This window comes from Microtus oregoni, unplaced genomic scaffold, assembly GCF_018167655.1.
Source record: "Microtus oregoni isolate MIOR12 unplaced genomic scaffold, Mior012 000002F_ref0000024, whole genome shotgun sequence".
In the NCBI taxonomy this organism is placed as follows: Eukaryota; Metazoa; Chordata; class Mammalia; order Rodentia; family Cricetidae; genus Microtus; species Microtus oregoni.
In genome coordinates, this window is record NW_024543061.1 from 31,920,648 (window position 1) to 32,064,826 (window position 144,179).

The window sequence follows — 144,179 nt, forward strand, 5'->3', positions numbered from 1 at the left end:
TGGACTGGAGAATGTCTCAGCAGTTAAAGAGTGAGCTCTGCTCTTCATGAGACCTTGGGTTCTGTTCTAAACATCCTGTCAGGAGGCTCACAACTGCTTGTAGCTCCAGGGATTCTGACCTCTGACCTCCACAGGCACCTACAGTCACATCCCCCCCACATACAATTAAAAATAATAAAAATAGAAGCTGGAGAATTGGCTTAGTCATTAAAAGCTCTGGCTGCTTTTCCAGAGGAACTGAGTTCAATTCCCAGCTCCCACATAGCAGGTCACAAACCATGCCAACTCCAGTTCCAGGGAATCCAATGCCCTCTTCTGGCCTCTGCCAGGTACTAGGCACATATGTGGTGCACAGGCATACACGAGCAGACAAAACACACATACACATAAAAAATTAGAAACAATAAAATAAATCTTTAAAAAAAGAATAAACGTTGTTTTGGAAACTTTGGAACAAATTTATTAGTTAATGAGAAAATGAGACAGAAGGCAGATGCTAAATGAGACTTAAGTCATAGTTTCCTGTCTGCTTTTAGGGGGAAAAAAACAAAAAAGTACCAACACAAAACTAAACCTAACAAAGCTCAGAAATGCAAGGCTGTGCTACCAGTTAATTGCCTGCAGTGCACAACAGGCATCAGGTCATCGTTGTTCTTTGCGCTCTACTATCAAGGTGGGGTTTGGTTTTGTTTTTTAATGAAAAAGAATTTGGGGGCAGTGGTGGTGCACACCTTCAAAACAGCACTTGGGAGGCAGAGACAGGCGGCTCTCTGTGAGTTCAAGGCCAGCCTGGTCTACAGAGCAAGGCTCCAAGACAGGTTCCAAAGTTACAGAGAAACCCTGTTTCAAAAAACCAAAAAAAAAAAAAAAAAAAAAAAGAATTTTGCTTAGTGGTGGTGCGTACCTTTAATGCCAGCCAGCATTCAGATCTCTGTGTCTCTGTTAGTTCGAGGCCAGCCTCTGCAGAATGAGTTCCAGGCTAACCAAGGCTACACACTGAGATCATGTCTCAGTAAAATAATCAAAGCCTTGAAAAACCAAAAAAAAAAAAACCCAAAAAACAAAAAAACAAACAAACAAACAAAAAAAAAAACAATCAAAGCCAAAGGGAATTTTAATGTGGAATTTTACTGAAAAAATTTTTAATCCTTTTATGAGTCATTTTCTTGTGAATTCTTTGTTTTCTACAGGACAAGATGTCTCAGTGACTAGAGGCACTCACCACTAAGACTTGGTGACCTGGGTTGGATCCCCAGAACTCATATAGTGGGAGGACCAAGCCAATGCCATACAAGTTGTCCTCTGACCCCCTCAAATAAATAAATGTAACAATAATGAAATGTTCTTACTTTCTTATGAAAATATAGGGTGAACTGTTTCATAAATTAAAATTTCTTCCCTTCTGGGCACATGGTCTTCCTGAACAGCCATCTGCTGCCTAACTACAAACCCTATGCCAGGGGCTATGAGCAACCACCTTGTTTTCCCAGGGACTATCTGCAATTGGGTTCATCTGTGATAGGGAGGGAACACCTGAAACCCATATGTCCATTCTATCTTCCTGTCCATGGTAGAACCTTCAAACAGACTCTTGTTATGCCTACCTACCATGTATGTTAGTGAGAGCCATGTGAGCAACATGTAATTTCTTTGGGTAGGAAGACCTTCAAACATTCTTTGGAGAGGCTGCCACACAGGGAGGCTAACAGGATGTTAGGAGGAATACAGTCTGCCATCTGCTTCTTGTTGAAGCCTCCTGCAAAAGGCCACTCTGGTGTCAAAGTGGAAACGGTGGTGAGACTGGCCTGCACTCCTGTGCCATCTCCAGGTTCCAGATATATCCTACAACTTAACATGTGCCCACATTTCAGACTCAAGATGAAGGGTTTCCAGCCAGCCTGTGTGCTGTTCAGGTTTTGTATCAATGTAACACACACAAGTCAGTCATCTGGGAAGACGAATCCTTGAGAACCGCCTCCATCAGACTGCCTGTAGGCAAATCTGTGGGGCCATTTTTTTGACCGATGATACGGAGGGAGCAATGTGAGCGTGTGGTGTGAGGCTGAATAAAGAAACAGACTGAGAAAGCCCTGGAAAACAAGCCCAGTAAGCATCATTCTTCCATGGTCTCTCCTCCAGGGCCCTGGCTCAAGTTCCTGCCCTGACATGCCTCCATAATGGACTCTTACCTAGAAACAAAATAAACCTTTTCCTCCTCAAGTCAGTTTTAATCATGGTGCTTTATCACAGCAATGGGAAGCAAACTAAGAGCTCAAATCTGTCCAACAGGTGAGCAGGCAGACAAAGAGCAAGACTGAGAGGGTTAATGCTCAAACTTAAGAATTCTAGAGAAAAATACCTTTCTGCGATTCTGTGTTCTTGGTGCTAAAAGCATCTTCTGGCACCTTCAGGCAGTGAGAGCTGCTCAGCGGAGAACCCAGTCAAGCTGTGTGTGTCCCTCTGGTTTGTCAGCATGCCAAGTCAGGTTTACTATCACAAAGATCTGGTTGTGTTCCCCCAATGTGCTTTGAAAAGCTACTGGCCCCTGGGGAGAAGGAGCTTAACTTAATGGCCAGCTCTTATCAGGTGCCCAGCACTTCTGTCGGTAGAGAGAAGAAACTCAGTACCCTCAGGAACAAAGGTGACTGGAAGACACTGCAATCTTTCCATTCTGTCTGGGAAGAGTCAGTGGTCAGCTTCCTGATAGCTAGAGGCCCTCAAGATATGATCATTCCACTGTTCTCAGCCATAGGCCAGGAGTGGCTCAGACCTTAGCCATGGAGATGGTCAAAGTGCCTGCTGGACCCTGAAAAGACTGTTTTCGATCCTTAGGAGACAGGAGTTTCTTTCTATTCTTCTGGACACTGCCATGTCTGGATATGATGTGCTGCTTGGATCTGGGCGTCATCTTGTGTTTCAGAGAGGTCTTACCTAAGTGCGACACCAACATCATGTGTGTTGCACCAGGCAGGCACATGTACAGTAAGTACAGTATCTACTTAGCATTTGATACTGCTGACCACATTCTAAATCTCACGTAGTGTCCTGGGGAGCTATGAGAACGGCCATTACTCACTCCCATAGAAGAATGTGGCAGGGTTAGTACCTGGCTAGGACTGGGGAGAAGAGCAGTCAGGGCGGCAGAGAGCTGGTCCTTTGGAGAGGGAGGCAGTGGTGGTAAAAGTCTTGGGAAAACAGCCCTGGGTGGGCAGGATGGGGAAAGGCCATTTTAAGGCTCAAAGTCAGAAATTTCCGATGACGATGAAGGAAGGAAGGAGATGGTAGAGTGGCTGATTCCTAAGAGGACAGCAGGATGGGGATGGAAGGGGGCTATGCTCTCCTACAGATAAGGTCCTGCTGCTGCCTCTGTCTCTGGGGTAGGAAGGGAGGGCCCATAGCCAGAAAGGAAGGAAGAGCACTATTAGAAATGGGTCACCAGTCATAGTAGACACTCAGGCAGAGTCAGCACCCCAGGAACTACCACACCCTTAAGAAACTACACAGAACTTTATTAAACAAATGCAGAGAAGGCTCCATGATAGCTCCAGTGGGAGACTGAGTGGCAGGTTGGGCACAAATCCTCTGTCCCCAGCTCCAGAAAAGGAAGCAAGGGATCGCACATGGCCTTCAAAGGCCAACTGAACTCGTGGTGATGTGGTGCCCATATCCACCCATGTGGAGGCCAAGTCTCCGGCTTTCTGACAGTGCCACAGCAGCTGGACCTGAGCAGAGTGGCCATGTCCCTGAGTTTAGACGTGAGCAGGAATTGTTTTTCCATGGTATCCTCTTCTGTCCCCGGAAAAGAAGGGGTGGAGGGCGAGTGGGTGATGGCTCAGATCTGCTGAGGTACTGTATTGGGTGTCTTCCATGACAGGAGAACAGGTCACACTGGGTCTGTGCTGCACAATTTACAGCAGCTTCTCAGAACAAGCCCACAGAGCAGAAGACCCCGCCAGCGGCTATAGGGTACGGACAAAGATGCACTGGCTATTCCCAAGTCCCCCAGGGAGAACCAGAGTACTCCAACATGCCAGGGACCAGAGCTCTCTTGCCGTGAATCGAGACCGAAGCCCTCAGATCTGAAGTGAGGGCCACTCTGCTGAAGCTCAGCAATTCTCACAGTTAAAAAAGCTCAGATAGAACATGGCTCTGGGCACAGTCCAGGGAACACCCTAGAGGGCACCCACACCTGCTTTCCCCCATATTTCCTAGCAGCGGTAGGACAAGGAGAAGGCTAGGTTTTCATGAAGCAAAAAACCTAAACAAACAAAACAACCCACATACACAAAAGGGCTGCCACATGTATGTATGAACATGTCTGCCTGCTTGTGTGTGCGTGAGCGACAGCGGATAAGCGCTTGCCTAGCAGGCATGAGACCGTGGGTTCCATGCCCAGCACCATACAAACCCAAGGAGTAATGAGAATACCCTTTCCCTGAGATTGCTATAGTGACATCATCTATAGACAATGTAGAAACAGCTTCCAGTTACTCAAAGCCATGTGCACAGAGTAAGCAAGCTCCCATGAGCAGGACAAATGCCGGACTAAGCAGCACCCCATGCAAGCCACATGGGAAGGAGGGAGCCAGGAAGCCCCAGCTCTCAAGACTGGGAAGGAGATTTAAAAGCAAACAAAGTAAAAACCCTTGCTTATGTGATTCAGGCAGTGGCTCAGCACAGCCAGGGCAGTGAGGATGGCCCAGGGCCCAGTGTGAACATGATGGTCACACTTTCATTCCATTCCTTCCATTGTGATGTCAGTTTAGCTGTGCAGCAACAACAGTCCGGAATACTGGCTAGTGAGAGGCATAGGCTGGGCTCCAGAGCCTCGAGGGAGGACTGCCTTTGCGACCAGGAGGTGATGTGTTGAAAGCGGCAGGCGATGAGGCAAGATCTAGGGAGAAAAGGGGAAGTGAGCATGGAGGAGTAAGAGCCAATATACCCCACCACACTCATTGGACAAAATAAAGACTTAAGTACTTGCAGCATGCCAGGGGCTTGTACTTGGGACAGCTGACCCCTGGAACAGTAGAGAGAAACTGACAGGGGCAGGGGAGACATGGAAACGATTATTGCTCAACCTGAGTTGAGAAGACTGTACCCAGCAGTCTTCTGTTTCCTCATTCCCACTTGAGGAAGTCTGACTCCATGTGGAATCTATGTGCTCGAGTGGGCCAATCCTGTGGGGGCTGTGGATGAGTTTTACAGGGGTGCGTGGGGTTTTTGAAAGTGGATAAAAATGATTCTTAAAACCAAGACTCCTTATATTTACTCAGCCTGGAGCATGACCCTGCCTTCCTGAGCTCAAGGTCTGGATGGATCTCAGGACGCAGTGTTACCTCTCCAAGAGGATTGGAGGACCAGACTCTTGGGCACAATGCTGTAGTAACAAGGACCTGGAGGCAAGGGGAGGGTCCTTGGGGGACGGTACGAAGACCCCACAGTGACTCCAAGGAATACTGGGAGAAAGGGTCAGAAAGGGTGAGAGATTGCAGCAGAACGGCTGTGTGACAAACCAGAGTCATGAGGACAGCCACCACCCAGCATGCTGGGACACTCAGGAGTCCTGTCTTAAAGACCAAGGCAGCAGAAAGAGGCTCTGATTCTGGGGCATGTTGGAGATTTTGTCTCCCAAGGTCAGTGCTCCTGGCCATAAAATTGTCCCCTGTCCAAAACCCTGTAACACTGAGATGAGCAGACACAGGCATCAGACTACAAAATGGGAATCAGGAGACAAAGGGCTTTGGGTACAGCTGCATGAGTAGGACACTGCACAGCTCCAGAAGACTCGGAGAGAGGCGCCCCAGGAGTTGCACAGAGTGACCAAGACCTTAGGCCACCAGAATCAAAGACTACTGAAAGGGGTGGGGTTAAGCCTTCTGAGTCAGGACTAGTATTTGAGTCCATGTGATACCCTCTTCCCCTGCCCCATCTGTTGCTGGGTCTAGTTACCCCTTGTGCTCTGACAAGGCTGCTGAGACAGGGTTCAGGGCCTGGATCCCACCCTTACCCCAGGAGGTGACTCTTTTGTGGAGGCTCTCCAGGCTGTGCCTGTGGCCGGAGTACTCACAGTGGGGGCTGTGCTGAGGGCTGGCACGGGGCGTGAGAGCCATGGGTGAAGCAAGTTCCCGGGGTGCACACACTGTGTGGTAAGCTGCAAGAGCACAGGCTGGTGAGACTAGGCAGCGTGAGAGGGTGCAGGGTGCAAACAGGGATACGTGGTTGGTCTTACCTATGATGGTGACCGCTGTCCCTGCCAGCAGGGCAAAGAAGGTGAAGAACATGACTTGGTAGGAGTCCAGGAAGTGTGATAGGATGCTGGCTCCATCTGCATCAGGGGAAAGACAGACATGAGAACATCCAGGCCATACTGGGTCCCACTAAGTTCCATTGCTACTTAGATGTATGCATGGTCCATGCCGCACTGCCTAGGATGCAGGGGGCAAGCCTGTGTTAGATATGAGGGTGAGGTGTCCAGACAAAGGCAGCATCTTATTTTGTTCCTTGGGCCATCTGTCCAAACTAGGCTTCCTTCCAGGAAATGTTCTTAGATACCTACTTGGCAAATTAGGTTTTAGTGTCTTTTCTGCCAGGGAGGCAGCTAGGCTGCCCCAAAGCAAGAAGATCAGTTCTGGAAAATGTCCTGTGGGTTTAGACCATGAGGGACTGTTGGGCCAGAAGCTACAGGATAGGAACCCCTGACTCCTTGCCAGGAGCCCCAGCATGGGAGTAGGCGGCACTTCTGCCCCAAAGCCACCTACCTCTGTGGAGTGGCCTGGGTCCCAGGTTCCTGACACCTGTCAGTGTTACACTCTACTTGTCCCCAAGTACGCTCAGGTGGAGACCACCCTGACACCAGATTACAGGGTCTTCCCCTGGATATTGGCCCCTTTGATCTATATACCCTGTCCCAAAAGGTAGAGAGCTCTGCCCTCTACATGCCTGCAGGTGGCCAAAGTGCAGGATCTAAACCTCAATGACTATGGGATAAATCTTGTACTCATCTGGGTAAGAAATGAGTAGTTCCTGGCAACAGGAGGACCCTAAGCTAAGTGCCATCCTCACGCTGGACTTCTTGGGGACAGTCAGGAAAGAGTCCCAGTGGTGAATAACATTAATTCTACATAGGTCAACACATGTCTGGGAGTGAGATTCTAATCTGCGCCAATTAAGAAGTGATATCTGAAAGATAGCCTGCAGCAGTTGAGGACATTGGTTAATGGTTGTCTGAGGGAAATGGCATCGTAAACAGAGATGCCAATGGCTCAGGTAGGGGGTCTTGTGTTCCAGAAACAGACAGCAGGCAGCACATGGGAAGCGAGTCACAAATAAACAGGAGAGACCAAATGGATCTCAGGGACCACGGGGGAGATGGTGCCATGGTAGGATGTTGAGCAAGCACCTTGCTGAGGACTGGGGTTACGGGAGGTAAGGTGTGGTGTCTCTGACAGCAGAAGACTGCCACTCTGAGAGACATTCTGTGTTTGACTCCTCCAACGTTCGCCCTACAGGTGCCCACCAACACCCAAGGCCTCTGGCCTGTTTCTCCTTGCCCAGGTCTGGGTCAGTTATGTCTCAGCCATGACTCACAGGGACCAGGGCCACGACGATCCATCACAAAGGCCACAGTGACTGGAATGGTGATGGCCTGGTTAGTGGCAGGGCTGGAGAAGGTCAGGGCAGTGGACAGAGGGCCCTGGCTGCCAGCCGTGGGATCTGAGATACCAACAGTGTACGTGATGAAGCTGGGCAGCCCAAACGACTTCTCTTTCACGAAGGCTAGCACGGCTGGGGATCCGGATTTCACCTGGGAAGAAGACAGTGTTGAGACTGGACCACAGGTGGGACTGCAGATGCCCAGCTCATCTCTGGACATGCCCTTCTAACCACACATGTGAGACTTCGCTCCCAGGACCAGTTGGGCTCTGATACCTGGAAGCATGACCCACATTTGGGGTTTGGTAAGGAGGACATGATCAATATTACTGAATTCTAGTTAAGCATAAAAATGCTACACCAACCCAAAGTAGAACCTAATACCCAAGCTGCCATGAAGCAGCATCCGCAGTCCATCAGATTATATACAGTTGCTATATACACAGCAACTATACACTTCTCCCTCATCTCTTGTGAGTAGTTAGCCATGGTAAGTCGAGCGAAGAAGGAAACAGGGCCCCTAAACTCCTCCATCTACACATCAGAGCTCTTCCTGTGGCGGGGCATTCTGGACTGAAGCCCGAGACCAGTCATGCATCAGCCTGAAGGAGGAAGATGATGATGATGATGATGATGATGATGATGATGATGATGATGAAGCAGCAGCAAGAGCAGCAAGGCGCAGAGAGAAGAGGCCCATTCCCACATGGAGCAGGGTATTTACCCCGTTGGGATAAGCTCCCATGCTTACTGTAGACCAGGCTGGCCTCGAATGCACAAAGATCCACCTGCCTCTGTCTGCCGAGTGCTGGAATTAAAGGTGTGCACCACCACCACCACCTGGCTCTAACCCCAACTTCTAACCTGACCCTAACACCAACATCTACCCTCCAATTACAACCTAAAACAATAACCCTAATCCCTAGTTTTAAACCTAAAGTCTAGCCCTAACTAAATCCTAACCCTAATCTCAGCCTCTGGCTTCCCTGACTGGAAGCCCCCACAGCCGCTTACCTCCAAGTTCTCCAGAATCTCCACAGCACCAAAGACCTTGACCTCGGAGCTGGTGTAGTGGTTGCTCAAAAGGATTTCTGCCTGGTTGGCATAGAGCCCTGGACTGAAGGGAACCTCAGCTCCCACCTTCTCTAGGGCAGTACGGCTGCTGGGGATGGAGGCAGTGACTGCCAGTGACGTCTTCTTCATGTTCAAGTGCTTCAGTTGCTTATCTGTCAGCCTGTGCATAGTAACCGAGCAGAGGTACTGGCCTGTGGAGAGAAGACGTGTTCCTCTCCTGTGTGCACAGACTCCCTGCTCTCTGATTGGGAAACTCCTCGGCATACTTGGGAGTCAGCTGAGAAGTCACCTCCTCCAGGAGGTCTTCTAGGAATGCCCCTTCAGAGATGCTGGGCCAGCCCGGTCACCTGCTCTGTGAACAACAGACCTCTCACTCTCTCAGAATCCTCTGTTCAAGAGGTTTCCATCTGAATAGTACTCTTGGGGCAGGGATCATTATGGGGCCACATCTGCAGCTAAAGCCCCAGCCAGCCTGGCTCAGAAGGAAGGCAAATAATGAAAAACAGACACATGATCCAACCCTGGGCTATGGGTCAAGAAAGAGCTGACTCCAAGTGTAGCAGGAGGCCTTGTGGACATTGGCTGTCTGGGTTCTGTCCTGTCCTTAGTACCTGGCCCAGGGCAGATAAGCCAGGTGAAAAAAGCAGGGCCTTGGGCAGCTGGGCAGCCTGGAATCTGGACACCTGAGCTGTACTCCATCAATGGCAGCAACTATAGACTGCTGGAAGACTGCTAACCCCCGAGCTCAGTAAGGGCCTTCCCTGTGCTAGACGCTGTGTGAGACACTGAGTGTGCCCTTGGGATACATTTGCAGTCCCTTGGCCAGCAGCAACCCCTGCCATGCAGTGAGGCCAGGCAGGCTCACGGCCAACAGTGAAGGTCGTCAGCCCAACCCCTCTAGTGTCCTGAGCTGTGAAGCTGTTATGTTTCAGCATGCTCGAATACAGCCATGATTATCATCTCTCACCTGCTCTATGTAGGCAGTGGGGGCAGCAAGGCACTGTCATCCTCAGTCTAAAGAGGGGAGTTTAGAAGGGCCAGTCTCTATCCAAAACTGAGTGGTGGGATTAAGGAAAATGGTTCCAGCCTGGGTTTGATTCTGAGCTCTGCCAAAGGCTACTCCCTCTTGGAGCAGCAAAAGAGTATGGTATCAGTCTGTCTTAGGCTGGACTCCCAGCAACCTCTGCCTGTCTGGACATATGGCATCATGAAGCACACTTATGACCAACCCTAGACATCCAGCAGACTCATTGCATTTTCAGTTCTTTGCAAATTTACCCAGGGTAGCATCAAATCCTGGCTCCACGGTGAAGACATCATGTGCAGGGAAATCAAAGACATCTTGCTTGAATTGGAGCTGACAACTGATGAGGGACTCTGGGTGTAAGGCTTTGATGACTTCTCGCTGGGCAGGGGAGCACTCACCTAAAGGTACAGTGTTGGGGGCAATGATCAGGTGAGAAGGGCTTAACCAAGCACATGGCCACCACACCCATAACAACCTAAAATGAAAAACAGATCCTATGGAGGTTGGGCAGGCATGAATGGGACCAGTCCCATATTATTCCCATGCAGTGGGGGGAGCTCAGGAGACCACAAGCTTGATGAACATAACATGCCTTTTATTAAAGCTAAGGATCCTGATCAACAGGCTGGGCTACTCTGAATGCCAGGGCCACTTCAGGGCCAGCATGGGTGCTGACAGGCAACCTGTTGCTGTGTGGCCCTGTTGCAGTCAGCAAGGAGAAATGGCCATGCCAATTGTTTCTGAACACTGAGAGGGCAGAGGTGCTCCATAAACACACGCTGCACATAATTTTGGCAACAGCAGAGTATTTTTCCACTTGTACTAAAGGAGGAAAACAGCATTTCCATGAAGTCATGAGTGTGCCCCATTAATCACAATGAGAATGGTAGAACTTAATTCATCTGTTAAGTGGTTAAAAAAAAAATCTGTATCGATGTATTTGTTTCTGGCACTTGCTATCCAGGGCTGTCATAGGCAAGAATGAGATGGAATGTTCTATGCATGACTTGGGAGAGGTAATTATAAAGTAAAACCAGCCACGAGTCTGCGATGTCATTAGTTTCCACCACCAGCGATGGGTGAACTGCGGCTTGCTCTGCCTCATGCCCTAAGGCTGCAATCACAGCTCTGACTCAGCGCAGGCAGTGTCTTGGAGCTGAGCTCTTAAGGAAGGCGTCTTTACCACTTTAGCTCATGGAGCCTCGAATCGCTTAAAAGCTGCAAGGAGTGGATGAGCTGGGGCTAAATGGTCTCTCTCTGGAGTTGCGGGTGTGTCTGAGTAAGAAAAGTAAAGTTTGGGTTGTGGCTCAGTATTATAGCATGTGTCTGTCTGTGGTGTGTTAAGGCCTTTGGTTCAATTCCCAACAGCATGAAACAATAAAAAACCCAAACAGATGAAGCCACCCAAAGGGCACAGATGCTACTTCCCACTCTCCAAACCTGGCAAGGAAAGCCCAAACACCAGAGCCCACTTGTTCTATACCAAGCAGGTTAGAGCTCTTGTCTCCCACGCTGACAGTCACTCTGGAGGCTGTGGCTTCCTGGATACTGCTCTGAGCAGAGTGGAGGCGATGGGCCACAATCTTCTGAGGGGTGCTGACCACTATCTAGGGAAATGAGGCAGATGTGCTGATTGTATGCTGGCCTGTGCTGGGTATTTTTCATGACCTCATCTGCAGCTCAGATCACCTCTGCTCCTGATACCCCTTGGGCACATGTTATCCCCTCTGCAGACCTCCCTCCATGGGATATCCTTCTATCTCCCTCTGCAAGGCCTGATGGCCCACCCACACCCCTCTGCAGCTAGAAAGCTGGCCACCCTTTCTGGGTGGGGGCAAGTATATTGGGAACTCTTCTTGTGGGTCTTTCCTACAGCATAGGAAAGGGATGGTAGCAGGGAGGGAGGCCTCCCTTAGGTTGCAGCTCACAGCTCCGCTGTATACAGGCCTTGGTCCCCTCTGACCTTAACGGCACTTCCAGCTGTCACTGTACTGTCTCCTCCCAGGAATCACTGCTGCCTAAGGGACCAACACAGCTAAGTACCCACTACTGCCCTCCCTGGCCCTGTCTCCCACTTCTGGAAATCTCCTCTCTTCTCTCTTCCTCCAGGCCACGCTGGGTCCTTCTCACACTTTCTCCTCCTCTATCTGGCCTACTCCTGTTACACCCATACTCAGGCATCTCCCAATGTAACATCCCTGTGCTAGACAACCACCCCAGCTGACCCACTCACCAGCTCAGACACCCATCTCAAACCTTCCAGGACCCACTTACTATCGTCTTCCAGCACCCTCCCCTACTTCTGCTCCCTTCTAGCAGTAAAGAACCATTATCTACCAGGTTACTGGTGATAAACCCAAGAGAGTTACTCCAAGCCCTCCTCCATACCACCCCATCCAACCCATCATCTGGACATCCCGCAGCAACTCCACCACTTTGTTTCTTTGATCTGTATCATTCTGATCTAAAACCAAAGTTCTATGTAGTATGAAGTAAGCTACCACTCTACCCCCCTCCATAGGAACAGCAGCAACTAACATGGGTGGAGCAAACACTTGTGAGACACTAAGTGCCATTTGATTTGCCCCCTCCCCATGTTAGTTTGTTATGCTAAATCACAGTATGGTCTCCATCCCTTGGACACAGGGGGAACTTGTCCAGTGGCTGATCTTGGATTTGAACATAGACAGACAGTGTTACTTGTGTGTCTAGGTTGTCCTAAAACTCCATAGGCTGCTACAGTTTCAGCCTGTCAAGAAAATGACATTGTAGGCATATGCTCGGCTGAGACCACTCTTAAAACTACCGCATCCAGCTTCCCAGCCTCTTGAGCATTTCCTGATCTGCCCATAAAGCCAAACCTTAAGTCCCTCCTACATGTACCCTACGATCCAGCTCACCCCAGGTTCTGTTCTCAAACCCTATATACCTTGGAGCCTGCTGGCCCCTCTCCTGACAATTCTTAGAGGCCTCTCTTGGGAAGCAGAGCTTTATTAATCAGAGTGCTTCTATCTGCAGCCACTGGCCTGAACCGCAGCAGCACTAAATATGCAAACTATTAGGTTAAACTGCTGGATTCGACAAAGCACACGCTGGCTCTAAAAATGAGACAGGTTTGGAACTCAGCCAGACTAGGCTCATTGATTCATTCTCGGCTGGAGAGAAAGGTTTTCTTTGCTTTCATAAAGACTCAAAGGTGACTTGCTGGGGGAAGTTTAACTTTGCTGGTGACACCAAATCACTGGAGTGCTCATCCCATGGCCTGACCTTCCTTCAGGGAAATGCCCACCCCTATGGCTGCACGGCTACACTGGCTCCCAGACAAGCGTGGGTGCTGGTGGGTGAGTAGGAGCAATTGATCAGATCTCTCTCCTCGTGCTGGTTTGGACATGAGAGGGATGTTTGGGATGAACAGGGGACTGGTTCCCATCTCACACTTAGTGGGTGGTTGATTCTCCTAGATCTTGACAGCTGCAGACAGCTCTGGCAGGAGGCCTGGTTATTTGTTTCTTAAAGAAAAGGGAATCAGAGGTACAGCCAGCCTTTGTACCTGCTGCTTTGGCAGTTTGGATTTCAGTTGCATTCAACCAACAGAAGATCAAAAATATTTAGGGGAAAAAGTGCATTTGTACTGAGCAGGGACGGGCGTCTACTAAACAACAGGCTAACAGCCACTCCCATGACGCAGCGCCGGTTATTTTTAAGTCATCAGAGTGATTTCACGCATTTGGGAAGTGGCAAACACCTGGAACACAGGCACTTGGGAGATTCAGTTCAAGGCCAGCCTAGGCTACACAGTAAGACCCTATCTCAAAACAGACACACAAACAAAAGACCACAAAACAAAACAAAATAGACAGGAGGTGCGGAGGTCCTATGTCTTTGTGTAAAGAGACCTGATCATGAGCAGATTCTGGCACCAAGGGGCACAATGCTGTGATGTGGTGGGGGTACAATGATGGCCAGGATGGTCATCCTCCTGCCTCAGCCTCCCAAGTGCTAAGATTGCAAACATGTGTCTCCAAGCCTAATTACAGACACACCCCGAGGCTCTCACTGCCTCCAACAATGTAGGCCACAATTGCCTCTGCCTGCCCTCAAGTCCTACCTCCTTGAAGGTCTTCAGATGTCCAGCAATCTCATAGTAAACAGTCACAGACCCTGCATCTCGGGCCACAGCCACGCCAGTCTTGGGGTCAATGTAGAGGATGTTATTGGCTGAGGAGCTCCAGGTCCCTGAAATACCTGGGAGAATAAGCCCAGATACCATTCATCTTGTTCATATTTGGACACCATAGACCAAACCCACCTCCTCCGACCCCTCTGCTTGTGAGGGTCTCCATACTCATAGAGGAATCCACACAGGCTACCTCTGAAGTGGTCCTCCCACCTTCTTAGAAGCTCTGGCCTCCTGCAGCTCTCACTTTGCACCTGTTCTCAGGGGGCACTGACTCCCCCTGCCCATACCTTCCCATCTGGAATCTGTTTTTTACATGAAGCTTTCCCAATTCCCTGTCCTGGGATGGGCTGGGTGTTATGTCTCTGGGTCCCTGTCACCCTTCAATATTACCAGAAACAGAGAGTAGACCTCACTGCTGGTGTGTTGATAAAGTGAAATATGGGCTGGAGAGATGGCTCAGTGGTTAAGAGTGCTTAGTGCACTTGCAGAGGACCAAGGTTCAGTATCCAGCAGCAGGCAAAACACTCATATTCATAAAATAAAAATAAATAAACCTAAATAATAATAATAATAATACCAGCCCAAACCAACTGAATATTCACAAAATTAATACCTGGATAAAATAAGTCAAATTTACTATGTAAATGTTTGATTTAGTAATAGTTTGATTTAGTTATAGTATGCTAACATATTTTAAATGCATCTTTAGAAAAGTAGATCCTAGGTACTGTGTCACACAGCACTTTGTATCCAAGAAACAGCAAAGATTCAACAACCTCATTCTATCTACAGCAGTTATTTTCCCTCCCTCCCTCCCTCCCTCCCTCCCTCCCTCCCTCCCTCCCTCCCTCCTTTTTGAGACAAGGTTTCACTGTAGCCTATGCTAACCCAGGCTGGGATCACAGGTATGAGCCACCACACCCAGCTACTATTTAATATCCTTTGGAAGTGAATTAATGAGACTAAAGAAAGGAAACCAGCCAGGAGAAAAGCAAGTGTCCTTGCATGAATTCCATGGGTATGGGGACTCATTTTCTGCTCAGGTGTCCCAGAGCCATGCTGTTTGTATGCATCACTAGCCACTCAGTAAGCATGACTTGTGGAGGCAACTGAGTAACAGTATACATACAGGACACGTCCACAACAGTAAAAGCTTCTACTGGGCAGTGCTATTCCAGGACAGGGGCTGGCAGACTTTGCTGCAAACTATCAGACAGTAAACTGGAATACTATCTCCACTGCTACCTGGCCACAAATAAATAGGCATTGCCAAGTAGCAAGTTGAATGTGTCCTTTAGGCAGCATCCTCTGAGCATCCTTTAGGTTCTACCTGCACACCCCCTGTGATGTGGTACCAAGCACTTCCTGGGGTGCCACACCGTAGCATGAACCAGTCACATCCCTCTTACCTCCCAGGCTAATGAGAACACTAGCCAGACAGAGGATGTCACCCACCACCACAGCTCCTGACAGCTCTGGGGTGATGGCCTGTAGGACAGGTAATGGCACGAAGTCGGAGAGGCCCGGGTGTTCTACATCCCATACACGGAGCAGGGTCAAGCCCACACTGACTGTGCGGATAATGCAGGTGTTGTTGGTGGCACCCTTGCCAATCTGCACAAAGTCATCTCTAGGAACAAGGGAAAGGAAGGCTGACACTCGGGTGAGAAGGCAGAGGGAAGTATAGAGAAATAAGCAGCCCTGTCCCCTACTGAGCAACACTGCACCAACTGAGGTCCTAGATGGGACTCTACTGAAGGGGACACAGACTTGATGCACTCTTCCTTGTCATTCTTGGGACACACCCCACAGCACCCAGTAAGAATCTGCCAGCATTATCACCCTCACACTTAGAAGGGAAGCAGAGGCTTGTGGCTGGTTCAAGCACTCCTGCACTGTCCGCCTCCTCCTGTGAAGCAGGAACAAGGATGTACATGGCATCTGCTATGGAAATTAAACAAGGCTGGCAGTGGGACAGCACTCCTAACACACCTGCTCAATCCTCATGGTGAAGGATGCCAGAGGTGAGATCGAGGCAGGTAGGAGTGAGTGCCCCTGATGCTGACCCCAAACAGGTGCTCCTGCCATACAAGGCCAGAGTAACGTCTGTGGTATGCCCCACGGCAGTAAGACCTGGGTTCTACCTCCCCCAGGGCAGACAGACAGATGGTATTATGTGCAGAGTCCCATAGTCATCCAGAGGCACTCATGACCACTCTTTCATTGATGGGACGAGGTGGGAGAGCCTCACAGAAATGAGCTACATGGTCAGATTCAGGATCCACAAAGATCAAAGCCAGGTTTGCAAACAGTTTTCCTGCTCAGGCTCCTGCCATGCATACCCCTTATACTTGTCCTTCAAAATTCTTAGCTAAACAAGTGTTTTCAGGCCCATGGGAAGCCCAAGTTGGAATAGTAACCAACACCTGGATAGCTCAAAAAGTTCCACCCTCAGCCAAAGTGTCCCCGTTGAACCTCTGTAATGCCCCAGGGCAGTGACCATCAAACTTTAAAACCATGGAGTTCTGAGCCCTGTGGAAATATATCTCTAACAATCCCAGAGGATGCTGATGCCGGACTAGGGACCACACTCTGAGAGTCACTGCTAGCCAGTAGACTCAGACATTGGGCAGGCCACATTGAAGCCTGGGTCCTCTTGTCACCCTCTCCATCCTCACAGCAGGACTGGGGCTGCAGCAAGGATTAGAAAGAGCCAGCCTAAGAAAATCAAGCTTGGAGCTGGGTAAATATGGTATTCAAACCTCACTTCCATTCAGTAAGAGAAAATGATTTGCCACAGACATGGTCTTTTTTTACAAAGTGTAGTGCAGTATGCCAACCCTTTAACCATCTTCCCATGGCGTCTGCCTTTTTTCACCACCTATCTGGACTTAATCTAAAATCCAGACACAACTAAGACCAGCCTCCCTGTGAGAAATGAGGAAATGCCCTACCTGTTAGTGGCAAAATTGAGGACTGAATTGTGAGCGTGGAAGATGTCTCCAGAGTTGTCATGGAAGTGGACAGTGAAGGTCACAGTCATTCCCAAAGGCAGAGCCACCAGCGCCTCCTTATGCTGAGTATGCAGGACTGGGCTCATGGAGATCCTCAGGTATGAAACAGGAGACACCTGGAGAACATCATGCAGGTATAGTGATACCTGCCTGAGTGGGTCCCTATCTCAGAGACACTTAAGAGGTTGGTTAACTTCAGGGTGTGGAGAAGAGAGACCTTTCTTAGAGTCCCCATCTAGTGACACAGTTTTCATCACACAACTTCTAAAAGACCCAGGTGAGCCAGGATCCATAGGTCATGGGTCATATGGCAAGAACTACCACCCTCTGGGCTGTGACTATAAAGTCAGAATCATGGGAGAAGCTGGCTCTCAGAGCGTTTTAAGTAGAAGTAATGCCCACTGGATGGAGAGGGGGTGTCACTTGCCTATAGGAGTCTCTAGAGCCATCTCTGAACCACGTGCCCATAAAAGGCAGGTAAGCATTTATCCTGACTCCAGACAAGAATCCCTTACCTGGCCAAAGTCCAAAGTCCAAAGCCCACTAGGCAGGTTAACTGTTGTAGGGACAGGATATGAAGAACAACCTAGTACTTTCTGTCACTCAAAAAGTAGGTAGGTGGCATCTGCCAGGCCCACTAAACAAAACAAGCTACAGCCCAGGGCGGAATCAAAGCATCCGATGACTGAGTGCACTTTGTCTTCTAGGACTCAGAAGGTGGTAGCAACGAGACAGGGATGCCCAAGGAGTAGGTCTCAGTTCCTGGTAGGTACAGAATGTCAGTGGAAGTCCTTGGGCATAGTGAACACTGTCCAGAGCTACTGTGTAGCCTTGAGGGAGTCGCCCAGAGTCAGTTTCCCTGCTGCAAAATGAGCTACTATGTCCTCAGAGTTGATGCAATTATTTGCATGGCTGGTAATGAGCATACTTCATGCCAGAAAGAGCTAAGTATGCTCAGATACTGCATTGATCTGGGCAGCGGCTCAGTAGTAAATGTGGGAATAATGTCAGTGCAATGGGAGAACAACAGCACGTTCACCAAGACTGCAACTCTGATTTTGAGCTATCTGTGGACTTCACAGGGCCTCAGTTTCCCCTTCTATGAAATAAGCTAGATGGAAAGATAGAATCAATAACTCTCCAGAAAATTTGGCTCCAACGGCTCACAGTCCAGCCAGGGTCTCTGCCTGCAAGTGGTTCTTGGAAATATTCCTGGGCAGAATTCCTCAGCTGTAGGGTGAATCACTTTTACACCCGAGAGGGGGGGGGGAGACGGGGGTAGAGGGGTGTCACCTCTGACCTACTGCTTTTTTACCTAGACAGAGTGAAAGGTGATCCTACCTTTACAGCAACAGTGACAGTCTGGTTGGTGCCGAAAGGTTCCTGTGCAATCACTTCGAGGGTAGAAACCCCAATTCCAGGGCCAGACACCAGGAACCCCTTCTCATCAATGTGTACAACAGAAGTCTTCTCAGGTCCATCAAAGACTCGATAGCTCAGAATGGCTGCACCATCCCTTTGGGGAGCAAGATGATCTGTTTTTACAATGCACGGAGGGACCAGAGCATAGGCAGGGGTCCAGTGCATTATCTCGAGATTTCACACCTGTGACTCCAGCCGCTTCCGACCTTGGTATCAAGGCTCATCAGTACCTCATGCTGCTGCTGCTATGCAGCCTATCAGTCACCCAATAGAAGCTAACATGGAAATCTCACAACTTTGAGAACAGCACATATCCAAGGGTGAACAGGATGGGAAACCATGACACCACAGTTTCATCAACCACACTTTGTAAAAAAGACCATGTCTGTGGCAAATCATTTTCTCTTACTGAAATGAGGCAGCATGTAGCAAGAAATCTAGCACTAGAGAAATTCCCAGGAACCCACAAGGATGACCCCAGCCAAGGCCCTAAGCAATAGAGGAGAGGGTGCCTGAATTGGCCTTGTCCTGTAGTCAGATTGATGACAATTTTAAATGGCACCATAGAACCTTCATCCAGAAACTGATGGAAACAGGAGGTTGAGACCCGCGGAGGAGCACTGGGCTGAGCTCCCAAAGTCCAGTTGAAGAGTGGGAGGAGTGAGAATATGAGCAAAGAGGTCAAGACCATGATGGTAACACCCATTGAAACAGCTTACCTGAGCTAATGGGAGCTCCAGCTGGATAGGGAATGGACCAGCATAGGTCCAAACTAGACCTTCTGAATTTGGGTGACAGTTGTATGGTTGGGGCAGATGCTAGGCCACTGGCAGCGGGACAAGGATTTATCCCTAGTGCTTGTACTGGCTTTTTGGAACCCATTCTCTTTGGATGGATACCTTGCTCAGCCTAGATATAGTAGGGAGGACCTTGGTCCTTCCTCAAAACAATGTGCCTTACCCTCTCTGAGGAGAGGATGGGGGGTGGGGTGGCAGGGAGAAAGTGGAGGGAATGGGAGGAGGGAAGGGAGTGGGAACTGAGACTGGAATATAAAAAGAAAGAAATGAGGAAGCCTGGAGTGGAGGACTGTGGGAGGGCGTTGAATTGTATGGGCCAAGGGCTAGCCTCTATTTGTGAGAACTGCAAAGGAAAGGTTCACAGCACTTCCTGTGCTTCTTAACATGATATTCAAAGAGAGACCTTCAGCCACTACTGCAAGCTCCTCACCTATGCTAGCACTACTGAACCACTCTAACGAATTTAAGCAAATGTTACAGCCTCTGACTGAACTTCTACCAGCTCCCTCCTTGTAATCAGAAGAAGTCTTATTCATCCTTGAAGATGCCCCTAGGTCAGGCATCTCCATGGATGACACTCCTCCCCTAAATCTCCAGAGTAGTCCTTCTCTGGGATCCACCTTCTCACCACTTCCTCACCATCCTTCTGCTGTCTCTGAAGGCACTGTATGTCTTTCACCTCTGTGGTCACAGAGCCTAGCATAGCATCTCCTCCTGGGCTATTTCTGGCTGAATTAGCCCTGAGTGCTTCATGTGGCCCAGAGTCCCCCACTCACCAAGTGCCACTCAAGTCTCTGTCATGTTAGGAAAGGCTTCCTTGGTGAACCCGAGGAGGAGCCATTTTTGCAGTCAGCTTTTAAATCAACACCTCACCAGCACTGGCATGTGCCCACACTGCCTGGAGACCCTGTGACAGTGTAGCTTTTCCTTCAGTAGGGCTGAGGTGGAGCCCAAGCTTTGCCCATCATCCTGTTCCCCAGTGCCACTGCTATTGTTAATTCATGGGCTCTGCTTTGAGCAGCAAGTCTTGAAAACACAGGGGCATTTGAAAAATTTAACACTTCTAAGTTGGTGCTTTTGTCCCTTTTAAAGACTGAGCTCAGCAGTGCTCATGAGTTTTGGCTACAGGGAACAGAAGAGGGATCCAGAGGAGCCACGAAGGAGCAGAAGTCATCCACCGGAAGGGAAGGGAGACACAGAAGCTGCCCGGGTTGGAGCACATCACCCAGGGCACCTGACACCTTTGTAGGATGGGACGAGAGTGCAGCTTCTGTCCTCACAGAAAACAGGAGCCGAGCCACAAACCTGTTCGTCTGCAGCTTTATAAGCGAGTTGGGCGACATCAGTATTTGTTCTGCTTCTATTTCAGGGTTCAGCAGCCGCAGTTTTTCAAATACCTAGAGAAGAACGATTTGTATTTCCTACTCCAACCAGACTCACATCCAGTCTAAACATCTGCTCTTTCTCAGTGAAGACTGAGGAAAGACAGGAAGTTGCCCTTAGCACCTCCCAGGAGGTCTGGGATGTGAAAGGGAGGGCTGGCCTTTAGGGATGGCAATGTCAGACCAAATCTGACCCCATCACTCAGATGCTCTGAAAATTTCTCCATATAGCCTACTAGTACCTCAGTCCTTTTGCTTAGGCTGCTTTGCCTGGCTCAAGAGCACACACACTCTGACACTGTGTATGGAACTCTCAGTTTCTGACGAGACTAGATGGGCCTCCTGAGCAAGTGAGCAGCAGTTCTCTGAGAGGGAAACAGCTCAAACTCCCTCTCAGGACCTCTGTGCTCATCTTCTATAGCATATCTGCAATGTGGGTTCTGGCACCATCGTCTCCAGGACCTGAGGCAAAATCAGAAGCCATCTTTGCTCAGGCAGGTGGTCCTGAGCATGGAGTGGTGTCACTGACTGACTGGAACCCGGGCTGCACAGTGGGAACATCCACAAGCAGGTTTCCTCCTGTTCCTTTGAAGCGTGTCCTCTTTTAGATGGAGGTGAATTCATTATACCATCAACTGTGAGGACATCAACAGTACCAGCACCTTGGGAAATGGCACCTGTCAGACAGGCACCAGGGGATGGTGAGGCCTTGTGGTAAACTGGAGTAGAGCTCCAATAGCAGGAAGGCTGGGCTTCATTCATTTGCCGATTACACTGTGTGTTAAAACCATACCGGCAACAAATAAAACACATCTTTGGGCTGGACTTCCCTGGTTTGACTTACTCCAATTCCAGTAGCTGTCCAGAAGGGAATTAGACATGGAACCACTCAGACTCAAAACTATTACACCATGCCTATAAGTCATGCGTTCTGTTTAAGCAGGAGGGTCTGTACCAGTGTCTGCTTGAGGACCTGGGTGTGTGTGCCTCTGGATACACATGTGACTGTTACCTGCTGTGTCTTTGTGTAGACACATGTCTGTGTGTCCCTGGGTGAGTATGTGTGCAGGTACCTGCTTCTAAGTGCATGTGCACCTGTGGTTTCTGTCTTTGAAAACCTTTGTCCCTGAGTTTAGCATGCATGAGGAGGAAGCGAGGGTGTCTTTTCTTCTCTAGGAGGGGATATGAACTTCTTTTTATTTCTCCTTGTAATCAGGGGATACTTCAGTTTTTCTTTGCAGCTTACAAGGGTTCAGGGGTTACAGAATCCCTGATTATCAGCAGAATGCACTTAAAGTGAAAACACCCTCTAGGGAGCTAAGTTATCAACTCCTCGTGTGTATGTGTGTGAGCACATGAGTATGTGTCTGTGTGGGGGACTCATGCAGAGGTCAGGGGTCATCTTCAGATGTTATTTCTTAGGCAATATTAACTTTTTTTCTTTTTCTTTTCTTCTTTTTAAAGACAAAGACTCTCACTGCCCTGGGGCTTGCAGATTAGGTGAGGTGGACTGGCCAGCAAGCTTTACTTCCCCAGTGCTAGAATTTCAACTACAATCACCATACCATGCTTTATTTTTAATGTGTAGTAGTAGTCTGCCTTAATGTATGGATATGCATTACATATGTGCCTGGTACCCACAAAGGCCAGGAGAGAACATCAGATCTCCTGTATTTGGAGTTATAAATGGTTATAAACCACCACGTAGGTATTGGGACTTAAACGTGGGTCTTCTGTAAGAGCAACAAGTGCTCTTAATCTGAGTCATCTCTCTAGGCCCACACTTAGCTATTTTTTTTTAATGGATTCTAAGGATCAAGCTCAGCTCCCCAGACTTGCACAGTAAGCCCTTCACTATCTATTTCTCCAGTCCAACTTCTCTGTCTCACAGGGCCTAGACACAGGAGGGAAAGGTCTAAGAGGGATAGGAGCAACAGGCTCTGGCAAGGGAATCTCTGGGCCAGACCTAGTTGATTTCAGTGTTGGCCAAAGGCCCTCCCTCTCTACAGCACAGAACACAGCTCTTCCAACCCAGTGTGGCCTTGACCTTTTGTCCCTTGGGCCTCTGGTTCAAACACAAGTGGTCTGCCTGGTATGTTCCATGTGAGCACTGGATGTGTCAATGCCAGGAGTAGGGAGGAGCAAGCCTGCCTCTATTAGGAAGCCTAGAAGTGATTGTTAAATACAGGTGATTAAAGGAGCTCAGACATGTGAGCTCGTGTCCCCGTCAGCAGTCCCTAATATCATGATACTCGTGAACCTCAAACTAAGAGTAAGCTGCACTTCCAGAACACTTCAAGATACTGCCAGCTTCCAGACCTCTGTACGGACTATTCACCAACTCCTCTCATGCTGCAGTCCCTCCTCTTTGGAGCTGGAATCAGCTCCATCTCTGCCTCCCCTGGTACCTTCTATACACCCTACTCTCCATCTCCCTCCCTCCCTGATCACACACAGGTGGATGCCTCCAATTATTCAGTAGCCTAGGTGGTCCTTGAGGCTGGGATGGCACAAGGCCCCCATCCTAGAACTCAGGCCACTGGAACTCCCTCTCCCGTTCATGTGGCTCCCCCCATCCTGCCCCTTACCTGAATCTGGATCTCATCTGAGAGCTCTTTGCCAAGGCCATGCAGCTGCCCAGCTGTGGGGTCCAGAGCTTTGACCACCAACCGCAGTCCAGTCCGACCTTTCACCCGGCCGTGCACATTCATGGCAAAGTTGTACTGAGGAGGGAGTCGGATAGATGCCTGGGAAAGACATCAAGCATGTTTCCATGAAAGAGGTCGAAGGCCCCAGCATTCCTAGAAGAGCGATAGATGGGCATACTGGCCCCAGATAGGTATCTGACTTTTCTCAGAGGCCACTGTCTTGCTGCCAGGGTCAGATGGCAAACCCAGAGTGGAACAGATGGTGTTCTTCCAGCACCACAGGCCACATTTCCCCATGTGGGGGTGTTTAGATAATTCTGTGTTCACACAACAATCACTTTCTTTAGAGCAGCATGTCCCAAGCCTTCTGTATGCAGAGGTATGTCAGGAGTCACCCGGAGATATGCTGGGCCTTGTAGGGTTTCTCACAGAGCCACTGATACAGAGTATGTAAATAATCACATTGCTAGTGTCCCATGCAAACAATCCAGGCAATACCCTGGCCCTGGGGTCAGGGCCCCAAGAAGTATGGGTCCTCTGTTATATAAACCTGAACAGTTAGGAAATCCTTACCCTGGCCTTGGCCTTCTGGGCTAGCTCCACCTTCCATGGCAAAGAACAGAAGGGGTCTTCTAAAGCAACCTCACTCAGGACACTGTAACCAAGGTTGTTGTGACCTAAGCCTGAAGCCACAGGAGCTGGCACTGTACAATTTCCCCCTTGCTGGGCGAGCCCTAAGCAAGTCCTTTCCTGTTCATGGGCTTTAACTCAAAGTCTGCCCTGTCTAGCCCCAAGATCTCAGAGGTGGCTGGGATCCTGGAGGAGAGTTGATGGACAGGGGTTTACCCTCTGAGATAAACCAGAGCAAAGACCCAGGGCTGCCTGGCACCATGACAAAAAGCAGGTACAAAGCTATAGGCCCTAACCCAGAACCTTCTGGAAGTCAGATGACTTTCCTGCCAGCTCGATACTCTTGTTGCTGTCTGTTAGCAGTCACCTGCAGTTGCAGTTTGGCTATGGGTTGCCCCCCCAAGGGTTCTTCTATTATAGATTTGGGCACAAGCTGGGCAGTGGTGGCGCATGCTTTTAATCCCAGCACTCGGGAGGCAGAGGCAGGTAGATATCTTAGAATTCAAGGCCAGCCTGGTCTACAAGAGCTAGTTCCAGGACAGGTTCCAAAGCTACACAAAGAAACTTTGTCTCAAAAAAACAAAACAAAACAAAAAACCAAACAAACAAAAAAAAAAACTGGGCATGGGAGATGATGAGATGGAGCCCATGAGGAAGGGGTCAACTGCTGGGGAGGGCACTATCCTCAGAAGGGATTATCATAGACTTTGACAGATTTCTGTTAATTCCTAAGAGTGTGTTGAGATGTGTGTATTTAGGTATACACACACACAGACACACACAAGGCGGGTGGCAAAGACTTCTCTCTCCAAGTCCTGGCTTCCTGTTTCACGCCATTTCCCTCTACGCATCTCATACCATGGTGCCAACTGCCATGCTGTGACATGACCAGCACAGTCCTCACTAGGTGGTGCAAATGCTAGTGCCATGCTGTGAAACTCCCCACCCTAGAACTAAATAACCTCCTTTTCTACATAGAGTATCCTGCCTCTGGTATATTTTTATGGAAACAGAACGGGGCAGATATACTGTAAATAGCAATAGGTAGACTTCTGTGAGACAATGTGGTGGGACCCTCAACCAGTAAAGATGATGGTTCAGGCAGGGAGTTGGGATTTCTGGGTGATTACCTCATGGTGCCGCCCTCGAAGGTCCAGGACATCCCGTTTGGTGACAGACCAGTGGAAGGTCAGGCCTGGCACAGCATTGCCAAAGGAGAAAGGGCTCTGGTTGCTGGTGATCCCAGTGACGTAGACAGGCATCTGGGGGAAAGCCAGGCTTTGTAACTTCTGGTTCCAGCACTAGGTACCGTTTCTCCCACATCCCCATCCTTGCTGGCCCCAAAGCTTCCCTTATGCAGTGGGAACTGTGCCCTGGTCTTTCCTAACCTGACAAGGGCAAGGCAGAAGATCTGAGAGTTTCACACAACACAAACAACACATAGGCAAGATTAAACCCTGCCCTGTCACTGTAGGACTGTGCATGTAAAGTCCCTTTCTTGATGAAGTCCTGGAGCTCTAGGACACCCAAGTTTGCCTCACAATACTGCACAACTGCCGCAGGGCCTCAGGCATCTTTCCTGCTCCAGCAGGGAGACTCTGTTCTTGGGGAAGGCCACAATGGGGTGAATACTTCAACTTGCTTGTTCAGTGCACTGGTGAAAGTCATGTGGCTTCTAGGGAAAAACGGTTCCAAGCATGTTGCCTGGGCAATTCCTAGACCTCTCCAGCCCCAGGTTCCTCAGTCATGTACCAAAACAGTGCAAAAAAGACTGGGCCTGTCAGGGACACTCATGGGCTTTTCCTCATCTTTATTCCCTATGCAAAGGGTCTGACAGCCACACAGAAACACTTACAGCAAATGAGATGCTGTAAGTCACCCAGGCACAACTGAAAGCACACAGAGGAGATGGAAGAGAATGCTACTCCATTATATGTAGGAGACTTCATGTCTTCAGATACAGAAGAACCACATCCAACTGGGTGACCTTGGGCAGAATGCCACCTTTCTGCTCATCTGTGATGCAATGCAACTCCACCTCGAGTACTATTATGATCACCTAAAGGAACAAGTGTATGGAGCATACACTGTAGAGCAAGTACCACAGACCCATGATCTTCTGTGCCAGGCCAGGTGCCAGCCTAGCTGCTGAAAGGCAGCAGCCTTAGGAACAAGAAGATGCCAGTAAGGAAGGCCGCAAACATGGAGTTTGGGGATGAGTGTTGACACCCATGGTACAAGTGATCTGAGTTCCACAGATTAACATGCGCCACAGATGAAGGGTAAAGGTGGTGCCCTCACAAGGCATGGTGAACCAGCAGTGACCTGTTAAGAGCCTGGGCTCAGAGCCTAAGGCCTCCTGACCCATCAGGTTCCCACCTCACCTGGGTTCCGGTCCTCATTCGCGTGATTGGGGCACGAATCCTCACTGCCTGGAGCTGCAGCACTTCTACCTCCACATGGTCCTAGAAGAGAGTTGGGCTCAGGCTACACAGGACAGGGGAAAGAGGCATCTGTCCAGCTATGAAACACCAGCAGCATACTCTTAGCCTGAGGAAGTCTTGCTTTGGGGATGGATCACTCCAAAGGACCAGCCTACTCAATCCGATCCAGCTGCTACAGGTCAAAACAGTGGGCAGGAAACCAGGACCATGATTTGCTCTTCTCTAGGCTGTGCGTGCCTCTCAGGATAGGCCTCAGACACTCTCATACTCAGCCTATCTGCCTCTCTAACTCACCAGGATACAGGGAGGAGTAGAGGAACCAGGTCACGTCTGATGGCAGCAGGCCTTACATCTTCCTTTATCCTTAGCTCTATCAATCAACTGATCTGACCAATGACTGTACTGGCTTCTTCAGATGCTGCTAACTAATGGGTGGGGGGGGGGGGGGAGTTGGGCTAATAAGCTTTTCAGTTCTTTAGACACTGCCCATGTGGAGTCCGTCTCTGCTGTGGTGGTTTGAATGAGAATGGCTTTAAGAGACTCATTAATTTGACTGCTTGGTCCCCAGTTGGTGGAACTGTTTGGAAGGGATAAGAGGTATGGTCTTTTGGAGGCAGTATGTCACTGGGAGTGTGCTTTGAGATTTCAAAGGCCCATGCTATCCCCATTCTTCTCTCTTGGTCTCATGGTTGCGGCTAAGATGTGAGTCTCAGCCACTGTTCCAGCACCATGCCTGCCTGCCTGACTCTGCCACACCCCTGCCCTGATGGAGATGAACTCACACCCTGAAACTAAGCAAGCCCCCAATTAAGTACTTCTTTTAAAAGATGCCTTGGTCATGGTGTTTTGCTATGGCAATAGAAGAAGTAACTAAGACATCCACCTAGTATCCTATTATTTAGGCAAGTGCTTGTTTTCATAAGAGGGGCTCAGAAAGTCCTTCCTTCCCCTTATCTTTCTCATTTGTTAGTTCTAGCTGTTTCTGGACCACCCCTTGGCCTCGGGATGCTGGTGTGTTCAGGGTTGGACAGATGGAACCAGCAGCATCTGACAGAATCATATGCCCAGTGTGGATGTGGAAGCTATAGGCTGAGCCTCTCAGAATAGCTTGTAACAAAACCTCCTCACCCTGCCAAGAACCATGATGGGACACAGGTGAAGGAGAGGCCCAGAAAGGTGAGAACCGGACAGCTGGGAGGGCCAGGGCAAGAGTAGAGAAAAAGTCATGGGGATGGCCAGGGCTGTGCCTTCCGGATGATGGGAGGAGAAAAACGAGCCTATTTCTGAAGCCACAGTTCTTTCTACTGAGGGAACAGAGAGGAGCATCCTGGGGTCTTTCATTTCACTCTCTGGTATGCCTGTGTGAACCCTGGGTACCACTGGGATAGTTTTATATGCTCCTTGCTATCTCCACAAAATCGATACATAGAATTGGGACAGCTGCCTCTGCCATTCAAAAAGACTTTGTGGTTTAACTTGGATTCTTGGAGGCAGATACTGAAACTGCTAGATAAAGGAGCCAATCAATGAACTCAATGTCAGATCAAAGTCAGCCTCAGGGAGCCAGGACTATCAGGCCCAAGGGGGGTGGCCACTCATCAGGCCCCCAGGCATGTGCTTAGATGCTCCCAGTGTAGAGGGTTGCACAGGCTGCACACAAGGGACCTCCTAGAGGGATGGGGAGAGTGGGGCTTGAATAAACTACTTGTCACTGCACACCACATAAGATCTGTGAGCACAACCACAGGACATTCCAAGATGCCTGTGTGAGCCACTGTGGAAAAGGAGGGTGTGTGTGTGTGTGTTGGAGAGAGAGAGAGAGATCCAGATGCCCTTCTGGTTTTATCATAAGGCCCTCTTGGGAGTAGAAATGATCCTTCACTGCCTTCCAGAAAAGGAAGCTGTCAGTCTTTGAAAATTGACTTTCACCTGTTGTCAGCAACCCCACTGGTGTGGGTCAGGGAACACTTCCAGAGGGAGATGACTACTTCAGCTTCACTGCTGGACAAAAAAAGCAACTGGAAAATAAGCCCACCAAAGAGCCTAGGCGGCTAGAGCCAGTGGGCCCACGGTTAAAGAGGAGACGACTGAACTACAAATCTAGTCTGAAATTACCGGCTGCCATACGCCATGCTTCCACCACCCGTCCATGGATCTAGGTACACACGGTTACACACAGAGAACCTCATCAGGACTGACCCCTACCATCCCATCACCACATGATCAGGACCCACTACAGACAGTGCACAAAAGGTCCCAGAGCTCTGACCTCAGGCAGTCCTGGGTCAAGGCTCAGAATCACCACAACAGCCATGGGTGGGCTACTAGCAGGGTTGCCACACAATTCATCTGCAAAGGGGAAACACAGCAAAACATATACCAAGGAATCCAAATATATACCAGTGTTCCCCAGCACAAGCACCCTCATTATATACCACAGAGCCTGTAAGGGCTGGGGATACTGAGATCTTATCCCAGAGAGCATGGGAAGAACCGAGTAGGCTCAGTCTGGAGAAGAGCCATCTCAGGTCTGGGTATCCTCAAGGAGCAGAGATCAAACCTGGCATAAATCCAGGGGCAAAACCACCACTCCCAAGAATCAACCGCCAGTGGCATATGTGATACCTGAGAGACGATGACGACCTTGCCAGTCTCAGCATCCACCGCCTGCACGACCCCCAGAACAGAGCCATTGCCAACCATGAGCCCACGCACCAGCCCAGCACTGCTCACTGCTGCCACACTGTCATTGTTGATGGAGAAGAGGATGTTGGACTGAGGCTGGGGGCCACCCTCGGAGGTGATCTAAGAAGTGAGAAACAGTGACTCTTGTCAGGACCAGCCACGCTGGAGAGCCCTCATCATCCCATGAGCACAAGGATGCCAACAGCAAAGGCCTGTGTTGACCTGCAGTGGTTCCTACCTGCATCATGGCTCCAATGATCAGTGTCACCTTCCTGGGTATCAGCCTGAATGGAGGGAAGACCTGGATGTGGTGGGAGAAGAGAGAAGGGACTGGTACCTGCAAGCCGACACTGGCTACACACGATGTGCACTGCACATGGGGTATGGACATCCCTTAGGTGAGGGTAACTGGCAGTGCTGGGGATCCCTATGATCACAGAAATGACCTTTGACCTCTCAGTGCAGGTTTCAACATGTGGCCCCACTAGCAGCACTAGTACTTCCTGATATCATTCTGTGGACCCATCAGGAATCCTCTGGTCTAATCTACCTGAGACCTATGAAGCCCGAGGTAGGTCCCTGTGATTTGAGGCCTGACAAGTCCTACAATAATTGAGGGTGTCTGCTGAAGTTGTGACTGGGGTCTCCAGAATCCTGACTCGTCTTTAGAGAGCTGCCTCTAGCACTACTGAAAGCAAACTGTCTTGGAACAGGGGTCTACTTCAACAGCTGCAGCATTTTTCTGCGGAAGAAAAGGCTCAGGAGCAGTCAAAGGCGATGTGGACAGCCCATCTCTGCAGCAACCTTGCCCCACAGCCCCCACAAGTTCCTGCTTGTCAACCATGTAAGAAGTGCTCCAAGGAGAGCGTGGAGACTGCTCTGGGCTAAGAATTAGTCTTGGTTAGGCTGTGCTATTTATAGGCAGAAACAAATTCCTCACCACCAGTAGGAGGAAGGCACACTTCCATCTGGAGGCACAAACCGCCTCCGCCTGCTTCTGACAGCAGATCAATGAAGCCTGCCACCCGTGTGGCCGAGACCTGCAGAAGATGGTGCTATTGCTGTTGCTAGTGGGTATCTGGGGATTCTTGGGCAAGGTGGCCTGCCCCTGGCTGCCCTGATCCCTGCCTACAGTGGGATACCTATGAAAAACTAGATGCAGAATAGCCTATACCACACTGAGAGGGTTTAGGGGCTTCAGAGCTCAACTGATCCTGAACAACCTGCCCAGGAATCCTCTGGCAGGTGCTCATGGCCCTCCTGGGCCTGGGCTAAGGCTCAGAACTGACTGGAGGAGTTAGTTCTATACAAGCTAAAATCAGCCTATGGCTTCCACCCGGCCACTGCTTTCTGGAAAGAATCTCTGCCTATCTTTTGACATGGGACAAAGCATAGCATTTCTCTGAACTGCCTGAACTCTGTGCCACAGAAGGAAGTTAATATCTCAAGTCCCCTTTGGTTCTGCATCTAATTCTTGTCACCCATATACCTGGGGCTGGTGACTATGCTTCTGCTCAGAGGACATGGTACGACACAGACTTTAACAGGGTTTCTTCTTATAGCTGAAGTCCTAGCCTGTCACTATAAAGACACGTCCAACTAGGATGGAGCCATGCAGAGCAAGGAGCAGAACTACCTCAATTTGTTGTGGGGTGGAGCTGACTCTCTGCCCAGATTTGTCCATCACGCTTGCAGACAGGCTGGTCTGGCCAATGGCCACGCCATGCACAAGGAATGTGGCTGTGTAGTTGTCTAGAGCTTCGTTGAGAGTCCTGAGACAGAAAGAAGCATTAGATTCCTCCTCCAAGGAAGAGCTGTTTGAGAAGCTACAAAGGGAATCAGTCCCATCTCCAGGATGCCCTTCCCAACTCCTATGAAGACTCACACCAGTGTGATTATCTGGGAGGCGGCTCGCAGCTTCAGGTCCATGAAAGTGAAGTACTTGGCCAAGAAAGGCTTCTTGTAGAAGTCCAACACGCGGACATAGGCTTTGACTGCCTTCCCGATCTCCACCTAAGGCACAGACAGGTTCAGGAGTGGTCTCTCAGTGATCATTCCCCCAACATGTAGCACCTGAGGCTTGCAGGGACAGCACCACCAACCTTCAGTTCAGAACTTGGGAACTAGTGATAAGCCACCCAGAATGATGTCTGGGTTTGGCCAATCAATGAGTAAAAAATGATAAGTTTATAGTATACGGGGAATAGGGAGACTTGGCCATAGCATGAGGCATGAACTCCACGTTCTACTAGTGGGCTACCAATCAGATTAGAGAGACAGGACACAGCTTAGAACATAGGCACAGAGGAGCTTAGTGTCTGAACAGCTCAATCTCTGCAGCATATCAGCAGGCACTTTAGGAAAGGAGGCCTGGAGAGCCCACTGAAGAGGAATCTAGTGAGCAAGCTGGAGGGAAGCTGGCTGTGGTTGCACTCAGGAGGTTGAGGCAGGAGGATAGTGAGTTGAAGGTTAGCTTGAGATATACAGCCAACCTGTCTCCATAAGAAAATACTCAGGAGAGAATTTGAGTCTGGGTAATAGAATCTTAGCTTTAAGCTATGAAATCTAAGATGCCTGACCATCCCTCTTTCAATGACTAACCTTTTCGCCAGCACAGGTAGCAGGGACTGGGCAGCAAGCCCAGCTTCAGCCACCTCAGCCCTGAATCAGTTTCCCATTCACACAAAAGGAAAACCTAGGTCTGTTGTTTACTCACATCACAGGACACTTGGCAGTACTGAGTTTTACTCAACTGTCCCTGAAATTCCCAAGAATCCTCATCCTACATTCTGGGGCGAAACTCTATGCTCAGCAGGGTATGTGCCAGGATGGTGAATAACCTATGTGAGCCAGAGGACATGCATTCCCAAGTCAAGGCTAATTCAGTCAATCCAGCAGGCAGGATTTACTGCCAAGCTTTAGCGATGACAACTGCGATAAAGAAATATAGCAGAGACATCAGCCTGCATTGTCCACAAGAAGCACAGAAGTCAGAGATGGCAACATAAGTTCGGCCATTCTGGAGGGGACAGAAGTGGGCAGGATCCAGGAGGAAAAGCAAAGGACATAAGGAAACACTTCCCAGGACACACTGTCCCTGCTTTACGTTCATCAGCAGAGAGGCGGCTATGTGGAGAAGTGTCTACTAACCTTGTCCACCACTCGGACGTAGAGCTCCTGGATGTCAGAGACATGAATGACAGCTCTTGCCGGGGCCGGGAAGGCCAGGCATAAGTCATGGACCATGACAGTTGATGAGCCTGGGAGCAGAGGGTGCACCTGCAAAGCAGAGGAGGACAGAGTCATAAGGCCATAGGTCCCATTCTGCTCACGGGGTCACTAGCAGTATCTTGCCTTCTGAGATGCCAGCACTCAGGAACTACCCGGCTAGAGGTGGACACAGAAAATCCTTTCACCCCAGCAGCAAGGGCATGAACTGAAGATGGGGTGTTATAGTGCCAGAGGGATCTAAAGCAACATTCATTTCAATTTTATGCATTTTATAAAAAGGGAGGTAAAAGTTGATCCAAGTGGATGAGAATATACACAATAACCTGGAGGCAGAAGAGTCAAACCCAAGATGGCTTGGCCAGGTGGCTCTAATAATAGCACCACATCCCTAGGAATCTCACATGAAGCTGCAAGTTAGGAGCTGATAAAACTGAGGACAGACAGCCGCTTCCAATAGAGTTCTTGTCTGAATCCACAACACAATAGAGCTGAGGACAGACCACCAGGTCATCCATTCCTGGGTTCCTGCGGGCCTACCCATCTCTGCCACTCAGCTGTGCTTGAAGTCATGACCAACTAAGAGGTTAAGGTGAATAAATAAACACAAGCTTGAATTTCCCACTCTTCTGGCTCCCACAGCACCCCTTTATCCTTCCTTAACCACGCAGCCCTAGAGAGCTCCCTGAGCATTCACAGCTCAGCTACAGTAGCTCCTCGCAGGGGACATCTGTCACTCAAACATGGACTTGCCACATGTCCTTTAGGCATGTGCTGAGTGACTTCTAAGGCTGGGCAGGCAGGGGCAGGGCGAGTGATTGACTTTGCCAGTTAGATTCTATCACAGTGGGGCCTGGGGGTATAAATGCATTCAGCATTTATAAACCTAGTTCCAATACCAAGGTTTTGTGGGGTGGGGTTGGAGATGGAAATAGGTTCTCTGTCAATGGGAAATAACCAACTTTCTGCCTCTTCCCCCAGTGCTCAGCTGCTGGCTCCAATTTCAAGCCTCACTTCTCTCACCAGATAGACATGCTCTTCCCTCCACTGGGCTGACTTCCCCTCATCACTGTTTGGAATTTTTTAGCTTGCCTTTCTCCTTCATGCTGACCTCCACCTTCCCAAAGTCTTCACAGAGCCTGGTATCTGGCACTAGTGGCCTGCACCCAACCTCCAAACCTTGATCAGACCCAGGCCCACAGTGTTGAGGGAGTCTGATAAAGCACTGAAACCAGGTGCTTAAGCTTGCATAGCTTTGCAGAACAGAACTGGCTTGGTTAAGAATGGGAAGTTCTGAAGAACTCTGCAGAGAACTCAGAACCTATGGATTCTGATCCAGCAGCTTTAAGGTACAAAAGAGCAAACCATGCCTCAAGGGCAGGGTGGAAATAGCCGGAAGGGGAGCTAGAGATCTAACCCAGTGGCTCAGTTCTCCATTCAGGGGCACTGCCTCCTTTGCAGGGAAACAGGGCCTTCAGCATCCAGAATAGGAGAGGAGTGGAGAGGGTCAGTAGGGAGAGTCTGAGCTAAGAAAGGCCTAAGCCCTCAGGTAGCTGGGGTAGATAAAATTGGAAAGCTGGGCCAAGCTGCTAGATGCAGGTGTAACTGAGCTCCAGGGCACATCCAAGCAGATGAGGTGTGCCTGGCTTATTTAATATGATGGCTTAAAGTAGATTAACAAAGATCCCAGGGTGGGAATCACACTTACATTCCAGAATGATGGCTGTGGGATCTGAGCTGTTGCCGCTAGCCAGTCTGGCATTAACTATGGGTGGGGAAGCCACCGGTCATCAGGCTTTGCTGCGGATGGTTATTACATCTCTCCTAAAGAAAGCTCATGCAAAATTGCACGGAGGAATGAGCACTTCTGAGAACATGACCCGAGCCTCCGGTCTGACGCGCAAGCAGGAGCTGCTGCTGTCAGGAGCTGGCATGTCCTTTATAACCTGAGGAAATTACACAGTGCACCCGCTGCTGACAGACCCAATGGGCAAGCAAGCGTGGGTGGGCTTTTTCTGTTTTTCCCTCCGTCCTTCAAAAAAAAAATCACTTTGCACATTTTAAATAAAAGCATAAAATGGCAGTGAGGAAATCAATTCCTCTTCCACTTGGCTTCCCAGAAGATGGACATTAAACCACCTTCCAGATGACAGAAGGGGAGGACAGCACCAAGTTGCATGTCGGGAAGCAGTGAGGACTGGCCTGCTCCACTCCTGGACTCACTTCAGCTTGCTTTATCCAGTAACAAAGCGCTGAGGAGTCCAGTGTGTGACTTTTAGGAGACAAATAAACAGCGTGGACTACAGTGGAGGGAAGTAGAGAGCTGACCACTAGCTAGTAGCCACATGGAGACCCCAACCACTCCTCACTGGACAGTGCAGGTGGCTCATACTTCTCAAAAGTCTGCCACCACATGCTTCTTGATGGACATTCAAGAACACTGAGAAAAGGCAGTGGGGGTGTCTGGAATGAGTTCTCATTTCTAAGTGTTGACAGTGCCACCTGAGAATATCATCAAGTACTGAGCCCAAGGGAAAGTCCTGTCATCAGTTTGGAGATGATGAATGCATTACTCCTCATTAAGAAACTCTATGGACCTTAGCTCACCAGCCCCGCCTTCCTGGGCCCCCGTTCACACTTCAGACTTGTGGCATGTGACATTTTCAAATGCATAAATATCCTAATAATAATATTTCTGACCATCACTGGGACCATTAGCTTCATGCAGTGATCAGCTCTGCCAGTTCCCCAAGAGCAAGAGTACGGGCTTGGCACTACACCATCCACAACCAGCCTCACAGAAGCAGCACACACCTGAGTTCAAGTCCTACAACCGTCACCTCCTACCAACTCATCCCTGGTGTGCTTCTGCTACATCCCAGGGCATCATGGCTGGCCATACACTGCAGTACTGTGTGGTAAAGGCACTAGTATGGCTCACCAGAGCAGAGCCTGCAAGCCTTCTTCCTCGTTACCACCATACTCTGCTAGAGCTTGGTCGAACGAACACAGCAGAAAGAAGTGTCAAGTGCTCAGGGCACATCAAGCTCTCAGTGACAGGCTAAACTCAGGGGACTCAGGAAATATGAGGAATGGTTTGAGAAGGAAGAAATCCTGAGTTTAAATCAGGTAAACACTCTTCTGTTCAATCCAGCCAAAAATAAAATAAAGGCCCCTTGCAGAGGGTTCTGGGAGCTGTGTGAGCAAAACTAATCAGCCTTGCTCAGCCCGAGGTTCATTGTGTGGGCATGAAAACTTCCACCACAGCCTGCTGTGTGCATCACGCACTCACTTCTCTTCCAAAGACACTGAGAAGCCAACTACACACATACAGGAGCCATTGTGAAGCCTCAACTCCTATCAATAAGGAAGAACGAGGCATTGTCTAGGAGCTCCGTGAGCACGGCTGTGCGCTTTCTCGTCTGTGAAGAAGAGAAATGAGAATGCTGCTAATTAGCAGCTGCAAAATGCCAAAGAAATGTGCAAACGTGTCCTTCAGATACAGCCCTCTGAAGGAAGCTGGGAGCACCCGTCACAGCCCATCAACACTCTGAAAGATACTGCAGGTTCGGAAGAGGGAGAAGGAAATAGGACCCGATTTCCCCTTGAAGCAGTTGGAGGAGAAAGCGGAGACCCAAGGTCAGTATTCCAAGGAAGCTGCTGAGACAGAAACCACACTCAAGGTGTGCCTCCAAGGTGCTGCTCCCCAGGGTGCCAGACTTGCCGGGGGACAGAATGGCTGCAGCCCACTGTGACTCTGTGAAGATGGGGGCACTGATACCCACATAGTGGTAACCCAAAAATGGCAGTAACTAAAGGAGCTCAGATGTCTTCTACGGGAAGCTGTAGTGCTGGAATCCTTGAGTCTTTCAAAGGAAGGCTCTGTTTGAATACCTCCAGATATGGTGTACTCACTACCTATACACAGAGCCAAGCTCAACATTGCCTCTGAAGAGCACTCACTCCTGGATGAAAAGTCTTTCTTCTGGCCATAGGTTCACCCTCGGCTTACTTAGGAAAGGCAACCTGACTAAGATGAACTGTAGTTGGTTGCCGTGGCAACAGACATACCTCTCCTGATTTCAAATTCCCCTTTTCTTGATAGCGGGAAGTTATTTTTAATCTCTAGATAAGGTATGTTTCCAGATGTGTGGATGAATTTCTGCTGAAGCTTTTCCTCCTAGTGTCAAGCTCTGACAAGACACACTCACACACAAACCTGTGCAATTAGTCCCTCTTTTATAAGGGAACAATGGAAATGCTTGGGAAAGTATGAGCATCACACCTACAGTTCCAGCTACTCAGAAGGGAGGTAGGAGGAACACCTGAGCTGAGGAGCTCAAGATCAGCCAGGAAATGAGGGAGACCCCAGGGTCTTAAAAATAAAAAATATAAAAAGACTAGCGAGATGGCTTAGTGGTTAAGAGCCCTGGCTGCTCTTCCAGAGGATGGGGGTTCTATTCCCACTACTCAAGTGGTGGGAGTAAAACCATCTGTAACTCTAGCTCCAGGGGATTTGATGTCCTCCTCTGGCTTCCACAGGCACTGCATACATGCGGTACACACATACATGCAGGCAAAATACTCATACACTAAAATTTTAAAAAAAAAATTTAAAAAGGAAATTAAAACAGATTAGAAAACACAGACTAAAGCATAAGAGGATAGTAAAGGAGGAAGAGAAAAATAAATGATCCCTAATCCATGAACAGAGTCAGTGCCTCTTGCAATGCAGACAGTCACATCAGAGCTTGGGAAAAGGAATATCCTAGGTGCCTTGGACTCTTCCAGCAGCATGTGCATGTGTCCCTCTCATAGCTACTCTGACCAATTTCCACATTCCCTAAATTAGCTGCATTTGATGTTTCCCTGCAGGTGGACAGAGTGTTTGCTGACCACTAATCTCACCAGTATTATAAGTAAGTCAGTCTTGCATATGATCTTCTCAAAGATGACCTGCATGGTGGAAGCAGAAGCTTACTATATGGTCAAGGGAACAGTGCCATTGTCTAGCACCCTGCACCCTTCTCTCACAGGCGGAGGGAGAAGTCCTGAGCAGGGGCAGGGCAGGCAGCCTCAGGAAGATGTCCGTTCGTTGCCTGCTGGGAGCTCTGGGAATCAGACGAAACCTTGGAGGAACTGAGTCTGTTTCCTACCAGAGGCCCAAGCTGCATCTAAGCTAGCAGAGGCAAGGTAGGATGAGGGTGGGGGTGAGGAATGTTAGTCGTCCTTTTCCTCACATACACACTTACAAATACTTTCAGTCTAGCCTAGAAGCCCCTGGTACACTACCCCATCTGGAGCATCTATAAAATACCCACATCATGCTTAGTGGTGGAAGGATGCAAACTTTCTCCCCAAATCTAGAGTAAGACAATGGTGGATGTTTTCATCACTTCTATTAACACTACTAGAGACTGTAGCCAGGGCAAAAAGGCAAGAAAAAGAAATCAAACTTCCAAATTTGAAGGGAAGGAATCAAACTACCTATATTCACACACGACATGATCACACTCCCCCCCCCACACACACACACAAAAAAAAAAACCTAGGGGATTCGCTAAAAACCCCCAAGAATTTAGCAAGGTTACACAATATGAGACCAACATGCAGAAAAAAGAAAATGCTAGAAAAATAAAATTTAAGAAAACAATTCCATTTAGAATTATCACCATGAATAAGAATACTTACACCTCACACTCATGGGCAGAGGCTGTGCATATGGTTAAGGGGCCATCCAAAAGTCCTGGCATAACTTTAGCTGGCTTCACAAATACATTGACATGTTTACTCTAGTATGTATATGGATGGAATTGTAAGGGACCCAAAATAAGTCAAAGTAGACTTGGAGGAGCCAGAAGACTCACACTTATAGATGTTCAAACTTGCTATAAAGCAATGGTAATCTACACTTGTAGTCGACACAAGGAAAGACAAGCAGGTCAATACAGAGCTGAAGCAGAGATGGGATCTCAGAACTAAGCTCATGTCTCTGATGGCTTGTGACATCGATGCCAAAATCATCCAAGGCAGAAAAAGAATAATGGCTTCTGGGACAGCTGGGAAGCCACACACACCAGGAAGGTCCTGGGTTCCCAGCACAGGACCACCATTAACTCAGTGTAGACAAAACACAGACGACAACAGGGTCCCATTCGCCATAGACTCTCAGGGAACCATGAAATGCAGGAACACAGACGAGCAGGAAGAGAGCTCACTGCCAAGGCTCATAACCTGAGTTCAATCCCCAGAGCCTACATGGTGGAAACAGAGAACCAGTTCCTGCAAGCTGTTCTCTGTCCTTCACAAGCATGCTGTGGCATTCATGTTCCTTCCACACTCAACAAAATAAACATATATATAAATGTAACTTTAAAGCTTAAAGAGATACTCTACTTAATAAAAAATTTAAAATTTTATTTATTATTTTTATTTTAACCAAAATTAAAAACAAAAGCTTGGAAGCATGCTAACAAGAAAGTAAAAAGGCAAGTTTGAATGAAAAATATGTGCATATCACATCTCATGAATAACTTATATCTAGAATATAATATGATATTCTACAACTTAATAAAGAGTAACAAGCAAAGAATCTAAACAGACATCTGTCCAAGAAGATACAAGAATGAAACACAAAGATGCTGAATGGCTTTACTCATCAGGGAATACAAATCTGCCTCACAAGGAGAGGTCACACGCACCTACTGGAGTGGCTGGAATATCAAGGTCTGATAATTACAAATGTTGACAAGGAATGGGAGGAACTGGCATGCTCATCCAGTGCTGGTGAGATGGGACATGGGAAATAGTCAGTCGTTGCTCAAAACATGCAGAGTTCCCATTCCTGGGCATATAAACAGAGATGAAACATGTATCCACACAAAAACACACACAGGACTGGAGAGATGGTTCAGCAGTGCTCTACTCCAGAAGAGCTGGTTTCAGATCCCAGAACCCACATGGCAGTTAATAACCATCTATAACTCAAGTTCCAGGGGATTTGACACCTTCTTCTGGCCCTCCATGCATGTACATGTTGTACATGACATACATGCAGATACTGGCACATATAAAAAAACTATCAAAAATTCTCCTGTGTACAAATGTTCACAGCAGTATTATTCTCAACAGTAAAGACAGACAGTATGGCTGGGAATGTAGCTCAGGTAGTAGAGTGTTCACCTGGCACACAGGAAGCACTGGGTTGGATTCCCAGCACCACACAGAAACAGGTGTGGTGGTGCACACCTGCAATCCCAGAAGTGGTGAGGTAAGAACATCTGAAGGTCAATTATCCTTTGCTAAAATACATCCTTAGCTTCAGATTGAGCTCCAGGACAATCTGGGCTATATGAAGTCCTGGTTTTGAAGGAGGGGGGAAAGGACAGATGCCCCCAAATATCAACTAATGGATGAATGAACAAACAAAAGGTGGCATAGCCATATCCAGTCATAAAAAGGAACGAGCTTCTAGAACATTCTACAATACGGAAACACATGCTAGGCAAGGGCCACATGCTGTTTGATTCCATTCACTTGAAATCTGCAGAATGGAAAAATCTATAGGGTTAGGAAATAAATTAGTAGTTACTGAAAGCTGGGACAGGGCACGAGTTTGAAAGAACTCAAAGGAGACAGGTAGCTAGAGGGTTTCCTTTCCAGGCGTGCACTCTTAGCATGATGGTGGTGATGGCTGCTCACATCTGTGAACCTACTAAGAACCTCTACACAGTACATGGAGTTGATGAGATGTAGGGGAACCAATAGAGGACACACTGCCACCCCTCCCCCACCGTGGGAGGCCCCTATGCCCTCTGGTTACCTTTGCCCCACTATCTCCTGACATCCAGCACCACAGTTAACCCTTGAGTCCAACACTTACAGGCACATTCCTCACACTCAGTTGGTTCTTCCCACTTTATACCTGTCCAGCTCAGGGCCATTGACTTTGTGATTTCTAAGCTAAGATAGCATGGTGGAGGCAAAAATGAGGAGAAATAGAAATGTGGGGAGCTAAACGCGCAGACACCAACACCTGATTGGAGCCATGCCACCGACCCCTGCGTAGTAATGGGTAATGTGTCAGTGTTTCTGAAAACGGGCTAGGCACAGGTTATTGCCTGGGTCATGGCCCTCCCTGGAACACTGGCGCCCCCATGCTGTGACTGGTCTGCAAGGGCTCAGGTGGAGAAACAAGGCAAAGCCAAAAGTAAAGAGCCTGGGGAAACAGTCAGCCAACCAGACTTCCTGAGTTGAAGCCACACCCCCTCCATTGCAGCACCATGTCAGCTCAGGTCTCCATGGAGTCCAGGGGAGCCTTGACTCTTTGGGAATGAGGCAGGCACACTTTCACCAGAGGAAGCAGAGTTTGGGCTCAGAGCTGCCTGGTGGCAATGCTCTAGCTGACAAGTGCTGACACTGTGAGGGTGGGTGTCATTCTTGACTTCCTTTCAGGAGGAACTTTCCATTTAATCCCCTATCAGACACATGTGAGACATTCAGGACAGTTCTTTGTTTTCACTCTCTGGCTCTATTAAGAAACCAAAGGTTAGGGGCTGGAGAGATGGCTCAGTGGCTAAGAACCTTCCAAAAGGTTGGAGTTTGATTCCCAGTACCCACATGGTCTTTCATAACCAGCTACAACTTCAGTTTCAGGTGATCTAGCATCCTCTTATGCCCTCCGAGGGCACTGCATGTACTTGTACACATACATGCATGAATGCAAATGCTCATACACGTAAAAGAAAACTAAATCATTGAAAAGAAAAAGGAGTTTAAAGAACTCAGATCCTGTATACGAAAACAAGGGATAAAAGTGCAAGTAAGATAACCACGGGCTACACCACAAGAAGAGAAGCAATTCGGGACACGAGGAAAGCAGCATGCTCCGTTCCTCCATGCCAGAGGTCCAACCAGGCCCTTGTCTGTAAGAGGGGGAGAGGGCGAAGTGGGCACTATGGAGAGCTAGGAGAGAGTTAGGAGTGGAGCTTGAAAAGAAAGTTTCTTAGGGTTACCATGAAGCCTTTTATGTAATAAAGGAATAATTAAAAGATGAATCGGAAGATTGACTGAAAGGAAAGAATTAGGTAATTAACAGTGCGAGTAATTGAAGAAAGAGAAAGTGCAGAGGTGGCATGGGAATGACAGGGGCTTCGAGCAACTTCAAATCTCAAGGCCCTGCATGGTGGGTGTTATTAAGTGCCGGCTTTCTGGAATAATCTGTCAACCTGACTAGACAGCTGGGATCCCGATGCTCAAGCTTACCAGAGCCACGCCCCGAGTGTCCTGGTAAGCCACCTTGATGATGTCTGGGGTGCTTGTGTTGAGGAAGAAGTAGCCAGAGCCTTCTGTGATGTGCAGTTCTACCTGGAGGGAGATGTGGGGATGGGAAGAGATCAGGCTGGGTAGCACAGAGTGCAGGGTGCCTTGTTCGAAAGGACGGCGGGGGCAAAGGGCCATACCTGGACGCCAGGATGGTTATAGATGGTCACTTCCTCCGGACTGACCCTCACGTCCTCTACGAGAATAAGCTCGATGGAGGCTGACACAGGTACTATAGGGTCATGCTGAAAAAGAAAGTCAACACTGTCAGATCCAGAAGACAGGGGCCTCACCAGCTACCTCCAAGAAGAGCGGGGCTAGATGCCCCAGGTAGCGGCCTCGTTCCAGGAACAGAAGCTTCAAGCAGTGTCAGTACCTAGGGGAAGCCTGGGAGGTAGAGAGAGCCCCGAAGAGGTCAAAAGTGTATGTGAAGGTCTTAAAATTGCGTCTGGGGGGTGTGAGGCTCCAGTGTGGGAACCAGTGAGGCACTCAAAAGCTAACAGGTGAATGGACCAGGTGAAGACATCTGGGACAGGGATAGGTGAGCATCTACCTCCAGCAGGCCACCTCCTTCCAAATGGAGACAGCTTTCTCTAAGAGGATGCTTCCTTGTCTCAGAATCTGGGCTCTTTAGGGTGCCAGCCCCCATATCCCCTGCCCTCGGGTATCTACTGCCTCCACACCATTTCAGCAGCAGCTTGCAGGGTGGCTCGAGAGGGTGGATATCATCCGAACAGGACCATTCTTGGGGACCCTTCCATTTCCTCAAATGTACCCCTCCCTACTACACACATGCCCTGAAGCAGCATATCTGCCTGAAGCCTGCAAGAGATGCTGGGAAGAGAAGAATCAAGCGGGTATTGATCCCTAGCAAGGGAGGTCAGGGCCTCCGACAGCAGACAGAATCTACACAGAAGCAGGAGACACCCTGGTGTTGCTCACGGTCCTACCCACTCATGTCCTTTGGGACATACCGGCTGCGTCACTCTGGCTGCACTGAGGTGGGACTGCTGGTAGTCAGTCACTGTGGCAGAGATGGCTGTGCTTCCTGATGCCTCATGAACCGAAACTGCTTGCAAACCTGAGGGCACAGAGGGAAAACAAATGCTGGCCACCACCCCTTGGCTCCCTTGGGGCCACATCCTGCTGCCAATTCAGTTTCAATTTTAAAAGCAGGTAACTGAGTTTACTGAGGCTTTTAGTCCTGTAAGGGTTAATAGCCCAGAACAGAGTTGCTGAGGTACGTTGAGAGGACAGGCTCAACACTGGGCTGCTGAGGAAGTTTGTCACTGTCACAGCATGGCCAAGGAACTTGGGACAGGAGCCCTTTCTGCTCTGGGTCCTATCTCTTATACCTATACGGGATTAAAGGAACACAGTAAAGCTGGCCGTACTGGTGCAGACTTACAATCCTAGCACTCAAGAGACAGGAAGACCTCACGTTTGAGGCCAGTTTGACTGCAGAGGAAGACCCTGTCTCAAAACAAACAAAACCAAACAAACAAACAGTCAAATAAATAAAAACCCACAGCAGCCAGGTATGATGGCACTTGTCTTTAATCCCAGCATTCAAGAGGCAAAGGCAGGTGGGTCTCTGATAGTTTGAGGCCAGCCTGGTCTTAATAGTTAGGCCAGGCAAAGCTATAGCGAGACTCTCTCTCAAAAAAATGGGGTGGGACATGAGCTCTCTCAATATTCCATGCTTTAGCTCTAAATGAAGGGAAGCCCCAGATACCCAAGGTCCTAGGCATGAGCAGTGCAGGACCTTCCTGTGTGTCCAGGGTTCCACCGCCCTCTGGCTCAAGACCTGGCTCACCATGTAGCTTCTTTTGGCCTTTTCCATCATCCTGGGATACCAGCTGCATAGGCTGGTCAGGCTCGGTGCTCGCCAGCAATGGCCGGGAAGACTCCCACTGGATGCTAAGAGAGCTGAAGTTATCAAACCGCCGGCCTTGCTGGTCATAGGCACCCAGATCTAACAGGGGATTTCGGTGACTGGATACTGGAACCTGAAAGAAACAGATCAGATGCTGCGGCCACACAGACTCTGCCACAAGTATGACATAAAGCCAGCTGTTTCCCTTACGGGCTCAGACGGCCCTGATGAAGGGGTGGGGGTGAACTGCAAACCAATGCTAAGGAATGACACCACTAAGGTGCCCCCAAACCTTGTCCAAATGGCTCCTGCTTCTCCATGGGGGATAATGGCACAGAGAGTGTACAGCAAGGCGGTAGCCAAGAAGAGGCAGGAGTATCTTCCCAAGCCTGATCAACTCTTGCTCCAGCTCTTCCTGCCCAGGAAGGTACAAAGGCCTCCATCCTTAGCTTCTCCCATCAAGATAGGAAGCAAACCAATCTTTTGGGACTTTCTTTTAAAAAAGAAGTTTTTTAGATTTATTTATTTTATGTGTATGAGTTTATTTTTACTTGTACATATGTACTCCTCATGCCTACAGAGGTCAGAAGAAGGCATCAGATTCCTTGGAACTGGAGTTACAGATGGTTGTGAACCATGTGGGTGCTTGGGAACTGAACCTAGCAAGTATAAGATGAGCAAGTACTCTTAACCATTGAGCCATATCTCCAGTCCTGGGACTTTCTTTCAAATATGCCTCCTGTGTGGTTATTCACATTATGGGGTGGCCTTTAGCATAGTTTACTATTTACCAATGACCTAATCCATTCAGGTATAGTCCAGAAGGAAGAACTGTCCTCTCTCACCTAAGGGCAACTGTATCACTGAGTCTGGTGAGTGAGATACAACAGTGATTTGTGATAATTCTGGAGGAACCTCTAAGACCTAAGCACAGTCTCCTTCTCTGCACAGTGGCTCCTAGTGATGCACAAGCCGGGACTCAAGCAGCACATGAGCAAGAGCTAAACTTGCACTATGTATTTAAGGTGTGGAGTTACGGGGGTGGGGGTTGTTACTATGACACAAAGAAGTCCATCCTGACTGAAGTTGCCACCAAGCTTCCTGCCTCAACCTCCAGGATCCCTCTCCAACTTCTTGTAGCTAGACAAGGTTCTAGACAACGCCTGACCAAACATTCTGCAATTTAAAAGTGCTCCCTCATGCCAGCAACTCAGGTCATCACTTGGGCACACCAAAGGTTTTAGTGACTGGGCAGGACACAAACTGTGAATATGGAGAGGAACCACAGAGGCCTGCCCCCATACACCTCACCCCTTCTCCCAGATTCAACCTCTGGTAGAAAGTCAGTGCTTTTCTGCAGAAGGCATCAGCTCTATGCAAGCATGCCTGCAGGCTGACTCCAACTTTCCCACTTCACAAATTGGAAGGCTGTGGCTCTGAGACTGAGCTTGCTCAGTCTCCCAGGTTTAGGGTAGAACACAGCAGGTCGGAATCTCCAAGGACTTCCTATGACATAGGTTTCTCCTTAGGTATCAGCTCAGCCCAATCTTGGACTAATTAGTCCCTGGAACACAAGTAGCACCCATGCTTGGTGAGAGGAACCCTGGCTGACCTGCCTGGAGAACCAAGTCTGCCTGTAGTCTGTTATTCCTGATGGTTGACTCCACTCTGGTGTCTCACCTTGCCAATAATTTACTCTGCAAACACGTCCTAGGTGGCCTCTGGATTTGGAGAGCTATAAAATTAAATTGATACTGCACCCAGATGCACCTTGGGGATATATCTTCTTCAAGGTCCCCTAATGAGACCATAAATCGCAGGAGTCATGCCTGAATGGCCAGCTCATGGCTCGGGAGCACTAGGACTGATGGATCACATGGCAGTTCTGTGTCCAAGGTCCATTACTTCTTGCTGACACCAACAGCACACAGTCCATTCTAAGTCAAGCTCTGCAGTCCAGAGTCAGCTCACCCAGTCTAGCTGTAGACAGACTAGGAACATCATGCTCAGCTCTTCATCAGTGCTTAAAGACGGGGAAAAACTATCTAGATCTGATTTGGTTTTGCCTTCCTGCAGTTCAGCAGCACAGACTGTCAATCTGAAGGCCCTTGCTCTCCAGGTAGCACCCACTCCCCATGCCTTTGCTGCCTCAGTGTCCCTCAGTCTGCACAAGGGTGCCTCCTAGAGGTACGCAGGGACAGTGCGCTCCTTGGTTTGCTCACTTGCCCAAGGTGTTTGCTGAGCTCTGGGCAGGAACCAAGCTCTGTTCTGGTGATAGGCAGAGACTAAAGTAAGCAAGCAAATTCTATAGTGATAGGTCACTGCGGGAATGGGAGAAGTGGGAGAGGGATCAGGTGTGCTGAGGCAGGTGCACTTTTAAGTGAAGTCAAAGACCAAGGAGACTCTGGATAGAGAAATGAGGGAGGCATGGGGCCAGGGATGGGAAAGCTGCAAGCCCTAGGACTCAGCCTACCTAAGCCCCGAACACTGACAGAAGGTACAAGGAATGACAAGGCCTTCAACCATAAAAGGCATAGACTGAGGTAAAAGCAGCCAGGGACCAGGGACACAGGGCCCCACAGGCCATTGAAGGGACTTGACTTTATCACTGGGCTCAACAAAAAAACAAACACAGAATAATTTATAATGGCTACTCTCTGGACTCCGCATCCAGTCACACAACCCCATTGTTGGCCTCTATCACAATCAAGGGATGGCTCCCACAGCAAGAGGGAACCCAGTGTTCCCACGTGCTGGGATCATGGTAGAACTTCTGCATTGATTCTGGCTCTTTACTTCTGGCAGGGGACCCAGAAGCAGGCAGATGTTTCCTGAAGATCCAAACTTAGCGCAATGTTGTTCCCTCTACCAAAGATAACTACACATACCAGATGTGACTACAGGTAAAACTTGACGACAAACCAGGTAGAGAGAGAGAAAGAGGGAGGAGGGTGATGTGGGCTCTCACATATGTGTGACAGCTAAAATGATACAGAAACAGAGTAGAGCAGGCGGGAGTCACTTGAGACTGGGAAGAGGAGAGGGGCAGGAGGAGGATGGGAAGCAGGCACTGAATACAGAAAGCAGTGAGCTCTGGGGTTCTGCAACGCAAAGAGGCAACTAAATGCCAGAATAATATTTTACATAAAGAATAACAAGAGAACAATCTGAAGCTTCCCAAATACAATGGGACCATCAATGTTTGAGAGGAAGAACTCCCCATCCTGATTTGACAGCTCACATTACAAGAATGCATGGAATTAATCACACTGTACCCCATAAATGTGCAATAATACAGTGACCAAAAGCTAAAAAGGCTTGAAGCAGGAAACGAGTTCAGGATTTCTTCTCAACTGGTCTCCAAGTCAAGACAGAGAAGTCTTCTCCTGAGCACCCCACTCAGAGGCCAGAAAAAGATGATTTCTCTGCAGTAGACACTGGAACTGAGCCACCTGCAGATTCTGAGCCTGCAACACCCTCCACCTTGATGAGAGAGTCAGTGGAGAGCATATAGAAGCTGCACATCTTACTCGAAACCACCATTTCCGGCCCAGGTAAAGCAAGTGGAAGGGATAAGTGCAGGTTTGTGGTGTGTTCATTCTTAGCTCCAGTGTAAGCAAAGGCCAGAAGGCAGAACCACAGATCCACACCAGAGCAGCAAGGGAAACAGCCTTGCTTGACTCCAGCAGGAAAAATGAAGGCTGGTCCTCAAGCCCAATGCATTACAGCTATGCAGCTCCCTTAACCAAGCTTTGAACAGAAGGGTGTGGATCACAGGCAAAATTGTCCTTCACCCGCCAGGGACCCAGCTCTCATAGCACCTGCCCCACAGCTGGATGGGCCGTGGACACCCTCAACATCATTAGGTTCATTCAGGTGTGCAGGAGGCCTGGGCACCCAGAGATGAGCAGTATCTGCTCTGAGATGGCTTTGGGGAGGAAACACAGAGACACAGGAGGAACTACTATGTTTGGAGATGGATTAAGGTGGTTCTGCATTTTCAACTCTGCCCACCTCAAAGATGGCCATGGTGTTGGGGGGAATGAGGCTAAAAGGTAATGGTTACAAGCACACAGAACTATCCTGGCCACCACGTGGATAGGTGGGATACTGGAGACCATGACCCAACCTCAGAGTCACTGCTCTTGCTGTCTTACCTCCCTGGGGCCTTTCCCTTGGCTCTACTAGGTTGGTATCTCCTTATCCTGTTCTCCCTGCAACCACCTCTTGCCTCCCTCGTATCACTGGCTCCTCCCAACTATACTCTCTGTGGCATTTCTGCAGTGGCCTGCCTGTCTCCCAGTGGCTCCTCACCCTCCTCAACACTCTCTTATTCCAGAGTCTGGTACCAGGAGAACCTGCTAGACAAGTATGTGCTGGAGGGATGAGGAAACCAGAACTTCCCTCCTCCAAAGAGGGTTGAAGCTAGTTTATCCCTAATCCCTGAGCAGGATGCACTCAGGGCCCTGGACTATGATGTTCCAGAGCTGAGGACTGGACAACCCCAGCTTCTGGGGAGGCCGACTAGTAGGTTTTATGCTCCCCCTCCCCCGCACAGCTGCTGTTTAAAAGCCTATGCACTTTCTTTCCCTCTCAACACTTTACTTTGGAATGTCCTGACCCATGACAATACAATTCTGTAGATGCCCCCTCTCCTCACAGCTCCCAATCCCATTCTGAACACACACTCTGTACACAGAGAACACCCCACCTGAACAACTGAAACCATAGAACACTTCACAAAAGGATTCTACAGCCCCTTATATGCCCAGCAGAGGGCAATAGTGAATCTGGATTCAGAAATTTGGGTAGGGAGGGGTTGCATCCTATATGGCCATTGCAGAAGCTCCCGGACTTAGGGTAAGGCACACCCCCAATGAGCCCATCATGAGTTAACTCACCATTTCAGAGCCAGCCTATTGTGTCACTCTACTTAACTGACATCAGCCAACAGGTGGGCACATGGCCCAACACAAAGACTACACTCTAACATGAGACGGGGTGCTCCGTGAGCTATATATGGACTCCAGGGCTCCACAGAGCATCAGCTTCCCCCCGTGGTAGTGAATCCAACTGTGTGCTCTGACTGGTTTACTCTGCACAGCATTAAGGGGAAAAGGGCTACTTATTACTGGCCTAGGAAAAGATCAAAACTCCAAGTATAACAAGTGCGTGTTACCTTCCCACCCCTATAAACTAGGAAATCAGAAGCTAAGTCTCTGTACGTTGGGGACCAACTATGCAGCTGGACTTTAGGAAGTCTCCCAGCTCTGTAGGCTCTGGATTCCACCATGGAATGGAAACATCTTGCGCAGCTCTGGCTGTTGAGATCCGGGTGCCTACGTGTGGAGCCCCAGCTATCAGAACACTCAAGACCATGGGTGAAGTGGGTCAGATTCCTCTTGCCCATGTTTCCTCCCTCCCCAGGAGGGGCCATACTCACCACCTGCTTGTTCTGCTGCAGCAGTGGACAGGACAGGTCCAGCTGCGGGAGGGCGTAGACGGGCATGAGGGTGAGCCTGGAAGGTGGGGCACAGACAGACTTCACCACAGTGGGTTCCACAGCAGGGAAGGGGTTAGAGAGGCTGGGCCGGTTCCCCACGGACAGGGCGATGACCTAAAGGAGCAGGAGAAACAGTAGGCACCTGAGCACAGTCCCCTCCTTTCTGAGCAGAGACTTAACTTCTATATGACGTATGATGATGCCTATGCCCCAAGTATGGTCTACAAACATCTCAGAGAAGAGGTTAGGGGATACCTTGTGGTTCCCCAGGACACGAGCAAAGCCTCACAACTGAATCTGCAAATCCACGAGGTCCTAAACATTTCAAAAAAGAGTCTGCACTGATTTCAACCCATCACAGTGAGGCACAGATATGGGAATCTGCACACTGAAGGATAAGGAACCTTAATTGTGGAGGAATGGATCAGAAAAGAGGCTGTACAGGACAACATCAGTGGAGAGGCGAGAGCCACAGGCAGAACCATCCCACTCCATGCCTGTATGCTCCTCTGAGTCAGAGAAAAGAGGCCACACTCACTACCTCATGGACAGGACAGGAGAGGAACTGTCACACGAACAGAAAAGCCTTTTTTGCTGCTAGAGTGGAGTCTCTGAAGTCAAGTTCAGCCCCTGGTTTTACATGCAACACAGTTAACAGTTGTGCCTGAGGGAGCATCCCCAGCCTTCTCAGAGACAGACAACTGCTGAGGACACAAAAGTCTGCTTCAGCACCCCTTATCTTCCCTGACCATGAGGTGGGAGGAGGGAGGTGCCTCTTGACTTTCAGGCTGTCTGCCCATGACACAAATGGGGGAGCCCAGAGGGCTGGAAGTGAGGAAGGCCTTAGATCAGACCTTGTTGAGAGTCCAACTTCTACAGGCTAAGACAGGAAGCCCAACAATATAGCTAAGCCATGATTCACTGTTACCCTTAGTCTTACTATTTATTTGGCAGTATGCATGTCTTGTTCTTAATATTGTCCTATATTACTAGCATCTCTAGTGGGGCCTTTTTCAAAATGCACTCCTTTGACCAAGGCAGTGAGCTTTGAACTAGGGAAGCCAGACACAGCTGTCAGGGTGTGAGTGTGCATCATCTTCAAATGACCCTATACTACACACCTGTCAAGGTGTGCAAGTGCATCATCTTCAACTGAATCTGTACTACACACCTGTCAGGGTGTGAGTGTGCATCTTCAGCTGACTCTATACTACACACCTGTCAGGGTGTGCGAGTGCATCATCTTCAGCTGAATCTGTACTACACACCTGTCAGGGTGTGCGAGTGCATCATCTTCAGCTGAATCTGTACTACACACCTGTCAGGGTGTGCGAGTGCATCATCTTCAGCTGAATCTGTACTACACACCTGTCAGGGTGTGCGAGTGCATCATCTTCAGCTGAATCTGTACTACACACCTGTCAGGGTGTGCGAGTGCATCATCTTCAGCTGAATCTGTACTACACACCTGTCAGGGTGTGAGTGCGCATCTTCAGCTGAATCTGTACTACACACCTGTCAGGGTGTGAGTGCGCATCTTCAGCTGAATCTGTACTACACACCTGTCAGGGTGTGCGAGTGCATCATCTTCAGCTGAATCTTTACTACACACCTGTCAGGGTGTGCGAGTGCATCATCTTCAGCTGACCCTGTACTACACACCTGTCAGGGTGTGCGAGTGCATCATCTTCAGCTGAATCTGTACTACACACCTGTCAGGGTGTGTGACTACATCATCTTCAGCTGACCCTGTACTACACACCTGTCTGGGTGTGAGTGTGCATCATCTTCAGCTGACCCTGTACCACACACCTGTCTGGGTGTGAGTATGCATCATCTTCAGCTGACCCTGTACCACACACCTGTCAGGGTGTGCAAGTGCATCATCTTCAGCTGACCCTGTACCACACACCTGTCAGGGTGTGCAAGTGCATCATCTTCAGCTGAATCCATATTCTTTTTACTTGTAGACAAGTAGGAATCACTCTCACTTTTCAGTTCACAGTTCTGCCTACTTTTTGTTCCTGTCTGAGGGCTCCCAGAAACACATCTGTCAGAAGCCAGAAGAGCACAAGGCCTTGGCCTGGCCTGGAAAAGGGTGCTGCCCCAGCCAAGCAGGCCCCATAGTAACTAAGGATATGGTACACTTGGCTCAGTCAGCTTAACCTTCCGATATTTTTTGGTTCTCAGACGAAAAACAAAGCTGAAAACAAACCCTTAACAACATCATAGTTGAGCATAACAACTTATGCCTATAATCCCACCACGTGGAAGGCTGAAGCAAGATGAGTTCAAGGTCAGCCTGTGCTACCTAACTATAGAGTGAATTTCATTCAAGCTAGCCTAGGCTGCATAGGGAGAACCTATCTCAAAACAAGACGTTCACACACATAGGCAATGCCACATCCACCCCATCCAGAAAGAACAAGTTGGAAAGAACCCAGGTCAAGGGTTTCAATCCTTTTCACAGTGGCCCAACCTTAAAACATGGGGCTTTATGATCCCTAATTTCAAACTTCCACTCCTACTTATAGCCCCGAGAAAGAGGAGGCCACCTACAGGCTGGCTTTAAGAAAGCTGGTATGTGCTGTGGAATCCAATAGGTCACGTTGGGCTGTCTTGTCTGTAAAATGGATACAACAGAAACAACACTCTCAGGGCTCTCTGAGAACTGAGTAGATTTTCTAGCTCCCCGTAGGCAAGATGGGACTGAGGGCAGCTGTTCACTTACCTGTTCACCCAAGGCCTGGCAGGTCACAAGGACCCAGTGCTGCTGGTAATTTCGGGAGGCTGGAGTACCCAAGAGAGCCAGGCTAATGCTGCCTGTGTCTTCAGAAGTAACATTCCGAAAGAATTTGGAAGGTTCCAGGACCCATGGCCTGGGGCCTCCTTCAAACAGCATCTCCTTTGAGGAGCCCAGGGTTACCACAGCAACAGAAGAGGGATCCACAGCCTGGAGGAAGAAGGGGAGGCTTAGTATTATTTTGGGAGGAGGTGACCAGACAATGTTGAGCATCCAGAAGGCAGGTCCTCACCCTTCTTGGGTGGGCATGCCAAGCAAACCCTGTAACCTCTTTGAAATTTAGTCTCCATGTGGGCAGTATGTACTGGGTGGCCATGAACTAGGAATTTTGGAAAGAATTGGGTCCTCACTGGAGTAGGGAGAACACTGGAATGCCAAACATGGTGGTATATAGTTTAAATCCAGCATTCAGGAAGCAGAGGAAGAGGCAAGTGGGTTTCTATGAGTTCAAGGCCAGACTGGTCATGAGTCAGCAAGGGTTACATAAAGAGACCTTGTCAAAATAAAAAGTAAAGTCCAAGAAATTCCTACCTAGGATCTACCCTAACACAGACTAAATGGGAGAGAAACAACTTCATGAACAAATACATGTTCTTCATGCTCACTTCTTACGGGTAACAGTCAGAAATACATTGATATCCACAGAGAGGGTGCTTGGGAGCCAGGATGACACCTTGTATAGGTCCCAACACAGTACTGACCAAATATTGAATGCAGAACATAATACTGATCACATACGTTCATCTCTACCACACTACTATCATTATATTCTATGAGTATTTTACTTGCATGTATGTCTATGTACCACATGTGTCTACAGAGGACAAGGAAGGCTCTGATGCCCTAGGACTGTATTTACAAGTAGTTGTGAGCCACCATGTGGATGCTGGGAATTAAACCTGGGTCTTCTGGAGAAACAGAGAATTAGAGTTTTAACCACTGAGTCAATTCTCCAGTTCTTGCTTTAACCATGGAACCTTCTCTTTAGCTTCCCTCTACCCCCACCCCATCCTGTGCTTTAAAAAACAGAAACCAGCCAGTGTGGAGGCATAGGGCTGTAATCACCACTATTAGAAAGTAGAGGTAGGAAGGAGGATTTTGAATTTGAGTCCAAACTGGGCTTCATAGCAAAACCAGCCCAAAATAAAACTATAAAGGTCTGAGGATGTGGTTGAGTGCTTGCCTGGCATGCTCATCGGTGAGGAATCTGGTGGAGTGTGGAGCAGAAGATAGCTCTCACGGGAAGCTCCTGGCCAGCTCAGTCAGGGCCGGTTTGCTGCCCTTCGTGCTCCATGGAGCTCTCCCCACTTTCCTTTTGTTTTCCTGTTTATTTGGGCTGTTTTATTTTCTTTTTTTGAAATGGGTCTCATTACTGAGACAAGGTCCAGGCAGCCTGGAACTCAAGATTCTCCTGCCTTAGGCACCTGAGAGCTGGGCTTACAGGTGTGCATCACCACACCTGGGTTTATGGCTTTATCTCTCCCATCAGTGTGTAGAGGCACCCAGGGCCAGTTCCTGGGTCTGTTTTGTATTTGGCAAAGAACAGTGCCTAGCACACACTTCAGGTTCTCAACATTCACTGAAGTAAATGGTGAGCTGGCCAGTAAAACCATGAGGTCCTCAAAGTCTCCAGTGAGCAAAGGGAAAACTCACGTAACTTTGGACAGAAAGCCCCCTACTGTCCTTATAGACCGGCGTGGCTGCGGTGCTAAGGAACTCACAGACTGCCCACAGACACAAATGATAGCAGTTGGGATCTGTTCTGATTTGCTTTCCATTGCTGTGGTAAATGCCATGGCCAAAAGCAACTTGGGGAGGAAAGGATTTATTTGGCTTACACATCCCAATCAGCCCATCATGAAGAAGACAGAATAGGAACTCAAGGTAGGAACCTGGAATCAGGAACTGAAGCAGAGACCATGAAGAAACTCTTTTGGTTTGCTCGCCCTGCTTTTTATACAACCCAGGACTACCCACATCAATCATTATTCAAGAAAATACTCCACTGACTTTCTGATGGGAACATTTTCTCAACTGAATTTCCTTCTTCCCATATGACCCTAGATAGTTGTCAAGTTTGCAAAAAAACAAAACAAAACAAAAACAAACAAAAGACAGTACAGGATCTAAGGAGAGAGGCCATCCTCACCAAACCTCCAGGAACATTTAAGAAAAAGCAGATGACAAAGGACAAGCACAGCTCACCTTGAGGGGCAGGTAGGCGGCAAGAGTGATCTTCGCACCCAAGTGTACATGACCATGTGTGTAGCTCACAAGGAGGGTAGTAGATCCCTGGGCATCAGCTCTCACCTTCACCCCACTGCAGTGCTCAGGTCCTGGTGGCAGTCTCCCTGCACAAAGAAAACCAAAAGTAAACACAAACTTGTTCTTCAAGGGGAAGGCATGGCAGGCCCATGACCCCTTACCATTCTGGACTTCATATACAACTCGATTTGGTTATAATTTAAATTTTCTAGAGGGTAGGAGCTGTAGCTCAGTGGTAAAACAGTTACTTAGCACGAAAAATGCTCTAGATTCCATCACCAGCACCCCAAAACACAAACAAACAAAAGCAAATTCAAGTATAATTCATGTATATTACTCACAGGTCTGATATACATACAATCGGCAATGATTTCCCATCTTCCCCCACATGCTCAACATACCCTGTGTCCGGGATCTACGTCAAGAGAGAGCTTACCAGCAGCTTAGCCTCCCCTAGGGGCCTCTTCTGGTCTCCAATCCCTCCCAACTTTCATCAGAACAGGCTCACTATGCTGTGTCTACGGCTTAGATAAAGTAGGGTGGGGATCGCAGGCTACCTGGTCTGTCTTCCTCTGCAAAGTTCTCAGAGTCTTCACAGTCAGGTAGCCTTTACTCACATTTCTGTACACTGTTCTGTGTGGGGATGAGGAAGCACAGCAAGACTCCCTCCTGCCACCGTGAACACTCCAGGTGGCTCTAGTTGGGGCTGTGCTACACAGTATCTAAGTGGACATATACAGGTCTATCTCTAGATGGCGTACCCCAGCCATTTCTGCTGGCTGTGTCCAGAGGAGGCAGACCAGTGGCAGGCAGGCATGTGTGCAGATTAAGTGTCTCTCCCAATTTGCCTCGCTGGCAGCTGCTTTTCATCTGTGCTATCACTTTCCATCAAATTTTAATTAAGTTTGTAAGAATCGTATTGATGTTAGGCTGGTTTGTTTTTGTCAGTATGACACAAATGAGTAACTCTGGGAAGAGGGACACTCAGTGAAGAAACTGCCTCTGTCAGGTTGACTGTGGACAACTGAGCAAGTCTGGGGGGAATCTCCTTGATTAATTACAGGTGTGGGGGGGCCCAGGCCACTGTGAGTGGTGCCATCCCTGGGCAAATGGTCCCAAGCTGTATAAGAAAGCAGGCTGAGCAAGTTCACGCAGTGTTCCTCCATAGCCTCTGCTTTAGTTCCTGCCTCCAGGTTCCTCCCCTGGATTCCCTGAAAAATGGACTGTAACCTGTAAGCCAAAGAAACCTTTTCCTTCCCCCAAGATGTTTTTGGCAATGGTATTTATCACAGTCACAGAAACCAAACTAAAACAAATTTGAATTATGATGAAGTACACAACATATGGACTTCTCACCTTAAACAAAAGGGGGTGGGGATGACTGGTCATGGTGCTGCAGACCCTTAATCCCCAAACTCTGGAGGTAGAGGCAGCAGGCAGATCTCTATGAGCTCAAGATCTACCTGTTCTACATAGTGACTTCTAGGCTGGTCAGTGATTAATAGTGAGACCTGGTCTCAAGGGAAAAAAAAATCCCACCTCAATATTCTTTTTTTTTTTTTTGAGACAGGGTTTCTCTGTGGCTTTGGAGCCTGTCCTGGAACTAGCTCTTGTAGACCAGGCTGGTCTCGAACTCACAAAGATCCGCCTGCCTCTGCCTCCCAAGTGCTGGGATTAAAGGTGTGCGCCACCACCGCCTGGCTCTCAATATTCTTATATATAGCCACTTGCCACAGAATTGTGAGGTCCCATCACCAGTGCTGCCCAGGCCCTTTGACTTGCAAACCTGAAATGTCTAGTACTAACTGCTCTACCCTGACATTCACCATTATCTGTTTCTTGTCACCTAAGTGGAATCACAAAGCATTTATCTTCCTGTGACTGCCTTTGCTCACTTGGCACAACATCCTCAGGGCTTCTCAGGGCCGGGCCACATCAGAGCTTCCTTCCTTCTTGGGACGGAACCTGCCCTGAGCCCAGTCCTCTACTGATGGCACCTGACTGCCCGCATGAGTGAATAATGCTGCTCTGGGTTGACATAGATGTCTTTGCATTTGTACTTTCAATAACCTTAGGTCTACGTCTAGAAATGGAACTTCCTGGATCGTACAGTAATTCTACTTAAACTTCTGAGAATCCACCACAATGTTTTCCACAGTAGCTGCCTTTTAATATCCTCCGAAAGAGCACGGATTCCAGTTTCCTCACAACCTTGATGTTTTCTGTTGCTGTAATAGTAGCTGCCTCAATGGGAGAAGTTTTCTTTATGTTTCTTCTTTGAGATTTATTTTACTTTTAATTATGTATATGCAATGCACATATATGCATGCAATACCCATGAAGGCCAGAAGAGGACGCTGGATCCCTGGAATTGGAGTTAGGCAGTCATAAGGTACCTAATGTGGGTACTAGGAAACAAACATAGGTCCTCTGGAAGAGCAGCATGTGCTCTTAACCACTGAGCCATCTCTCCAGCCCTGTCCTTGTTTTGCTTTGAATTTCTGAGATGACTGATGAGGGTGGGCATCTTTTCCTACAATAGTGACTACTACATGTAACATTCACAGAAATATGTGCTCAAGTTCTTTGTGAGCTATTAAATCATTTATCTGTTTTATTGTTGACACACAGAATTTCTTTCCATAGTCTAGATCTTAACCCCCTACCAGAAATATGATCTGCAAATACTTGCCCCACTCCATATTGCTTTTGCCAATAGGGAACCTGATACAGTCCCTTTCTCGGACAGTCCTGTGGCATGTACCCTGGCTTGTAGGGGTAGACACTACTAACGTATCCTGAGGACCATACGTGCCCCATGAGTCACGTGTACCCTAGGGTGGCCCTCACACATACAAGGACATCTGCTGCCCCAGCCTGTTGGGTTCCGTGAGTACCCTGTGCCCTGAACCAAAGTTCAAGTTTCCTAGGTAAGTTCTACACCCTGTACACCGAGGGGGATTCCAGCACTTTCTGAGGGAAATTCTGACCACAAAGGATTTGTTTTGGCTGCTATCTTCAGAATCAAGACTCCCTGAGAAATCCTCAAGATGTTCAGAGGGATGTCCACATGTAACTCTCGTGCCTGTTTCCCTGGGACCCGTGGTGACACTGAGGCTCAGAGAGGTTGAACAGAATGCCAGTAAGTGAAGGGGCTTATCAGCCCTGGGAATGCTGAATTACAGGCCCCAGAGTCTCCGTGTGTACTAGCCCCAGAAGCCTGAATGACACCCTACTGAAACCCCGTGGGATGGGCGTGAGGGCAGTACAGGGGACAGTCAATCTCTGGCCACCAGCTGTTTCTCTCCCTCAAAATGCCACCTCTTCCATTCAAAATAGCTAACATGTGAAAACAATAGATTTTCTAAGACCACCAGCCTGTGACTTTGCTTGGGCACTTTTCAGAGATGTCCTCTTCCTCTGTGCAGCTCTGGATGTCATCACAACCACAGGGACACATAGTCACCTGGAAAGTATCTGTGCCATTTGAGACTTACATCCCTTTCTGCTCAAATACCTTCAGTATTTGATGGTATAGGCGCTGATGTTCTAGGCTCACCATGTGCTAAGTCCTACAAAAGCTCCCACCTTTGGGGCATGGCATGGGGACATTCACCAAATGCTGTCCTGGTTCTCGCCAACACCCTACCTATGGCCCGTTTCTACTCATAATCCAAGTATACCACAGATTGCCTAACCTGTAAATCAGTGCTAATCCTCACCTTGCCTGGATCCATGCCTCTGGGAGGTCTTAGCTCACAGAAACTGGAGCTGCAGGTCTGTGTCCCGTCCCTGCACAGGTCCTATATGACCACTGGAACAACCAAGCTGCCCCTGTTACAGGTACACAGCCTCAATGAGGCCAGCCAGGAAAACTGCTTGCCTCACACATGCAAGGCTGACACTGTCAGCCACCACCAATACTACCCCCAAGACAGGAGGCTAAGAAGAATGGACTCGGGGTGGCCTGAGCCTGTCACAGGCATTATGATTGAACTAATCCAAACCCCAAGTACACATCATATATGAGCAACTGTTCCACTTCATGAACTGAAATATGAACAAGGACAGGAGACTCCTTTCAGACATCAAAGAGATACAGGGCATACAAGCTTGTCAAGGGTAACACATCAGACAGGATTCAGAAAGGACAGGAGCAGGAGCAAGTGCCACATCTTAGGCTGTGGCCCCTCTGGTGCCCACAGAGAGCCCACACCGTCTTGGCTCCTGTTCTGCTACTGGCTTACCTGGCAATGGCTGGAACACACCCTGGTTCTCCACTTCCACCACCAGGTCAAAATGGGAGCAGTCGCTTAGGGTAACCACCTCACTGGCACCGCCAGGCATGAAACCACTGATTGTCAGGGGCAGCTCCAGGGTGTGGCCCACTCGAGCCTCCACCTGGCACGGGGCAAACTCCATGCTGCTGGGCTCAATCACATACACCTAGAGAAAGAGAAGAGCCCAGGCCCATCAGGAGGAAGACTAGTGGGGCTGCTGGTGTTTCCTATGAGGATAAGGTGAAGGGCAGGGCCAGTGCCTGGAAAGGATGGGGGTGGCAGCAAGGATTCTTTCCCAGCCCTTTCCTCCCCGGGCCTCTCCTCCCAGTAAGGAAGGCTATCCCAGTCTCCCTCTCCTGACTGGCAACAAAGCCTGAGGTGGAGCCTGAGTGGCTAGAGCACAGCTAGTGGGAACCCCCCATCATGTTCCGAGTAGCCATGCAGTCTGTTCTATGGGGCCTGACTCCTTGAGATCAGGGCTGGGATGGGTCCATCAATCCCCCCCACACCTACAACTACAGGCAGAGGAATAAGAGCTCCGAATGAGACCTGAGGGGTGACTGGAGCCTCTACCTTGAACCTCTCCACCTGATGTCCCATCATCATCTTACCTTCATCTCACCGAAATGGAGAGGGTTCTGAACATCATGAGCCTGGATGACACTGAGTCCAGTGTCACTGCCCGTGGTCATGACGCCCTTGACAGTGACGGTGGCAACCATGTAGCTTGACGAAGACCAGCTGAAGTTCCCACTGCCCCCTTGGGCCTAGGGAGGAAAATGACATGGGATCCATCCATCAGCCCCTTACCCTTCCCTGCCTGGGAAAATACAGGGTGGGGCCAAGTATGCACTCTTCTTCATTATTACACAAACATGCTCATCTATTCATACCCAGGTTGAACTGTGAGTATGCACACATACACACCTCTGCTCACAAATGCCCACTGCCACACATTCACACACCTGTTCACACTCATTATTCGCATGTCTCCTTACACTCAGCCACATCTGATACCTACATTCACACTCACTTACGTTGACACCATAAATACCACATACACATATGCACACACACTCATTAGCTCATTCTCAAACACACACATAGGATACCAAGTACACACATGTTCATACATTCAAAAAATTATACCTATACACACAGCCAAAGGCCTACCCATAGAAGTATGGTACAAGCGAACATTTCCTCAGATGTTCCCTTTGGCCCTTCCTTCCTCCATCCTATCTCATTTCCAGTCCTCCTGTTCTGGGGACCTGGCTACTAACATACAAACACAAAGCAATGACAGTGTCACTTCCCAGAGCTCAGACCTGGGTAGAAACCACCCTGATCATGGATCCACTTGCAGAATTCACAAGCACACCCAGCACACAGCTCTGCCTGTTCCTAATCCTCTTCAGGGAGTTAATGACAGGCCTTCTTCTAGGTCAGAGATCAACCTGAAATCCCAAGTAAAGAAAGGTGACAGACTTTCGTGTGCAGAGGCCAGTGTAGACAAGATATCTATCATCATTTCTGCAGGTGAACCACAGGAGTGATGGGACCTGGCTGACTATTGGGTCTTGAGCCCTAGCTGAGAGAACCCCTGACAATTAGTACCACATGGGATTGGGAGCAACAATGGGCAATAAGGCTAGGCATGTGTTTAAATTACTGCCTTTGTTTACTTTCTGTGGCTGTGATAAACATCAGGACCAAAAGCATTCATCTTATACTTCCAGGTACAGTCTATCACTGAGGGAAGTCAGGGTACCTGGAGGCAGGAACTGAAGCAGAAGCCATGGATGATGCTGCTTACTGACTTGCTCATTTTGCTGCTCTTTTAGTCCCTTTCTTTCCCTTCCTTCCTATGTATTTATTTGGTTTGTTTGTTTGCTCATTTATTTTGAGTCAGGGTCTCTCTGTGTAGCCCCTGGATGTCTTAGAACTCCCAATATAGACCAGACCGGCCTTGAATTCTGATATATGCCTGCCTTTGCCTCCTGGGCTTTGGAATTAAAGGTGTGCATCACCATGCCCCACTCAGTTTGCTTTCTTATACACCTCAGAACCACCTGCCCAACAGCTCAATCATCAATCAAGAAAATACACCAAAGGCTTACACAGGCCAACCTGGTTACTTCTTCTCAGATGACTCTAGCTTAACTTGACAAAAACCAAACAAACAAAACCAACCAGGACAGTTACTGTGGGTGTTATTATCTTGTTACATTGCTGCGATGGATACTGAGGAATCATAAAAATCATAAGGCCTGTCTCATTTAAAGCTATCTCCTACCTCTCGAGAATAAAACTGAAGGCAAGAGGACAGTCAGATGTGAGATACACCTGTCTCAGCACTAGACAAAGATAGCAGACCAGGATAGTTCGTTCTAAGCCAACCTTGTGAGACCAACATAGTTCAGATCCTGTCTCAATAAATGAATATAGAAAAGGATGAAAACAGAGTCATCATCCCAAGGAAACGCCTCAAAGAAAATACCTAAAGCAGTCTCTCACCCACCTTTATGGTGTACTGATAGGCTCCTGTCTTTGGTTGCCAAGGAAATGTCAGGATGCTGGGATAGAGTGTGATGGGGATATGAATGTCCACTTCCTGTTGGTTCCACACAGGTACCTGAAGCACATGGACCCCTCCATCCTGCAAGATGAGATTGCTGTGTATCACCATGGCAACCACATTATCACTAGTTATTTTTCTGTCACCTAGACCCTGCCCCTCCTTGAGGACCAGTCCATAAAAGGTAGCTGTATTCCTAAGAATATAGAAAAGATAGTGACTTGGCAGGGGAGGCTTGCTCTTGATCTTTAATGGTTACTCGTGCACATTCTACTTATTTGAGTCCTAAGGTATTCCTCACAGGATGGATGTGGTTGTCCCCAGTTTACAGATAAAGAAACTGAGGCCTGGAGCATCTCACCCAAACCCAGAGCTAAAGTGATGAGGCATCACTGTCTGGGGTACAGGCCCTTCTACCTCTCCACACGCTGCCTCTCTCAGGTCTGGAGGGCTTGTATGAGGCAGGGGAGAGGAATACCCTTGCAATGTTCTGACTAGTAAAATACTGCTCCCCTAGGGCTGAAGAGGCTTTTCAGTACAAAGGCTGAAGGACTCAAGCAAGTGGGCCTCCTGCCCATGCTATCCCCCAAACAAAATCTGTATTCCATCTTAGAAGGTGTAGACCACTTTTATAGGATGGGTGCAGGGTGCAGGAAGAGAAAGCTTATGGCACAGGAAGATCCCCAACAAGCTATGGACAGCCAAGGGCATCTGGAGCTCAAGCCCAAAGTGGGAAAGTCTCCTTAGGAACCAGAACAGAGGCAGAGTTTGTCCTGGGGCAAAGTACGTGCCAATTGACATTTCTACCCTCAGAGTTGGGTTATGGGTGCTCAGGACCTAGGATACGGAAAAGGATTGACATCAACTCACCTGGTCCACCACAGAGGTGAGGGTAGCACTGATGGTTGTCTGGCCACTCTGGATCGCCCTGACGTGATGATAAGACCCATTCTGGGAAGAGGACAGAACCTCAAAGAACTCAGCAGGAATCACAGCTTCAATTCGGATGTTCTGGAAAGGTAAGCGGGATGGGAAAGATGAGTGTGACATCACGAGACTGGGAGAGTTCCAAAACAGTAGCCAGGCCAGGCTGGGAGCCTCCGTGGTACCAAAGCCTCTTAAACAAAGCAGGCAGAAGGAATGGGGCCCCAGTGCTCTGACTCTTCCCTGCCTAGCATTAGGACCCAAGACCCAGCACCACAGTTCTAGCTGGATGTGTGATCCTCAAGGTAGTCTACTGTCACTCTCCCAGATCCTGGCGTTGCGATGAAACAATGAATTATAATAGAGAGCTGAGTCTCTCACAGCATAGCCATTGTTTAGTCATTGTTCAGCAGGGGACAGAAGGACCTCTGCCAGAAGAAGGCTGGCCTCCTAACATCCCTAACACCATAGACTATGACCTGTGTGAGGGCACTGGAAGGCTCTCCTTCGTGACAAAAGGATGACCACCACTCCCTAACTCATCTTGTATGCCTTCTCAGAAGCTAAACATGGTAGCCTTGGTCACTTGAGAGCTTCTGGAAGGTAGTAGGTATATCCAGACCCCAGACTATCTCCAAAGCAAAATGAACTCTCACCTCAGGACCCCATGTAAGGAACAGGAACACACAGAACTACCACCACTACCACTATCCACATAGGCCCTGCTGCCTGGGCTATCTACCCCCAGCCCTGCAGGAGGGGATGACACCAGCTCACAGTCTATCAGGGACCCCATGATACCATCTCCACAGCCTAAAAGTACCACAGGAAGCTCTGAATCTGCGTATGTGGGGACCCTGTGGCATTGGCTCCTCCTTGGACAGTTGATCCCTCAGCATCCCTCCATCAGAACCCCAGCAGGCACTCACGTCAGATGGGTAGACCTTGTTGCTGGACCTATCAAATACTTCAATGGTGATTGCATATAGACGCCCAGTCTCAAGCACCCATCTGTCACCAGGGTGGACTGTGAACCCTAGAACAGGAAGTAGGGAGTTCAACACTCAGGCTACAAGGTCAGCAGGACTGAGAAAGAACCTGAGGCTAAGCACTATATACCCCCACCCATGTAGAAGCCCCAACAGCTAGGCCTATTCAATGTCCAAGGTTCCAGTAGATCTAGCCTGAGGCCACAGCCCATCTAGACTCTGAATCCTCAGCTGGTCTATTCACTGGCCAATGTAAGTCTATCCCATGGTCACACGGGTCGGGCCAAGACCATGGCTGTTTAGACTCTGAGGCTGGAGGATGTGTACACTTTGGTGATACGGTGTCTCATCTGTAGTGACAGGAGGTTCAAGCTCTCAGGCATAGCAGGACTAGCCTGAAGCTAGGACAGGTTTTGTATCCCAGGCTAGGGCACTGGAGAGCTCTGGACAAGGTGTATCTGGGTCTGGGCTCTGAGGGTACTGAGCTAGGATGCCAGACTAGCTACTTCTATTCCCACGATACTGTTTGCTTTCTCATCTGCACAATGCCAGCCAAGCTGTTCACTCTCTTCACCCTTCCCACCACAGAAGTTCAGTCTGACACAGCACCTGTCATACACAGAATCTCCAGAAGTCTTTCCTCTGCCCTGGTGTTTATTCCCACCACAATCTTGCCACCTGTCTTTAATGGCCTCTGCTGTGAAGCTAAGTCTCATCACAGACCAATCAGGTAAAGGATGCTGCTGAGACACAAATGGTCACCCTCCAGGCTCACAAGCTCTCTGACAAGAGGTCCCTAAAGGTTTTGCTGCCCATCTGGCCATCCTTCTTCTGACTGAACTTTGGCAGTGTACTCCACAGGTGAGTTGCCTCACACCCCAAGAAATGTTGCCATGGTGGCACCCATGACATATATATCCCAAAGGTCTTGGTGCTGACTATCACTGAAGCTCTTACACCCTAGTGGACCTCAGAGTGTTTTACTGCTACAGATGGTTTCCTCCTCTCTCTAATGCCTCCTCCTTCTTCTTCCTGGCCAAGGCACTGCCAACTGTTATGTCAACCTAAGGATGCTCTGTAATTGAGCACCAGGGTCCCCAACCTTGTCAGGTACAGCCAGGTCTGCATGATGCTGGGGCTGAGGACTGATGCCCCTGAATCTGGCAGACAGAGGATGTGGTCAGGTTCGTGTTAACTAAGACACATACTGCCAAGCTGAACTGCAGTTCTTGCTTGTACTTTTTGATTTCTTGAACTGATGAAGTCACAAGCTATCAATGTCCCCCCCAGGGGGCCACACTTACCTAGGTACCCGGCTTCAACCACATAGATGGTGCTGTTGGGCAGCCTGGAAGCTCCTTGCATGCGGATACCTGAATTCTTAATTAAGGTACAAAACTTAAGAGACAAAATTTAAAAAAAGCAGCTTGGGCTCCAGTCTGACTCACGTGGCTTGAGCACATGCAGATACCATGTACACTGAGAGGTGGGTTCAGAACCTCTAGCTTAGGCCAATTAGAGCAAAGGTGTGGGAGAGTAAAGACCCTTGCTGTACTACCCTAAAAACCAGGGTCTTTGCAAGAGACCTCAGGAACCACATGGCATACAATCAATCTTGGATTCTCAACAACCTATATGCCAGTATTCACACAGAATCTGCCAGGTCCCCTACAAGGGGGCTGTAGTTCCTGAGAAGCTTCCAGAAGCCTGGAATGATGTGTGCCTCTGCCACAGACTCCATCTCTGGGAGTCTCTCTGAGTCACGCACAGAGGTGAGCAATTCCACTCAGCGGGTTGCTATTTAGGTTCTTTCTGATTTTCAGGCAGATGGGGAAAACAGTGCTATTTTTAGTCCTGGCTGGCTTTAAAGGAGAAAAACAACTTGGCTTCAAAGTAGTAGGCATGACACAGTGCCAGAGTAGAGGATATTCCTGTGGCCCAGGACCAGGTTGCTCTGTCCCATCTGCATGGCAGTGACCCTCGATGTTTCCTGTGTCAGGACCGCCACAGGCCGGTTAGGGTCTCCTTGAGGATCTGGGATGCTGTTCTGAAGCTGCAGCTCATACTGATCAGAAGGCATTGAGAGTTCTGGATGTGAAAAGAGACAAGAAAAGCCGGGAAGGTAAAGATGTGAAATGCTGGGTACCAATACAGCCTTCTCCAGGCCTGACTCTAGGCACCTGCCGTCAAGACAGCTGCTTGAAGAGTGCTTACAGGGGTGGGCATCTGACCATGCCCTGAATTGAGCAAGCTCTTCTCTACATCCGGGCTCCAGTGGGGTTCTTGCTGGTATTATCAAAAAGGCTGTAGCCAATGGTCTCCTACTGAGTTTCAGATGCTCAGTTTACCATCGTGAAGAATGACTCGTGTTCTGACCACTCTCTGTGCATCCCCGTATCTATTTTGTATAAAAATACCTTTCCCAACAATAGTCCAGGACACAGAATAATTCCCCAGGAAATCACAGATTCTGGGAAAACCAACATCTGGGCAGAGAACATAAGCACTTTTGATCTGAATGACAACTGCTGACAAGAATTCAGTTCCCAGGAAAGAGAAAGTGAGAGCTGACTTCAAGGTCAAGATGCCCTGGGCTTGCTTAGATGTCTCATGACCAATTTCTCTTATCTCATCCCTCAACAACCCTAGGAACAAGGACTACTGATACCTCAACTTCAGACAGGGCTGAGCAGAAGCTAGCTCATGGTCTACCATGACTTCCACTGTGTTGAAAACCCAAACTTTATATGCTAGAAGTCTGGCCCTCAGCCTGGCGAACACTTCAAAGGGTGTGGCCAGGGCTGGAGACATGGCTCAGTTGATAAAGCACTTGCTCGGCAACGATGAGGATGGGTGTTCAAATTCCAGCACCCACATACAGCAAGATCAGTAGCTTGTGCCTGCAATCCCAGCATTCCTGTGGCTAGATGGGAGACAGAAGAATCCCCGGAAGCTTGCACATCAGCTAGTCTGGTGTAAGCAGCAGTGAATAACAAGAACTCCCGTCTCAACCAAAGTGGACATTTAGGACCAACATTGAGGTTGTTCTCAGACCAGCAGCAGGTATACCCCCATGCTTACATGCTCGTGATCCACCTGCCTTGAGGAGAAACAGTCAAGGGTCTGCAAACAAAAGGCAGAGCTCTTGGATCTCCAGATTGTGAGTTATAGCAAGGACCAGCCTTGAGTATTCCATCTAAAAGAATATCGACTAAGACATAGTCCTATAGCTAGTTAGGAACAGACTAGCACCCCCTGCCTCCAAGCCTAACCACTTTAACATTCTCTCCCCTGCGTCCTTGGCATGTTCTAACCAGTCACTCACTCACTGTCAGTAGAGTTGTAGCCATGTACCACTTCTTGGCCTGGAATGGAATATGGCCAGTGAAGGAACCTAAGGGGATTTGGGAAAAGAAGCAACTTGCCTACCTTCTGCACCTCTTGTGTGCTCCAAAAAGTCCTCAGTGACTTGCTTCTGAATCATAGGTCCTCAGAGTACAATCCCTAGACTATTTGCATCCCTGGAACCTCATGTGGACGAGTGATACAGGTGCAGGGGGTATGTCTAAGAACCTGCTGCATCAGGAGTGGGGCTCAATAACACATGTTCACAGAAGCTCTCTAGGTGTGTTACTACATGGCCATAAAGCATCCTAGCAAAATGTTTTCCCATGATTTGTTTCACTGTCCTCTACTGCCTAGGCCCTCAAAGGCCATAGCAGCTGAGGCCAAGTCACCCCAGTTACTGCTTGAGCTGGTAGCAGACCATGGTACCATCCCATGATGCAGGTTTAGCAAACCTGCAGAATGTAAGAGATGTAAGAGTTATGGAGTCATACAGACTTCTGCCTAGACTCAGTGGAAAGCTGTAGAGACCCGAGAAAACAATGAATGGATCTGCATCAAGTGCTCACACAGAAGCACTACAATACACGGTGCAGAAAAGGCATTCACACATACACCAGCTCAGCCCTTGTGGGGAGAGTGCAGCAGAATTTTAAGGATGAGTTGGACTGGAGAGGTACCTCAGAGGCACTATGCTGGCTAAGCCTGTGTTCCTATTTTGTGTTAGAAGGTTCTTACAGCTGGGGCTAAAGAAATGGTTCAGGTATTAAGAGCACTGGCCACTACTCCAAAGGACCCGGTTTCAATTCCCAGCACACATATAGTAGATCACAACTATCTAACATCCTATTCCGGCCTCCAGACATCAGGCACACAGTGGTGCTTAGATAAACATGCAAGAAACACCCATACACATTATATATCTAATAATATAAATATGCATACACATATATACATACACACATATATTTTAATTAGAAGGTTCTGGGGGCAAGAGAAGTGGCTCAGTGGTTAAGAACACTTGTTTGATTTATTCCCTGCACCTACATGGAAGCTCATAAATCATCTGTAATGCCTGTTCCATGGGATCCAATGTCCTCTTCTGCCCTCTGCAGGAACACATATGGAGCACATACATGCAGACAAAGCATCCATACACATAACTAAAAGACTTCTGCAGGTCATCCAAACTGTCAACATCTATACTCAAACCAAAACACTCATCTTGAAAAGCTGCTGTAAATTCAGAATTCCTGACTGGGAAGGGGTGCCTCTTTGATCACTTCAATGAATCTTCATGCTTTTCTATTTGAGACAAGGCCTTGATCCATAGCCCAGGCTGACTTTGATAGCATATTCTACCCCAGGATCATCTATATTCATGAATTGCCTGCTTCATCCTCCTGAGGGCCTGATCAGAGACACTACCATGAGCGGCCACAGATTTCTTTAATGTGAAAGTCTCAGTAAAATTCCCAATTTCTAGACTTCATAAATTTATGAAAGAAAATGTCAATTAATATAAGTTGGATATTAATTTCCAAACAGAATGGGTAAATCCAGCTCTGGAAGTTAAAAGATATGCCAACAACTAAACATGATAAAAACACTCAAAAGACAGTGATGGGGAAAAAAGGCCATATGAAGAAAATGGCAGGGGCGCCACCTGTGTACTCTGCTCCTGGTAAACCAATGCTGGCAGGCTATTTCCCAGGGCATCCTCCAGAAGCCTCTCCACGCCTGGCCAACATCATCAACCATCATATAGGCATGTGGCCAACCGATGAGAGCAGGGGACTCACCTCTTTCTGGCTCTGGGATGTCTCTCCTGGGCTGTTACCCTCAATTTCTACGGCAGATGAGTCACCAAATCTCCAAAGTTTCTGAACCTTTGGTAGGTCCAATTCTCTGAGCCATGAACTACTATGCTAGCTATTTACTAAAAGGCCCGACAATAGAAATTTGAGGAAGAAAAGGGCTTTGGGCTCACAGTTTGAAAGGCACAATAGGGGAAGTATGAGGCAGCTGGTTACACACATCCACAGTCAGGAAGCAGGGCCGGGTGAACTTGGGTGCTGATTTATGATAAGCTCCTTAAAATACCAGCCCAGTGCCTCCCAGCCATGCTGGCTTCCCCTCCTCTCCCAACCTGGCCAGTGTCATCTCTAATGGACCCTGTATAGTAGACCATCTCCATCTTATTGCTAGAAGAAATACAAAGCCCAGACACTATCCTTAGTATGTTTTCCTGACTTTCTTTTGAGGGCACAGCAGCAAAAAGATAATACTCAGTTGGACTCTATAGCTCTGTGGCCTTCAGGTTTTCCTCTGTGTCCCTGCCTACACCAGGGGGTCTTCAAGAAGCTCACCTCCCAGGGCTGCCGAGTTCTAAAAGGAAGAGTTCTCAGAACTATTCCGAACTTCAGAGGTGCTCAGTCCTAGTGAAACACTTTCGGCAATGTCCACCTGTAGGTACAATTTCTTCTCCAGAGGAATGTAAGCAAAAGCCACCTTCCTCCCAAGAGCCCAATGAAAAGCAGAGACACAATTCCACCAAAGTTCACTCTGGGGAACCAAGGAGTTTATTGGACTTCCTTACAGTGCACAGGTGAGGAGTTGCTTACAGGGATGTTGGGCACTCCTCCCGCAACCAGCCCAAGCCTTACCCAGCAGGGATGTTGGCTTTCCTGTAGGCCCATGCAATTAAGGCAGCCAAGTGGCAGGAGCAGCTGGATACTCAGGTGAGAAGTCCCTGTGCCTTTCCTCCTCTCTATGTGGGATGTAAACTGTAAGTGAACCTAGCTGGGATGATCTTTTGCAAGGGGCACACGTGAATGTCCCAAGATGTTAGTTGCTTAGCTCAGAGGACAACCACAACGCTACCCTTTCCAGGTCCTCATCCTTTAAGGCAATGCCTTTCCTGATCTGTGTCCTTGCAGAATTTTATACAACCTGCTTGTGTTCTCTGGCTTTTCACTCTCCCAACCACATTCCTTCTTATGATGTCACATTGGTGACCACAGAACTCCACTTCCAACTGCTTCACCAAGGTCCCAGAAAACCTTGCCACAGTCTTAGAACCATCCTTATCCTTCCATAACTTCTTTCCTCAGTCAAAGGTGATATCAAGCTTTGACAGGACCCTTGGGCTGGGCTCCCTGCACATCCTCTTGTACAGTATCCTTACTCTGACTGGACGTCATGCAAAAGGCTGATCCACCTGCTCAGCATGCAGCAGACACTCACAAAACACAAGCTTCTTCCTTCCATCTTTGTCCTCAGAGAACTGGGTACAGAAACAGGAGGTAGAGTCCTTCAAATGGACCAAGCAATACCTACTCCAGGATGACTAACCAGACACCGCTGGTGGTTCATAGACGTGGTACCTCTCAGGTTCCCATCCATGAACTGCTATGCAACCTAGAATTCAATGTAAGAAACTGTAGCCTTAAGTCTCTTGTAGATAGCAGCATCTACAGGCCTCTTAAATGCCACCTGCCACTCTGGTGGTCACCTGGGGAGTCATGTGCTGAAGCCCTTAGATGAACAACCCTGAATGCAGCACACTAGTCTTGAGGTCCTCTGAGCACTGTGTTCTGAGACCATACTCCTTCATCTATGAACTACATCGTCAGGATTCCTAGGAGGACCAGCTCATCTACCCTCACCTTCTAAAATACCATAGAATTTCCAGAATAGCTCCACTCTTGTCAATCATGTTTTTTTCACATACTGAGCAGAAATGGTCCACCCAAAACAAAGCTCAACTTTGCTCATCAGTCAGAGGCAGGCCATGGGAACATCCTGGTCCAACGTGAGCCTTGCTCTTCCTCTGAAGTTGCTTTAAATGCAGCCAGAAGAATTGAAAGCAGGGACTCAGCTATAAGCACACCCATGTTCATAGCACTCTTCATGACAAAAAAAAAAAAAGATGGAGCCATGCCAACTGTCAAAGGACAGACAGATGAATAAAATGTGGTCTGATACCTCAAGGTCTAGACAGCAACGGACCTTGAGGACACAGTCAATAGGAGCCCAGTTGCAGAACAAGTACACAGAATTGCATGTAACTGAGGCCCCCAGAGTAGTCAACTTCATTAGACAGTGGTTAGTGGGTGTTGGGTGTGAATTATTAATGAGGACATTGAAAAAGTTCTGGAGATGGATGAGGTGACAGTTACAAAGTGCTATGAAGGAATGTAACGCCACTGATCTGTACACACAAAATCTTTACAGCGCTGAACTTCCTGTGCCGTGTATTTTATCACAGTAAGAAACAGGGAAGTGGCTGAAGAGAGAGTTCAGTGGTTAAGATCACCAGCTTCTTTCACAGAAGACCCAGGGTCAGTTCCCAGTACCTATTCAGTAGCTATACCATAGTGGCTAACTCCAGTTTTCCAGGGGATCCACTGCCCTCTTCTGGCTTCCACAGGTACTGTGTGCACAGAGCTCCATCCCTCAATATTCACCCATATACATAAAAAATAAAATACTTTTTAAAAGAAAGAGGGAAACATCTAACATGACTTCTCAGTCACGAATGTACCTGTAATTTTCCCTTGCCTGATCTTCTGAACCTTGTAGCGAATGGACGTCCCCACCAGCAGGTAGACATCATAGGCTGGATTCAGAAGGATATTCTCCAAGATCAGCAGCCTTACCTCCGCAGGGCGAACATTCTTAGCATAGAGAAAAGGAGAAAGAAGGTGAGGTGGGATGAGGAACCGGAGCAGAGGAATTGTGGGTCAGAAAGGTTTAAGGCTTTTTTGGTTTTGGGGTGATAGTGGTATGCTCTGTGGCTATGTGTGCGTGTGCACGTGTGTGCGTGCGTGCGTGTGTGTGTGTGTTTTAATAATATGGGTGTGGTGTTTAGACTGCATGTGTGTCTGTGCACCACATGCATACTGTATTCCCACTAAGGCCAGAAGAGGGTATTGGATCCTCTGGATCTGGAGTTACAGATGGTTATGAGCTACCACGTGGGTACTGGGAACCAAACCCAGGTCCTTTGCAAAAGTAGCAAGTGCTCTTAACTGCTAAATCATCTCTTCAACCCATGGTTGTTTTGTTGTTGTTGTTTGGGTTTATTTTTAACATTTATTTTCTCGTAAATTGTGTGTATATATGTGTGTCTCTGTGTGTATATGCTACATGTATGAGTGTATATGTGTAGATATAGGAGCTACCCTATATCTAGATTCTGAGCCACTGGATATAGTTATTGGGAAATGAACTTGAGCTCTTTGTAAGATCAGCAAGCACAATTAACTACTAAGCCACCTCTAGAGCCCAGTTCATTATATTTTTATATGGTGCTGGGGACCGATACCAAGACTGGCCCATACTAGGTACACAGCTCAGGTACAGCTAAAGCCCCAGAACTGTTTAATTTTTTGACTTCTGAATATGTCCTCACTGAGACATGGAGAAATAGGATATCACTTGTAACCCTACAGCCTAGACCCCAGGAGAATCCCATGGGTATGGTACCAGGATGCACTCAAAACTGTCACTGAAAAAACATATGACTACTCACTGTACCTTTCCCATGTCCTATCTTGATTTAAAGTGACAGTAACTACACAGAAAGAAACCAGAGCCAAGAGCAATGTCTACAGATGCTGTGGCTACCAGTGCTCAGGCTCTCTCACTCCACCAATGATCAGAGGACCAGGATGACCGGAAAGGGGAATGCTGTGTGCACTCAGTTCCTACTCCCTGGTCTCTTCTCCAGCTCACCCCTCAGGTCCAGTCTAGACCTCAGGAGCAACCTGAGAGACTGAGCAGAAGGATGACAGGGTCTCCTGTCCAGTGTACCCTGGGTGCCATATTCCCCAGGAGCTGTGGCTTTCATTGTCAGAGAAAACTGATGGCAGAAATGATGCTTGTTGACAGGAATGACAATAGACCTAGAATTTTCTGGGTGGATTTATGGCCATCTTCCATCTCCATAGATTTGCTTCAGTACCCCAATGGACTACACAGGTCTGGACACAGGGCAGGTGCTGCTTAGCAAGGCTGGTAGGAAAAGCCTTTTACTAACTGGGGAATGGTGGGGAGAAACAACATCCACAAAAAACCATGAAGCCAGTCTCAGATGGTAGGTGTGCCCCTGCATCAGGATGGAGAGCACTTCCTGGAAATGAGGTATCTCCTTCAAAACTGGGGAACAGATACTGTGACATCTGTGACACTGACTCCTGGAGCCTCGGCCTCCCTTCCCTATGCCATGGCTCACACATCAAACAAACAAAAAGACACAAAAGTCATAACTCCCTCGAGCCCGTTCTATAGTCCACTGTCATCCTTACCCCACTGTGGGGACAGCACAGTGAACTTAGGCCCACCTTGTAGACAGCCTCCTGAATGCGAGCCTTGAGCTTGGAGCTTCCAGTCTTCATCCCAGACACTAGGATGGTATCGCCCTGCTTGGCTGCCTTCTCCATCTCTGAGATGTAGGAAGGCGGGATATATGTAGATTCCAAGAAGGTGAGAATTCTGAAAGGAAAATGCATCATGAGACCTGAGCATAGAATTTCTCAGAACCCAGTGTGGCATTCATTATTATCAGGGTCTCCTCCTGATAGACCCCTGAATAAGGGGTGCTGATGTCAGAAACCATACTGCCTGAAAACATTAGAAACACATCTTTGCCACTGTCTGAGTCAGAGCAGCAATGTGTCTGTGGAATACACCTGATCTTGGGAATGAACACTCTATCAACACTGGAATTGGAGACAATCAGCTGAGTCCACAAGGAAAACTCACATTAAAAGGCAAACCCAAGGCCCCAACTCAAAAAGGGTCAGTAATGCTGATCAGCTCAGCAGAAAGGTCACATGGTGAACCTTCCTGGCTTATGTGTCCCTACCTTGTCTTTCTTTCAGCCAGCAATTCACAACAAGCCCCCTGCTCTGCCCAAAAAGGAGCAGCCTGCAGGACACGCTTACTGCCTCCCCAGGATGAATCCCGCGCTGTGCTAAGCTGTGGTTAATCATCCAATAGCTCAGTAACAGAGTGCAGCCTAGTATGCACACGACCTAGGTCCCATGCCCAGGATCACACCAGCATCAGACACACACCACCTGGACTGTCATTTTCATAAGTGTCAAGACCCTGAAAACCAAAGAAAGACCAAGAGATTGTCCAGGCTGACAGGGGAAGAAAAGAAAAAGGAAAGTGACAGCATGTAGCATGTGACCTTGGGTTGCTAGTATACGTTCTGAAGATAGCGTGCATATGGGTGAACTTCCTGATTTTTTAAAAAAATATTTACTTTTATTTTGATGTGTGTCTTGCCTGCATATATCTGTGCTCCATGTACATGCTGTGCTTGTGAAGGTCAGAAGAAGGTGTGGATCCCCTGGAACCAAAGCTACAGACAGCTATGAGCTACAAGGGTGCTGGGAATCAAACCTGAGTCCTCTGTAAGAGCAGCCAATGTTTTTAACCGCTGGGCCATCTCTCCAGCCCCAAATTCCTGGTCTTGATAACTGTATTGTAGATACTCAAGAAAATATCCTAATGGTAGTGGAAACACAGTAAAATAAGCAAAGGTGATGAGACATCTCCCAGGCAACAGGCCCTCAGGTAATTTAGGGAAAAGTTTTCTGCGCTACATTGGCATTTTCTGTAGGTTTTAAATTGAATCGCTCTACTACCACTCCAGCCAACAGACAGAGCCTTTAACCAGGGCTTTAAATGTAAGGTGTATGTCTTAGGAAAGAAACTTAAAAAGAAAAAATTTCTTTTACATTTATTATCACCCTAATCCGTGCGCGTGCGTGCATGTGTGCGCGCGCGCATGCCTGTGCTTGTGTGTGAGTGATGGCTCAAGTAAAAAGGTCAGAGGACAATTTGCAGGGATCAGTTTTCCTTCTTCCATGTGGCATGACCTGGGGACTCACATCATCTTGGTAATAAGACCCTTTGCCCGCCAAGCCATCTTGCTAACTCAGAAAGAACTTTTCATTCTGTCAGTTATGCATTTGACTCATCACAGGCTCAGCAGCTTCCATGCTGGATAAAAGAGATCTACGGAGGTCTGAGTACAAGTGCCAACTGAGCCACTTACCAAAAGGCCCACTCTCTCCAAACCTCAGTTTCCCTGGCTGGAAAGTGGAAAGGTCAGAGGTGGCATGGGCCAGACAGATGCTGGGGGAGGGGTATAATGAGTCCAGACGCACCGACACCCTCTTTTTTTTTTAATTTTTTTAATTTTTTTTAAAATTGTGTCTAGTTCTTTTTTTTAATTTTTTTTTATTGAGAAAAGGAAAAAAAAGTTTCCCCCTCCTCCCAGCCTCCCATTTCCCTCCCCCTCCTCCCACCATTCTCCCCCTCCCCCTAACAGCAAATTTTGCATTTTTATATTTATTTATTTATTTATTTATTATGTATACAATATTCTGTCTGTATGTGTGCCTGTAGGCCAGAAGAGGGCACCAGACCCCATTACAGATGGTTGTGAGCCACCATGTGGTTGCTGGGAATTGAACTCAGGACCTTTGGAAGAGCAGGCAATGCTCTTAACCTCTGAGCCATCTCTCCAGCTGGCTCCGACATCCTCTCTTTATGATTCTGTCTGTACTCTGTTGGAGACCCAGCCTATTCTAAAAACTGTTCTTGGTGCTGGCCTGTCCTCTTAGCCAGAACTTGCCTCCCCTTTAACTTTCTCACCAGGGAAACACTTCCCTCTAGGGTCACCCACATGTCCCTTGCACCCCAAGACAGCCTTCCAGAGTTCTGTGTTTTCTTTGTTCAGCTAGATATCCCAATCTCTCTGACAAGTTCCCATAGAATATATCACAATGCGCCACAGAGGCTGCTTGCATGCTTGGGAAGCACTAAACTCTTCCCAATCAATCACTGTAAGCACCAAGCATCCTGGGAGGTGCCCTAGCCTCTTCATTGACAGGAGAAAGCCTAAGGACTCAAATTTCTGCATCCACTCAAAGGTAGCCAGGCCTTGTCGCAGAGCCTCTTACCGTAGGGCATTGTGGGAGTCTGAGAATCCGTTGGCCTCTGTATCCTTCACAATTGTCCAATCAAAGACCAGCCCTGCCAGGGTGCTAAAGGTATTCCCTGTAAAAGAATTTAGAGGCAGAAACGCATGAGTTTGCTCCCTAGAGTCCAGGGACAGGGAGATGGCAATTCTGACTACTACATGCAGACACAGTGCTCAGCACCACACCCCCGCAAGGTACACACCATGACCTCTTTTTCAGAAAGGAAAAACTAAGGCTCAAAGGAATGGTGGTACTTGCTTCTTACCATTTACAAAAGGCTGAGCCAAGATTTGAACTCAGGCCTGTCCCTCCCCACTTAACCTTGAACCCTCTGTAGGTGTAGACAACTTAGGAGGCCACTGACACCTAAGCTATTAATCCTCCTCCTTGTCATCTCCTGAAGATAGAATGCCTCTCTTCAAGGTACAGGAGCATGGGAATGCATCTCAGCATCAGGGGCCACAAAGGGAGAGCAAGGCAAAGCTCCTCACCTTCCTGGAGTCAAGAATTAAGGACAGAGGGAAGAAATGGAGACAAGATACAGAACATAAGGGCATGCTCTCAATGGCTGTTCAGCCTGGAACCATCTCCTGACTTTGCACCCTGTCGAAAGCTCATGAAGCCATCAACTGACAAGGTCAGATCCTTCATGACCCATCTCGGAACACCCCTGCACCTGTATCCAAGTCAACAAGAGCCTATGAGAGACAGTTCAGACCCAAATCATAAAATAGGATATTTACTTAGTCAAACCACCCAACATCTCAAAGGCCAAATCAGAGGCTAGAGGGCTGACTCAGGGGTTAAGAGTGCTGACTGCTCCTCCAGGAGATTCAAGTTTGGTTCCCAGAATCCACATCATGTGGCTCATAACCGCCTGTCACTCTAGTTCCTGGGAATCTGACGCCCTCTGGATTGTGTAGGCACCTGCATGCAGGTGGTGTAGCATGACAACTCAGGCACACACACACATATATATAAATACAGATTAAAGTAAAAAAAAAAAAGTCTTTGTTTTTAAAGCCCAAATCAAACCACACTTAGCAAAAAGGCCAGACAAAGATGGTCTTGGCCCTTACTTCCAGGGAGACTAGAAGAAGGGGCCCTCTTCTTAAAGTTCCTTGGGCATCTTTCCACATCTGGACAGGTAAGCCTCATCCAGAAAGGGTGAGGGTACAGAGAAGTGTTGAACAGACAAAAAGCTATGGTTCTAAAACGCTAAGGAAACCCTTGGACCAAAGAAGCTTGTTTCCCTAACACCACGAGGCAGATACTGAAATCCACACCTTGAACATGCATGGCAAGGACATCAAGGTGCTCTCATCAACCCAGCTGCTTTCATTGCATGGGGGCTGAGCCCTTTCTACCACACCCCGGAGACAAGGTGCACACCACCTCATGGCGTAGTCCCTTTCTGGGACACAGCTGGAACCACAGGAACGTCTTTTGTCCTCCCCCCCCCCCCCATGGAAAGCCCACACAGCCCCAGGCTAGTGCGTTTCTAACTCTTCATGGCAGAACCAAACAAGCTGACCCTGTAGGATGCTGATGAAAACAAGAGGATAGAGGATACCTTATGATCCATTTAGGTTATACAATCACTACTAGCCATTCAATATGATAACCTAATGGGTGGTCTACTTCCTTGACCATGGCCATTTGCATTATCAAGAGTACTCTAGGAGTTCCTCCTGCTTCACTCCAGACCCCTTTCTCTATTATAAAATGGGATCAACAACTCCATCCTATGGATCTACTGGATCAATTCAGGAAAGTGTCTCCAGTGGGCCACAGAGATGGCTTAGTGATTAAGAGCCACTTAGAGAGGTTATATACTTAGAGAGGATCTGAGTTTGGTTCCCAGAACCCACATTGGTGAACAGTCACCTGTAATTCCAGGTCCTAACCTCCAAGAGTACCTGGAGGTCACAAACCCACACATACACATAATTCAAAATAAATCTTAAGACAGAAAGTATCCTTAGTGAGCAGGAGAGAGAAAGTGTCTCCAGTGAGCAGGAGGAAGAGGAGGGCAGGAGAAGCAGACACCCCACAAGAGGCCTGTCTCATAAAATAGGGCAGCACTATGGCTCCTGGGTTGAGTCATTAGCACCTCTCTCACCCCACTCTGTTTCCCACATTCACAAGATTAGAGGAGACTCCCAGAGTAGGAAGAACTTCTTAAAGTTTCACCAAATCGGAAGGATGTGCATGGGGAACTGACTAGAATTTTCCAGGCCCCCTGTATTTGCAGATGTTCGTCTTTTATGCAAGGCAGTAGAAAGTGCCAGAAGGTTAAACAAACAAACAACAAACAAACAAACAGGAGACCCTTCCAAAGGTATGGAACCAGCTGAGGGCATGCTCCCTCAGGGAGTGAGCTAGTTGAAAAGTGACGACAGACCCACAGAGGGGACTTGAAACCGTGCCTTGTTAACTTAGGACACAAATGGGCCAGGAACAGCCAACTACTGGTTTTTCCCACTAGCCATTGCACCACCAAATGGCATCCCACCTGGGTTGGGATGTAGAGAACTCAAGTCACATCCTTCCTTCCTAAATGGGTGGCCCTTCCCTACACATGCACCCAACTCACCCCACCAGGAGTCCTACAGGGAGAGGGTGTAAATGGTTAAGAATGAGGAGAGGGAACAGGAGGATCCAGGGAACCAAGAGTCAGAAGGAAGTGGCATAGAAGCCATTCCAGGATGCATGAAAATGGCAAGGATGCAGCACCCAGAATTTCTAAGGCTCCATGTCACCAGCACACACTCCACTATTCAACCAGAGTGCACAATTATGGACTTCCAGAGAGCAGGATTTGAGCATGAAGTATGAAGCCAAGTTGGCCACTTCTGAGCATAGAACCCTGTGGGAACCTGTTCTGTGTGCAGGGTGGACACTGACTACAATGGCTCCCTTGCTGTGGCCTGCAGCGCTTCAAGAAGGGAGAGTGAGGGAGGGACCACCAAGTAAGCCTGCCCCAGGAGTGACATGGGGGTAGGGTGGGGTTATATGTTTATAAGATGCAAAAGGCAAAATGGCCCCACAGATCAGGCCCAAAGTCTTGCTTCTCCACTTGAGAAGTAGTTATGAGCAACATGTGTGCAACCCCAAAGCCTCACAGTCAAGAGATATAAACCAGGAGACCCAGGAGCTCAGAAGTCAGAGGACATACGTCTTCTGCCCTAGTCCATAGGACACAAGGGAGGAGGGTTACAGAAAATCATTATGTAACTCAAATGAACAAACACATGTCCGATGCTCACTGGCTCCAAAGTCCAGAAGTAGTGGGAAGAATAAAGCCAAGAGCTAAGCTCAACAAAGTAAAACAAGCCCTGAATACCACGGCCAGAAAGGCCTGAGAGAAGTCAGCGGGAAAGAGCAAATTGTGCCTGGGAAGCCAGGGCAGACAGGGAGGAGGAACACCCGAGCAGAAAGGCCTGGAGGATGCAGGGCTCTGACAGCAAAGACTTGGGCCCAGAACCCCCATCCCAAAGGTACAACACAAGCAGAGGTATGAGGGTATCTCTGGGGACCTGGAGCATGCTCAGTTCCATTTCACTGATGCGCATGGTACATGAGGGATAGGAAATCACTCTGGAAACACACTGCAAACAATATCATGTCAATAGGGCAGTGTCTTAGTCCCCAGCTCTTAAACCGTGGCTTGTTTCTATGACTAAATGTGGGGTCCACAAAAAACATTTCTTTTTTTTTTTAATTTATTTATTTATTATGTATACAATATTCTGTCTGTGTGTATGCCTGCAGGCCAGAAGAGGACACCAGACCTCATTACAGATGGTTGTGAGCCACCATGTAGTTGCTGGGAATTGAACTCAGGACCTTTGGAAGAGCAGGCAATGCTCTTAACCTCTGAGCCATCTCTCCAGCCCCCACAAAAAAACATTTCTACATAGGGGCAATGACCAGAAAATAATCAAAGCTCAAATGTGTAATGTTGCACTCCATAACTTTACTGCAACCTTGGTTTTGAACATGCAACATGTACACTTTGGTAGGCTTTTTGTTCTGTTTTTATTTTTACTGAAACAGGGTCCCACTGTGTTGATCAAGCAGATGTTGAACTCACAGAAGTCCACGTGCCTCTGCTTTCCCAGGGATGGGATTAAAGGCATGGGCAACTACATCTGGCTAACATGAACACTTTGCATGGGGCATTCTACTGTGCTCAGATTTGAAACCACCATGTGTTATAAATGCAATGTTTTAATATATGTACAAAGTTTTCTGTTCTTAAAAATATCATAATTGGGTCTAAAGAAATAGCTCAGTGGTTAAGAACACTGGCTGCTTTTCCAGAGGACCAGGGTTCAATGCCCAGTACTCACATGGCAGCTCACAACTGTTTGTACCTCCTGTCCAGGGGATACCACACCTTCACACAGACATGCATGCAGGCAAAACACCAAAGTACAAATAAAGAAATATCATAATTGTTTAAGAAAAACAAGGATTTTTTCCATATTTTCCAGACATGCCTCGACACATATCAAATTGGTTTATCTTTGGGTTTTTATTGTGTTATAATTTTGATTTTAAAAATTGTTCCATGAGGCTAGCTCACTGGGACATGCCTATAATCCCAGCACTTGTGCGGTAGAGGCAGGAAGAACAGGGGTACAAGACATCCTCAGCTACAGCAAGTTTGAGGCCAGCCTGTGCTGGCCTTGTCTCAATCCCTCTCTCACCTCGAAATATTGCTATTTGAGTTGCCAACTAAAGCTGCATAGAAAATTGGTATGTGAATTTTGGCTTGGAATTTCTAAAATGGCTCTAAAAGCATTTCTCCCATCTTGCACTATTTATGCAAAGCAACATTTCCAGCACTCAGAACTCAAAAAACCAAACCATCTATCAGCTCTGAAAGGCATAGCAGACACTCTGTCACTCTGTATCCTACAGAATCAAATACCCAGATGGCATTTATTTCTTTATGTAAAAGCGAGCAAGTACACCCATCTTGTTAGTCTGCAAATTTGATTTTAGCTTTGATAAATGATAAAAGTATACAAACACAAAAGCATTGTTTCAAAATAAATGCATGATTTATTATGAGTAAAAAATGGACTTAATGCTTACTTTGAGGGTTTTTTTTTTAAAGATTTATTTATTATGTATACAATGTTCTGCCTGCATGTATGCCTGTAGACCTGAAGAGGGCATCAGATCTCATTACAGATGGTTGTGAGCCCCCACGTGGTTGCTGGGAATTGAACTCAGAACCTCTGGAACAACAGCAGCCAGTGCTCTGAACCTCTGAGCCATCTCCCCAGCCCTACTTTGAGTTCTTATACACCTGAGACCACATGAAAAGTGCTCAGGAAAAAAAAAGGGCTACAAGAAGAGAATGTTTAAGGGGTCCTGTGATAGTCCATTTTCAGTTTCTAAAATAGAACACATCCATGACAGAGCAATACAATTTGGATCTTGAATTCCCCCAAAGACTTGGTCACCAGCCTGTGGCACCATTGGCAGTGGGAGCATGCCATTGCAGGGGATACTGGAAAGCAATAGGGTCAAACAACCATGGACTAAAACTGCTTAACTCATGAGCCAAAGTAAACTTTTCTTTGTTCTAAGTTGATTTTTCAGGTATTTAGTCAGAGTAGAATGCTAACACAGGTAATTATAAAGGAAACCAGTTTGCTTTAGCTCATGATCTAAGAGAATGGATATGCAAAATTGGTTGTTACATCCAGTGAAGACCTCATGTCAAGATACCTCATGAGGGATCAGGGACATGGCTCATATATACAGTACTTGCCTAGCATGCATGAAGCCCTTGGTTTGAATCCCAGCACTACAGCAAACTAGCTACAGTAGAACATGCCTATAATTCTGTTGACAGAGGTTTCTGTACCCTCCGGTTCGGCAGCCATTTAGTCCCAAAGAAACACACAGAGGTCTACATTAATTATAAACTGGTTGACCTAGTAGCTTAGGCTTCTTATTAACTCTTATATCTTATATTAGCCCATAATTCTTGTCTGTGTTAGCCATGTACCTTGGTACCTTTATCAGTGAGGCATTCTCATCTTGCTTCCTCTGCATCTGGGTCACGACTGCAGAATGACCTTTCCTCTTCCCCAAATTCTCCTGTTCTTATCACCCCACCTATATTTCCTGCCTGGCTACTGACCAATCAACATTTCATTAAATTAAATTATATTAAAACAATACAACTGACAAATCATTAAAGGGTATAAGATCATTGTCCCACAGCATAATTCCATCACTCTAGATGCAAAGGCAAATTCAAGGTCATCCTCAGCCACATAGTGAATTCAAGGTCAACCTGGGCTACATAAGACCCTGTTTAATAACAAACATGTTGCTTCAATGTGGTGAAAAAAAAGGTTAGACAGGCAGATGGCAGATTTGCCTAGGTATAAACTGAACAAAACAAAGCTAACTAGGCTGATCCAGCAAGAACTGTATTGGCCCTCTTATGACCGGATCAGCTCTTAAAGGGAACACCACTCCTGAGCTCTCAGACTCTGAGGACAGAACATTAACTTGAGTTTCAGGCAGGCAAGTCACATTCAGACCACAGCAGGCAGATGGTCTATGCAGCATGCAGAGAGCTGCCAACAGCCAGGAAAAGTACTGCAGCATGAGAGAATCAGAGCAACACCTACGGGCCATGTGACCTGGCTAAGTCACCACAGCTTCCTTGTCTATGCAATGGGCATTACCAAACTTGCTTACACCCTGGCACAAGGGCTGGCATCCACAGGCTCTCACACATCTGATAAATTGCAGAGATCTAGAGAAGACACAACCCTTCTTAGACAGTGAAGTCCACAAAGCTTACAAGGGTCAAGGTCACTCACAGAAGAGATCTAGACCAAAATAGACAACAAAGGTCAAAGCATGTCTGGCTGAGGAAAGCCAAACAGAAAGCATATCACTCAGCTGCTTCTTAAAGATTTATTTATATGTATAAATGCAGGCCTTATATCAATAGGAGGATGGAAAGTGGTGTCGGATCCCCTGGAATTGAAGTTACAGATGGTTGTGAGCCACTATGTGTGTCCTGAGACTCTAACCTGGGTCCTCTGCAAGAGCAGCCAGTGCTCTTAACCGCTGAGCTATCTCTCCAGCCCTATTCTTCTGGGTTTACTCAAGAGAAGCTAAAACATGTATTTACACAGAAGCTCACAGTGGCAAAGTGGAAGCCCAAAATTCCATCAGCTGATGGCTAGAGAAACAACAGTTTGTCCACACAGTGGAATGCTGTTTGACAGTAAAAAGAACAGACTTCTGTCACCTGGTACTAAGTCATGGATTGAAGGCACCAGGCTTAGTGAGAGAGAAGATAGGTCAGCAGGCTGTGTGGCTGTGCCATGTGACTGCACTTCCAGGAAAAGTCCAGAGCAAGCAATGCAGACAGAAACCTGACAAGGGAGGGAGGACTGTGCCAGGGGCTGGGCAGCTGGCAGTTAAGTGTTTATAGGTTTTGGGTTTCTTTCTACACTGATGAAAAGTTCTAAAATTAAACAGTCATATGGTGATGATGGTACAATTTTGTGAATTAAACCAGAACCCACTTTTTAAAAATGTGAATTCAGTTTGAAGAGATGGCTCCCTGGTTAAGAGCACTTGCTGTTCTTGCAGAGGACAGAGTTTGGTTCCCAGCACCCACATGGAGGCTCACAATTCTAACTCTAGCTCCAGGTGATCAGAAGTCCTTTCTGGACTCTGTGGGTACTTCAGATATGTGGTGCACACACATATGTGCAAACACTCATACACATAAAATAAGTAAATCTTTAAAAGAAATTAGAACCAGGTCATTTAATACATAAAAATCTCAGTAGGAATAATCTTTATAACTTCAGGTAGAAACAGAGCAGTGGTCAGCAAACTACAACCTGTGGAACAAATATAGTCCCTGTTTGTTCGTTTCCTTGCTTGCTTGTTTGTCTTTTGAGACACAGTTCCTCTGGTGTAGCCCTGGCTATCACTGAACTCACAAAGATTCATCTACCCCTGCCTCATTAGTACTGGAATTAAAGGCATGCTCCACCACCATCCAGTTCCCTGCCTGCTTTTATAAAATAGCTTTATTAGGACCCATCCACTCACTGCTGCATACCTTTGGCTACTCTGGAGCAACAAGGTCCCAGGTGAAAAGATGTGACAGAGGCCTATGTCCAGAAAAGCTTGGTCCCATTCACTATGCTGCCCAAAACAGAACAAGATGGCCAACTTCTGACCCAAAGCAGGACCCCTGCAGTCAGGTCACAGCTCATATTCTGACTCAGTTACAAGACACATCTACCCCACCCTCACCCCAGTATACACCCATGTCTGGTAAAACCACAATCCTCACTACTCACCTCACCATCGTGTCTTCCTCGAAAGTTTTAACCTGCACCCTGCACACCCACCTCAGCTGTCCCCAGGGTCTCTGCCCCAACTCTACTATCTCCTAGTGACCTGCAGATGCTTGGGACTGGAAGTGATTCTGATTCTTTAGTTTTCAGATCTGGGGATATTTTCATTGACTCTTCCAAGTACTTCAAGAAGCTTAAGACCAAATATGTTTTAGATCCCAGATTTTCCCACATGGGCCACTCATTCCATGCATATACCTTGCTTATTCACAAGAAGTATCCACACTGCCCAAAGCTCTGAGGGCAACGGACCATGCATTGAAGGCTTAGGTAACAGCCGTGGTGCTACACTAGTTGGAGGTGATAAACTTTTCTTTTTAAAATAATGTTTAAAGATGCATTTATTTTATGTATATGGTACTCTATATGCATATACACCTGCTTGCCAGAAGAGGGCATCAGATCCCATTCTAAATGGCTGTGAGGCACCATGTGGTTGCTGGGAACTGAACTCAGGACCTCTGGAAGAGCAGCCAGTGTTCTTAACTACTGAACCATTTCTCCAGCCCTGGGAGAAGTTCTAAACAACTGGTGCCAAGTCGGGGAGAAGTTAGGTCACCAGGGGCACGGGCTTGAAGGGAATTATCAGGACCCCACTCTTTCTTCTTTTTGCTTCCAGCTGCCATAAAGTAAGTGATCTCTCATGATTAAAGTATCCTACCCTGCCATGGGCCAAAACACATTGACTGGAACTGCTAAAAATAGGCATCAAAAATGTCCTGTTCTTGTCTGTCCCAGGTACTTTGTCCATCAGTATGACAAGCTGAATGACACACTCTTCTTGTTCTCCTTCCAAGAGGTCAACCTCTAACCCAGACAGTCTGCTACCACCAGGCAAGGCCACACCTAGAATCCCACCCCAGAACTAGTCACTATCCATGCTAGTCAAGAAGTAACACCCAATACACTGAGCCAGCAGCCCACAGCTACCCTCATCTATACATGTGTTTGGAGGTCTGGAGTGCTTAGGAAATCAAAAACAGCATGGAAACTGAGAAGGAAAAAAAGGATTCCTACTGCCCAGTGTGGCCATCACCTCTGTGGACAGCTCTCCCACTTCTACCCAGAAGACAGCTCCTGAAACAGAGGTACCTGTCTCTGCATGGGCACCAAGCCTGCTCCCAGAGTCAGCTAACACCTGCGCACACACACAGGCCAGGCCTCTGAACACAAGGAGGGGAATGTAAGCTACCTAAGAGATAGCTTCTACCCACTCTACTTCTCCCTTGGCAGTGGCTCCCCTTCCTGGCTGGAGCAGTAGCTAGTCATGAGAGGACACAGTAACGGAGGCTGCGGCCAAGGCAGGAGCCTGCCAAGGGCACCCGGTGCAGTCACCTTCTGAGTCCAGAGCCTGGATCTTCAGCTCCAGTGGAGAGTCTTCAAGATAGAGCTCACGGGTAGTAGAGACGATCTGAATGCCATGGATGAGATCAACAATGGCGTCACAGCGCAGCACCTGACCTGTGGCTACAGGGACAGAGAGGAGTCAGAACTGAGAATGGTGTCCAGCCACTGTCCCACCTCCAGGGCCACCTCCATGGTGGCGACTATAGTAACCAACAAGTCAATACCACTAAGGAAGTGCTAAGGAGGTGCTGGGTCACTGAGCTACATGTTCAGCCAGTGCTATGGAATTATTACTTTTATTTGATTTGTGTGTATGGATATGTTATGTGTAAATGCCCCTGAACTAGTGCACATTGGTGCAGTTGACAATGGAGGCCAGAAGAGGGTGTTGGTTTCTTGGAGATGGAGTTACAAGCAGTTGTGAGACACAAAAGTGGGCGCTGGGAACTGAACTTAGGTTCTCTGCAAGGACAGTACATGATCTTAATTGCTCACAAAAGGAACAACGATAAGGAGCAAGCTCCAGTGTGAGTCCTGATCTTGGTGAACAGAGTACAGAGTCAGGCAATACGATTGCCACTTCCCTTCGTGGTTACACCTGAACACAACTTCATTTTCCTGGAGGATTTTTTCCTCACAGCTTTAAATGTGGGTTCACAAGGTGATAATGAAAAAGCCAGAATTTTCCTGTATGGATGGCTAGGTTAACTGTGCTAGGTTAATGCTTAGTTTCTAGTGTGAATTGGGTTTCAGAACACAGGAGATGGTTCTAAGCCAGCATTGCACCAGAATGCAAGAGGGTCTGTCTGGTCCTAGGGATCCTAGAACCAATCCACCTCAGATACTAAGGAGAGCTGTACTCCTCATCTGCAATATGATAAATCAAATATGGGGAAAGACAAATCATGGTTTCCTACTAGGTCAATTTTCTTCGTTTTGATTTGACACCAGTTAATAGCACCTGGGGTAATAAATATTAATTTATGGGTTTTAAAAGTCAATCTCCACAAGGTAAAATGCTGCAAATTCGGGGCGGGGGGGAAGGACCAGAACAGTGTTCCCTAGACTCCAGGTAGAGGTCTCAAGGAGGTGTTTCCCTGTTTGACATCCCCATCAAGGATCTCCCACAGTACATGAAACCCTTACTGATGTCCTCTGCGAAGATGATGCTGGTCAGGCGGGCTGGCTGGGTCAAGCGGGCCTGCACCACTGCCTTCTGGGAGCACTGCTTTTCATTGGGGCCCAATGGCTCTATGCTGGCTACTTCTGGCCGGGTGGATGACCTGCAGTAAAAAAAGGAAAGGTTACTTCCTGGAGCCATACTACAAGACGCAGCCAGGCCCAGAAGCCAGAGCAGTAGAGGCAAGGAACCTCACATATCAACCTAAAAGTAAAACGGAGAAGGAAAGTAGCCAAGCCAAGACCTTCTACTGTCAGGACCTCCCCAGCCTGAGCATACAGCCCCCACTGGGAAAAATCAAACCAGACACTGGGCACCTGGACATAGCCTTGGTATCCAACAGTCACTAACTGAGATACACAGAGTGGTATGAGGCCTCAGGGGTAAGGCCCAAGACCCCAGTGAAACCACAGTTAGTACTGCAGCTCCGACCCTCCATACACACATACATACTTATAGTGACTTTTAGTTTATACATTAGAGGCTCAGAAAGAGAGTAAGCGTGGTAACATAATAAAATACAAGTTATAATAAGACTGTAATGAAAGTTATTTTGTTGTTGTTATTTCGAGAAAGGGTTTCTCTGTATAGCCCTAGCTGTCCTGCAACTCACTCTGTACATCAGGCTGGCTTCAAACTCAGAAGAGATCCACTTGCCTCTGCCTCCCAAGTGCTGGACTTAAAGGCATGTACCACACCTGGCTATGAAAGCTATCTAAAACATCAGTTGAGTGGTTTACTTCTGGAATTTTCCATGTAATATTTTCAGCCTGTGAGTCATCCACGTAATTCCCTATCAGCAGGAAAGGTGCTTACACTTGAGGAAAACTACTGGTCTCTCAGCTGATCCAGGCTGGACTCAGAGCACCCACCCAGATAATATCCTTTGTTACAATATGGCTTCTTCAGGGCCTGGAGACCACTAAGTATAATGACAACAATCACAGGATCCCTATGCACTTGGAGTTGGCACCACAATCACATGGCGGGAGGCAGATGAGCACATCAGCAGGTAAGTCAGGACAGCCTGCAACACGGTGGGGAAGCCTTCAGGTGTCACTGCCCCAGCTCCTTAATACAGGACAGCAACAGTCCCACGTCACAGTAATGTCAGAGTCTACCAGATGTGGCACTGGGAATGCTAAGTGGGTATTCACTGTTACTGCAGGTCCCACGGAAGCCTTGGGATGAATGTCACAGAGATGGTAGGGACTGGCAGGGAGACCAGCCCACATGTTCCTGAGTGGGGAGCTGATGTGGGAGAATTGTCTGTAATCTGTCAATCACGTTTTAAATAAACGCTGATTGGCCAGACAAAAAATATAGACAAAAAAAAACCAGACAAAAACTAAAAATGATATAATAAAAACAAAAAAAAATCTAAAAAGGAGGAAGTTGATTCCTCCCATTCCTGCCCAGACCACCAAAGCAACAGGATGTGATCTGCCCCACTAAAAAAGGTACTGAGCCACACGGCTAACACAGATAAAAAAAAAAAAAAATGGGTTAATCAAGATGTGAGAGTTAGCCAGGGAGAGGCTAGAGCTAATGGGCCAATCAGCTTATAATTTATGGAGACCCATGTGTGATTTTCTTTGAGGCTTGCCGGCTGTAGGGTACCGGGCAGGACAGAAACCCAAACAAGCAGGCCTCCCTCATGTTACAGAGAGCAGACAGGCATGCTGCACTCTGAGAGTAATCTGTACAAAGTGACCAAGGTCCCAGGGCAGGACAGACACGGAACAGAGTGCCAATACTCATTCCTCAGTTTTGCCCAGCTCACTCTTCAACACAGCACAGGTATGCTAGAGTCTGTCACAACTATAAGTCAGCCATGATGGTGCTTGTCTGTAATCCCAACAACTCAGGATAATCTGTAATTCAAGGTCTTCAGTCACATAACAAGTTCGAGGGCAACCTAAGCTACATAAAACAGCAACAGAATACTGACTAAGACAACACCTATTTCTTTCAAATCCTGTGTGGTACTAGGCTTTAAGTTGTTTTACCATATTGAAGGCTATTGATTCTGGACTGATGATAAAGTAGCTCTGGTTTGCACTCTAGCTATCTGCCCACGATTCTTGGAGGGATGAGACAAGAAGCTGGCTGGGAGCTGGGAACAGGACACAGATAGTAGAGACCACCTCACTATGATGTTTAGAGGACCTTTAGCCACAAGAGAAAGAAGGAATTGCAGGTCAGTGTGTTTCCCTGAACCTTGGCCCTGGTGTTCTGCCTCCTTCAGCCCCCACCTCCAACACAACCGCAGACATCCTCAGACCTACAGGAAGGAGGTTTGGGCCCAAGCAGGGGTTACTGCCCCAGGCCACATGACTAGCAGAAGTCTGAACCATCTGAGGTCTGACCTCAGCTTAGAAGCCTCTCTCTCTCTCTCTTCTCTAACTTTCCCATCTCTGTCCCTTTGCGAATGCTGTCCCTGCACATCACATGCCCTTGTTACCAGCTTATCCTGCCCACCTTGAGGCTGACACAGAGGAAACTCCTCCTTGGGGATCCTCCTCTCCTTCCCCACTGCCTCGGGTCCTCCTGGAGTCTCTAATGTAGTCAGTCATTCACTGAATTCATGTGGAGTAGTCAGCTTTTCAAAAGAATGACAAAATATCTTTCAAAAATTCAGAATCTAAGGTGATGCTTACTTAGGCCTGAGGTTTCAGAAGTTCTAGTCCACGGTTAGTTGGTTCTTTGGGTTTGGGTGTGTGGAGACCAAGGAAGCTGCTCACAAGGGGAGACAGGCTGGCTGGAGTCCCAGCAATTCTGTAGGGACACATTCCTAATGGTAACTTCCTTTCTCTAAGCCCTACTTTCTCAAGGTTCTGCTGACTCCCACGCCTGAAGCCCACGGGCCTCAGAGGGACATTAAAGATCAAAACCATGTGAGAATCTGCTGGATTACCTGTGAAATCTGAGAAGAGTTTAGCACAGACATGAATCCTGCCTTCGTGGAGCTCATGCTTCAGAGGGAGGCAAACAGGAAAAAACAGGGTCTTAGGAAGGAGAACTCAGGGCTTCGGTGAGCATGAACCAGGGAGGGGAAGCCTCTAACTTCCAGTAGGACAAGGTGTGGCTGAGGGATTTCATGCTTTTGGAAGAAAGGCAGGTCTGCCACCAGTGCCAATCAGTGTTACCAACTGAGGCAGCCACATGGTTTCCTTCCTTTTTCTGTTAGCATTATACTGAGTTTACTTTTGCATCAAGCCAACTCATGTTCCTGGGATTTACCCTCTTGCTCATGCTGAGCTATCCCTGTCATTTCCCCGGACTTAACTCTCACACTGTGGTGAGGGGTTCTGTGTTGGGGTCTGTGATTTTCCTTTTCCTAGACTGTGTCTGTCTGTGGGCAGTTGTGTGGGACTCCTGAACAGCGTTAGGGACTGTCTGCTGCTGCGCTTCCCTGTCTGGGGAAGCAGTAAGATCTGCCTCAAAGGTTCACAGGAGGCTCAAGGGAGGAGCTTTGTTTACACCAAAGATTTTAGGTACAAAGTAAATTTTAGCAACTGTGTGGAGTGGACCAGAAAGTCTTGGGGGCTGCATGGCTTTCCAAGTGTGTTCAAAACTGGCTCAAAAGTTGCACCCTGCAAGCAGGTCAGGTGATGGGCTCACAGAAGCGGAAACAGGGCTCAGTGACTGTCATACAACCATGCCACCTCCTCACAGTCTCCTGCCTTGTTCTTTCCAAAGTCCCCAGATGACAAGAGCTGCCCTGCAAGACTAGGTCCGAAGGTACTCTCTCGCTGCCAATAGTACACAGGTGCAGGAAAGACAGTCACACCTGAGTGTCACTCATGCAGGGGATGCCCTTGACCTCCATTTACCCTTTTCTGTAACAGCACCTAACTCTCCTGTGTGGACCTGCGTAGGATGTCAATGCGTCCCTCAAGTTCTCACACTGAAATCTTAGCTCCCAAGATGACAGAACTGGGGAGTGATTAGTGTGGGAACACAGTCTCCAGAGAGGACTCAGTGCCATTTAAAGAGGCCTCTCAGAACTGCCTGGTTCTCTCCTTCCACCCAAGGATACAACAAGAAGCTGGCAGTTTGCAACTGGGAAATGGCTTCATAACACAGTCACTTAGGCACCATCTGTGACTTCCAGCACTAAGGGAAATACATTCTCATTATTTCAAGCCACTCTTCTGTCTATGGGTTTGTAACAGAAGCCAGAAGAGACGGAGACCTCTTCCTCCCTCAGTTCAGGAGGATCCCAGAGCACTCGGCCTGTGGATACCAACAGACACACTACGGGGGCCTGGCCAACAAAACCTTGTGCACCCTGGCCACAAAGAGGGGTTTTGACTGTCACACATGCCTAGGGTGGGTCCAATCGGAACAGACGCTGTGGCTTATGCCCATATAGACTGGAATGTGGGAAGGCAGTGGGCTGCAATGCATCTTGATACCCTGAGAGGGCCAAAGGATATCACAGCCAAGACCTAAGGACCAAGGAGCAGATCCTGGTGACCACGCATTCATTTCCAACCCTATTACAGAAACCTGAAACAGATCCTGCTTAAGAGACTCCTTCAGGAACCAAAATTACACCCCTCTGTTGTACTGTAACCATTTTTGTTTGCATTTCCTGTTCCATGCAGCATCACAAGGCTGGGGAGGTGAATCCTCCAGGCCGAGCTCTTCAAGGTTTGCGGTAACGATTCTTCCAGACAAAGTACTCTAGTAAACACCACCATGGTAATGTTCATTATTATACAATTATTCTGTTCTGTGTCCAACAGTAAAGTGTGATGTGCACAGCTGTGTCCCCAACAGTCCTATAAGAATCCCAGGTGACACATGAGGAAGCCTCCACACGATGTAACCATATCCCTAGTAAAAATGGTTTCAACACAGCTCGGTCAGGAAGGTATGATACAACCCTGCTCCTTTGCACTGGGTACAGCATCCAAACACAGAGTTGAGAATTTCCCACCCTACCTGGTGCCACCTGCAAAGAGGGTTGGGCTCCCAGACCCTCAGAAGATGGCATCAGTCACCACCTTATCAGCCCCACCCCTAAATGCACCCTCAACATTGTTTCTTAAAGTTAACTGATATTTTTTTCAAAGTTGATAAAGGAGGGAGCCAGGCACTATCTGAGGAACCCTAGACCACTTCACAGCCCTGCCACCCACTATGGGAGGCTCCAGGTCTCAGGCACCTCAGCAGCAGTGGGCATCATTCCTGCAGAGCAGGGTTAGGGCCTTTTTAAAAAATAGCTGTAGGATTGAATGAGGAATATTTAAAGAGTTAGAAGACAAATGAACTCTACTATCCTGGTTCCTGCATCGGTAGGAACACTGGGAATCTCTTTCTGTTCCTGCAGTTTTTAGCAACAAGAGCAGCTGCCTGGACATCAGCACCTTCTCATGAACCTTCTCTGCCACTAAGGTTTGGCTCTTAAATGTCCCCAAAACGTCTTGTCCTGGACACCTAGTCACTGAGAGATAGAAGAACCCTAAAGAAATTACTCCTAGTCCTATGGAAGTCAGGACATTGGAGGCAAATCACTGGAGAAGATATTGGGACCCTGACGCCTTCCTCTCATCCCTCTTTTTACTTCCTGGCCACCACGAGGAAAGCACCTGACCTTGGCCCACTACCCACTCCCACCATGATCTCCTGCCTCACCACAGCCCCAAACCATTTAGACTTATTAAAGTTTTTCCCCTTTAAGTTGCTGATCTTAGTTGTTTCCTCACAGTAATGGAGACCTGATACACCTACCATGGGGACTTCCCCATCACCAGACTTGGTACAATCATAAATATTCAAGCACTGCCTGTGTCTTTTTGTTATTTATTTTATGTGTATGAGTATCATGGCTGCTTGCATGTCTGTGTATCATATGTGTGCCAGAAAAGAGCATGAGATCCCCCAGAACTGTGAGCCTCATGGTGGGTGCTTAGAATTGAAACCAAGTCCTCTTAACTGCTGAGCCTTTTCCCACTCCGAAATTTTTTCTTCTTAAATTAATTCTCTTTTACTGAAAAAGTAATGTAAAAGGAAACCCTACACATCAGGGTAAATAGTCACTGTTGTGCTTTCCAGAAAATGTTCTTTCCCTGGGGGCCAGTGCTTCCCACAGAAGTGCTCAGAAGCAGGCGAGCACTTAAGAGTGCTAAAAAGAGGAGGCTATGAAGGGGACAGTAACTTGGAAAATAAAACTTTTGGTTAATGTGTTTAAAAGAAAGAAAGAAAAACAAGTGGGAGGGCAGTTGGCAGGGGCTGGTGCAGGAGGAAGTGGGGAGCTAGTGTTTAACGGCTAAGGAGTTTCAGTTTTACAAGACAGAGTTCTGGATGGAGGTCAGGGTACCCTCATGCACTGAGCTGGGCAAATGGTCAGGAGGCAAATTGTGAGTTGTATATTTTTTGTTTTAAAACATAAGAGGGGCTGGAGAGACAGTTCAGTAGTTAAGAGCACTTACTGCTCTTGCCGAGGACCCAGGTTCAGTTCTGGGTACCCACCTGGTGACTCACAGCTAGCTGCCTTTAGCTTTAGTTCCAGGAGATCAACACTCCCTTCTGGCCTCCATGGACACCAGACATGCATGTAGTGCACATCCATACACACAGGTAAACACTCACACACATATAAGAGAACAAATCTTAAGTAACTTCTCAACATATTGACTCAAGAAAACCTTTACTTTATGGAAATCTAAGGATCAAGAGTGGAGTATGAGAGGCTGGGGGTGTGATTTGGTGGGTACAGTGTTTCCCTAGAATGTGTGTGGTCCTGGGGTCTAGTCCAGTACCACTAAAGAAATAATGAGGGAGAGAGAGCTTTAAAAGGGTGACACTTTGTCATCACCACGGCTGTATGAGACCCACCAGCACAGAAAATGTCCCAGCTATCTGGGTGCCACTGCCTTTAAGGGAGCTCTCCCCTTTTTAGAACACAGGGCAGGACCTGGGCAGGGGTCAGAGGAACCCAGAGACTCAGGGAGGTCAGGCCAGAGAAGAATAATGGAAAAAAAAATAAGGGAGATGGTGAGAGAGGCTAAAAAGAGGGATGGGAAGAAGGTGGACCTGGTGGCCAATGTAGCCAATGCCCTCTCCACACATCTGCAAAGATCACCTCTCATGAGTCTGCAGAGTAGAAGCCACCTCCGGGTCAGGCAAAATAGGGGAACCCCACAAAGGAAGTGGAAGAAAACCACCCGGGCTCCAGGTCAGCTCAAGTCCACAGGCACTTTCCAGAACCTCACTCCCACTGGTCTGGTAAGATGAACACACAGGACCTCTTAAGAGTGCAGCCTCTCAAGAACCTCAGCTGCAGGCATCTCTAGGGGCCATGTACCATGGTTTTCAGAAGAGCAAGGCCCCAGAGACTCAGGCTCAATGCCTGACCCGGTAACCCTTTCCTGTCTCCTAACCAAAGCCCACAAGGTCTCACGTGACCTAGACCTGCCAACCTCTCCAACCTCACCTTCTGATACCCTTGTGAGAACCAGTTTTGTTTTTTTAATCAAAGGTGCTCAGACAGCAAGAGTCCATATTCCTGAACTGCTTCCCCTTTTGCCAGTTAGCCAATCTGACTGTAAAGTCAGTTCCCACCAATGACATGAGACACAGGCAGCACCTACACCAGAAATAAGATAAGCTAATTTGGTGAATGTGTTAGCTAGCTTCATTTGGGTTCTTGCAGACCATTTTTGCAAAGAAGAAATCGCCTTGCAGAATTACTTTCACTTCGTTCGTGTGTTTTCCCTCACCCTAACCTCACCAAATGCTTCCCTTCCAAGCCACTCAATCCCAGGCCAGGGCCTCTGCACTTGCTGTTCTCTCCAGTAAGAACCTTTACAGAGCCCAGCTGGACTCCAGGGAGGCATTACCCAGAATACACGTCTCAGACTGCCGTCCACTTCTTCCACAGGCCATGTTCAAATGCTCCCACAGTCCAACTTTGAATTCCAGGAAATCAGGGCATCACCCACTTCTTCACTGTCACTCCTTAAACAGAGTCCAGTGTAGACTGACATCATCGCTATTGTCCACTATGTGTTAAGTGACTGCCTAACCCAGAATAGCTCTGACTGGTCTGAGAATCCTTACTACTAGCAGTGTGGGGAAGGGAGGGAGGCACAACTCCCTGCCGTCACTCTCAGCAGCCTGAGGACTTTCCCTGAACTCCTAGGGACCTGACTTAGCAAAAATAGAGATTCATGGCTTCAACAAACATGAAAGAATTTCAGAACCAGCCTGTCTATGAAGAGGAGCAGTTGGGGTTTATCGTAGTTGGGGTTTCTACTGCTGTGATAACTTGGTGAGGAAAGGGTGTGTCTCAGCTTACAATTCTAAGGTCACACTCCATCACCGAGGGAAGTCAGGTCAGAAACTCAAGGCAGGAACTGATGCAGAAGTGCTTGCTGCTTACTGGCTTGCTGTCATAGCTTGCTTTCTTATAGCACCTGAGACCACCAGGTTCATGGGTGCCACTGCACATCAAACATCAATTAAGAAAATGTACCACAGGCGTACCTACAGATCAATCTGGGGAGGGGTATTTTCTTTCTTGAGGTTCTCTCTTCCAAAATGACTCTAGATTATGTCAAGTTGACATTAAAAACTAGCCAGCACAGGGTCTCTTACAATTTTTCAATCTTCAAAAATTATCTTTTCTAATTTATTTTATGGGAATGGGTGTTTTGCCCGTATTATGTATGCGCATAGTTTGTGTGTGTGTACAGTGACCCTAATGGCCAGAAGAAGGCATCTGAACTGGAGAGACACACAGTGGTGAGCCTCCATACAAATGTTAGAAGTCAAATCCAGGTCCTCTGAAAGAGCCACCTCTTCAGCCCCCAGATATTTTATAATAGGCTTGAGTACAAAGGTTAAGAGAGAAGTGTTCAGAGAAAAACAAAACATACCCAAGAGCACGGTTGTCACAAATAAGACAGACCCTAGTGTGTGTTACAGTTCATCAAGGGACAGCCACCATTCTTTGTCTTTATAATAAGCATACGTGTAGGAGCTAGACAAATAGCTCAGCAATTAAGAATACTTGTTGCTCTTGCAGAGGACCTGGGTTTGGTTCCCATCTCCCACATGGCAGCTTATCACTTATAATCATCAGTAACTCCAGTTCCAGGGGACTCAATGCCCTATACTGGCCTCCTCAGGCCCCAGGCACACACATATAAAATAAACTTAAAAAAAAATCATGTGTGGGTGTCCTATTTTAGCGAGACTTGCACACACATGCACAGACTTTGTCTCCCTCTCCCCTTGCCTTAAGTACAATCCAGTTCCAGAGAGTGCCCAGACTTTACTCATCCTCACTCCACTCCCCTGCTTTACCTCTCCCACTTCCCTGCAGACCACCTTCTTAATAAACCAATTGTATCAATTCTCCAAGTTTTTTTTTTGTGGGTATCATTTGTAAATAATACCTTTTAAAGGAACCAATGAAATAGCTTTGCGGATCACTTTCATTGTAAGATAACTAGGTTAATCATACTTTGTGTAGCATTGACTAGGTTCAATGGGAAAGACAAAGGAGCCCGGTAAATCAGCCAAGGCTGCTTGCGCAGGTCCCATTCGGTGGGCTGGAAGGCCTTCGGCTTCAGCTCCCACGCCATCGTCACTACTCTAAGGGAGTGAGCTGCTACCCTTCCCTGTCAGTCCCTCAAACTCAGCAATAAGGACCAGACTACCTCCCAGTTAAGAGATGCAAATCAGGAAATAGGAAAGGTAACCTTGAAGCTACAGGCTCAAACTTGCAGCAACTTCAGAGAACTTGGAGCTCAGCAGGGACTACTAAACTGAGCAACACCCCCCGGGCATGGCAGGGGTTAACTTTTCTCTGCTTTTCATCTCAAAGACCTGAAGTAGGTGGAGGTAACTGCAGGTACCAGTCTCAGCTGCTTGCCAATTCCCAGAAGCTCCAGACAAGAATCCTCAGAACTAAAGCAGTAAGTGCCAGTATTCAGATTAACATTTCTGAATTGTGCTTGATTGACAGACCATCTTCCCGTGAAGTAAAGGGGAAACTGCAACCAAACACCTTCAAAGAAGACACTTAGTCTGAGCAGTCAACCACGCCTTAGGATCAAAGTAACCAGACACTAAACAACCCAGAAGGGACTCAGCGCGCCTCTGACACGTCTGAGATTTTGAATGCTTTTCCCGGGCTTTCTGAGTAAATAAAAATCTGCCAAAACCCACCAGCAACTCTCAGGAAAGCACAGTGTGGGAAAAGAAAGAAAGAAAAAGGTTGTTATTTTAGAAACAAAAGTATAGCTACAGAACTTCGCAGGAAGCAGTACACAAATGCATGCGAGGGGATTCACTTGGAGCCAGCTATTATACATAGCCAGCTTCCTCTTTCCTGCCCATCAAGCAGACAACTTCAGCAAGAGAATGAGCCTGTAGCCCTCCCAAGTAGCTGATCTTCCCGCTCAAAACAAGGCCCCAGGGAGGGATAAAGCGCGCCTCCTCGTGGGTAAAGCACTCACTCCAAAGGCAATGGAATGACTCTGCCTCCACTTGGAGACACTGTCTCACAACCCAGACTGACCTCAAACTGGGTCCTCCTGCCTCAGCCTCCCCAGCGCAGGGACTACAGGGGTGACAATGCCACCCTTATGAGGCAGACTTTTAAAACAAATAGGTTTGAGAACTACATGTAACAACGGGTCTGAGCTCTGGGCATCATACAGAACATGAATACACACACACACACACACACACAAGCTAGTTAAGCCTTAGCCTAGACCAGTGTTTGTTCCGTATGCTGCGATCCTTTAATACTTTCATGTTGCTGTGACCCCAGCCATAAAATTATTTCATTGCTACTTCACAACTGTAATTCTGTTACTAAGTTATGAATCCTAACGTAAACATCTGATATGGAGAATATCGAATATGTGATCCAAAGGGGTCGCGACCCACAGGTTGAGAACCATGTCCTAGACAGATCCTTGAGGCAGAAAGGAGGCTGGCAGCTAAGTGTAACCTAAGGGATGAGGGAGCACTACCAAATTATCACTAGTGAGTCAGGGTGTGTGTAAAGGGTGCGACCTGGTCACACCCTACTCAACTTGCACCCAGCAACCAGAAGCTCTCCCTTCCTCATTTGCCTAGTCAAAGGCTGGATCGCATCACCCTGCTGGGTCAGATCCTGGCCAGGAAACCAAGCAGCATCTTGATCCACCAGCATCTCAGACCCTTGCCTCACACTTCAGAGCTGAAAAATAGACCTCCAGGTCCTTTCATCCAAGACTTAAGATTTTCCCAAAGTGGGCCAACGGGTATGGTGGGTCTCCCACACACGCCTTGCCCAGGTCTTCACAGACCCGCTTCCCACACCAGTCGGGCGCCAGGGGTGAGTCTCCCCGTCTCCAATAGACTCCAGAGCCCTGGCTGCTCATACTGGAGCTCCTCAGGGCCCTGACAGCAGGGGACCGAGGCCACGTGGGGCGCTGCCCTCTGCAGCCCGCGATCCGAGCCTCCTCTTCCCGCGCAGCCCAGACACTAGTGGCCCGGACGCCATGTGCAGACAGCGAGCGCGCGCGCCGCGTGGTCACGCGGGGCCGGCTAGAGCGCGCACGCCGCGCACCTGCGCCCAGGCCCCCTCCCGCGCACCTGCCGCCTCCCGCCGGGGCCCGCGCGCCTCACCAGCGGTAGCAGCCCTCAGAAGCTTCCAAAGTGAAGTTCACGCGCGTGGCCCGCGTGAAGGGCAGCAGCACTTTGGGAATGTTGAGCTTGGCCGCCACGGCGGGGCCCACTGCCTGTAGCAACAGCAGCGCCCAGAGCGCCGGCTGCACCCGCGAGGCCCGCGCCATCCTCCCGGCCTCGCTAGCGCCCCGGCGCGCGCTCCCGCGCCCTCCACCGGCTCGCGCGCAGGGCAGCAGGTGGCCGCGGGGGGCGGGGCGACCGCGGTGGGGGCGGGGCACTCGGGGAAGCGGAGTTCACGCGCTCGCGCTGCACCCCCTAGAGCGCGCGGGATCCTGCGCGCTTTTTCAGCCCCCGGGCCGCTAGCGCGTGTCCTCAAGCCGCCGCCGTGCGCGTCACTGGTTGCCGGGGGCAGCCTTCCAGCCGGCTCGCTCTCGTTCATACCGCCTTGTCTGGAGCCTCTGGTGGTGGACAAGGACATCGCACTAAGACAGGAGACCCAGAACATTGAGGGTTCCCACGTGGAGTGCCCTCATTCCAGGGCACACTTCAGAGGGAAGCCACCCGCTGAAGCACCAACGGGCTCCAGAAACTGTTAGGGTTCCCTGCGATCAGCAGTCCATCATCAGGGCAACACTAGGGACTTTCCAGTGTTAGTTACCCCAAAGGTCAGTTAGGGCACAACACCCTGAATTCAGCGGCAAGGTGAGCCTGCGTTCAACGGGAACTGGATAGAGTAGCGGGACCTGAAGGAAAAGTGACCACAGGCTGATGCCACTAGAACTTGAGGCTGAGTTTCAGGCTGGCTGGGGAAAACCTTTTTTTCTAAGGGAAAGCCTCTGGAATAGACGATAGCGTCTCACTGGGTTTCTGAGAGGCCACCATCCCTGGTCTGTGCTAGTTGGTTTTGTTTGTCAACTTGACACACCTCAATTGACAAAATGACCCAACATATAGGCCCGTGGGCATGTTAATTGGGCATTTTCTTGATTAATGATTGGTGTGGGAGGGCCCAGCTCATTGTGGGCGGTGCGATGTCTGAGAAGGGGGCTCTGAAGTATATAAGGAAGCAGGCTGAGCAAACCAAAAGCAGCAAATCCATGAAGCTGCATTTCTCTATGACTTTGCCTTCAGTTCTTGACCTGCTTGAGTGCCGGCTTCGGCTTCCCTCAATGTTGGACCGTGGTTGGGATAGATAAGCCAACTAAGCCCTTTCCTTCCCAAGTTGCTTTTGGCCGTGCTCTACTTGCCCGTGGAAATTTTGGGTGGATGAAGGAGCATGTGTAGTGCACTCTCAGGGCCTGAGGACCCTGGACCAGGAATATGTGCTTGAGAAGCTTTCCAGAAGAGGGTGTGTCTTTCAGGCTGGGTACCAATTGCTATTGGAGGAGAATTTCCGTCTTCTTAAAGGAAACAAAAGTGTGAAGAAGTCGGCCCCAGGATGTCTGTGCAAAGCCCTCCTGGGTGTTCTTGATTTTGCTTTGTTATTTTTAATTTCCAGTGCTGGAGATCATACAGAGAGCTTCAGGTGGCTGAAATTAAAGAAGTTCAAAAGATTTCGTGGTGAAAGATCCATTCCATCATCCAGTCCCCACTGTGGGCAGCCGGTATCTCCTACACAGAATACATTAGTAAATTTGAGAGTGCCTGGACCCTATGCCAGACAGGTAAACAAAATACATAAAAAGGGACCTGGTGGAGCACAAGGGAGCCTTATTTATTCTTTGGACCATTAGGGTCACAGAGCGTTCTAGCTCAAGCTCTCTGGTTATCAAGAAGTCAGTAACAGCTGGGCGGTGGTGGTGCACTCCTTTAATCCCAGCACTAGGGAGGCAGAGGCAGGCAGATCTCAGTGAGTTTGAGACCAGTCTGGTTTACAGGAGCTAGTTCCAGGACAGGCTCCAAAGCTACAGAGCAACCCTGTCCCCAAAACAAACAAACAAATAAATAAATAAAAGAAGTCAGTAACAGGTACATCAGAGGTAGGTTGGAGTTAGGTAGGTAGGTAGGTAGGTAGGTAGATAGATAGATAGATAGATAGAATATAATTGGCCCCCCTAATCTCATAGGAAGTATCACTATTAGGAGGTGTGGCTTTGTTGAAGTAGTTATGGTAGCCTGGTTGGAGGAAGTATGTTACTGTGGGGGCGGGCTTTGAGGTTTCTTATGCTCAGGATACCACCCAGTGTCTCAGTCAACTTCCTGTTGTCTACAAGATGTATGGCTCTCAGCTACTACTCCAGCACTATGACTGCTTGCATGCCACAGTGTTCCTCACCATGATGATAATGGACTGAACCCTCTGAAACTGTAAGTCACCCCAGTTAAAAGCTTTCCTTATAAGAGTTGCCGTGGCATAGCACGAATAATAAAAACCCAAGACAGATACTGGAGTTCAACCTGAACCCCATCTCTACCAAATATTCAGACCTAATGGACAAGATCCTGTCTCTATGAATCCTCAAACTCCACACTGAGTTCCTGTCTCTTCCCCTTTATATTCCTCTCTCTGCCCAGCCATATTTGCTCCTGTCTCTACCTCACTAGTGCTGGGATTAAAGGCGTGTGATCCCAAGTGCTGGAATCACCTTTGTGTGAATTGTTTCTCTTCTTGTGTAGCCCAGGGTGGCCTTGAACTCACAAAGATTCATCTGCCTCTGTCTCCTGAGTCCTGGGATTAAAGGTGTGTGCCACTACTCCCTGACCTATATGGCTGCTTTGCTCTCTGATCTTCAGGCAAGCTTCATTTATTAAAACAAATAAATACCCCTATACTGTGGTCATAATGTCTCTTCACAGCAATAGAAACCCCAAGACAGAAATACAGAAAGATAGTAGGATTTCTTTCTTTCTCTCTCTCTCTCTCTCTCTCTCTCCCTCTCTCTCTTTCTTCCATTTGTTCATTCATTATTTCTTTCTTTCATTCTTTCTTTCTTTTTTCCTCACTTACTTATTTCTCTGTGTTTATGTTTGTCTGCCATGTAATACATATAAAGGTCAGAGGACAACCTGTAGGAGCTGGTTCTCATCTTCCTCCACGTGGGAGTTCTAGGGATGGAATTCAGGCCATCAGTGCTTGGTGGTTAAGGCTCTTACCCACTAAGCATCTCCAGGGCCCCCAGTAATGAATATTTAAGAGAACATCAAGGCTGTTGATGATGGCAACACATTTTTTAAAAAATATGTTTACCTAAACAAATGAACATTGATGTTCACAGGTAAGAGCACTTGTTGTTCTTGCAGAGAACCCAGATTTAGTTCCCATCACCCACATGACAACGCACAACTGCCTGTAACTCCAGTGCCAGGAGATTCATCACCCTCTTCTGCCACAGCAAGTGTGTGGAGATCAGAGATCCATTTGCAGGAGTCAAGTCTCTCCTACTATGTGGGTCCTGGGAACGGAACAGACATTATCAGGCTTGGCAGTAAGTGCCAGACCCACTGTGCCATCTCGCTGGCCCTTTCATATAATATTCGTGAAGAAGTGACAAAGTGCAGGATGGGCGAACAGAGGTGTGATGATGGCAAGGGTGGAACATGAATATCAACGGTGACATGACATCAGGGTGATGGGAATGTTAGCTATCTTGACCTTACTCAGGACAAGTCGCTGGTTTATAAGATGTTACAGTTGGAGAAACAGGTAGGCTACATAAAAATTTCTCTTCTATTTCTTAAAACTCTACATGAATCAACAGGGAGGAAGAGAGGGAGAGTTATAGTTTAATCTGGGTTTGTGACTCCTACCCATTATTCACAGGATTGTGATTTCTAGTGTGGATCACATACAAAGACCATGTTATGCAAACAGTAAAGCCAGTGGACACATTTGTTGACTGTGTTTTCCTTAGGTAACCAGGACATTTTCCTAGCAAAAAAAAACCAGTGATTATCAATAAATCTTTAATAATTTTTCTTTCACTTTGTACCCCTCCCACCTTACACATCCAGTAAGGAATGAAGTCTGGTGCCCATGGGGGAAGAGCTTTGCCACCCTCTATATCTCTGCTCCCTCCCACTGCTCTTCCTCTCTCAGTGTTAGTGCTAATCCTTCATCTGAAGAGGTCTCAGAAGGTGTCCTGAACAGCTCCTGTGGCCCCTAGCACAAATACCCAGAGACAAGAGAAAAACAGATTGTGTGAGGATGCTTTGTCAACCTGATAAATAAAATAAGAAAACATTTCCTGAAACTTGTCATCCGGTTCCTCCCAAACTTCTGTCATTTCTTTAACACCCTAAAAAAAATTTTTTTTTTACAATATCTAAGTACCACCTGCACTGTTATTTCCCACTTGTCTTTGAATCGAAGTGTTTACATCTATTTGTTTAAGAAGCAGGCTTTGCTGTCTCTCTAAATAGAAACCCAGGACCAGCTGCTAAAATAGGAGCAGCCATGAAATAAATAGAGGAAACAAAGAGATGCCCTGATATCCAGATAGCGATTCCTGCAGGAACTTAGAGCCAGGGCTTGGTCTGGGGTGTGGAGGATGCCAAGCCAGAATCAGGAGCCACGGCGCCAGGCTGGGCCTTTGTCTAGGGCACTGAGGTGCACTGGGAGGCAAAGTCTCGCACAGCTAACTTTTCCTGTGGGGTGTAGTCATATCGGAGGGTACCCACCACCTTTTTGTAACAATTCAGTACTTTTGAAAAAATATTTTATAGTAGAATCACAACAGGTGACAGAATAGTATAAGAGGGTCTGGGGACCTTAAGTCTCATGACTGTCCAATGCTGTGGCACCTACGTCAACCCTGGGTCAATCCCACTCCCCCAAGCAGCGACTTCCCTGCTCTGATACACAGATGAAGACAGTGGTGACTCCATCTCAACTTCACTTTGAATCTAACAGACCAAGGCCCCTTCTGTATAGACTACCACAATATTGCTGTCAACCTAAAAAGTCAGTATCAATACACTGGTCATAAGGTGTACGTATAGAGCTAGGCATGGTGGTGCACACCTCTAACTCCAGCACTTGAGAGGCAGAGGCACAAAGATCTCTGTGAGATCAAGTCCAGCCTGGTCTGCATAGTGAGTTCCAGCCTAGCCAGTGTTGCATAGGTATTCTGTGTCAAATAAATAAATTCACATATAGAGGACCAGAGAGATGATTCAGCAAGTAGATACCATCTACCAATTCTGACAACCTGAGTTTAACCTCCATGAGATGAGAAAACCGACTTCCAAAAGTTGTCTTCTGATCTCCACCTGAGTAGTAGCACACGCACACCCATACACATACACACATAAATTAGATAGCAATGTAAACAATTTTAAAATATACATTAGAACTCAATGTTCAACTACCCCACAAATATCTTTTTTTAAAAAAAAAAAAACAATGATTCACTTTTAAAATCCAGGGTTGTGTCAGATATGGTAGTACTTGTCTCTAATAGCAGCACTTGGGAAGCTGAACGGGAGGATTGCTGTAAGTTTGAGTACAACCTGGGATACATAATAAATGCCAGGATAGCCAGGGGTGCATAGCAAGACCCTATCTATAAATAAATAAATAAACAAGTAAAGGATTGGCAGTGTGTGTTTGTAGCCTGTAGTCCAAGCTACTCAGGAAGCACCAGGGATTTTGAAAATCTTTCTCTTTAGCCAAGCGCCTACTAGAACTCTGCATGCAGAAGATAATGGCAACACTTAAGTAGAGAAAGTGCTGTCTCTCATTGCTGTCCAGGCTTGCTTTGCTGGAGGGTCCATCTTCCCCACTGCACTTACTCACTGAAAGCCCCATCCCCCTCTGCCAGGATCAGTGAGCACTGGCTTCCAGCAACAGCTTCTTGAGGATGGGCGGCCCTTTCCCCTCGCTCATGCATTCCCTTCTTCCCATGGGAAGAACAGTGGCTGCAGAGTAAGAAATTGGAGGCAGTGGGGCTGGAGTTGAGAACACTGGATGCCCTCGTGGAGGAGACAAATTCGATTCCTAGCACCTCTGTGGCAACTTACAACTACCTGTAACTCCAGTTCCTGGGAATTGGATACTCTCTTATGGTATCTGAAGGTTCACATGCAGGCAAAACACACACATTAGGAAGAAAATAAAATTGTAGGCAGCTTGTCAAAACCTTGAGTCTCCTTAAGAAGTACAGACAGGTGGCCGGACATGAGAGAACACACCTGCAATCTCTGTACTTGTTGGGTCTGAGGAGGAGGATAGAGAGCCAGAAGCCAGACTGGGCGATGGAACAAGACTATTAAAAACATCTTAGGCACATGTAGGGTCCGGCTGTCTAAAGCTGACTCCCCACTAGACTGGTGAACCAGTCCTTGCACTCCAGAATTGCCCCAGTGCCTGGCAATGTGCATTCTCTGTTTTCATAACAGTTAATTTTGCATGTAAACTAGCTTGGGGCTGTACAGCTGGAGAACATGACTCCTAGGTGTGCCTGAGAGACACCAGTGCAGAAATCTGTGACATCTCTACTGCACCAGCATGGGATTGGGTATCATCCATCCCACTGAGGGCCTGAGTAGAAGGAAAAGGTGGAAGGTTTCCATGTGCTGCACAGAGCAAAGGTTTGTACACGGAGACTGCTCACACCCGAATAATCACACAGAAACTGTAATTACAACACTGTTTGGCCAATAGCTTAAGCATATGTTTAGCTAACTCTTACATCTTAAATTAACCAATTTTTATTCATCTATGTATCACCACGAGGCTGTGGCCTACCAGTAAGATTCCAGGCATCTGTCTTCTTCGGCAGCTACATGGCGTCTCCTTGACTCTGCCTACTTTCTCTCTCTATCTCTGCTCGGGTTTCTCACCTGGCTTTTCTCTGCCCTGCCATAGGCTGAAGCAGCTTTATTCGTCAACCATTAGAGCAACATATATACAGAAGGACATCCCACATCAAGGTTCATGCTAGCAGCCTAAACCATGACAGAAGGTGTTTAGCCACAGCTGTAGAAACCTGTAATTAAGATAAATTTCAGGTGACTGGGAACACAGCTGTCAGGAAAGGGCTTGTTGTACAAACATGAAGTCTTGAACTCATCTCCCCAAATCCTCAAGAAAGCTGGGCATTCTGGGAGCTCCCTGGCCAGCCAGTCCAGACAAAACAGCAAATTCAGTAAGAGACTCTGTATAACAGCAACAAGAGTAATAATAATAATAAACCATAAAAACATGAGGACCTGAGTTTGAATTCCCAGGACACATGTAAAGCTGGACTCAGTAGTGAATATTTATAATCCCAGCAAATATGTGGCAAGATGGGAGGCGAAACCAGGAGAATCTTGGAAATACTGTGAGCCTTCTGGCTTTAGCAACTGCAAAACTGCAACAGACCCCACTTCCCTCCCAGACTGCCCACTGACCTCATGGCACACTCATGCCCATACAGGAACACATACACAGGGCTACACACAAACAAAGGTGATAATAAATAGTAAATAATATGGAGAGTGACTGAAAAAGATGTCCAGTGTTCCTCTGTTCTCCATCTGCACACAAGGAACACATACATGCATTTACAATACACACTCCTAAATAAAAATTTTAACTTTATTTATTTACTCATAATTTTTTTTTTGATTTTTCAAGTCAGGGTTTCTCTGTAGCTTTGGAGCCTGTCCTGGAACTAGCTCTTGTAAACCAGGCTGGCCTTGAACTCAGAGATCTATCGGCCTCTGCCTCCCAAGTGCTGGAATTAAAGGCGTGTGCCACCACTGCCCGGTTTAATAGTACATTTTTAAGAAAGAGGAACTTTGGTTTCCTTTCCAGACATTCTGTTACGTTCACTGAGAGAAGATGCTAGTTTTTCTGTCAGCCTCACAGTTTTCAAATTGTCTGCTCTCCACCTGAGACTTCACATTGCTGCACAGGTGACTTCCTGTGATATGTTCCAGTCTCCTTGCTGGCCCAAGAAGCAACTTGTGTGAATAAATTTAAGAAGCCAGCAAGGGAGCATCAGCTAAAACAAATCCAAACCCATATATCTCAACACTCACACACAGGTTGCTTTGTTACAATGTGTTTTAGGGCATAATCTGACATGGATGCATAGAACTGCCTGGGGGGGTCCAGACTGTCAGAAGCATTAATGAGCTGAAATTCCAGTTAGTTACAAGAGGGCATTTTCCTGCCATTTCTACACTGTGGGTCTTAAAAACTGGTATTGGATCCCCATTGAGCTAGAATTACATTAAGTTGTGAGATGCTTGGTGTGGGTGAAGGGAATTTCTCAGGTCCTCTGAAAGGGCAGCAGAGACTCTCAATTAACTGAGACTTCTCTCCAGCTCCAAGGCAGGAATCTTTATTGGAAATTTCTTAGTTTATCCCTTACTATTATTATTTCAGGGCTAAAAGGAAATGTTAAAAAAATAAGAACTGTGGCACTCCATGGAGTCTGTGTGTTGGAGCAAAGGAAGTTCCCAGTCGTGTCTGTCCATCTCCCCGCTCCTCATCCAAGGTTCCCTGCCGCGAACAGTCAGATTAGAAAGGAGATAAGAAATACAAATGTCTTCAGGTACAAGAAGACGGCACAGCCCAGGATGTAGCTCCCATAGTCCAACAGGACTCAGCCCTCTTTAAGCTGTCCTCCTACAAGGGCAGGAGACAAGGAGGACAACAAGGGATGTTTACTGCAACTCAGTGTGCTTGAAAAACACTCAGTGTCTTGATTCAATATCCTGTAGTGTAGGACAGACTGTGGCTCTTAAAACCTCTGCTGAGGGGCCAAACTAGAAGACAGTAGTGTGTGACACAAATCTGTCCAGGTGTATCTGCAGACTCGGGCTTTTGTCTAGCCTGGCAGCAGATGGAGCCCAGGGAAGGGCCTGGGCTGGCTGTTTGCTCTGTGGCAAGTCAAGACAGGAGAACTTTGCAGAAAGGGTTGATCCAAGGAGAGGTCCAGCAAGATGTGACATCTCGATGTGAGAGCACATTCTCTCTCTCTCTCTCTCTCTCTCTCTCTCTCTCTCTCTCTCTCTCTCTGTGTGTGTGTGTGTGTCTGTCTCTTTCTGCCTTTGTCTGTCTGTCTGTTGTCTCACTCTCTCACAGTGCTGCAGCTGGCACCCAGGACTTACAGGAATGAAGTTGACAGGACCTTGATTCTGTGCACATGCTAATTCAAGGCCAGTAGATCTTCCCCTTCCTTTGTTTGGTGAGCTGAAGTCTCCAGAAGGAAGCTACAGCCTCAAGCTGAAACCTTCTGCAAGGCCCATGAACCTATTAAAGCATCAATGATTGTGGCGAGGTTAAAATGTTGCTGCTTCTGCAACTAGTGACTACTTATCTTAGGCTATCTTTAGCTCCATAAGTAGCTATTAGTTTGCCCACCTCTGTGTCAGACCTAACATCCTGTGACTCACAGATTGAAACTCCTAGGGAAGTTTCCACCAACCAAAAGTTTTTAGCATCCAGGGCCTATAGCAGAGGTCTACCCACTTTGCTGTAACCACCTAGCTAATGTTTCTGCCAATATATTTTAAGTGTCTTGGTTTATGGCCTTCCTTGTTATGTTACTCTAAAACCTTCATAAGACTGCTTTCACATTAGAATGTGGAATTTGGGGTGACCTAAATCTGTAATCCAATGACATAGCCACTCATATTTAGCTCCCAAATAAACCATCTCTAATTCCCTTTGAGGCAAGAATTATGTTTTTGAGTCAACAGATCAGCATGCCAAAAAGTGCCATATTTTCAGAGCCCTTCTCTCTGAATCCCAATGGCAAAGAGCAAAAAAAAAAAAAACCCAAAACAAAACAAAAAAACCACGGAAGAGATCAGTGATTGTGTAAACAGTTTCTGCAAGTGGGGGATCCAAATGGCTCCTGCCCAGAAACGCTCATGCTCTCATCCTTGTCTGTAACCAGAGAAAATCATCAGCTCCAGGCAAAGACCAGAGAGAGTGACCAATCTCACATGCTAATAGAAGAGTGAATTTGGAGAGCTTTTTGTTGAACATTCCCTAGACAAATGGTGTAGTGCTGTTTTTACATTTCCTCTCCCAATGGCAGCTTCCAATTGACAGCATCTTGGTCTTGACACAGCAGTTCCTTCAGGTTAAGTGGATGAAATCGCTGGCCTGGATGGGGACCTAAAGATACAAGCTACCCAAACCATACCCACGTTAATCCAGATGGACAGGTCAGTCACCTGACCAAGTGATGCCCCTAGGGATGTAGGTTTGCCTTAAGCCATGCTAAAGAGTTGGGAGGAATAATTATTCTTTTAATGGCATAGTGCACTTCTCCTTCCCAGAATTCCTGCCCCTTAGGGCAGAGTCCCTCAAACCACCAGGAAGTTAGACTGGGTTTGTGCTGTGGGACAATGGTTTTACCCTGTAAACATTTGCTTCTTGTACTTGTTTAATAAAATGCTAATTGGCCAGTAGCCAGGTGGGAAATAGAGGTGGGACAATGAGAACAGACACAGAACAAGCAAAATGTGACTGCCTCACCGAAAAAGGTACCAAGTCATGTGGCTAACATGAACAAAAATAATGGGCTAATATAAGTTATAAGAGTTAATAAGAAGCCCGAGCTAGGCCAGGCGGTGGTGGCGCATGCCTTTAATCTCAGCACTCGGGAGGCAGAGGCAGGTGGATCTCTGTGAGTTCAAAGCCAGCCTGGTCTACAAGAGCTAGTGCCAGGACAGGCTCCAAAGCTACAGAGAAACCCTGTCTCGAAAAACTAAAAAAAAAAAAAAAAAAAAAAAAAAAAAAGAAGCCCGAGCTAATGGACAAAACAGTTTATAATTAATGTAGACCTCTGTGTGATTCTTTGGGACTTAATGACTATGGGAACCAGGCAGGGCAGAAAACTCAGACAACAGGTTTGTCTGCCTAAATTTCTTTCAGATGCTGGCTCAGGGCCCTAGTGTGTTTTGGGGGGATTTCTCTGGACTTTCTCACTCTGCCTCTAAAGCTCCCCTCCAAGGTAACTGCTTGCCCATGCTGGTTTAACTCAAATGCTATGGCTTTTCTTCTCTCCTCCAGTCTCCCTCCTCCTCTGCTAAGCTACAACTTGCCCTCCTGGGATTTCTCTTTTTTTACACGCCAATAAAAGTGTCTTCTTTGAATAAACTTTGGCTTGCTTGACTTTCAAACTCTTTCTGACTTTAAATTCTTTAATTCAAGTGAAAACATGAATCCGTTCCTACATCCATCATGTATCAGTCTTTCTGCCTTGGAACGTGAGTCCTTGCACTACAGAAGCAGAGCTCAGTTCAGGCCACGATTCTCTGCTAAGTGAGGGGATTGCACATTTATAGAACAGTGGCTTCAGAGATTTTTTTTTTGGTGTCAGGATTGTAGAGACAGATCCTGAACTGCATATAATAAATCTGAACATGAATATGAATAAACTCCAGTAATTCATATCCTAATCAAATTCCTTAAGGTAACCAAGTTTGAATCTTTTAGCACAATCCAGAATGAAACACGGTTCATATTGACACACATTTAAGTGAGATATTTAAAAAGTTAAAAGTAGATCTGGGCGCTGGGGGCTCCCGGGCGGGCAGCAGTTCCTTTGTTTCTGTGGCCTGCCTGCACCAAGCGGGGTAGGCGCTTTGTCTGCGAGCTGCCCAACCAGCACGGAGGCCTGATCTTTCGGCGCCAGGAGACCCAGCATTGGGGTGAGTTTCTGGCCCACGGCGCCAGCCTGGGACGGGGAGCTCGGGGGTTTCTTGGCCCCCTGTCCTGCTTGGGCTCTCTGCAGGGCCTCTACTCCCCGGGTGCTGCCTCTTTCTTCCTGGCCCACCCAGCTTCCGTCCAGAGCCCTCCCCACTTCGCCCCCACTGCCCTCTTTTGGCGCGTGGCATCGCCCAGCCCAGCCTATCTGGGCGCTGAGTCCGAGTACCCGGGGCTCCCGGGGGGCAGCAGTTCCTTTGTTTCTGTGGCCTGCCTGCACCAAGCGGGGTAGGCGCTTTGTCTGCGAGCTGCCCAACCAGCACGGAGGCCTGATCTTTCGGCGCCAGGAGACCCAGCATTGGGAGAGTCAACATTGGGGAGAGACAGCGTTTGGTAGGCAAGGAGACCTAATCTGGTAAAAGAAGATCCATAGGGAGCATTTGGAAGAAGAGATGGGCCGACGTCAAGGCAAGAATTCGCCCAACAAGCTGAAAAGCAACATGAAGCTACCAGAAACAAGCGACCTCACAACGGGAGGACAAGAACCCCTTAATCAAGAGGAAGGAGAAAAGATTGACTTCATGAAAGTGATTGACACCCTTAAACAGCATGTAAAAAACGCCCTTATAGAAATGGATGAGAAATATAACAGAAAGTTTGAAGAATTGAATAAATCAGTGAATGATACCCTAGAAAACCAAGGAAAAACAATCAAACAGATAATGGAAACAGTTCAAGACCTGAAAACTGAAATGGAGGCAAAGAAGAAAACACAAACAGAGGGCCGTCTGGACATGGAAAATCTAGGTAAACGAATAGAGACTACAGAAACGAGCATAACCAGCAGAATACTAGAGATAGAAGAAAGACTCTCGGATTCTGAAGATACCATAGAGAAAATAAACACACTGATCAAAGAAAACAGCAAGTCCAACAAACTCTCATCACAAAACATTCAGGAAATATGGGACACAATAAAGAGACCAAACCTAAGAATAATAGGAGTAGAAGAAGGAGAAGAAGTGCAGCTCAATGGTCCAGAAAATCTATTTAATAAAATTATAGAAGAAAACTTTCCCAACCTAAGGAAAGATTTTCCTATGAAGGTGCAAGAAGCATACAGAACACCGAATAGGCTGGATCAAAAAAAACATCCCCTCGCCATATAATTATCAAAACACAAAGCATACAGAATAAGGAAAGAATATTAAGAGCTGCAAAGGAAAAAGGCCAAATTACTTATAAAGGTAAACCTATCAGACTTACACCTGACTTCTCCATGGAAACCATGAAAGCCAGAAGGTCCTGGATAGATGTACTGCAGAAACTGAGAGACCATGGGTGCAAGCCCAGATTACTATACCCAGCCAAGCTTTCATTCACTATAAATGGAGAAAATAAAATTTTCCAGGATAAAAACAAATTTAAACAATACGCAGCCACAAATCCAGCCTTACAGAAAGTAATTGAAGGAAAATCACTAACCAAGGAGTCCAACAATGACCACAATACCTCAGACATCTAGAGACCCTTCACCAACACAAAACAAAGAAGGGAAACACACAAACTCTACGACTAAAAAAAAATGACCGGAGTTAACAACCACTGGTCATTAATATCACTTAATGTCAATGGACTCAACTCACCTATAAAAAGGCACAGGCTAAGAGATTGGATAAGAAAACAGGATCCAACATTCTGCTGTTTACAAGAAACACACCTCAACCACAAAGACAGGCACCTACTCAGAGTAAAGGGCTGGGAAAAGGCCTATCAAGCAAATGGACCTAAGAAACAGGCAGGTGTGGCCATACTAATCTCTAACAAAGTTGACTTTAAACTTAAATCAATCAGAAGAGATGGAGAGGGGCATTTTATACTCATAACAGGAACAGTTCATCAGGATGAAGTCTCAATCCTGAACATCTATGCCCCTAATATAAAAGCACCCACGTACATAAAAGAAACATTGCTAAAATTCAAGGCCGCCATCAAACCGCACACACTAATAGTAGGAGACTTCAACACTCCTCTCTCACCAATGGACAGGTCAATCAGACAGGAACCTAACAGAGAAATAAGAGAATTAGTGGAGGTAATGAATCAAATGGACTTAACAGACATCTATAGAACATTCCATCCAAATAGGAAAGAATATACCTTCTTCTCTGCAGCTCATGGAACCTTCTCGAAAATCGACCACATAGTCGGTAACAAAGCAAACATCCACAGTTACAAAAAAATATTAGTAACCACCTGTGTCTTATCAGATCACCATGGATTAAAGTTAGAATTCAACAATAATGCTACCCCCAGAAAGCATACAAAGTCATGGAAACTGAACAGTCAACTATTGAACCATAGCTGGATTAAGGAAGAAATAAAGAAAGAAATTAAAGTCTTCCTGGAATTCAATGAAAATAAAGAAACAACATACTCAAACTTATGGGACACTATGAAAGCAGTCCTAAGAGGAAAGTTCATAGCACTAAGTGCCCACTTAAAGAAAACAGAGAAAGCTCACATTGGAGACTTAACAGCCCACCTGAAAGCTCTAGAAAAAAAAGAAGCAGACTCACCTAGGAGGAGTAGAAGACTGGAAATAATCAAAATGAGGGCTGAAATCAACAAAATAGAAACACAGAAAATAATACAAAAAATCAATGAAACAAAAAGCTGGTTCCTGGAGAAAATCAACAAGATTGACAAACCACTATCCAAGCTAATCAAACGGCAGAGAGAGAATTTGCAAATTAATAAGATCAGAAATGAAAAGGGGGACATAACCACAGACACAGAGGAAATTCAGAGAATCATTAGATCTTACTACAAAAGCCTATATGCCACAAAATTGGAAAATGTAAAGGAAATGGATACTTTTTTAGATAAATATCAGATACCAAAGTTAAATCAGGACCTGGTGAACAATCTAAATAGACCTGTTAGTCGCGAAGAATTAGAAGAGGTTATCAAAAACCTCCCTACCAAAAAAAGCCCAGGACCAGATGGTTTCAATGCGGAATTCTACCAGATCTTCCAAGAAGATCTAATACCTATACTCCTTAATGTATTCCACAAGATAGAAACAGAAGGGTCATTACCAAACTCCTTTTATGAAGCCACAATTACTCTGATACCAAAACCACTCAAAGACTCAACCAGGAAAGAGAACTACAGGCCAATCTCACTCATGAATATCGACGCAAAAATCCTCAACAAAATACTGGCAAATCGAATCCAAGAACACATCCGAAAAATTATCCATTATGATCAAGTAGGCTTCATTCCTGAGATGCAGGGCTGGTTCAACATACGAAAATCTATCAATGTAATCCAGCATATAAATAAACTGAAAGAAAAAAACCATATGATCATTTCATTAGATGCTGAAAAAGCATTTGACAAAATTCAACATCCATTTATGTTAAAAGTCTTGGAGAGATTAGGGATACAAGGGTCATACCTAAATATAATAAAAGCTATATACAGCAAGCCGACAGCTAACATCAAATTAAACGGAGAGAAACTCAAAGCCATCCCACTTAACTCAGGAACACGACAAGGCTGTCCACTCTCCCCATACCTCTTCAATATAGTGCTTGAAGTTCTAGCAATAGCAATAAGACAACATAATGGAATCAAGGGGATTCGAATTGGAAAGGAAGAAGTTAAACTTTCGTTATTTGCAGATGATATGATAGTGTACATAAGCGACCCCCAAAACTCCACCAAAGAACTCCTACAGCTGATAAACAGCTTTAGTAATGTGGCAGGATACAAGATCAACTCCAAAAAATCAGTCGCCCTCTTATACACAAAGGATATGGAAGCAGAGAGGGAAATCAGAGAAGCTTCACCATTCACAATAGCCAAAAACAGCATAAAATATCTTGGGGTACATCTAACCAAGGAAGTGAAAGATCTATTTGACAAGAACTTTAAGGCATTGAAGAAAGAAATTGAAGAGGATACCAAAAGATGGATGGACCTCCCTTGCTCTTGGATTGGTAGGATCAACATAGTAAAAATGGCAATTCTACCAAAGGCTATTTATAGATTCAATGCAATCCCCATCAAGATCCCATCAAAATTCTTCACAGATCTGGAGAGGACAATAATCAACTTTATATGGAAAAACAAAAAACCCAGGATAGCCAAAACAATCCTATACAATAAAGGATCTTCTGGAGGCATTACCATCCCTGACTTCAAACTCTATTACAGAGCTACAGTAATGAAAACAGTGTGGTACTGGCATAAAAACAGAGAAGTCGACCAATGGAATCGTATAGAAGACCCGGATTTTATCCCACAAACCTATGAACACCTGATTTTCGATAAAGGAGTTAAAAGTATAAAATGGAAGAAAGAAAGCATCTTCAACAAATGGTGCTGGCACAACTGGATGTCATCTTGTAGAAGAATGAAAATAGACCCTTATCTATCACCGTGCACAAAACTCAAGTCCAAATGGATTAAAGACCTCAATATCAGCCCGAACACACTGAACCTGATAGAAGAGAAAGTGGGAAGTACCCTACAGGAGCTGGGCACAGGAGATCGCTTCCTATGTATAACCCCAGAAGCACAGACATTAAGGGCAACATTGAATAAATGGGACCTACTTAAACTGAGAAGCTTCTGTAAAGCAAAGGACATAGTCAATAAGACACAAAGGCAACCTACTGATTGGGAGAAGATCTTCACCAACCCCACAACAGACAAAGGTCTGATCTCCAAAATATATAAGGAACTCAAGAAACTAGACTTTAAAATGCTAATTAACCCAATTAAAAAATGGGGCACTGAACTGAACAGAGAATTCTCAGCAGAGGAAGTTCAAATGGCCAAAAGACACTTAAAGTCGTGCTCAACTTCCTTAGCAATCAGGGAAATGCAAATCAAAACAACTTTGAGATATCATCTTACACCTGTCAGAATGGCTAAAGTCAAAAACACCAAGGATAACCTTTGCTGGAGAGGCTGTGGAGGAACGGGTACCCTCATCCATTGCTGGTGGGAATGCCATCTTGTGCAACCACTGTGGAAGTCAGTGTTTCGGTTTCTCAGGAAATTCGGGATCAACTTACCCCTGGACCCAGCAATACCACTCCTGGGAATATACCCAAGAGATGCTCTATCATATGACAAAAGCATTTGTTCAACTATGTTCATAGCAGTATTATTTGTAATAGCCAGAACCTGGAAACAACCTAGATGCCCTTCAATGGAAGAATGGATGAAGAAAGTATGGAATATATACACGCTAGAGTACTACGCTGCGGTAAAAAACAATGACTTCTCGAATTTTGCAGGCAAATGGATGGAAATAGAAAACACTATCCTGAGTGAGGTGTCCCAGACCCAAAAAGATGAACATGGGATGTACTCGCTCATAATTGGTTTCTAGCCATAAATTAGCGCCACGGAGTCTACAATAGGTGAACCTAAAGAAGCTAAGTAAGAAGGTGAACCCAAGGAAAAACATATAGTTATCCTCTTGGCTAAGGGAAGTAGACCCAATTGCCGGGGAGAAAATTAGGAGCTTGGGGGTGGGGTGGGATGGGGGTAAGGGGAGATGGGGAGAGAAAAGGTAGAAGGGAAGGAGGGGGGATTTGGGGAATCAGGAGAATTGGGATAAAGGAAAGGTGGATAGGGGAGCACGGAACCACAATTCTTAGTTAAGGGAACCACTTTAGGGTGAGCAAGAGATTTGACCCTAGAGGGGCTCCCAAGTGCCCAACATGAGGTTCCCAGTTAGTTCCTTGGGTAGCTGAGGATTGGGAACCTGAAATGACCCTATCCGAGAGCAATACTGACGAATATCTTGCATATCATCATAGAACCTTCATCTGGTGATGGATGGAGACAGAGACAGAGACCCACACTGGAGCACTGGACTGAGCTCCCAAGGTCCCAATGAGGAGCAGAAGGAGGGAGAACATGAGCAAAGAAGTCGGGACCACGAGGCGTGCACCCACCCACTGAGACAGTGGAGCTGATCTACTGGGAGCTCACCAAGGCCAGCTGGACTGTGACCGAAAAAGCATGGGGTAAAACCGGACTCTCTGAACATGGCGAACAATGAGGGCTGATGAGACGCCAAGGACAATGGCACGGGGCTTTGATCCTACTTAATGTGCTGGCTTTGTGGAAGCCTAGCCAGTTTGGATGTTCACCTTCCTAGATATGGACGGAGGGGGGAGGACCTAGGACTTACCACAGGGCAGGGAACCTGGACTGCTCTGTGGACTGGAGAGGGAGGGGGAGAGGAGTGGGGGGAGGAAAGAAAAAAAAAAAAAAAAAAAAAAAAAAGTTAAAAGTAGGGTGTTGGAGAGATGGCTCAGAGGTTAAGAGCACTGGCTGTTCTTCCAGAAGTTCTACGTTCAATTCCCAGCAACCACACAGTGGCTCACAGCCATATATAATGAGATCTAGTGCCCTCTTCTGGCTGCAGGCATACATGCAGACAGAACATTGTATACATAATAAATAAATAAAACTAAAAAAAAAGTTAAAAGTAATAGTTAATATTTTTTTTTTAAAAAAAATTGTCATTTCAATACTGGCTGGATCTTGCTATGTTGCCCAGGATTATATTGAACTCACAATCCTCCTGCCTCAACTTCCTAAGTGCTGAGATTATGAACATGTACTGCCAAGCCTCACTGTAAAAAAGTTTAATGGAAATTCTGATACATGCTGCACCATGGAAATGGTGTGCTCCATGAAAGAAAGCAATCTGAGAAGGGATGGTTAACTCATGAACTGGTGGATGTGAAATGTCAGAATGAGCCACAGCACAGAGGCAGGAGGGAGATCGGTAGCTCAGGCCTAGGGATGGTGGGAGCAGACTGGGGGTGATAACTAATGCTTACAGACTTGAGGGGCAAATTTACAATGTATGAACTATATCTCATTAAGACTATAAAATAGGCCTAGTGGTGGTGGTGGTGCACACCTTTAATTCCAGTACTTGGGGACAGAGGCAGGCAGGTCTCCATGAGTTTGAGGCCTGTCTGGTTTACAAGAGCTAGTTCCAGGGCAGTCTCCAAAGCTACACAGAGAAAACCTGTCTCAGAAAAAAGAAAGACTGTAAAATATTTGGTTGGAATGCCTAGAACACAGTCTGAAAGGACAGCTTAATATCCTCACTCATTCATAGTTCACACAAGGAGGACAAATAGTCACCAATGACCATGAGTGTGAGAAGTAGGAAGGAGTGTGAACAAGTTGAAAGAATTTCTCAACATCAAGGAATGGTTAGCTGAAGCATGGGATAATAGTCAAGACATACAAAACTACACAAGAGCTTATACAGATGGGTCAAGTCTATAGGTAAATATGGTTAGATATTAAAGTTGTAGAGTTGTGTGCTAAAAGCTTTTGTGAGACACAGTGTAGTGGTGCGTGCCTTTATTCCCAGCACTCAGGAGGAAGAGGCAGGTGGATCTCGAGGAGTTCAAGGTCAGCCTGGTGAAGCAGGTAGATTTTCTATTGTGATAAAACAGACCACTGAAGCAGAGGGCAAGAGGAGGGCTGCTGTTGCTTTTTTAAAGAGAAAGGGACAACGCCCCAGTGGGCTAGTATCTCAAAGGCTATTGAGCTTCCACACCACCAGGAGCTTCCACACCACCGCGACAATAAACAACTTGGGGAGGAAAGGATTTATTTTACTTACCCTCCCCCATCACAGTCCATCACCACAGAACTAAAGCAGAAGTTATGGAGGAATGTTGCTTACTGGCTGTTCTCCATGGCCTGCTCAGCCTTCATTCTTTATGTGTGTGTTTCAAGACAGGGTTTCTCTGTGTAGCCTTGGTTGTCATGGAACTTATTCTATAGACCAGATTGGCCTTAAACTCACAGAGATTCATTCGCCTCTGCCTTCCCAGTGCTGGAATTTTAGGCATGTGTCACTACCACTTGGCTGTATTTTTATTTTTAAGTGTGTGTGTGTGTGTGGGTGCGCGCGCGTGCATGCGCGCGCGCGCACATGCAGGCACACACACGCATATGTCTATGGAGATCAGAAGAGGGTGTCTGGTCCCCTAGAGCTTGAGTTACAAGCAGTTATGAGCTTTCCGGCATGGGTTCTGAGAGCTGAGCTCCAATATTCTAGAAGAGGAGTATGTTCTTCACCACTAGCCATCTGTCATGCCCTCTTTCCATAACAATTTCTTCTTTAATTTTTTTTTTTTTTGGTTTTTCAAGACAGGGTTTCTCTGTTGCTTTGGAGCCTGTCCTGGAATTAGCTCTTGTTTAATTAAAAGAAATTACTTAGCCAGTGGTGGTGGCACATGCCTTTAATCCCAGCACTCAGGAGGCAGAGGCAGGCAGATCTCTGCAAGTTTGAGGTCAGCCTGGTCTACAAAGTGAGTTCCAGGCCAGGCAGAGCTGTTACACAGAAAATCCTGTTTCAGAAAAAAGAAAGAAATTATCTTGTTTTATGTATATGAGTGTTTTTTGCCTGCATGATTGTCTGTGTGCCACATGTATACAGTGCCTTCAGAGGCCAAAGAGTGCTGTGGAATAATCTTTGTGTACACTTTGAAGATGTGTGTTTACTAAGGTGTCTTCTGATTGGTTTAATTAAGAGCTGAATGGTCAATATCAAGGCATGAAGAGGTGAGACGGAACTTACAAGCAGAGAGGGCAGAGGAGATGATGAATTTATGTGCAGAAGAGATACCAGAGGACATAGTGAGGAAAAAGGAGATGCAAGGTGGAAGAGCCGTAAAAATCTATGGAACAAAACATAGATTAATATAAATGGGTTAATTTAAGTAATAAGAGCTAGTAGGACAAGCCTAAGTTATAGGCCAAACTTTCATAATTAATATAAGTTTATTTGGGAGCTGTCCGATGGGACAGAGAAAGACTTGTATATGGCATCAACATAGGGGCTTGAATATCCAAATATAGGGCCTGAGAAAGCTAAGAAAAGTTCTGGACAAGGAGCCAGTTTCAGGGACCAGCCTGGACAAAAATACCTCTTGCCAGAGTAGAGGTATGGGGATTTAGAAATATAGTAAAGGATATGAAGACACAAATGAAAATAATAAAACAGAGAAACATATAGGATAGTATCAGGAGGGAATTCCAGTGTGTACTGAAATTCGCCTATGTTTAATTCCTGGCTATTAGCTACACCTGTTGACAATAACCTTGAGAGAGCAGAACTCTAGGTGGAAACTTTGTTTGAGGTAGAAGCACAATAACCTTGAAGGAACTAGAGGTAAGTTTCCACTCTCTGACCTTTGGTCAACATGGAAATAGGCTCGTATTTTCAAGCCTCCACAAGCTGCAGTCTTTTTCAGGTGGGTCAGTATTAGGCATACAAAGATGTGGCTACTAGCTGCTACCTGTGGCAGCCCAGGAAAAAATACACAAAAAAACTCCAGCATCTGGAGCCCACACAAGAGCCCCTGGGCAGGGGCTGGAGAGGTGACTCAGTGCTTAAGAGTATTAGCTGCTCTTCCAGAGGATCCAGGTTCAGTTTACCAGTACCACATGGCAGCTCAAAATGTCTGTAACCCCCGATCCAGGGGACCTGATGTGTTCTTCTGGTCCAGGGAACCTGATGCCTTCTTCTGGCCCCATCAAGTACTAGTGACACACATGGTACTCGTGCATACATGCAGGCAAAACACCCATACACATACAATACAATACATTACAATACTATACTATACAATCAATATATCTTTTTAAAAGAACTGCTAAACACAGCAGGCTTGTTTGTGAGCCCATATTAATGAACTGGATGGCTCTAGAAAGAGATTTGGGTTTTCATCCAATCAACCTGAAAGTCAGCAGCAAAATACAACACAAAGCAAGCAAACAAACAAACAAAACCAAGTTCAAGTATATGGTGGCACACCCTGTCAGTTCCAGTACTCAGGAGACAGAGGCAGGTAGATCTCTCTGAGTCCATGTCCAGCCAGGGCTCTACGGCAAGACCCTCCCTCAAGAATTAATTAATTAATTAATTAACAATATAAATAAATAAACAAAATAAATAAAAGCCAGCTCTGGCCCATGGGTGGTAGGGGACCAACAGAAATTGCAGGAGCTTTCCCCTACTTTTCAACTTTCCCTTGCAACATGGAGGGAAGGAGAAAGGAAAATAGAGCAGCTGATCTAATTGACACACCCTCAAATTTTGATGGTTTTTCTCTTACCTCTCTGTTTGATAGCTCTCTCTTGATTAGTCCCGTTTTATAACTTATCAACTCCCCCACACACCCAGCCGATTAGCACCTCAAGAATGTGTGTGGGTTTTTTTAAGGGGACATAATTTTTGCTTTGTTATTCAAATTGTTACACTTTTGGGGCAAAAAAACAAATCCCCCCTTTCCTCTTCTCAGTCAGCCCAGTTTGTTCTCTGAGCGAGGACAGAGAGGAACCTGAGACAGGAGAATTGACTGTCTCAGTTCTTTACAGATCTAGTCGTGTAAGCAGCAAAGCCTGATCCTAGCTGCTGTGGATGAGAACATGCTGGGACTGGGCTCTCCATCCTATACTGGCAGGAAAGATGGCACAACCACTTTGGGAAGCTATCCAGGATGTTCTTAAGGTTAAACACACACCCATCGAGTAAGCCGGCAATCTCCTCCGAGCTGTTTACACAGGTGAATAAAGCCTAGGTCCCACAAGAAGCATGTAACTGCATGGCAGCACATGCCTGTCATCTGCATGCTCAGGAGGCTGAAGCAGGAAGACCAGGAGTCTGAGACCAGCCTCGGCTACACAGGAAGTTCTAGGTCTGTCTTAGCTCCATTTTAAGACCCAACGTGACATGATCTAGCCGTGCTGCAGGCAGTTTGAAATAACACAACCATTTTGATACCTGTTTGTCAGTTTATCATGAAGTGAGATGAGATCAGTGACTCAAAAGGAAGCTGCTCACAAAGGAGCTCCTGTGCTGGTGACAGCCATGCCTGTCCACAGGAGAAAGCATAGATGATAGGGTACTAAAAAATTCCTCAATAACAGTAACAAGACACTCGCTTAAAAACACAATGATTTACTCTTGTACATGACTTTGAGTCGGCTGGATAGTTCTGCCCTGGGCCAGACTAGAGTGATGCTGGCTGGGATCTGCTTTAGTCACCTAGCACTCAGCTGGAGTGGCAGATCTTCTATGGACTCTCACACATCTGGCACCTGGCCAGTTGATGTCTGGGGTGGTGATATGTCTCTACCTTCTAGCAGGTTCTCAAAGCAGCTGGGCAGTTCTAGTGAGAATAGAAGCCTGTGGGGCCTGGGCTTGCAACTGAGGAAACATTGCTCCTGTCATGTTATAGCCACCCAGGCAAGGTATAAAACAACTGCAGGTAGCACTACGGGAGGCATGAGACTCTCACATCCATAGGGTGGGCAACCTCCAAGCACAGCATCAAGTCTCTTAGTGAGGGCATGGAGAAGTCAAATCCCCCATGTGCTGCTGGTGGGGACGTGGTGTAGCCATTTCGGAAAACAGTACGGGTTTCCTAAAATAGTTAAAAATAATATCATCATGACTTTCAGCAATATCGCTTCTCATATCTCTCCCACAAACTGAAAGCAGGAAGACTAAGAGACAGTTGTTCTACAGCCACATTTATAGCAGCATTGGGCAAGAGGTAGAATATACTCAGGGCGTCACAAGAAATTACAGATAAACAAATTGGTCTATCTGCACAATGGAACATTACTCAACCTGGAAGACAAGGGATATCCTAGGGCACGTTAAAACCTGGGTGAAGCTGAGGCTATGAGGCTAAGTGAAGTTACTGAGCTGGTTCATCGATGTGTGTGCTGTGATTACTATTAGTAAATAAAGAAACTACTTTGGGCCTCTAGCAAGGTAGAACGTAGGTAGGCAGGGAAAAGCTGAATGCTGGGAGAAAGGAGGCAGAGTCAGGGAGACACCGTGAAGCAGTGGCAAGACACAGATTAATGGAGATGGGTTAAATTAAGAGTTAGCCAAGAAGCTAGAGCTAATGGACCAAGCAGTGGTTTAAATAATATAGTTTTTTTTTTTTTTTTTTTAGTTTTTCGAGGCAGGGTTTCTCTGTAGCTTTGGAGCCTGTCCTGGCACTAGCTCCTGTAGACCAGGCTGGCCTAGAACTCACAGAGATCCGCCTGTCTCTGCCTCCCGAGTGCTGGGATTAAAGGCGTGCGCCACCACCGCCCGGCTAAATAATATAGTTTTTGTGTGATTATTTTAGGTTTAAGCTAGCTGGGTGGCCAGGAACAAACAAGTAACACTCCCTGCAACAAATTGGCACCAACGTGGCAAACTAAAATTCACTTAAAAACTTGAGAGAGCTTAATTTTAAACACAAAAATACAGAGTTTAACACAGCTTCTAGCTGTTTTCTGGTGGTGTGCCACAGCTCCTTAAGAGAGGTTTTCCTGACTCAGCAATAGCAGAAAAGCCGTGCCATTTTGAAATGCTGGCTTTCTGGGCTGTGCTGCCAGTGTGACCTCTGGCTCTTTCAGGAGACAGAGCATATGAATGGGGTTTGTGAGCAGCGTGCTGCAACTTGCTTGATGGCAAAGTGGACCACCTTTGTGCCTGGAACTGGGGAGGTGTGTTCAGCTCAGAGGCACAAGCAGATCCACCATGCTGAGTGGTCCAGGACAATTCTGTATTCTGTCAATTATGTTTTTAATAAATGCTAATTGGCCAGTAGCCAGGCAGGAAAACCAGACAGGAAGTAGAGGTGGGGCAATGAGAACAGGAGAATTCTGAGAAGAAGGAAGCCCATTCCTCCCCAGTCCTGCCCAGACACTAAAGAAGGAAGATGTGACCTGCCCCGCCAAAAAAGGTACCAAGTCTTGTGGTTAACATAGATACGAATAATGGGTTAATATAAGTTATAAGAGCTAATAAGAACCCTGAGCTAATGGGCCAATCAGTTTATATCAAATGTAGACTCTCTGTGTGACTTTCTCTGGGACTAAATGGCTGGGGAACTGGGCAGGACAGCAACCCCAACAAGCAGGTCCTCTTGTTACAATCTTGGACTATACAGAGTGAGCAGGCAGTAGCATATATACCATAGTAATGGCACAGCTTAAATTTTAAGAAGTGCTTAGCATTTTAAAAAGTGTTCCTGAACAGTAAAGAATTAAGATATGCAATAAAGACAAATCAAGATGAGTCATAATGTTGGATAAATGTACATAGGCTTGGAAGAGAGAAGAAAAAGAGTATAGAGAGTTGGAAAAAAGTAAATAGTTTAAAAAAATAAAACAAAATCTTTAAAGAGACAGAGTACAGATAGTCATAGATTAAAAGGAGTAAAGAAAAATAAGCCATGTAAAATGGAAAATTCATAGAGAGTCTGAATTATGTATATTATTGTGCTATCTTTAAATTTTTTGACTGTGAAGGAGCTAAGTACAGAGAGACATTGCATTGTATGGGCTGCTGAGCTAAACCAGCAGGTATATTATAAAGGTATCATGACTTCCAAATTTGGGTCTAAGAATGTGTTGCTTTGGAAAAGAGGTTCTTCTCTTTTTTCCACAGAGGATGAGAACCTATGGATTGCTTCCAGACTGGTGTGGTTTGATGGAATAAGATGCCCTGAAAGGTCACCTTGAACACCCCTTGTTGTAAGGAGGTATGGGTTGCATCCTGTCACCCGGCTAACTTAATCCCCAAAATAAGCACACAGAAATTGTATTAATTAAATTACTGCCTGGCTCATTATCTCTAGCCTCTTATTGGATAACTCTCACATATTCGTTCAACCCATTTCCATTAATGTGTATCGCCACTTGACTGTGGCTTACTGGCGTGAGTCTAACTAGTGTCCATCTTGGGCAGGAGAATCATGGCGTCTGCCTGACTCTGCTCTTCTTCCAAGCATCCAGTTCTGGCTTCCCCACCTACCTAACTTTCTGTCCTATCAAAAGGCCAAGGCAGTCTCTTTATTCAACCAATGAAAGCAACACACAAACAGAAGAACCTCCTATACCAACCCCTCAAAAAATTACTTTGCCCAACTGCTGACCAAGATGAAACTAGCACACAGGATATACCATAAAAGACGTGATTAACAGCACCCCCAATCAGCAGGGAGAAGTATGGAGAAAACTATGCCCACATTCCCAAATATTGTCCATTAATGGTTTTTTTTAAAATATTTATTTATTTATTATGTATACAATATTCTGTCTGTGTGTATGCCTGCAGGCCAGCAGAGGGCACCAGACCCCATCACAGATGGTTGTGAGCCACCATGTGGCTGCTGGGAATTGAACTCAGGACCTTTGGAAGAGCAGGCAATGCTCTTAACCTCTGAGCCATCTCTCCAGCCCCCATTAATGTTTTTTTACGTTTTAAGTAGAATATGTTATAGATACGAATAATTTGCATTGGTATGGATCTTGGTTTATTGATACAAATTTAAAGTCAGTTTTCTTGTACTGTATATATATTTCTGTTCTTGATTAAGGTATTGTGATTGTGCAGCTCATTTAAAAAATTTAATGTATAATTAAGAAATATAGGTTAATAGATAGATAATCATTTATAATAATCATGTGTACCTGCACCCCTAAAGAGGGTGCCAGAACTCATTGTAGATGGTTGTGAGCCACCATGTGGTTGCTGGGAATTGAACTCAGGACCTCTGGAAGAAGAGTCAGTCCTCTTAACCACTGCGCCATCTCTCCAGCCCCACCAGGTCCCATTCCAACACACTCACTGTTCCGGATCTCTTGCTGGCCATGGACACAGCTGAGGCTTGGGTCAGACTCTCTCATGTTCAGTTATTGTGCCCAGCATGCCAAGGTTTTTAGTTGTAGCTCCTCCTACCAAACACAGACAAGCCACTATGTCACAGTGCGATGTTCAAGTAGGGAGCTCTTCATTGCTATTGCTTCAAACATCGTTCTTTTATTATTATTATTTTTTTTTTGGTTTTTTTCAAGACAGGGTTTCTCTGTAGCTTTGGAGCCTGTACTGGAACTAGCTTTGTAGACCAGGCTGGCCTCAAACTTGCAGAGATCTACCTACCTCTGCCTCTCGAGTGCTGGGATTAAAGATGTGTAGCACTGCTGCCCAGCTTTATTATTATTATTATTAATTTTTAGGTCAACATTCAGAGTAATTGGTTTCATTGTGCCATCTCCACTCAAATGTTGTTATACTTTGTCCCTTCTTCTGTACCTCCTGTCCTCCCTCAGCTGCCCCCACCTCCGTTACTTCCAACTTCTGCATTACAGGGTTGTTTTTAATCAGGAGCACTCTTCGTATGTCCAACAGATTTACGTTAGTGGAATCTCAAAATGTAATGAAATAGATTTTCAGTTTTGTTTTTGGTGCTGTGGTTGGAACTCAGCACCAAGAATGGAGTCTGCAGAGAGGAAGGGGCAGCAAGAGGGACTTCGTTTGGAAGTGGTGTTGGTTCCACAGGAACGTAAAGATTTTGAGACTAGGAAAGCTGCCACTGAGACCCTGGTGGCATCAGGAGGAAAACTGAACAATTCTCCACCTTCCATCCTGTACCCCATGAGCAGGACTTAGAGGCTGGAGTTGCATGTCTCTGGAGGATCAGGTATCAGAGGCTGCGGATGGCTGCAGGAATGATTCAAGTCAACAGCTCAAGGGAAGCATGGCATCTGGGAGGCTGGGGCAATTGGATCCTGAGCCAGTTCCCTGCCACCTCCCACAGGTCTGTCCCTGTTGTTGAAGGTAGTATCCTCTTCACTGGTGGAGTCCACTGGGACCTTGGCTCTGGAACCTTCCTTCTCTTTCCTCCTCTGGTCTTGGATACTAGCCTCTGATCATGAGGAATTATATCAGGCTGTACTGGGTGATAGCCTCACCATAAGGAACTGCTTAGCCCCAGCCTGATGTCTCAGCTCCACCTGCAGAAACATGTCTGGATAGCTAAAGCAACTCATTCTGCCAAACTACAAAACAGCTGTAACTTCCTGGTAGCCACCTGTGTGTGTATTTATTCCCATTCCCTCTGAATGAGCTCAGCCTTCATCCCATAGAAGGTTGGGGCCCCTCGTTGTACCAAAAAAGCAGTTTCAGTCTTTTGAGATCAAGTCTGTCTGTATCTCTGTATGCATCGCTGTCTAATACACAGAGTCTGTCTACTGAATGTGTGTGCATGCAAATACTGCTCAAAACTGGACCTTATGAAAGGGGTGTCAGTTCTGGAAACCGAATGCCAAAAGTTGAAGATGGTCTCACGCTAGGTCCACAGCTCTGTCTCTCTCCCTCCATGTAGCAAGGGAAGTGAGGGCTGCAGTTTCTCTTGCCTGGGCTGTCAAACACCACTCACTGAGGCCTGGGGCTCTAGCATGTGCTTCATTCCCTTGCTGCCACAGTAGCTGAGGGTGAGTAAGCTAGGGCCTAACTATTCGCTCATGGTGGTAGGCTATCAAACAAAGTCTGCCACTAGCACTTTGCCCTCTGGACTGTCAGCTCTGTGTGGAGGAATGGGGGCTTTCCTATCCTCTATTAATACCACCCAAATCCAACCTGGTAGATCAACGGGTTCATTTGGTTCCTTACAGGAGTGTGCATGATGGCTGATCCTGGTTGTCAGCTTGACACACCTAGGAAGGAGGAACCTCAGTTGAGGAATTGCCTTCATAAGATTGGCCTGTGCGCATGTCTATGGGGGCATTTTCTTTATCAATAATTACTGGAGAGGGGTTCAACCCCTTCTTGGCAGTAGCATCTTTAGGCAGGTGGGTCTGTGCTGTATAAGGAAGCCAGGAGGAACAAGTCCACAGGCTGTGTTTCTCCATGGGATCTGCCTTAGTTCTCCTTTGAGTCCCTGCCTTGACATGTAAGTCAAATAAACCCTTTTCTCTCCAATTGCTTTTTTCTCAAGGCGTTTATATTCCAGCAACAGAAAAGCTGGAACAATAACTTTGAAGTGGGAGGGTACTTGTGAATCCAGTAGGTTTCAGAGCTTTCCTGGGACTTGGAAGCTGTTCATTTCCCCCTAGGAAATATGTTATGATTGGGAAAATTGCTCCACAGTACCCTAGGATCTCAGTTACTCTGAATTTACTTAGAATTCCTGCTCCAGCACAAGATCCTCCCATTTCTCTCCAGGGCTGCATTTCGGGGTTGGGGTGTCTTGTGGCTGACCACTCCATCCGCACCGAGGCCCTTCTGAACTTGCTTTGTTTGTGTTTGTCTAACAGAAACCACTCGATGCTTCTCAAAATGAGTGTTCTTGAGCAGTTAGCTTTAATCCACCTAGATGAGAAAAGGAAAATATCACTTCTCAGAAGCACCTTCTGTAGATTAAAAACAAATACAATGGGGCTGGAAAGTTGACTCAGCAGTTAAGAGTACTGGCTGCTCTTGCAGAGGACCCAGCTTCTCTTCCCAGTACCACATGGTGACTCACAACTGTCTGTGACTCCAGTCCTAGGGAATCTGATGCTTTATCTTGAACTCCATGGGCACGGGGCACACATGTGATCCACATACATACATGCAGACAAAAACCCGCATGCCTAAAGCAGGAATCCTTGAAACTTTTATTGCCTTTTATTAATCAAATTCATGCACAATAATTACAAGACAGAAGGAGGAGTCTGGGTTTCATCACCAGCTACTCTGGCAATCCCGCTGGGGAATCAGCTCTCCGCCGCTGCACCATAATCTCATTCCTCAAGAGCAGACTCCAAGCTGGTTCCCTCACTGTCAGAGAGAGAGAGAGAGAGAGAGAGAGAGAGAGAGAGAGAGAGAGAGAGAGAGAGAAAGCCTCGTCCTCAGGATATTGTTTTCTATTTCCATCCATTTGCATGCAAAATTCAAAATGTCATTATTTTTTACCACTGAGTAGTACTCTAATGTGTATATGTACCACACTTTCTTTATCCATTCTTCCATTGAGGGGCATCTAGGTTGTTTCCAGGTTCTGGCTATTACAAATAGTGCTGCTATGAACATAGTTTTTAAATCCGTGAGCCTGTGGGGAACATTTCACATCCAGATCATAACCTACCAGACAGGATGGCTGTGGTGTCTGTGACAGCAGTGGCTCAGGTCTCTGCACCCAGTGACACTAGTGACTGATACCTGTTTGTCCTTTCTTGACGTAGGTTACCAGGAGCTTACTTAACCCACCAGCTGATGACTTCCTCAATAGATCTGTGGACCTCAGGCCAAAGAACCCTCACCACATTCTGCTGGACTGCTGTTTTACAGTGCCACCTTGTGGCAGAAAGGAAAGCAACAGTGTTAAAGAGCTGGCTTGGCTCCTCCTTGTCTCAGAGGAAACGGGGAATCCTAGGTCTAGTGGTCTGGAAGAGGAGGTTCTAGAAGGATATTAAAAGAATTCTGTCTTGTGGGAAGCTTGGCTTCTGAAGCCTGTGCATAAAATTCAAATTCCATTATAGCTAACTTCTCTTTGAAATTTACCCATAAATTACCATCAGCAGAAGTAGGAGCTGCTGTAGTGTGGATGCTGAATGACCTGAGCGATGGATGCGCTAACGTGTGGTTTCCAGGGTGGTGAGTCTATGCACCTTTAGGAGTTGGGGGCCTTAATGGGAGCTCCCTGGGCCATTTGGAACTGCCCTTGAAAAGAACTGGGCATTCTATTCAACCCTGATTGCTCTTCGAGCAGATGAGGGAGGGGGACTTGATCGGGGGAGTGGGAGGGAAATGGGAAGCGGTTGCGGGGAGGAGGCAGAAATCCTTAATAAATAAATAAATTTAAAAAAAAGTAAGAAAAGAACTGGGCGACCTCCCACCCAGCTTCTCTTCATTTTTTACCCTCCAGATGGCAATGAAAGCTGTTTGAGCCATGCCTCCCACCATGATGTACTGGCCTCTGGAACACTCATCCATGGACAGCAGCCTCTACAGGCACGGGCCAAGATAAACCTCTCTTTTATGTGGTTTGCCGTTATGCATGTCTGTGCACCGTGTGAATTCAGTACCCACAGAGGCCAGAAGAGGCTGTTGGATCCTCTGGGACTGGAGTTACAGATGGTTAGGAGGCATCCTGAGGGTGGTAGAATTTGAACCTGGGTCCTCTGGAAGAGCAGCCTCTGAATCAGCAAGTCCTCTCTCTAGCCCCTCTCTCTTTTAAATTTAGTATATTTCAAAACTATGCATATATTTGTGTGTGGCTATGTGCTAGTGAGTGCAGATACCCATGGAATCCAGAAGAGGGTGCCAGATCCTTTGGAGCTAGAGCTATCAGCTGTTGTGAGCTGTCTGGTGTTGGTGTTGGGAACCAAACTCTACAAGGGGAGTATGTGCTCTTACCTACTGAGCCATCTCTCCAGTGCCAAGAACTCTCTATTTATTAGTTATTTTCTTCGAGTATTTTGGTATAATAATGGAAAACTAACAAATACATTGTCCTTGCAAAAGGGAAAAATAATAGTGAAACTTTTTCCTCTTGTTTGGCTATGGCTTTGTCTTTCCTCAGTGAAAATCAGGTGTAGTTTGAAAGTACCTATGGGAAAGTTAGTATTAAAGCTCTTCCTTCACCTTTGTTTTGGTTTTCTATGTAGCCTGACTGTCCTGGAACTCACTCATAGATCAGGCTGGCCTCGAACTCAGAGATCTGCTCTTTCGATTTCTTGCAAGTTGAATGTGCATATGGCATAACCATAACAAGTGCCTGTCAGTGGTGGTTGTTCAGAAGTGGGGTTCTGTAATGGGAGGAGAGGTCACTTAGCCTCATAAACAACCAGCCACACAGGGCATCCTGTTATGATGAACACCATGACCAAAAGTAACTGGGAGAGGAAAAGAATTATTTGGCTTATGTGCTCTTACAATGGTCCATGATTTAGGGAAATTAGAGCAACAGCTCAAGGCAGGAACTGAAGCAGAGGCCATGGAGGAATGCTCCTTACTGGCTTGCTCAACCTCCTTTCTCATGCAACCCAGGTATGGCACCACCCGACCTCAGAGTGAGCTGAGCCTCCCACTTCAATCATTAACCAAGGAAATCCCCCATAGACTTGACTACAGGACAGTCTGACAAAGGCAATTCCTTAGTTGATTTCTTCTTCCCAGATCTGTCTAGGTTTGTGTCTAGTAGATAAAAACTAACCAGCACTCATGTTATCTCCCACCTGCCTTTTCTACACATGGAAAGTGAATCTCAGCAAGGGTCTGTAAGTTTTGAAAATGACAGCTAGTGGCCTCTGCCCAGGCTCCTGACTCAGATTCTTGGCGACGTCACAACATGCTCTTTGTTTGAGTTTGGACCGAGTATGTGGGGAGTCTGCCAGGTAAGGACCTGTTAGGAGAGGAGTCAGGGACATGTCCAGGGAGCCAGCTGGACTTTGCTCCTGTGATCTTCGCAGAGAGCAGAAAGTCCCGTGTCAACCAGCGTTCCATTACAAAACACATGGGGTAATTGGCTTAGAAAGAGGATGGGTTCACTTAGCTCAGACTTTAGAGATTTCAACCCATGGGCACTGTTCACGGCTGAGTTTCTTTTAGGCCTGGTTCCGACAAAATACCACCACCATTACCATAACCACAAACAATAATAACGCTAACTAATATGAAAATCTTGTCTCTTTAAGAAGGTTCTCATAAGCTTTGGAAGACTGACTTGAATCCACCAAAGCCCATAGGTTGAGAAAAACTTGTAAAAAGTACTATCAAGCTGTTTCCCCACCTGCCTATTTCCTTAAAGGGGAAGATACCAGTGGTCATGGAAGTATGCAGGAGGTGACAACTAGTGTTCAACAGGCCGACCTACTGGATGAGTGACTCCCTGATAGGGACCCCCCCACACTTGGAAAAGACTGTGGGGTTTCAGGCTGTGAATGACTTTCTGTCTGTAATTTCTCTCATGTGCCACTATCAGCAGCTATGGGTATTTTCCCCAATGCTTTTGTGTTTTTCTCATGAAAATATTCCATCTACTGGGTACTCATATAGCTGTGGATGGTCAGGAGTGATTTCTACTTAAGCCGAATAATTCTGATGAATAGAAACAACACTAGGGTATTTTTCCCATTACTCAGACTGACATAGGAAAGTAATAGTATTCTCTGTCACAAAGACAGCCAATTTTAGACTTCAGAACCAATTCAAAGCAATCTGGTTGCCCCTGGAGACCAACATGAGGTCAATTTCCCAGGTGTTTATTGCTGATTCAAGGCCAGAGCATGAAGCAACTTTAGTAGACATAATTTTCTCAGCAATGGACTTTCTGCACATACTCCCCAACCTGAAGATTCAGTCAACTAACTTTTTATTGTTTAAGTCCTGAATTTCAATGTCACTTTCTGTCTGGGAACCCCAATCACTCAAAACTACAAGCTTACTTTGCTCACTGGCTGGTCAGTGCCACCTCCCTAGCCTGAGAGAAACTGTGATCAGTATGGCTCTGTGCCTTATTGTTTATTCAAGGAGTACTACGTGACCCTGAAGATGTGGTTCATACTGGTCCAGAGGTTTTTGGCTGTGAGAAGAAGCAGGAGCAATGTAGGGGAAAAATGAGAGAAGTGTGTGTGTGTGTGTGTGTGTGTGTGTGTGTGTGTGTGTGTGTAAGAGAGAGAGTGATGTGGGATTCCCCTCTATAGACTGTGAATATGTTTTATTGACATTAGTTAATAAAGAAGCTGCTTTCTACTGATGGCTTAACCGAGTAAAACCAGGCAGAAAATCCAAACAGAAATGTAGAGAGAGTGTAGGTGGAGTCAAGGAGATGCCGAAGGAGACGGATGCCCCAGAAACCTACCAGTAAATCACAAGCCTCGTGGTAAAATACAAAATAATAGGAATGGGTTAATTTGAGATATGAGTTGGCCAGGGATATGTCTAAGCTATCGGCCAAGCAGTGTTGTAAATAATATAGTTTCTGTGTTATTATTCGGGTCTGACTGGCCGGGGACTGAACAAGCAGCCTCCGCTTACATGTGTGTGTTGTTAGGAAGATGTGTCTGAAGAGAGCTGCGTGGCTGTGTAGATGGTAGCTGTAGCTGGGGAAAGATGTATCTGTGCAGAGAGCTGCGTGGCTGTGTAGATGGTAGCTGTAGCTGGGGAAAGATGTAACTGTGTAGAGAGACTGTCAAGAAAGAGAGATTATTTAAGTTGAAGTAGAAGAGAAGGTGACCATCAGGAAAGTGTGAGTGTGTGCTTCTTCCCTCTTTCCTTTTCCTTTTTTAAAGCATGAGTTTCCTTATTTATCCTCAGATAGAAAAGTCTAGCCCTTGCCGCGTTTGTGGATCTTTTTTGTAACCCTTGGAGGTGGCCTTGGAGTGGGATCTCCGCGCTGGAGGAGACGACTGCTCATCTCACAGTCTGGGAGGTAAAAGGTCTAATATGTCTCCCATGGGCATGCCCCCAAGGACCTCACTTCCTCTAGCTTGCTCCCAAGTCTTAAATGTTCCACTTTCTCCCAGTAGTGCAACAGGCTGGGGTCAAGCCTTCACCACTTGAGAGCCCCATCCCAATAGCACAATAGACGGAGCTAGAAAGAGCCTCTGGGCTGTTTCTAGGGGGTGAGTCAGAGCAGATGTGTTTATCTTTTTTCAATTATTTATTTATATAGGTTCTTCCTCCCTCTCTCTCTCTCTCTCTCTCTCTCTCTCTCTCTCTCTCTCTCTCTCTCTTACAGAGGCCAGGAGAGGGCATTAGATCCCCCTGGAACTGGAGTTACAGAGAGCTGTGAAGCTCCATGTGGGTTCAATCAAATCCCAGTCCTCTGGAAGAGCAGTCAGTGCTCTTGACTGCTGAGCCAACTCTCCACCTCCATAATCTTTAGTCTTGAGGTTCCCTAGGAGACACATTTCTGAGCGTGTCTGTGAGGGCATTTTCAGAGAGGGTTGACTGAAGAGGGAAGACCGTATCCCATGAGCTGTTCTCTTGGACCAAATGAAACGGAGAAAATAAACTGAGTTCCAGCACTCATCTCTCTCTGCTCAGGATTGTGGATGTGCTTCATACTCCTGCCACCACACTTCCACCCTGAGGGACCACACCCTCACACTGTGAGCCAAAATGACCCTTCTTTCTCTAGCTTGCTTTTGTGGGTTATTTTGTCATAGCAACAGCAAAGGTAACTACTTCAGGGGTCAAATGCTGCTGAGCCTTTGCGTGCCAGCTGGGTGAGCTTGATGGGAACAGAAGGCTATAGAGGCATCCCAACCCTCCAAAAGCTTGCTGGAGCCATTCAGAGCATGCCGCTGTCAGGTCCTAATGCAGAGAAGAATTGTTTGTCTTCAGATGGCTGCACCAACATGGCGCCAGCTCTCTCTTAGGTGCACAATGTGGGAATGACAGCTCCTGGAGCAGCTGTCATGAAAATAGTGTGACACTTGGAAGTGCAATGTGTGGTGGGTCTAAGTCCTGTCGTGCTGTGTCCACCAGAGACGTGTCGAGAAGCTGGGAAGCTGAGTCATCTCTCCAGGCCCTCTCTCCTTCTTCTGCTAAAGTAGCCAGAATCCAATCATTAGAGCTACAGCCTCACAACTTAATCTAATCGCTTCCCCATGTCCCACCTCTAAACACCAGGGTTGAATTTTTTTTTTTTTTTGGTTTTTTCAAGACAGGGTTTCTCTGTGGTTTTGGAGCCTGTCCTGGAACTAGCTCTTGTAGACCAGGCTGGTCTCGAACTCACAAAGATCCGCCTGCCTCTGCCTCCCAAGTGCTGGGATTAAAGGCGTGCGCCACCACCGCCCGGCGTACCAGGGTTGAATTTAATTTCCTCTCTGATAATACTATGAACAGGAAACTTTGGAGGCCAAATCCAGTGCTTAGGCAAACAAAGCACATTCAAACCCTCTGAATTGAGAGTGAAGGAGAGCTGAGTTCCCAGAGAAAATGCTGGGCCAGAAATTCCACCAGCACCCAGCCCCATCACCTAGGTTTATAGGCATCACCTCTCCCCTGACAGTTGATTCATCTCCACAGCCATAGGCAAGATAGTGAGACTCTGCCTGCACTGATGGGTTTAGTCAGCCTGTGGAGACAGCCCCTTCCTGGAGAGGGCAGGTACTATGGTGGAGGATTTGACAGTCCAGCGTATAGAGGGAATCATTCCAACTTTCTCGGCACTTAGCCCACCGGGACTTTGCCAGGACTGCACACTTTTCCCCTCTGAAACATTATAATTTTTTTATCAGTTCAAAGCAGACCCAATTCAGAGAAATTTCACTGTATAAAGTCACCTTGGCTTTTCTTGCCGATGCCTTTCCAATCCCTCTGTCTGCCTCCCACTGTCGGTCAGCTGAGAGTGTTGCATACTGTGACTTTCAACCTGTGATCTAGTTCACAGCACATTTGCAGACTGAAGTGGGATTTGAACTGTGTCTTTTCACTTGTCCCAAGAAGGAGTCAACCAATTATGAACTCAGCTGCTTTCTAGTTCAGGAAACCTGAGCTCAGAGAGATGACCTGCTTGCCTAAGACTACAAAAGAGTAGGTAACCCATCAGGGACTCCCCAACCTCTGCTGGGTGTTGTTAGAGATAGATCTGGGGTCCCGAGAAAATAACCGCACCATCCAAAATATTTCAGCAAGCAGAAAGTTTACTTCTGCAGAAGGGAGCACAGCCACGCTGAATCCAGCAGACGAGCACACCTGGAGGGAGTCCCTCTGGGTGCGGTGTGCCACTCCGAGAAGTCATAATGTATTTTCTTTTTAATTATGAGTCTGTGTGTGGGCCTGGGTATGTGAGTGCAAATGTCTGGGGAAGCCAGAGGCATTGGATGCCCTTGAAGCTGGAGTTCCAGGAGGTTGTGAGGCTCCTGACATGGGTGATGGGAACTGAACTCCAGCCCTCTGCAAAAAGAGTGCACGCTCTTAACCACTGAGCCGCCTTGAGCCCCGTGGCCTCACACTCTTTCTCAGTGGGCTAACTCAGAATGATACAGATGATGAGCAAGCGCAGCTTTCAAAAGGAAGATGTAACGTCCAGCGCGTGCTCTGCTGACCCTGGAGGAATCTGACTTTCTGCCAAGCGGCTTCTTTGCCATTTGTTTGAAAAGACGTATTTATTTTTGTTTCGTGTATATGGGTGTTTTGCCCTCACATGTGTCTGCGTACCTACCACGAGAGTGTCTTGTGCCCTCGGAGGCCAGAAGAGGGTGTCAGATTTCCTGCAACTGGAGTTACAGATGGTCGTGAGCTGCTGTGTGGTGCTGGGAATTGGACTGGGGTTCCCTGCAAAAGCGTCCAGGGATCTTAACCACTGAACCCTTGCTTCAGCACTCTGTTTGCTTTTAAACGATGCTCCCTCTTATTTAACCCTTTAGTAGAAAAGACTGTCCATGTTGCTTCCTGTGCTTTATCCAACAGCTCTCCTGCACTGGGAAGCCCTGTTCCTTTCTACCAGCAGAGAGGGACTGAGAAACGTGGCAGTCGTTGCACGTTCTCGCGAAGGTGGACACAGTCCTTGTGGATCCACCTGATACTATAAAATTGCTTGTTTCTTTCGAACTCCAAATGCAACTGGAAATCTTGAAATTCTATTTGCTAAATCTGATGACTGAAACTTGGAGAAGATGCTCCAGGTCACTATGGCCCAGGGAGGAACAGAGATCACCCACAAGGATGTAGGGAGTTTCGGGCAAATCCAGCCTTGAATCCTGCTGCTCCTGTGGGTGGCTGGGAAGCCCTCTGAAGTTTCTGGAGTATGATAGAAAAAGCAGCTTCCTCCACATGCTTCCTGTGTGTCCCTGCCCCTTCCCCAGCTGTCCTGCAGGGCAGAAGCGTGAAGCAGATCCAAGATCCCCCATGGAAACTGGAGACCAGAAAAGTGAGGTCACAGCAATTAGAGCCAATGCTGGTGATTGAGATTTCCAGACAAGGAGGACCGGCTGCTCAGGAAGTGCCTAATTAAGCAAGAGACCCTAATTAAGAAACGATTGGAGCTTTTGATGCAAACCCCAGCAGAGCAGAGAGTCTGGTGCTCAGGCTCCTCCTAGTGCAGTTGCTCACTGGGGACCTCAGGCAACTCACACAGCCTCTCCCCGCTGCTGTTTTGGAAGCTATTAAATGAGGACGCTTGGCTGCCTGCTTAAAACGCTGCTGGCCTTGAAACAGGCGATTCCAGAGAGCAGATGTACTACGCTTCTGGGATCCTTCCCCCCAACACTGGATAATTCCTCTGCCTTCTAGGGGTCCTCCTCGCTCTCTGTGCACCCTACCAGAGGCCATTTATCATTTCTAGAGGCTTCTGCTCTGTAAAGCCAGCTGTCGTCAATTGTGCCTTTCTTTGTTTTTTTATATCCCAGCTTAACTTCTATTCGCAGATCCCATGCCTCTAGGCTGGCAATTCGAGGTTCCCCTGGGATGTACCACACTCTAGGGACTGAATGCCATGCCAAATCATGTGTAGGCAGAGGTCAGAAGACTCTGCTGAGATTTCCTTGCTACCATCTGGGCCTCAGGGGTGGTCCATGGCTGGTTGCCATGGAAATTGCATTTCCATCTGCTGAGGATGCAACTTGTGGTGGATGATTGTGATAATGACCACAATTATCCTGTTTCCCGATGTTCACATCCCTTGGTAGTTCCTCTCCCCAACACTCCACTCGCTGCAGGATTGGCCATGTGACTGCTTCTGACTAACTGATCAGAGGGAGATGGGGCGGGGGGGGGGGGGAGACAAACTTTTCATGATTGCAGTTTTGTTCCTTGGGGTCCTGACACTGCCATTTGACATGCCTAGGTTAGCTGCCTGGAGCAAGGTAAAAAGTACAGGTTAATGTAGACAAAGCCAGGGGGTGTGTTATTCCAGGCAAGGTTGACCTGCTAACTGACTATAGCCAAGAAGATTCAGATTCAGAAAGCCAATGGACTCATCCGAAACAATGCTTTCATTTTAAGTGTGGGGATCATTTGCTATGTAGTAAAAGCTAGCTGATACACAGCTTTCCCTACACTTTCGTGTCTGCACCTCCTGCCCAGCGTTGCAAGAATATGTAGACGCTTTCCTTCCATGTACAGGGCTCTGTAGCCCAAGGCCCGAGTTGTCCTGTCTTACAGAAGTGAGCAAGGAGGGGCCTCTCTTGATTTAGAATTTGTAAGACGTCATTTGCTAAGGTGTAGCAAAGGCTTTCAAGTCATTGTCTGTATTTTGAGACAATGTCTCCGATGGCCCAGGCTACCCTGACACTGTGTAGACTAGGCTGGCCTCTTGCCCCCCCCCCCCCCCCCCCCCCCCCCCCCCCCGCCTCTCAAGTACTCACAGGTGTGGCCACTCATCCGGCCTCACTGTTACTCTTTGTCTCACTTAACTAAGAAAATAATCCGAAATTTCAGGAAAAATGTAAGACATGGGTCTTGCTGTTTTACCTAGTCTGCAGTCTGTTCTTAAGCTTAAGAGCTCAAACGATCCCCCTGCTTCAGACTCCTGACACTTGAGGTTACAGGTACATGTGATCCACCTGGCAGACTAAAAAAAAACAAATCTCTGCACAAAATGATTTTGATGATAGTGTTACTTATACTAGCAAAAAAATATAAATCAGGGGGATGGAGAAATGGCTCAGTAGTTAAGAACACTGGCTGCTCCTCCAGAGGACTCAAGTTCAATTCCTAGCATGCATATGACAGGGCACAGCTGTCTGTAACTCCAGTTCCAGGGAACCCAATACCCATGGGGAAAACACCACCAATGCACATTTAAAAAGGATAAATCATCTAAATGTTCAACAAATAGTGTGGAAATTATGTATTTGTATGACCACAATTACAAGGAATTTGCAAACAGTATAAAACAATGTTTTGGAATACAGCAAGCTATTGGACTGAAAAGTATGTGAAATCACATAGGACTCTTATATTCAAATGCAGGGGAATGTTGGAGCTGGTGGTATGTCTTAGCAAGTAAATGCACAACTTGCTTCCAGGCTGAAGAGCTGAATTCAATCCCTGAAACCCACATTGGGGAAAACTGATTTCCAAAAGTTGAAAAGTGGTGGTGTACATCTGTCACTCGGGAGGCAGAGGCAGGAGGATCAGGCATTGAAGGTTATTTCCCACTATATAGGAAATTTGAGACCAACCTGAGCTACGTTAGACCTTATCTCAAGTTTAAATTAAAAGTAAGATTAAATTATACTAAGTAAGGGATGCAGAAGACTTTGGGTATGTCCTATGTAAACCATATCACTGTATAGAATGGACTTGGTCCTGGATCTGGGACCACACAGCACCAAGTTCTTGAGTCTAGTGAAGGAAAGGTGCACACTATACAATTTGTGATACTAAACACACACTGAGATGTGACTCCACTTCCTAGGTTGGCAACATGTGTAAAAGTGCAGACACAGATTTCTGTGTAGCTTATTGATAAAGGTATTATAAAAAAATGCCAATTTTGGAGGATCATTTATCCACAATGAAAATTCCTACCTGGTCCTGTGAATGTTTCAGTCTGTAGAATCTTCTGGGGTGTGTAGGAGCCTGGAAGGTGGAGATAAATCAGGCATCCAGCTGGAGAGTGCCAGCTGTTACTAAGGAGAAGAGCAACCACTGCTGAGCAAAAGTTTGCAAAGGTGTGTCTTAGGTGACAACAGCATGTGATATGAGAGCCTGGGGATAAGGGTACAGTTAGAGTTCCTGAGGGAACAAGCACCACAAAGATTTGCTAGATGGGTTTACAGGATATGGCTGTGCTCACACTGGGAAAACCAGAACAGACGCTGCTCAGTCCCTGATGCCGCCTGCCTCAGCAGTCCCAGTCTGACGCTGAAGGCCTTGAGGATTCTGGAGAGCTGTTGGTTTTCAGTCCACACTGGAGGACAGTGGCAGTGGCGGCAGCAGCAGATTAGATGCACTGACAAACAGGAGAGGGAGGCAAACAGACGAAGGAGCCATAGCTATGGCTGGCCAGATGGCTCAGTGGGTAAAGACCACTAAGCCTGATGACTGGAGTTTGATCTCTCCATGGGACGCATGTGGTGGATGGAAAGGACTGATTCCTGCTAGCTGTCCTCTGATCTGCACACATGTGCTGTAACATGCATGTCCATAGATTCATATTCTCTCTCTCTCTCTCTCTCTCTCTCTCTCTCTCTCTCTCTCTCTCCCTCTGTAAGAAAGTTTTGAAAAGTCATTTTTTTTCCTTGGACCTCTCTATATTTAGGCTGCCACCAGAAGGTGCCATTTACTCTGTTAGAGAGCCTTCCTTGTCTGTTAGTCTTTCTTACAGACTTTCCCGGAGTTGAGTCTCTTCCAGATTCAGTGAAGTTGACAACCAAGAAAAACCATCACAGAAGGAATTCAACAAGAGGTAGCTGGTGCTATTCTCCAGGGTGCTGGGATTCAGGTTTATGCCTTCCAATCCCAGCCTTGGTTTTCCTTCCTCAAGATTGGGCAGGAAAGGATGGGGTGCACAGGCAAGGGTGATCATGGGTTACAAGGGACAGGCTGCCTCTGCGGGTCCAGGCTCTTTCCGGAAGGGACTCCACCCCATCCTGCTCCAGCGAAGATTGGCTTCTCTGAATAGCAAAGTGCTATGAGGGTTGGTGGATCCGAGGATGCATAACTAAGTGTGAAGGAGACCTCGACATACCAGGGTTCTCTCCTAGACCTCGGACTGGTGCAAGCCACACCCAAACACCTGTTTTCACAGTGAGATCCTTTATTAAGTGGGGAAGAAAAAGTAGCTGCTTTCTGACTCAGGCAGAAAAATAGCAGCAAATGACCTTGCAGGTGTAATTTTTAAGAAGAGAGAGAGAGAGAGAGAGAGAGAGAGAGAGAGAGAGAGAGAGAGTTGTTAGAATGGGCTAGGATTCAGTAGCACATTTTGATGGAGTTAGGTGGACCAAAGGGGACTTTTAATTGCTGAATCTTGGTACTTTGATAGCTGGACCTTGGTAGTCAGCCACAGGAGGAGGAATTGACCAAATATGGAATAGACCTTGGTAGCTAGCTTTAGGAATGTAATCTAATGGTTTTTTTTTTAAGCAAGTGTGTGTGTGGGGGGGGGAGATGACCAAGGTCTCTTCATTCCCATTTTTGTTTTATTATTGGGTTGTTGGGTGTTGGGTAACTGGGCATCTTTCTCTCTGGCCGCTTCCTGCTGACATTGGAGTGTTGTTAGGGGACTCAAGGAAGCTGGGTTGCTGGTCAAGTTTGGAAAGAGCAGGCTATGTCAGCTGATATCCAGGTTCTGCAGGACCATCTGAGGCTAGAGAAGTGTAGTCTGTGAGGCTGGACCAGGATGGAGATTCCAAGCAAACAGCTGGGGCTGGGGCTGGAATTATTGGAGCAGAGGGTAGTTGATTTGAAACATGTTGGGACAGATAGACTAGGGACAAAGGTGGAGTTAAGGAGTTTAGAAAAATAGTTTTTGGATATAAATTTGAAAATTTTAGGTCCATGGTTCTGGTAGTTGGGAAAAGGAATCCCAAGAATAGGGAGAGGGGGAGAGATCCCTCCCTTAGGAGTAGGCGATGGGCAGAAAAACTTAGGCTACTGGTTGTCAGGAATACTTACCTGGAGTCTGAGAGTTCTTGAGAGTAAGCAGGGAAACTTAGATTGTTTATAGAATGTTAATTGGGGGAACAACTGTTATCTGAAAGCAGGGTCTAGTTGTGTTGGGAGAATTCAATTTGAGAGAATTCTGTTACATCACAATATTTTTTCCTGGGGTGTTCAGGTGGGTTCTGAAATTGAAATATTGCTCGGACATGATTGATCAGGATGGCTCTGGGCAAATGGTAAGAGGGCCGGTCCCTTTAGGAGATGGCTGGGGTTTAGCTATGTGTTGTAATTGGGAGTACAGGATTTATTTAGTGTTGGATGTCTGAGACATCTGGACAGTTAATGAATTTAGGGGAGTCAGTTGGCGGTAGATGTATGGCAATCATTGTGGCAGAAGAAGAGTAGGATCCTGAAGAAAGAGATGAGATTTGTGGGGAACAGGTGATCATGAAGGATCAGGAGCCAAAGGATGAGCATGAACACAAAGCATGGGGGTTAGAAGAGTATTCTGTGTTGAAGGAAGGGCAGGTATCTGGGTTATCTTATTATCTGGGTTATGTAGTAGGGTAATCTGGGAGGCAGTGGGGGTGAATCTTCAAAGTGGGGTGGTGGCTTATCAGGCTTCCATGTTGGTGTTACTGTTGTCTTATTGATAATGGAGGGGTCAGTCTGATGTGGCTATCTGACAGGAAGGAACTGCCCTCTGCATAGAAAGTGTAGGCAGAAGTAGTTAGAAGACCCTCTTGTGTATGACAGGGATTGGGAGGACTGTTTTTGAGAGTTTGGGGACAGACGTGTAAAAGATCTGGGGAGCATTGAGGCAAAGGGATTAATGTGGAGGGATTGAGGGGAGGACAGGTAAGTAAGAAATATGAGTGATGGGTTTTTTTTTTTTTTGGTTTTTTCGAGACAGGGTTTCTTTGTGGCTTTGGAGCCTGTCCTGGAACTAGCTCTGTAGACCAGGCTGGTCTCGAACTCACAGAGATCCGCCTGCCTCTGCCTCCCGAGTGCTGGGATTAAAGGCGTGCGCCACCACCGCCCGGCTGAGCGATGGGTTTTATAAGAGAAGTTTGGAGAGATGGAATCCAAGACCATGAGAGGGACAGTAGAGTCTTTTGTGAGCTAGAGCTTGTGGTGGGAATAGACGGTGAGAGGGATCCTAGAGTTCATTAGGTTTAGAGGTGGCCAGAGAGGCAGGAGCTGCAGACAAGGAGGTCCGCCGTGGATGGTGTTTTCTAGAGATTTGGAGAGGTGGATGCAAAGACAAAGGTTGGTCCTAGGAAGTGTCTGTCCATTTAGAAGTAAGGGTGGAAAGGTTTGTATGAGTCTGGGAGATGGAAGGCTGGGGCAGAAAGGAGAGTGTTTTAAGTTTAAGGAATTGTTTGTGGAAAGGAGGAAGGAGGAGGTCCAGGAGCAGCGTGGTATAGGGAGTGTATCAGGAATGAGAATTTAGGGATCTGTGAGTGGAGGAAACTGGCCACGAGGGCAGAGGTAAGGTGCAGATTGGGCAAGGTGAGATGTTTTTGGGTTGGTGTGAGAGAGAATTCAAGAGAGGTGGCTTGGGGAGAGAAGAGTGAGAGCTGATAACCCATGGCGCTGAGAAAATTAAGACCCTAGGTTCCTAGAGAGTGATTTGTGTGGGCTTAGAGAGGTTTAGTCCCTGGATGACCCCAGGGAGGCCGTGTCCTTGATGTCCAATGGCCCCATTGTCTACAAGGCTGGGTAGGTCTATGAGGATTTGGACAGAGATGGGCCCAGTGACTATTCTTGCCACATTTAAATCAGGGTCCTGGTGACTCCTTCTGATCCGCCCCTCCCTCCTTGGGGCTGTCCCAGCAGTGGGCATCTACCAAACCAGACTGGACAGAATGTGCCTAACTGGCAGCTAGTTCCTGAGAGTCCACTGTACCCAGTGAAGTCGTGGCAGTGCAGTCTCCTCAATCCCCAGGCCAGAGCGGGGACACCGGACTTTTGATGGCTGTTACCTAATAATTCGAGAGCTGTTTAGGACAGTCAAGGTGGGGGTTTACCAGCCAACCAGTGTTGGATGAGGGAATTGGGAGTCAGAAGCACTGAAACATGTATAAAAGGTTAGGGGATTACTGGTCCCTCCAAGTCACGGAACCAATGGAGTAGACCCTACTTACACTGCAGGAATTCCTTCCAGGACCCTGGATTAGGCATAAACCACACCTAAACAAATGTTTTCACAGAGAGAGCCTTTATTAAGTGGGGTTGGAGGGGACAGTTAAAATGACTGTTTTCTGTCTCAGGCCGGAAAAAAAAATAAAAAAACAAAAACGCAGCAACAAATGACCTTGCAGGTGTAATTCTTTTTTTTTTTTTTTTTTTTTTTTTTTCAAAACAGAAGTTCTCTGTGTGTCCTTGGCTTCCTGGAACTCACTCTGTAGACCAGGCCTGGCTTCGAACTCACAGAGATCTGCCTGGCCCTGCCTCCTGAGTGCTTGGATTAAAGGCATGCACTGCCACCACACTCAGGTGTAATTTTTAAGAAGAGAAAAATGGGAGGTCTGTGTTAGAATGGGTGGTGGTATATTTTGGTTGGGCACGTTAATTAGGTGAACCAAAGGGGGCTTTTGACTGCTGGACTATACTTTGATAGCCGGACCATGATAGTCAGCCTCAGGGGGAGGGAGTGGCTAAATAAGGGAATAGGCTTGGTGATTGGCTTTAGGAATGTAATCTGATGGTTCTTAGGAAGACAGAGGGAAGGGGGAAGAAGGTCAATGCCTGTCAGAGCCAAGCTCTAGCTGGCCAGAGTCCCTTCAGAGTGGAGACAGCCCCTAAGCTCAACGCAAATGAGGGCAGCTTTTCTCAAGGCTGCTTGCAAGATCTTGGGACCCTCAGTGGCAGCAAGATCCCATTCACAGGAGGTTATACCACAGTTCTGTGTGCTCAGCTCCAGCGTACCAACTGAGAGACTGTTGAAGTGGTCAGCAAGTGTTACACATTGAAAGCTCTTAGAGTATCATCTCAGGGCCAAGGACCACAAAGCAAACATGCAGAAATGAGGCCACCAGCCACCAATAAAAGCCGTAGGAATAGCAGGAACGGCAGGTTTCTTGGAGGCTGCAGGATGGATGCTCCTATGCAACCCAGGCGTGGTATCTTGGAGGCTGTCTCAGGCTCCAGGAGTCCCCAGTGGGTCTGTCTTTGGCAAGTTCTCAAATTGGTCTTCCTTCTCCAAAGAGCCAAGCTGCTGTTGGGGTGGAAGTCCTCTAGAAACCAGACTCTGGAACCTTCCTTCTTTTCTTATTCTGAGAAGTGCTTCAAGGAGAGAATGGCCCCTTCAGAGCTCCTCTGCTCAGCAACAGGGCCAACTGAGCTCTGATTGGCCATATGCGTGTACACACAAATAAGGTACAAAACGGGGCCAATTCTGGTTACAACTGTCAAACATGAGGACAAAGAGAAAGAAGGTGTTCTCAATTAGGTTGACAGGTCCCATGTCCCTCACCATGATGTTAAGGAAGTGGGCACTGAGCTGTCAAACCTAGTTCCCTCAGTTTCTGGTTTCCATAGCAATGCTCTGATCACCTTTGCACCAGAAACTGCTGCAATGTCCAAGAGCCAATCATTGTTGTTGTTGCTATGGTGACGTTGTCAGGGCAACAGTGTGATCCTTGAGGATCTGCAGGCTGCTTCCCTGTCCCGAGTGTATTTGGAGCTCTTCCTGTCAATTTTGTCTGGGGTGGGTGGGCTGTCAATTACAGTCCCAGCAGCTTAGCCTTGCTTGAGCTTGGCAGCTGTCAAAAAGCTTCATATGGGAGCCCCTGCAACTCCTACCACCTATAGATTGCACAGGAAACTCTGTATCCAGATTGGACAGAGAGGGTGGTGGTGGTGATGGTGTCAAATTCAGGACTATGCTACTAAGTCCACTGCTCTACCACGGAGCTGCACCTGCAGCTCTTGTTCATTTTGAATTGAAATCTATCCCACGATGATATGAATGGTGCAAAGGGAAAGGTTAATAAACACACAGTGTTCAGTAAGTCAGTGTCTTATCACAATGACGTTGTAAAAATACAGCGCTCAAAATAAAAACCACGTCATGGAAGCAGCCCTCCCGGACTGCTGTGAACCAGGACCCACCACTGCCTCCGGCCTCGGCTTGTACAGTTTACAATAACACAACATTTAGTAATTATGACTTTGGTTTCCTGGTGGCTGAAGAGATGACTCAATGGGTAAGAGCACTTGTTGTTATTCCAGAGAACCCAAAGTTCAATTCCTAGCACCCACAGGGTAGTTAGTAACTATCTATAACTCCAATTCCAGGGGATCCGACACCCTTTTCTGGCTTCCATGGACACTGCACACATGTGGTACATAGACACACATGAAGGCAAAACCCGACATACATTGTAAAAATAAAAGGTTTGTTCCTTTACTCTCCATGGGTTTGGCCGGGGCTCTCGCCCTGTCTACTGTGTGCACAGATGTGACCCTGCTGTGCTAGAATGCTGTGACAGAGTCTCCCTAAATTCAAC

At 47.2% G+C, this 144,179-nt stretch overlaps 1 protein-coding gene across 2 annotated transcripts; it reads right to left on the bottom strand.

Annotated features, from left to right (window-relative positions):
- Window positions 1-2,863: 2,863 nt before the first annotated feature.
- On the bottom strand, window positions 2,864-97,889 carry Nup210 (nucleoporin 210). Of its 2 annotated transcripts, XM_041642791.1 has the most exons (40): window positions 97,670-97,888; window positions 85,996-86,132; window positions 84,838-84,969; window positions 75,056-75,152; window positions 72,419-72,569; window positions 70,618-70,750; window positions 64,656-64,814; window positions 64,031-64,099; window positions 62,667-62,773; window positions 61,684-61,824; window positions 60,757-60,894; window positions 58,847-59,002; window positions 58,203-58,401; window positions 53,896-54,041; window positions 51,619-51,840; window positions 48,828-49,001; window positions 43,325-43,517; window positions 42,483-42,589; window positions 41,649-41,753; window positions 41,452-41,553; window positions 32,110-32,238; window positions 30,845-30,972; window positions 30,596-30,731; window positions 29,198-29,260; window positions 28,900-29,079; window positions 26,215-26,295; window positions 24,961-25,092; window positions 23,141-23,299; window positions 20,476-20,567; window positions 18,293-18,467; window positions 16,892-17,067; window positions 15,347-15,567; window positions 13,866-14,002; window positions 11,241-11,364; window positions 10,009-10,155; window positions 8,671-8,921; window positions 7,591-7,807; window positions 6,233-6,328; window positions 6,071-6,154; window positions 2,864-4,894 (listed from the first exon to the last, which is right to left on the bottom strand). In XM_041642791.1, exons 1-40 carry the CDS (start codon window positions 97,834-97,836, stop codon window positions 4,797-4,799), a joined length of 5,661 nt encoding a protein of 1,886 aa, XP_041498725.1. In that variant the 5' UTR covers window positions 97,837-97,888; the 3' UTR covers window positions 2,864-4,796. The 2 variants fall into 2 exon arrangements, with proteins under 2 accessions (XP_041498725.1, XP_041498728.1); XM_041642794.1 differs by lacking the exon at window positions 6,071-6,154 and having other exon boundaries at window positions 97,670-97,889.
- Between the last annotated feature and the right edge of the window lie 46,290 nt (window positions 97,890-144,179).

What these genes read in the sequence shown, in the direction of transcription:
- Nup210 (XM_041642791.1), bottom strand. Translation starts at nt 97,836, where the DNA reads ATGGCGCGGGCCTCGCGGGTGCAGCCGGCGCTCTGGGCGCTGCTGTTG. An exon ending in GACTCCCACAATGCCCTACG is followed by an intron (nt 72,570 to 75,055) that starts GTAAGAGGCTCT and finishes TTTTCCTTTCAG; the next exon opens with AATTCTCACCTTCTTGGAAT. An exon ending in ACAAGGTCTACCCATCTGAC is followed by an intron (nt 61,825 to 62,666) that starts GTGAGTGCCTGC and finishes TTACCTTTCCAG; the next exon opens with AACATCCGAATTGAAGCTGT.